This window comes from Pseudophryne corroboree (assembly GCF_028390025.1).
Source record: "Pseudophryne corroboree isolate aPseCor3 chromosome 3 unlocalized genomic scaffold, aPseCor3.hap2 SUPER_3_unloc_70, whole genome shotgun sequence".
NCBI lineage: Eukaryota > Metazoa > Chordata > Amphibia > Anura > Myobatrachidae > Pseudophryne > Pseudophryne corroboree.
This window is the reverse complement of record NW_026967564.1, coordinates 500,268-644,446: the sequence shown is the minus strand read 5'-3', so window position 1 is coordinate 644,446 and position 144,179 is coordinate 500,268. Positions and strand designations below refer to the sequence as shown.

The following is a 144,179-nucleotide window of genomic DNA, read 5'->3' as shown; positions in this document are numbered from 1 at the left end:
TGTACTCTGTATAGCCTTATCACTCCGCTTCCTGTACTCTGTATAGTCTTATCACTCGGCTTCCTGTACTCTGTATAGCCTTATCACTCTGCTTCCTGTACTCTGTATAGCCTTATCACTCGGCTTCCTGTACTCTGTATAGCCTTATCACTCCGCTTTGCTGTACTCTGTATAGCCTTATCACTCCGCTTCCTGTACTCTGTATAGCCTTATCACTCCGCTTCCTGTACTCTGTATAGTCTTATCACTCGGCTTCCTGTACTCTGTATAGCCTTATCACTCTGCTTCCTGTACTCTGTATAGCCTTATCACTCGGCTTCCTGTACTCTGTATAGCCTTATCACTCCGCTTTGCTGTACTCTGTATAGCCTTATCACTCCGCTTCCTGTACTCTGTATAGCCTTATCACTCCGCTTCCTGTACTCTGTATAGCCTTTCACTCCGCTTCCTGTACTCTGTATAGCCTTATCACTCCGCTTCCTGTACTCTGTATAGCCTTATCACTCCGCTTCCTGTACTCTGTATAGTCTTATCACTCCGCTTCCTGTACTCTGTATAGCCTTATCACTCCGCATCCTGTACGCTGTATAGCCTTATCACTCGGCTTCCTGTACTCTGTATAGTCTTATCACTCCGCATCCTGTACTCTGTATAGCCTTATCACTCGGCTTCCTGTACTCTGTATAGCCTTTTCACCCCGCTTCCTGTACTCTGTATAGCCTTATCACCCCGCTTCCTGTACGCTGTATAGCCTTATCACCCCGCTTCCTGTACTCTGTATAGCCTTATCACTCCGCTTCCTGTACTCTGTATAGACTTATCACTCCGCTTCCTGTACTCTGTATAGCCTTATCACTCCGCTTCCTGTACTCTGTATAGACTTATCCCTCCGCTTCCTGTACTCTGTATAGACTTATCACTCCGCTTCCTGTACTCTGTATAGCCTTATCACTCCGCTTCCTGTACTCTGTATAGCCTTATCACTCCGCTTCCTGTACTCTGTATAGCCTTATCACCCCGCTTCCTGTACTCTGTATAGCCTTATCACCCCGCTTCCTGTACGCTGTATAGCCTTATCACCCCGCTTCCTGTACTCTGTATAGCCTTATCACTCCGCTTCCTGTACTCTGTATAGACTTATCACTCCGCTTCCTGTACTCTGTATAGCCTTATCACTCCGCTTCCTGTACTCTGTATAGACTTATCACTCCGCTTCCTGTACTCTGTATAGACTTATCACTCCGCTTCCTGTACTCTGTATAGCCTTATCACTCCGCTTCCTGTACTCTGTATAGCCTTATCACTCCGCTTCCTGTACTCTGTATAGCCTTATCACCCCGCTTCCTGTACTCTGTATAGCCTTATCACCCCGCTTCCTGTACGCTGTATAGCCTTATCACCCCGCTTCCTGTACTCTGTATAGCCTTATCACTCCGCTTCCTGTACTCTGTATAGACTTATCACTCCGCTTCCTGTACTCTGTATAGCCTTATCACTCCGCTTCCTGTACTCTGTATAGCCTTATCACTCCGCATCCTGTACGCTGTATAGCCTTATCACTCCGCATCCTGTACGCTGTATAGCCTTATCACTCCGCATCCTGTACTCTGTATAGCCTTATCACTCCGCATCCTGTACTCTGTATAGACTTATCACCCCGCTTCCTGTACTCTGTATAGTCTTATCCCCCCGCTTCCTGTACTCTGTATAGCCTTATCACTCCGCTTCCTGTACTCTGTATAGACTTATCACTCCGCTTCCTGTACTCTGTATAGCCTTATCACTCCGCTTCCTGTACTCTGTATAGCCTTATCACTCCGCATCCTGTACGCTGTATAGCCTTATCACTCCGCATCCTGTACGCTGTATAGCCTTATCACTCCGCTTCCTGTACTCTGTATAGACTTATCACTCCGCTTCCTGTACTCTGTATAGCCTTATCACTCCGCTTCCTGTACTCTGTATAGACTTATCCCTCCGCTTCCTGTACTCTGTATAGACTTATCACTCCGCTTCCTGTACTCTGTATAGCCTTATCACTCCGCTTCCTGTACTCTGTATAGCCTTATCACTCCGCTTCCTGTACTCTGTATAGCCTTATCACCCCGCTTCCTGTACTCTGTATAGCCTTATCACCCCGCTTCCTGTACGCTGTATAGCCTTATCACCCCGCTTCCTGTACTCTGTATAGCCTTATCACTCCGCTTCCTGTACTCTGTATAGACTTATCACTCCGCTTCCTGTACTCTGTATAGCCTTATCACTCCGCTTCCTGTACTCTGTATAGACTTATCACTCCGCTTCCTGTACTCTGTATAGACTTATCACTCCGCTTCCTGTACTCTGTATAGCCTTATCACTCCGCTTCCTGTACTCTGTATAGCCTTATCACTCCGCTTCCTGTACTCTGTATAGCCTTATCACCCCGCTTCCTGTACTCTGTATAGCCTTATCACCCCGCTTCCTGTACGCTGTATAGCCTTATCACCCCGCTTCCTGTACTCTGTATAGCCTTATCACTCCGCTTCCTGTACTCTGTATAGACTTATCACTCCGCTTCCTGTACTCTGTATAGCCTTATCACTCCGCTTCCTGTACTCTGTATAGCCTTATCACTCCGCATCCTGTACGCTGTATAGCCTTATCACTCCGCATCCTGTACGCTGTATAGCCTTATCACTCCGCATCCTGTACTCTGTATAGCCTTATCACTCCGCATCCTGTACTCTGTATAGACTTATCACCCCGCTTCCTGTACTCTGTATAGTCTTATCCCCCCGCTTCCTGTACTCTGTATAGCCTTATCACTCCGCTTCCTGTACTCTGTATAGACTTATCACTCCGCTTCCTGTACTCTGTATAGCCTTATCACTCCGCTTCCTGTACTCTGTATAGCCTTATCACTCCGCATCCTGTACGCTGTATAGCCTTATCACTCCGCATCCTGTACGCTGTATAGCCTTATCACTCCGCATCCTGTACTCTGTATAGCCTTATCACTCCGCATCCTGTACTCTGTATAGACTTATCACCCCGCTTCCTGTACTCTGTATAGTCTTATCCCCCCGCTTCCTGTACTCTGTATAGCCTTATCACTCCGCTTCCTGTACTCTGTATAGACTTATCACTCCGCTTCCTGTACTCTGTATAGCCTTATCACTCCGCTTCCTGTACTCTGTATAGCCTTATCACTCCGCTTCCTGTACTCTGTATAGCCTTATCACCCCGCTTCCTGTACTCTGTATAGCCTTATCACTCCGCTTCCTGTACTCTGTATAGCCTTATCACCCCGCTTCCTGTACTCTGTATAGCCTTATCACTCCGCTTCCTGTACTCTGTATAGCCTTATCACTCCGCTTCCTGTACTCTGTATAGCCTTATCACTCCGCATCCTGTACTCTGTATAGACTTATCACCCCGCTTCCTGTACTCTGTATAGCCTTATCACTCCGCTTCCTGTACTCTGTATAGACTTATCACTCCGCTTCCTGTACTCTGTATAGCCTTATCACTCCGCTTCCTGTACTCTGTATAGCCTTATCACTCCGCATCCTGTACGCTGTATAGCCTTATCACTCCGCATCCTGTACGCTGTATAGCCTTATCACTCCGCATCCTGTACTCTGTATAGCCTTATCACTCCGCTTCCTGTACTCTGTATAGACTTATCACTCCGCTTCCTGTACTCTGTATAGCCTTATCACTCCGCTTCCTGTACTCTGTATAGACTTATCACTCCGCTTCCTGTACTCTGTATAGCCTTATCACTCTGCTTCCTGTACTCTGTATAGACTTATCACTCCGCATCCTGTACTCTGTATAGCCTTATCACTCCGCATCCTGTACGCTGTATAGCCTTATCACTCCGCATCCTGTACGCTGTATAGCCTTATCACTCCGCATCCTGTACTCTGTATAGACTTATCACTCCGCTTCCTGTACTCTGTATAGCCTTATCACTCTGCTTCCTGTACTCTGTATAGACTTATCACTCCGCTTCCTGTGCTCTGTATAGCCTTATCACTCCGCATCCTGTACGCTGTATAGCCTTATCACTCCGCATCCTGTACGCTGTATAGCCTTATCACTCCGCATCCTGTACTCTGTATAGCCTTATCACTCCGCATCCTGTACTCTGTATAGACTTATCACCCCGCTTCCTGTACTCTGTATAGCCTTATCACTCCGCATCCTGTACTCTGTATAGACTTATCACTCCGCTTCCTGTACTCTGTATAGCCTTATCACTCCGCTTCCTGTACTCTGTATAGCCTTATCACTCCGCTTCCTGTACTCTGTATAGACTTATCACTCCGCTTCCTGTACTCTGTATAGTCTTATCACTCGGCTTCCTGTACTCTGTATAGCCTTATCACTCTGCTTCCTGTACTCTGTATAGACTTATCACTCCGCATCCTGTACTCTGTATAGCCTTATCACTCCGCTTCCTGTACTCTGTATAGCCTTATCACTCTGCATCCTGTACGCTGTATAGCCTTATCACTCCGCATCCTGTACTCTGTATAGCCTTATCACTCGGCTTCCTGTACTCTGTATAGCCTTATCACTCTGCTTCCTGTACTCTGTATAGACTTATCACTCCGCTTCCTGTGCTCTGTATAGCCTTATCACTCCGCATCCTGTACGCTGTATAGCCTTATCACTCCGCATCCTGTACGCTGTATAGCCTTATCACTCCGCATCCTGTACTCTGTATAGCCTTATCACTCCGCATCCTGTACTCTGTATAGACTTATCACCCCGCTTCCTGTACTCTGTATAGCCTTATCACTCCGCATCCTGTACTCTGTATAGACTTATCACTCCGCTTCCTGTACTCTGTATAGCCTTATCACTCCGCTTCCTGTACTCTGTATAGCCTTATCACTCCGCTTCCTGTACTCTGTATAGACTTATCACTCCGCTTCCTGTACTCTGTATAGCCTTATCACTCCGCTTCCTGTACTCTGTATAGCCTTATCACTCCGCATCCTGTACTCTGTATAGACTTATCACCCCGCTTCCTGTACTCTGTATAGCCTTATCACTCCGCATCCTGTACTCTGTATAGACTTATCACTCCGCTTCCTGTACTCTGTATAGCCTTATCACTCCGCTTCCTGTACTCTGTATAGCCTTATCACTCCGCATCCTGTACGCTGTATAGCCTTATCACTCCGCTTCCTGTACTCTGTATAGCCTTATCACTCCGCATCCTGTACTCTGTATAGACTTATCACCCCGCTTCCTGTACTCTGTATAGCCTTATCACTCCGCATCCTGTACTCTGTATAGACTTATCACTCCGCTTCCTGTACTCTGTATAGCCTTATCACTCCGCTTCCTGTACTCTGTATAGCCTTATCACCCCGCTTCCTGTACTCTGTATAGCCTTATCACTCCGCTTCCTGTACTCTGTATAGCCTTATCACTCCGCATCCTGTACGCTGTATAGCCTTATCACTCCGCTTCCTGTACTCTGTATAGCCTTATCACTCCGCATCCTGTACTCTGTATAGACTTATCACCCCGCTTCCTGTACTCTGTATAGCCTTATCACTCCGCATCCTGTACTCTGTATAGACTTATCACTCCGCTTCCTGTACTCTGTATAGCCTTATCACTCCGCTTCCTGTACTCTGTATAGCCTTATCACCCCGCTTCCTGTACTCTGTATAGCCTTATCACTCCGCTTCCTGTACTCTGTATAGCCTTATCACTCCGCATCCTGTACTCTGTATAGCCTTATCACTCCGCTTCCTCACTGACGCAGTTGGTTCCGGATGATTACAGATTAGTTTGCCAGGTTTGGGACTGGGCACTGGACCAGAAAGTGAAGTAGTTGATGAATGGATAATATTTTCCTAATGTATATGAGAATGTAGTTAGCATGAAATAAATCATGCTTAGCTACACTTTAAAGTAATATGTATGGCATTGTAATATGTGCTGTGGTGAATGAGGCAGAAGGATGCTGACTAAGGAGTCCATACCTGTTTCTTATAATGAATGTAACTACATAAGAATATGACTATAAAGATGAATGCTTTGTGCAGCCCATAGCAGGAATCTTCCCCGTTGGGACGTGCATAGTTCGCTCATGTGAAAATGTGGCACCTGCAGATGGGAGGAGCTGGGAGGAAAGGGGAGGTGCTTGTTACGTGCAGGAAAGGTGCTTGAATGCTAGAAAACAAGAGGCCTATATAACATTGAGGGGCATATGATAATTGTAATATCTTATCATCACTATTAGTGGCAATAAGAAATTAACATTCATCGGGACGTATGGAATACACATATACAGGGACAGTAGTTTACTTCTGTTTTGTGTCTGACATCGCTACTGCACATGTGCAGCCATTGCTGGGGCCAAACTCCAGAGTTTAGTAAATCTGACAGCTTCACAGCCCCCACAGAAACCTGTTACAAACGGATATTTGCTGCCATCCTTCCCTCATACATTCGGGTTATACTTAATATATTTGCAGCAGGGACGTGCAGTCAGTGGAGGTAGGAGGCAGTGCCTCCCCTGTCATTAATGATTACAATAATACAAAGATACTTATTATGACACATTCTGTGTCATAAGTAAATGCTTTATATTATTGTATTCATTTTTACATTGTAAAAACAGGTTTAAATTAGTTTAGGAGGCACCGTGAGCAGTGCCTCCCGTGGCCAATAATAAAGGATCAGAAGTGATGTGCGGGGCCAAGAAATGGGCCGTAAAAAGTCCATTTAAAAAAGCACTGTAAGCAGCACTAGTATGAGTGCCTCAGTGACAGGGGCGGGCTCTCAGTCCATATGAAAGCCCGCCCCTGTCACTGAAGTTATGATTGGGCACCAGATTCAGAGCTCTCCCTGGTGTCTAGCCCCCCCTCCACCCCGAGAGGCCCCTGCACCAGTGCTCCTGTTCCCATGGACTGCTCACCTGAGTAACCTCTCATTGATTGCCGGGTGCCGCTCTCTCTGCCACCGGGATTTACCATTGCTCCAGGTAAGGGCCAGCGTCAGGGGTGCTGCAGCCTGATATACTCCACCATCCTCCGTCCCTCCACATGTCAAGTGTCCATGCCACTGTAGTTGAAAGCCGCTGTAGAGAGCCGGTGTGCACATCCTGCCATCTCCCGTGTCCGTGCTGAGCGCTGCTGTGTACTGACCATAGGCTGCCCTGCGCTCTGTGTTTCAGACAGCAGGGCAGCACATGGTCAGTACACAGGAGCGCTCAGCACGGAGATATGCGCACTGTCCCAGGGTATAAGGGGGGGGCAATTACTCCATATATGCCAGGGAAGGGGGGGTGAGTACTGGATAAGTGCTGGGGCATAAGGGGAGGGGAGGTGATTACTGCACATGTGCTGGGGTGTAAGGGGAGGGGGGAGATTACTGTGTGTGCGTGTGTGTGTGTGTGTGTGTCGGGGTATAAGAGGAGGAAGGGGTGGGACTTCCTGTTTGGTGCTGCATGGAATAGCAGCTCCCTGAGCCAGCTCCGGTGCCAGCCACCTATCTACCCTGCTACATGCCATTTCCAGGCGTCTAAACACCCCCTTACAGCACCCCATACCTGCCTCAGGTTGCCCCCCATGTGTATGGATCGCTTCCTGGCTGGGATGCCGGGGAAATCAGCCCGTTCGTAGCATGATCCTGATCGTGGGTCCACATCCAGAATGGCACCTGCCATTCAGCCTGATGCCGGGGACCCTGCCTCTGGACCACAGGCTGATGGACCTGCTTCAAAAAGGTCAGGTAAACATCCTCCCAATGCTGAGCAGCCCCTGACCTCCCTCTGTCCTACCAAGATATAGTTAAAGCAGTGAGAGAGACAGTGCAGACCCTGCTCCAGGAATAAGCACAAACACATGCTGCAGCTTTGCAGCAAGCAGTTACTGATATAAAGAGTCAAAACGAGGCAAAACCTTAAAGCAATTGCGAAACGTGCATGTCGGCGTTTCCAAGCTGTGCCGACCAGCCAGCTCACACTGATTACTGTGCAATAACATGTTTGAATAATAGAACAAAATATGGTCTATAAGGAATACGTGGATTATAGTAATGTTATGTAGGCAAAAGCGTTAATGGTGTTAGAAAAGTGGTGTATTTGAACAGCCGTTGTAAGTAGCTAAGCTCAGGAATCATAGAACCTCAGACGGCAGAAGATTAGAGACGCGCCGGACAGGAATCTACCTGACACAGCACTAATATATATTAATTGATCCCTGGTGCAGCATCATGTGGCATAGTTACATTTAAATAAACAGGGCAATAGGAAATGTATTTAAATAGTTGCTGTATTATTTGAGTACGGGGATTTTTGATTCCTTGGTGGCAGCACGCTCATGGTGGGATCTCAGTCACACCAGTCTAGAATTATATTATCTGCTATATTAAAAGTGCAGGAATTAATTAATATGAGAACAGACACACATAGTGTCTAACCAGCACTATATCAAGCAGGCGCATTTCGTATTTAAACTGTTGATACAAATCTCCATTCAAATACCAGAGATCAATTCACCTATTACAGCATTGACACACATGTGTACAATTACAAGTACATGCAGTAAGGAATTAAAGCTGAACATAACAGCCGTCATTAATATATAAACGGCATGTTTAAGAAAGCGATGGTCGCTAAATGCTATATCTGAATAGCTGCTGCAGATACGGAGATCACTGCAGTATTGTATTTTTTGGCAGCAGTACTCTTCAGGGCTGTGAATTCCACTATTAAATAATAATTCTTATTAAATTACCAGTGTGTATTATTATTTAAATACCCATGCAATATGCTAGGAATATATTAACCTAGCACAGCACTAACACATAATAGAGGAACTTGGATATAACCATATGTGGCAAAAATACTGGTGAATAAGACAGCAATAATTAGTATATATTTGGTGTAGTGGTACAATTGTCCCCTTAATAATTAGTGGACTCACACACTGTATTTCTACAAACTATTATAGGCTCAGTGGAGCAATTGCTGTTTAGTTAAAATTATTATAAATGTATTATGTTGGGGAGATATCCCTCAAATATCTGATATAAATAAATAAATTGATGGGACACAACAGGATAATATCATAAGTACTTCAGGGGGATATGAATGTGGAGAGTAAGTGTGGAGACTTATAACAATAAAAATCTTCACTTGACACATAATTCAAAGGACCGATCTGCAGAATTGACTTGACTCAATTTATGCAGATCAGAACAATCCGTTATTCAGAGATCACTACCAACAGAGCAAATTAAGCTCAGATGTGTAAGATCGATATGATCTCACTTATTTATGAATAACTAACAAGTTCATATATTGAGATCATTTGTCAGCAGGAATTGGTCTAGAGAACTATATGAATGTTTGTCAACCTGACTTTATAGGAAATTAATTAATTTCCCCTGAATGTGGCTGTATAATTGTCCCAGTTTTATGGTTTTTCATGATTTATGATACATTCAATAGGAACTGATTATGTTCCAGGTTTACCGATTTATGCCTATATTATAGTATAGGCATTTCTCTGACGTCCTAGTGGATGCTGGGTACTCCGTAAGGACCATGGGGAATAGACGGGCTCCGCAGGAGACTGGGCACTCTTAAAAGAAAGATTAGGTACTATATCTGGTGTGCACTGGCTCCTCCCTCTATGCCCCTCCTCCAGACCTTAGTTAGAATCTGTGCCCGGCCAGAGCTGGATGCACTCTAGGGGCTCTCCTGAGCTTCCTAGAAAAGAAAGTATTTGTTAGGTTTTTTATTTTCAGTGAGATCTGCTGGCAACATACTCACTGCTACGTGGGACTGAGGGGAGAGAAGTGAACCTACCTGCTTGCAGCTAGCTTGGGCTTCTAAGGCTACTGGACACCATTAGCTCCAGAGGGATCGAACACAGGCCCCGACCTCGGTCGTCCGTTCCCGGAGCTGCGCCACCGTCCCCCTTGCAGAGCCAGAAGACTAAAGAGAAAGTTGAAAACCGGCGGCTGAAGACTTCTGTGTTCATTAAGGTAGCGCACAGCACTGCAGCTGTGCGCCATTGCTCCCTTAGCACACCACACACTCCTGTCACTGATGGGTGCAGGGCGCCTAATAAACTGTATATGTGCAATAACCCCTGCCAAATATGTATTTAAAAATGCGGGAGAAGCCCGCCGCTAAAGGGGCGGGGCTATCTTCCTCAGCACACCAGCGCCATTTTCTCTTCACAGCTCCGCTGGAAGGAAGCTCCCCAGGCTCTCCCCTGCAGTATCCAAATACACAAAGGGTGAAAAGAGGGGGGGGCACATAAATTTAGGCGCAAAATTAAATATACAGCAGCTACTGGGTAAACACTGAGTTGTAGTGTAATCCCTGGGTTATATAGCGCTGGGGTGTGTGCTGGCATACTCTCTCTCTGTCTCTCCAAAGGACCTTGTGGGGGAACTGTCCTCAAATAGAGCATCCCCTGTGTGTGTGGTGTGTCGGTACACGTGTGTCGACATGTCTGAGGTAAAAGGCTCCTCTAAGGAGGTGATAGAGCAGATATGTGTGTGAGAGGGTGTCTCCGTCGACAACGCCGGCACCTGTTTGGATATGTGTAAGTGCTAAGGTGAATTCATTGCACAAAAGGTTAGGGAACAGACAGGGAATCTACCCATGTCTGTCCCTATGTCACAGAGACCTTCAGAGTCTCACATTGCTCACTATCCAAAATAACAAACACTGGTATCGACACAGAGTTTAACTCCACTGTCGACTACGATAATGCAAAGTTACAGCCAAGATGGCTAAAAGGTTTTCAATATATGATTATTGTAATAAAACATGATTTGCATATCACTGATGACTCATCTGTCCCTGACACGAGAGTACACATGTTTAAGGGGAAGAATGCTGAGGTAAATTTCCCTCCTCTCATGAGGAAAAAGAGCGGGAATCTCCAGACAAGAGACGGAAGCTTCCCACAAGAGAATTCTCAGGCTGTATCCTTTCCCCACTAGGGCCAGGATGTGTTGAGAATCTTCCCCTAGGGTATCCTGTTTGCACAGACGGTAGCACTTGCTATTCTCAGGGATCCTGCAGATAGCGTGCACATTCTAGTATACTACCCAGACCGGCGATTGTGTCGGCATGGGTTTATAGCGCTGTGGCAGCGTGGACAGGTACCTATTCAGCAGATATTGAGACCCTAATATAAATATATTAAAGATGCTGTCTTAAGTGATTGATATATAATTATAATGCATGCCCAAAGAGACATGAGTATACTGGGTCCTAGAGTCAAAGCTATGTCGATCTCTGCTTAACGTGTCCTGTAGAATATGCATTGGACAGATGATGCCGACTTAAGAGGCATATGGAAGGCTGAGGATTGTGTGGAGAAGGGTTCTCGGGCCCGGTCTCCACAGCTATAGCTGGTAATTCTGCTAGTTTGCCTTATATTACTGCACAGCCTAAGAAAGCACGACATTATTAAATGCAGCCTTTCGAAAAAAGAAACAAGAAAGTCCGAGGTGCGTACTTTCTTGTCAGAGGCGGGGGCAGAGGAAAGAAGCTGCACAACACAGCTAGTTCCCAGGAACAGAAGTCCTCCCCGGCCTCTACAAAAATCCACCAATGTCGCTGGGGCTCCACAGGCGGAGCTAGGCCCGGTGGGGACACGCCTTCGTAAGTTCAGCCACAAGTGGGTTCACTCCCTGTTAGATCCCTGGGCAATAGATATTGTGTCTCAGGGATACAAGCTGGACTGTGAGAAGATGCCCCCTCACAAACGGCCCTGCGGGCTTCCCCCCAAGAGAGGGATCCAGTGTTAACTGCAATTCACAAATTGTATCTTTAACAGGTGGTGGTCAAGAGTCCCCTCCTTCAACAAGAGGGTGTTATTATTCGACCATGTTGTAATCCCGAAACCAGACGGTCCGGCCAGATCCATATTGACTTAAAAATCCCTGAACATATACCTGAGAAGGTTCAAGTTCAAGATGGAATCGCTAAGAGCGGTCAGTGCAAGCCTAAAAAGGATCGGGACATAAGGGATGCATACCATCATGTCCCCATTTATCCTCCTCATTAGGCGTACCTCAGAATTGCGGTACGGGATTGTCGTTACCAATTTCTGATGTTGCCGTTTGGTCTCTCCACGGCCCCGAAAATATTCACCAAGGTAATGGCGGATATGATTGTGCTCCTGCGGAAGCAGGGTGTCACTATTATCACGTACTTGGACGATCTCCTCATAAAAGTGAGATCAAGAGAGCAGTTGCTGAACAGCGTATCATTTTCTCTGGAAGTGTAACGGCAACACGGCTGGATTCTATATATTCCAAAGTCGCAGTTGGTTCCTACAGCTCATCTGCCTCTCCTAGGCACGATCCTAGACACAGACCAGAAAAGGGTTTATCTCCCGATAGAGAGAGCTCAGGAGCTCATGACACTGGTCAGGAATCTATTAGAACCAAAACAGGTATCAGTGCAACACTGCACTCGAGTCCTGGGACGGATGGTGGCATCATACGAAGCCATCCACTTAGGAAGGTTCCATGCGAGGACTTTCCAATGGGACTTACTGGACAAGTGGTCCGCATCACCTCTTCAGAGGCATCGGTTAATTACCCTATCCCCCAGGGCCAGGGTGTCTCTCCTGTGGTGGCTGCAGAGTGCTCGCCTTCTCGAGGGCCGCAGATTCGGCATTCAGGACTGGGTCCTGGTGACCACGGATGCAAGGCTCCGAGGGTGGGGGGCAGTTACACAGGGAAGAAATTTCCAAGGTCTGTGGTCAAGTCAACAGACTTGCCTTCACATCAATATCCTGGAACTAAGGGCCATATACAACGCTTAGTCAAGCGGAGATCCTGCTTCGCGACCAATCGGTTCTGATCCAGTCAGACCGCAGCGGTTCATGTAAACCGCCAAGGCGGAACAAGGAGCTGGGTGGCGAGGGTAGAAGCCACCAGAATTCTTCGCTGGGCGGAGAATCACGTAAGAGCACTGTCAGCAGTGTTCATTCCGGGAGTGGACAACTGGGAAGCAGACTTCCTCAGCAGGCATGACCTCCACCCGGGAGAGTGGGGACTTCATCCAGAAGTCTTCACACGGATTGTAAATGAGGGCGTCCCGCCTCAACAAAAAGCTAAAAAGATATTGCGCCAGGTCAAGGGACCTTCAGGCGATAGCTGTGGACGCACTAGTGACACCGTGGGTGTACCAGTCGGTTTATGTGTTCCCTCCTCTTCCTCTCATACCAAAAGATACTGAGGATAATAAGAAAGAGAGGAGTAAGAACTTCCGGATTGGCCAAGAAGAACTTGGTACCCAGAATTACAAAAAAATGATCTCAGAGGACCCATGGCCTCTGCCTCTCAGACAGACCTGTTACAGCAGGGGCCCTGTCTGCTCCAAGACTTACCGCGGCTGCGTTTGACGGCATGGCGGTTGAACGCCGGATCCTAACGGAAAAGGGCATTCCAGATGAAGTGATTCCTACGCTGATAAAAGCTAGGAAGGATGTGACAGCAAAACATTATCACCGCATATGGCGGAAATATGTTGCTTGGTGTGAGGCCAGGAAGGCCCCAACAGAGGAATTCCAGCTGGGTCGATTTCTGCACTTCCTCCAGTCAGGAGTGACTATGGGCCTAAAATTGGGAACCATAAAAGTCCAGATTTCGGCCCTGTCTATTTTCTTTCAAAAACAACTGGCTTCACTGCCTGAAGTTCAGACGTTTGTTAAGGGAGTGCTGCATATTCAGCCCCCTTTTGTGCCTCCAGTGGCACCTTGGGATCTCAACATTGTGTTGGGTTTCCTGAAATCCCATTGGTTTGAGCCACTAAAAACCGTGGAGTTAAAGTATCTCAAGTGGAAGGTGGTCATGCTTTTGGCCTTGGCTTCAGCTAGGCGTGTGTCAGAATTGGCGGCTTTGTCAGGTAAAAGCCCATATCTGATTTTCCATATGGACAGGGCAGAATTGAGGACTCGTCCCCAATTTCTCCCAAAGGTGGTATCAGCGTTTCATTTGAACCAACCTATTGTGGTGCCTGTGGCTACGAGGGACTTGGAGGATTCCAAGTTGCTGGACGTAGTCCGGGCCCTGAAAATCTATGTTTCCAGGATGGCTAGAGTCAGAAAAACTGACTCGCTATTTATCCTGCATGCACCCAACAAGCTGGGTGCTCCTGCTTCAAAGCAGACTATTGCTCGCTGGATCTGTAGCACGATTCAGCTTGCACATTCTGCAGCTGGACTGCCGCATCCTAAATCAGTAAAAGCCCATTCCACAAGGAAGGTGGGCTCTTCTTGGGCGGCTGCCCGAGGGGTCTCGGCTTTACAACTTTGCCGAGCTGCTACTTGGTCGGGTTCAAACACTTTTGCAAAATTCTACAAGTTTGATACCCTGGCTGAGGAGGACCTTGAGTTTGCTCATTCGGTGCTGCAGAGTCATCCGCACTCTCCCGCCCATTTGGGAGCTTTGGTATAATCCCCATGGTCCTTACGGAGTACCCAGCATCCACTAGGACGTCAGAGAAAATAAGAATTTACTCACCGGTAATTCTATTTCTCGTAGTCCGTAGTGGATGCTGGGAGCCCGTCCCAAGTGCGGACTCTCTGCAATACATGTATATAGTTATTGCTTAACTAAAGGGTTATTGTTATGAGCCATCTGTTAAATGAGGCTCAGTTGTTGTTCATACTGTTAACTGGGTATAGTTATCAGAAGTTGTACAGTGTGATTGGTGTGGCTGGTATGAGTCTTACCCTGGATTCCAAATCCTTTCCTAGTAATGTCAGCTCTTCTGGGCACAGTTTCCCTAGCTGAGGTCTGGAGGAGGGGCATAGAGGGAGGAGCCAGTGCACACCAGATACAGTACCTAATCTTTCTTTTAAGAGTGCCCAGTCTCCTGCGGAGCCCGTCTATTTCCCATGGTCCTTACGGAGTACCCAGCATCCACTACGGACTATGAGAAATAGAATTACTGGTGAGTAAATTCTTATTTTAAACCCAGTACTGCCGCTTATGTGTGGAATATATGCTGCCTAGCGTACAGGGGCGGATCCAGAAAAAAATTACAGGGGGGGCACCATAAGTGGTTGTGTGTCAAGGACGGGTGGAGTTAGAAGTGGAGTGGGCATGGCCACATTTCAGTGGGTGTGACCAATTGTGTGAGGGTGTGTGGTCAAGTGCTCAATGTGAGTATAGAGTGTGTGTATGGTCGAAATGCACTGCTGGAGGGGGTACAGGTCCACAGTTCATTCTTATACCTTATGGGGGTCATTCCGACCCGTTCAAACGCTGCTGGTTTTTGTAGCTTTGCGAACGGGTCAGAACTGCGCATACGCAGCGGACGCAATGCGCAGGCGACGACAAGAACACCGAAGAAAGCGATCGTAGCAGCGATCGCATGAAGATTGACAGCAGGAAGGCGTTCTGGGGTGGCAATTCACCGTTTTCGGTGAGTGGTGAGTCCAACGCAGGCGTGTCCAGGCGTTTGCAGGGGCGGGTGTCTGACAGTGCCGTAACTAGGCATTTTAGCGCTGTGTTCAAGAAACGGCGTTGGTGTCACGATGCGAGACAGAGGCAGTGCGCGCCATAGGAGCGCAAAAAATATATAGGGGCATGGCTTCATGGGGAAGGGGCGTGGCCACAAAATAATAGCAATTCATATTACGGTGCACAGTAGTCTCCATTATTCAAATTACGCTGCACAGTAGCACCACTACACCAGGTAGAGATCCTTTTACACATTATGGCAGAAAGTCCCCCTTTTTACACATTATGGCAGACAGCATCCCCTTTTTACACATTATGGCAGACAGCATCCCCTTTTTACTAGAGATGAGCGGGTTCGGTTCCTCGGAATCCGAACCCGCCCGAACTTCAGCTTTTTTTACACGGATCCGAGCGACTCGGATCTTCCCGCCTTGCTCGGTTAACCCGAGCACGCCCGAACGTCATCATGACGCTGTCGGATTCTCGCGAGGCTCGGATTCTATCGCCAGACTCGGATTCTATATAAGGAGCCGCGCGTCGCCGCCATTTTACACGTGCATTGAGATTGATAGTGAGAGGACGTGGCTGGCGTCCTCTCCGTTTAGAGAAGAATAAATAGATAGGAGAGTGAGAGTGAGACAGTGACACTTCATTTACTGGAGCTTAGGAGGAGTACTCAGACAGAGAGTGCAGAATTTTGCTGATAGTATTAGTTAGTTATACTAGTGACTGACCAGTGACCACCAGTGCAGTTTTTTTTATTATTTAATATAATCCGTTCTCTGCCTGAAAAAACGATACACAGTGACTCAGTCACATACCATATCTGTGCTCAGCCCAGTGTGCTGCTGCATCATCTATGTATAATATCTGACTGTGCTCACACAGCTTAATTGTGGGGGAGACTGGGGAGCAGTTAGGTTATAGCAGGAGCCAGGAGTACATATTAAAATTAAACAGTGCACACTTTTTTTCTGCAGGAGTGCCACTGCCAGTGTGACTGACCAGTGACCTGACCACCAGTATATATATACTATATTGTATTGTGAATGTCTGCCTGTAAAAGTTAAACACACGTCGTGTGACTTGTGTGGTGTTTTTTTATTCTATAAAATAAAAAACTCATTCTGCTGACAGACAGTGTCCAGCAGGTCCGTCATTATATAATATATACCTGTCCGGCTGCAGTAGTGATATATATATATTTTTTATATCATTATTTATCATCCAGTCGCAGCAGACACAGTACGGTAGTTCACGGCTGTAGCTACCTCTGTGTCGGCACTCGGCAGTCCATCCATAATTGTATACCACCTACCCGTGGTTTTTTTTTTCTTTCTTCTTTATACATACTACATCTCATTATCATCCAGTCTATATTAGCAGCAGACACAGTACAGTACGGTAGTTCACGGCTGTAGCTACCTCTGTGTCGGCACTCGGCAGTCCATCCATAATTGTATACCACCTACCCGTTGTTTTTTTTTCTTTCTTCTTTATACATACTACATCTCATTATCATCCAGTCTATATTAGCAGCAGACACAGTACAGTACGGTAGTCCACGGCTGTAGCTACCTCTGTGTCGGCACTCGGCAGTCCATCCATAATTGTATACCACCTACCCGTGTTTTTTTTTTCTTTCTTCTTTATACATACATACTACATCTCATTATCATCCAGTCTATATTAGCAGCAGACACAGTACAGTACGGTAGTCCACGGCTGTAGCTACCTCTGTGTCGGCACTCGGCAGTCCATCCATAATTGTATACCACCTACCTGTGGTTTTTTTTTTCTTTCTTCTTTATACATACTACATCTCATTATCATCCAGTCTATATTAGCAGCAGACACAGTACAGTACGGTAGTTCACGGCTGTAGCTACCTCTGTGTCGGCACTCGGCAGTCCATCCATAATTGTATACCACCTACCCGTGGTTTTTTTTTTCTTTCTTCTTTATACATACTACATCTCATTATCATCCAGTCTATATTAGCAGCAGACACAGTACAGTACGGTAGTCCACGGCTGTAGCTACCTCTGTGTCGGCACTCGGCAGTCCATCCATAATTGTATACCACCTACCCATGGTTTTTTTTTCTTTCTTCTTTATACATACATACTACATCTCATTATCATCCAGTCTATATTAGCAGCAGACACAGTACAGTACGGTAGTCCACGGCTGTAGCTACCTCTGTGTCGGCACTCGGCAGTCCATCCATAATTGTATACCACCTACCCGTGGTTTTTTTTTTTCTTTCTTCTTTATACATACTACATCTCATTATCATCCAGTTCTATATTAGCAGCAGACACAGTACAGTACGGTAGTTCACGGCTGTAGCTACCTCTGTGTCGGCACTCGGCAGTCCATCCATAATTGTATACCACCTACCCGTGGTTTTTTTTTCTTTCTTCTTTATACATACATACTACATCTCATTATCATCCAGTCTATATTAGCAGCAGACACAGTACAGTACGGTAGTCCACGGCTGTAGCTACCTCTGTGTCGGCACTCGGCAGTCCATCCATAATTGTATACCACCTACCCGTGGTTTTTTTTTTCTTTCTTCTTTATACATACTACATCTCATTATCATCCAGTCTATATTAGCAGCAGACACAGTACAGTACGGTAGTTCACGGCTGTAGCTACCTCTGTGTCGGCACTCGGCAGTCCATCCATAATTGTATACCACCTACCCGTGGTTTTTTTTTCTTTCTTCTTTATACATACATACTACATCTCATTATCATCCAGTCTATATTAGCAGCAGACACAGTACAGTACGGTAGTCCACGGCTGTAGCTACCTCTGTGTCGGCACTCGGCAGTCCATCCATAATTGTATACCACCTACCCGTGGTTTTTTTTTCTTTCTTCTTTATACATACATACTACATCTCATTATCATCCAGTCTATATTAGCAGCAGACACAGTACAGTACAATAGTCCACGGCTGTAGCTACCTCTGTGTCGGCACTCGGCAGTCCATCCATAATTGTATACTAGTATCCATCCATCTCCATTGTTTACCTGAGGTGCCTTTTAGTTGTGCCTATTAAAATATGGAGAACAAAAATGTTGAGGTTCCAAAATTAGGGAAAGATCAAGATCCACTTCCACCTCGTGCTGAAGCTGCTGCCACTAGTCATGGCCGAGACGATGAAATGCCAGCAACGTCGTCTGCCAAGGCCGATGCCCAATGTCATAGTACAGAGCATGTCAAATCCAAAACACCAAATATCAGTAAAAAAAGGACTAAAAAATCTAAAATAAAATCGTCGGAGGAGAAGCGTAAACTTGACAATATGCCATTTACCACACGGAGTGGCAAGGAACGGCTGAGGCCCTGGCCTATGTTCATGGCTAGTGGTTCAGCTTCACATGAGGATGGAAGCACTCAGCCTCTCGCTAGAAAACTGAAAAGACTCAAGCTGGCAAAAGCACCGCAAAGAACTGTGCGTTCTTCGAAATCCCAAATCCACAAGGAGAGTCCAATTGTGTCGGTTGCGATGCCTGACCTTCCCAACACTGGACGTGAAGAGCATGCGCCTTCCACCATTTGCACGCCCCCTGCAAGTGCTGGAAGGAGCACCCGCAGTCCAGTTCCTGATAGTCAGATTGAAGATGTCAGTGTTGAAGTACACCAGGATGAGGAGGATATGGGTGTTGCTGGCGCTGGGGAGGAAATTGACAAGGAGGATTCTGATGGTGAGGTGGTTTGTTTAAGTCAGGCACCCGGGGAGACACCTGTTGTCCGTGGGAGGAATATGGCCGTTGACATGCCTGGTGAAAATACCAAAAAAATCAGCTCTTCGGTGTGGAAGTATTTCACCAGAAATGCGGACAACATTTGTCAAGCCGTGTGTTCCCTTTGTCAAGCTGTAATAAGTAGGGGTAAGGACGTTAACCACCTCGGAACATCCTCCCTTATACGTCACCTGCAGCGCATTCATAATAAGTCAGTGACAAGTTCAAAAACTTTGGGCGACAGCGGAAGCAGTCCACTGACCAGTAAATCCCTTCCTCTTGTAACCAAGCTCACGCAAACCACCCCACCAACTCCCTCAGTGTCAATTTCCTCCTTCCCCAGGAATGCCAATAGTCCTGCAGGCCATGTCACTGGCAATTCTGACGAGTCCTCTCCTGCCTGGGATTCCTCCGATGCATCCTTGCGTGTAACGCCTACTGCTGCTGGCGCTGCTGTTGTTGCTGCTGGGAGTCGATGGTCATCCCAGAGGGGAAGTCGTAAGCCCACTTGTACTACTTCCAGTAAGCAATTGACTGTCCAACAGTCCTTTGCGAGGAAGATGAAATATCACAGCAGTCATCCTGCTGCAAAGCGGATAACTGAGGCCTTGACAACTATGTTGGTGTTAGACGTGCGTCCGGTATCCGCCGTTAGTTCACAGGGAACTAGACAATTTATTGAGGCAGTGTGCCCCCGTTACCAAATACCATCTAGGTTCCACTTCTGTAGGCAGGCGATACCGAGAATGTACACGGACGTCAGAAAAAGACTCACCAGTGTCCTAAAAAATGCAGTTGTACCCAATGTCCACTTAACCACGGACATGTGGACAAGTGGAGCAGGGCAGGGTCAGGACTATATGACTGTGACAGCCCACTGGGTAGATGTATGGACTCCCGCCGCAAGAACAGCAGCGGCGGCACCAGTAGCAGCATCTCGCAAACGCCAACTCTTTCCTAGGCAGGCTACGCTTTGTATCACCGCTTTCCAGAATACGCACACAGCTAAAAACCTCTTACGGCAACTGAGGAAGATCATCGCAGAATGGCTTACCCCAATTGGACTCTCCTGTGGATTTGTGGCATCGGACAACGCCAGCAATATTGTGTGTGCATTAAATATGGGCAAATTCCAGCACGTCCCATGTTTTGCACATACCTTGAATTTGGTGGTGCAGAATTTTTTAAAAAACGACAGGGGCGTGCAAGAGATGCTGTCGGTGGCCAGAAGAATTGCGGGACACTTTCGGCGTACAGGCACCACGTACAGAAGACTGGAGCACCACCAAAAACTACTGAACCTGCCCTGCCATCATCTGAAGCAAGAAGTGGTAACGAGGTGGAATTCAACCCTCTATATGCTTCAGAGGTTGGAGGAGCAGCAAAAGGCCATTCAAGCCTATACAATTGAGCACGATATAGGAGGTGGAATGCACCTGTCTCAAGTGCAGTGGAGAATGATTTCAACGTTGTGCAAGGTTCTGATGCCCTTTGAACTTGCCACACGTGAAGTCAGTTCAGACACTGCCAGCCTGAGTCAGGTCATTCCCCTCATCAGGCTTTTGCAGAAGAAGCTGGAGGCATTGAAGAAGGAGCTAAAAGGGAGCGATTCCGCTAGGCATGTGGGACTTGTGGATGCAGCCCTTAATTCGCTTAACAAGGATTCACGGGTGGTCAATCTGTTGAAATCAGAGCACTACATTTTGGCCACCGTGCTCGATCCTAGATTTAAAACCTACCTTGGATCTCTCTTTCCGGCAGACACAAGTCTGCTGGGGTGCAAAGACCTGCTGGTGACAAAATTGTCAAGTCAAGCGGAACGCGACCTGTCAACATCTCCTCCTTCACATTCTCCCGCAACTGGGGGTGCGAGGAAAAGGCTCAGAATTCCGAGCCCACCCGCTGGCGGTGATGCAGGGCAGTCTGGAGCGACTGCTGATGCTGACATCTGGTCCGGACTGAAGGACCTGACAACGATTACGGACATGTCGTCTACTGTCACTGCATATGATTCTCTCAACATTGAAAGAATGGTGGAGGATTATATGAGTGACCGCATCCAAGTAGGCACGTCACACAGTCCGTACTTATACTGGCAGGAAAAAGAGGCAATTTGGAGGCCCTTGCACAAACTGGCTTTATTCTACCTAAGTTGCCCTCCCACAAGTGTGTACTCCGAAAGAGTGTTTAGTGCCGCCGCTCACCTTGTCAGCAATCGGCGTACGAGGTTACATCCAGAAAATGTGGAGAAGATGATGTTCATTAAAATGAATTATAATCAATTCCTCCGCGGAGACATTGACCAGCAGCAATTGCCTCCACAAAGTACACAGGGAGCTGAGATGGTGGATTCCAGTGGGGACGAATTGATAATCTGTGAGGAGGGGGATGTACACGGTGATATATCGGAGGATGATGATGAGGTGGACATCTTGCCTCTGTAGAGCCAGTTTGTGCAAGGAGAGATTAATTGCTTCTTTTTTGGGGGGGGTCCAAACCAACCCGTCATATCAGTCACAGTCGTGTGGCAGACCCTGTCACTGAAATGATGGGTTGGTTAAAGTGTGCATGTCCTGTTTATACAACATAAGGGTGGGTGGGAGGGCCCAAGGACAATTCCATCTTGCACCTCTTTTTTCTTTTATTTTTCTTTGCGTCATGTGCTGTTTGGGGAGGGTTTTTTGGAAGGGACATCCTGCGTGACACTGCAGTGCCACTCCTAGATGGGCCCGGTGTTTGTGTCGGCCACTAGGGTCGCTTATCTTACTCACACAGTCAGCTACCTCATTGCGCCTCTTTTTTTCTTTGCGTCATGTGCTGTTTGGGGAGGGTTTTTTGGAAGGGCCATCCTGCGTGACACTGCAGTGCCACTCCTAGATGGGCCCGGTGTTTGTGTCGGCCACTAGGGTCGCTTATCTTACTCACACAGTCAGCTACCTCATTGCGCCTCTTTTTTTCTTTGCGTCATGTGCTGTTTGGGGAGGGTTTTTTGGAAGGGCCATCCTGCGTGACACTGCAGTGCCACTCCTAGATGGGCCCGGTGTTTGTGTCGGCCACTAGGGTCGCTTATCTTACTCACACAGCGACCTCGGTGCAAATTTTAGGACTAAAAATAATATTGTGAGGTGTGAGGTATTCAGAATAGACTGAAAATGAGTGTAAATTATGGTTTTTGAGGTTAATAATACTTTGGGATCAAAATGACCCCCAAATTCTATGATTTAAGCTGTTTTTTAGGGTTTTTTGAAAAAAACACCCGAATCCAAAACACACCCGAATCCGACAAAAAAAATTCGGTGAGGTTTTGCCAAAACGCGGTCGAACCCAAAACACGGCCGCGGAACCGAACCCAAAACCAAAACACAAAACCCGAAAAATTTCCGGCGCTCATCTCTACTTTTTACACATTACGGCAGACAGTGTCCCCCTTTTTTACACATTACGGTAGACAGTGTCCCCCTTTTTACACATTACGGCAGACAGTGTCCCCCTTTTTACGTGTGTTTGTGTGTGTGTGTGTGTGTTACTCGCCTGGGGAGGACAGCACGATCCACCATCCTGACGGCTCAGTCACTCTCCTCCGCAGCATGATCCACCATCCGGACACTCCCCCCCCCCCCAACAAAAGACCGCTCACCGGCAGAAAGCAGGGCGGCTGCTGTCCCGGACGGACCCTTGCGCTGCTGTGTACGGGTGGGCAGTGGGCTGCTGGTCACACAGGTGCACACCGCCGTGCACTGTTCCTGGATGCTGACACTCAGCAGCGGCGGTGGCGGTGCGCTCTCCATCAGCGGAGGCGGGCTAGATCTGTGAAGTTCCTCCTCCTGCTCGGCTCCTCTGAACTGACTACATGTCACATTTCTCCAGGGAGCCAATCAGGAGGAGGAACACATGAGCAGAGCAGCAGCAGCAGCAGGTTACAGTGAATGAGGGGGACATGTCGGGTGCCGGGTGCGCGCAGCGGCGCGAAAATCAATACAAAAAATCTATTAAAAATGACAGGGGGGGCACGTGCCTTGATGCCCCCCCCCCCCCCCTAAATCCGCCACTGCTAGCAATCCAGAGATGGAGATATTTAATAAATTGAGTCAAATTAAAGCTTGAGCATGATGAATCAGTTTTTATTGTCTTTATTATTATTCTTTATCACCGAATTTATTCACTTACACGGCACAATTAATTTATGATTATTCACATATGTTTCTCAATTGCTAGGTCAATATATATTTTTTAGTCATTAATAAAAGTTATATTTTAATAATTTAATAAGTACATAAATTCTTCATTCTCTTCTAAGTGCGCCAACGAAGAGACAATCTTTTTCTGTCCCTTGTTGATTTATTGGGGATACCTGACATTTGTTCCGATTTAGTTGTGGAAAGGGCCCACAGGACGGGTCCTGTGCGTATGTCTTCCTCTGCCTCTGCTAGACCCAGACCGGTGCTATTTTGATGCCGCAACTTCTTACACAAAGAAGCCCTGTGGTCTGCATCACGCAAGAAGAAGGATCTCATTTGGGAAGAATCTCGGCTCTTAGTGTTCCAAGACTATTCCCCTGAGCTTACCAGGCTGCGTAAAGCTTTTTCCCCTACCTGTTCTAAATTGGCCCAAGCGGGGCGTAAGTTCGCCTTGCTATACCCGGCGAGATTGCGGGTATTTAAAGGTGCCTCATTTAAAGATTTCACAGTTCCTGAGGATGCAGAGGCATATATCTCCGAAGCAAATCGTTCCGAGAATGAGGCTGACTATGTTGACCCAAGAATTTCATGGATAATGTGTAATTTGCCAATTTACACCTGATAGCTGATCATTTCTGAAGTGCCCTTGTCATTTTATTTTTCCCTAATGTTTTGGATGAGGTCTTGCAGTCATGTACACCTTATCTGACTCTGGACATGTCTTCTGACAGGGGCAGTCTCCATACTGTTCTCTCCTTTCCTGTGGTCATATATTTATGTTTGGGTAACCAGTACTCCTTTTTTTGATTATGATAGGCGGAGGTGGCTACGAGTGAGTACCTCCATGCTGCATAGTGCAAGGCTATCCTTGCCTGCAGTGAAGTCTCTTGAAGAGAGAATTCAAAGTTTTCCAAGCAAGAAATTCTCTGAAACTGTGTTTTTTGTTTTACTGTTAATATGTTTATGTGTTGCTTTGGTGTGGCTGGGTATGTCTGGTTGTCTTGTGTCCCCCGCCCCCCTCCCCCTTCCTCAGGTTCCCCCCAGTATTTCCTTACTTTTCTGTTCACAAATTTATATTATTATCATCACACTGTTTTATATATTGTCTGTCTGTCTTTCTCAATATAAGATGGATTTATGGCTTCTCTTAAAGTAGCGACCTGGAACGTCGGTGGTATACACTCACCGATCAAAAGAAAAAAATGTCTTATGTACCTGAATAAATTGAAGCTAGATTTTGTACTCTTGCAGGAAACACATCTCCTCTCCCACGAAGCCCAAAAATTGGGTACTTTAGGCTGGCGTGTTCTTGCTGATGCCCCCTATTCCACAAAAGCTAGAGGTGTAATGATTCTAGCCAGAACCTGACTCCCGATCCAGATAATAACATCTGTCCCAGACCCAGAAGTCCGGTTTATAGTACTGGAAATTGATGTTTATAATATGAGATATGTTTTCTGTGCCGTTTATGCCCCCAATAAGTACTCTAAACAATTTATCCGCCTACTCATTTCAAAACTTCTCCCGTATTCATCTATGCCATTAATTATAGGTGGGGATTTCAATATGATATCCTCAAATACTGGATACTAATTCTTCCACACACTCGAGATCCCCCCCCAAGCTTGGTATTCCATATATAATGCAACAGTTGAAGACTACTGATGTGTGGAGATTCTTTCACCCTACAGAGAAGAAATTTACATGTCTCTCTGCCGCTCATCATACATTGTCACGTATAGACTTCCTCTTATTGTCTGATTCTTTAATCCCCAGTTCGGTGCAGACTAGTATAGAACCTATGGCCATCTCTGATCATTCTTTGGTTTGGGTGGAATTTTCTACTTCTCTGGATGTGGGTGTTTTTAGGAGGTGGCGATTTCCTACTGATTTTGCCTCCTCTGTTTCCTTTAGGGAACAATTGATAGTGTTTTGGGAGGACTTTCAAAAGGAAAATGCTGACATAGCTCTAACTGACCCTCAACTTTTTTGGCAGGCCGCAAAAGCTGTTCTTCGAGGTCGTATAATAAAATTTGTATCTCGCTGCAAAAAGCAGTTTGCTGCCACTTTTAAATTAGCCCAACAGACATTGACTGAGACATTCTACTTTTAAGACGAAACCCACATTATCCTCCAGACGTCTCTACCGTGCAGCTAAAACCCACTTTGAGGCCACTTTAAAAACCTTAGGAGATAGACATGCCTTCCATAAAAATCATAGGTTTCACCGTTTTGGAAATAAAACAGGACGACTGTTATCAAATTTATTAAAGGGAGTTTCTCCAGACTCGCTTATACAGACGCTTAAACGCCCTGATGCTTCCCTTGCTACAGAATATAGAGATATAGCGGCTGTGCTTTCCGGTTTTTACTCGGATATATATGCAACTCCCAGATTGATTTGGATTCTAAATCTTCTTTTTGGCAGTCTCTGCAGTTACCGGTTCTTGATTCTTCTCTGGCTAATGGCATCTGTGCTCCAATTACTCTTCCAGAAGTTGAGACAGCAATAAGGTCTCTGAAGCCAGTTAAGACTCCAGGTTCCGATGGTTTTTCAGGGGAATTTTATAAAATCCTACACTCTCGCACAGTGACAACCCTGACGGACGTGTTCAACGTTATTTTGTGTTCCCATAAAATCCCACGATACTTTAATGACACCATGATTCGTCTTCTCGCTAAACCGGGGAAAGACATTAATCTCCTGGGCAGCTATAGGCCCATCTCACTACTTAATGTAGATTACAAATTATTTACAAAAATTTTAGCAGACAGATTAAAACCCCTTTTACCCTCTTTAATTCATATAGACCAGACTGGATTTATCACTGGGCGGCACTCCTCTAACAATATTCTAAAAGTCCTGGCTGCGGCGCACTGGGTGGGGCTCAGTGGGGACCAGAACCCACACTTTATATTGTCTATAGATGCTGAGAAAGCTTTTGATTTAGTCAGTTGGGATCATCTGTTTACTATGTTATCACACTTTGGGTTTCCGCTGGGCCTCTCCAGTGTGCTGCAGACCCTGTATGCCTCCTCGAGCTCACGTATACTCTGCAATGGCTATCTCTCTGAACCAGTGCAATTGCATAGAGGTCCCCGACAGGGCTGCCCCCTATCCCCCTTACTGTTCGCCCTAGCTATAGAGTCTCTGACTAGCTTTGAGAGAACTCCCGCAGTTTTCTGTAATTTCTATCGGTCATCAAGAATTGAAATTAAGCCTTTTTGCTGAGGACATGTTATTGTTTATTACAGACCCCCACAAATCAATACCAGCCATAATGTCCTTGCTATTCAAGTTCAGCTCCTTTGCTGGATATAGAATCAACATATCTAAATCCGAACTTTTACCACTTAACCCCTCCGCATTACACATGGCCTCCTCTCCTGTCCTGTCGCAATTTACATTTAACACTTCCACACTTAAATACTTGGGCATCCTTATCCCTATAGAGCTTTCAGATCTTTACTCAGTAAATTTTTCTCCTATCCTGACTAAGGTGTCGCAATCTTTATTTTCTTGGTCTACGCTCCCTATCTCCTTACAAGGTAGAGTAGCCGTACTAAAAAGCATCATATTCCCTAAGATTTCTTATGCTCTTCAATTATTACCTCTTCAACTTAACAAGGCCGATCTTCTTGCTTATGACAGACTATTCACAAAATTTTTATGGAGTATAAAACGATCCCGCATAGCCCTATCCAAACTGAAGCATAAGAAACCCAATGGTGGTCTAGCGGTACCGGATTTAGCAGCGTTCTCCAGGGCAGTTTCTTTTAGATACCTTTCAGATTGGCTATTAGAATCTTCCACCTATGCTAACTATGATATTGAACAAGCCCTTGTGGCACCGTATGATCTGCGTGCACTGATACATACCCCAAAAAATCTGTTACCCTTAAGTGTCAAGAACAATATACTATTTTGGGATACTTACCAAGCTTGGGGGACCATAAATTTTGCCTTAGATAGACATCCTGGGCAATCTAGATTTATTCAATTTTTGGGCAACCCTTGCTTTACACCGGCTTTGGAAAACATCAGGTTTCAAAATTGGAAACAGAAAGGTATAGCGGTGGTGAGAGATGTTTTTGATCCAGGAGGTGTTCTGTACTCCTTTCAGGACCTAGTGGAGAAGTTTGAACTTCATTGCTCAGACTTTTTTATGTATCTCCAACTTCACCACTATGTCCAGTCCTTACCGCCTGTGTGGAGGTCCGAGGATGGACCTGATCCCCTGGTAGCTTTGCTCACTAGGACCTACTACCTACGGGTAATAAGTTAAATAAGATGTGATTACTCTGGTCACAGAGGTGGAGTGTTGATTTTTCCCGGGATGTAGCTTGGGCAGATACCTTTAAAGTTGTACCAAATGTATTTAGAGTGTTACACTCTTCCCAACTGCGGGAAACTCATTACAAGTTTTTACACAGAGCCTATATATCGCCGGAAAGGCGGAAACATATTGTTCCTGCGGAATCAGGCAGGTGCCCCAAGTGTAAGGCACCAGATGCCGCCTTTATGCATAATTTCTGGCATTGTCCCAAGATAATGAAGTTTTGGCACAAGGTACAATGGTACATAAGCCACACTTTTGGTATTAACATCCCCCTGACTCCGGATTCCTTTCTGGGCATGTTTGTTTCGACCTGGAACTTACCCCGCTCTCACTCAAATGTTATTCCCCTATTATGGGTGATTCTTGCAGTTGGGAAGAAACTGATTTTAACTCAATGGATCTGTGCGTATCCCAACCCCCCGAAGGTTGGAAGTTTTGAAATCCTCTTTGATAACACTATTATACTTTGAGAGGCAATCCACCTTGCCAGATTTAGGTACCAAAGTAACCCACTTTTATAAGAAATGGGGCCCCCTGGTGGAATCCTTAGCTCCTTTGCAGAGCACTCATATATTACAACTGTTTGATGGCCTTTCGTTGACATCTTACAAAACTGTGTCTGATGACTGATCATTTTGTCTATTTGTTCTGTTATTGCCCCAATATATGTTTTTAAAAAACAAAAAATTATTTATTCTCTTTTTGACTACTGGTAGAGGAGTCCTGATCTCCTCTCCCCTTCCCTTTTTTCCCCGTCTGTGTGTCTTGTGGTATGAATGTGTGGTTGAATGTTCTTTCGAATCTGTTTATTGTATTGGTTATGTGTATTGCCGTTCTTTATATCTCTGGGGAGTTTTTTGAAGAATACGTTTTTGAGATGACGGTTTATGATCCCCTCCATCTTATCACATTCTGATTTGTACAATTCTAATGCTACATGGCTTTTTGATACTGATTGTCTGTTTTTATTCATTATTGAAAAATTCGCAATAAAAACATTTTCAAAAAAAAGAGGAGGAGGAAGGGGTGATTACTGTGCATGTGCCAGGGTATATGGGGAGGGGGCGATTACTACAGCTGTCTTGATCAACCGGCCTGCAGCTGTAATACTGCTTCCATGCTTCCAGGCAGACCCACCACTGCTCTCCTTAACCCCGGGCACCTCTGCTGCCCAGGCCCTGGCTGCTGCTGCTCCCCAGACTTCGTGGGCATCGGACTGGGAATTAGATGTCGGGGTGGTAGATGGCAGTGACTTTAGCAGGCATTGGCAGCTGGCATGGGTGGCAGTACAGTAGCGGGCACTGGCGGTGGCCACAGTGATGGTGGTAGCGGGCATGCCTCAACAGCCACTGACCTCACCGCACGCCACTGCGCTCATCCCCTCTGTTACTTACTAAAACACACTTCTCCTTATACCTTATATGGTCATTCAAAAACTTTAATTTCTCTTTCATCCACTAGGGGACACTGGAACAGCTTATACAGTAGGGGGTGAAGTTAGCAACCAGAGGTGTGGTACAATCTAAAATTTTAAATGTTATGCACAGCTGGCTCCTCCCCCTTCACCCCCCCCCCCCCCCCCCCTTATCCCTCAGTTTGAAAGATTGTGCTGGAGGCACAGCACTGAAAAGGAATTCCTGCTCCATTACACAGTACTGAGGCTGCGTCAACCTAATTAAAAGGGGGACAAAAGCCTTAAGATTAGAGAGACAACAATCCCAATTCAAAAGCTACTGCACACAAGGATAATTCTTCCAGTCCCGGATTCTCAGAGAGGAACAGGATTTTATTCATATCTTTTTGTGGTGCCAAAACCGGACGGGTCGGTCAGACCGATACGCAATTTAAAAGTTTTAAACCAATTTCTAACGGTTTATAGATTCAAGATGGAGTCAATCCAGTCAGTTATTGCAGGTTTGGAACAAGAACAGTTCATGGTGTCCATGGACATAAAGGATGCATACCTTCATGTACCAATTTGGACTCCTCACCAAGTTACTTACGATTTGCATCGGTGAAGAATCACTACCAGTTCATAGCCTTGCCATTCGGCCTATCATCAGCCCCGATAATTTTTACATAGATCATGGCGATAATGGTCATGAAATTGAGAGCGTTAGGAGTCACGATCATACCTTACCTGGATGATCTACTGATCAAGGCCCATTCTCAGGAACAGCTGATCAGGGATGCTCAGACGACTCATCAATTTCTCATTCCATACGGCTGAATTATGAACTTCACGAAATCCAACCTGATACCAACGCAGAGGATTCAATTCCTAGGTCTAATACTGGACACAATACAATTGAGGGTGTTTCTGCCAGAGAACTAGATTCAGTGCATAAGGAGACTGGTGGATCAGGTATTAAAGAACAGTTTCCTTACACCTAAGTGTACAGCTTCTTGGGAAGATAATGGCATCTTTTGAAGCTATACAGTATGGCAGACGTCACTCCAGACCTTTCCAGATGAACCTGATTGTTTAGGGAGCAGGCTCACATTGGCTTCTACATCGAAGGATCCGGCTGTCCACACAGGTCAGAACCTCGTTAATTTGGTGGTCATTACACAGAAATCTCACAAAAGGCAAGAGATTCGGAATTTGGAATTGGAGGACCCTAACAACAGATGCCAGTTTCAGAGGTTGAGGTGCCGTTCTGGAGGACCATCAGTTTCAGGGCAGATGGATGCCACTAGAGAGCACTCTACTCATAAATATTCTGGAACTGAGAGCAATTTACAATGCGCTTCTCCTAGCCGAGGATCTTGCGAAGAGTCAACACATAAGAATACAGTCGAACAATGTCACAGCAACGGCCTGCATAAATCGTCAGGGAGGAACAAGAAGCAAGATGGCCTTAAAAGAGGCCACAAAGATTCTGTTATGGACAGAAAGATGCAACATCATCCTCTCAGCGGTGTTCATTCCAGGAGTGGAAAACAGGGAGGCAGACTATCTCAGTCGCCAAGACATGCATCCAGAGGAGTGGTGTCTACACCTGCAAGTCTTCGAGATGGGGCCTACCTCAGGTAGACCTAATGGCATCTCAAACCAATCATCAGTTACCCAGGTTGTGTTTGACAGCGTGGCTATTGAGACCCGGATTTTGAGAAACAAAGGAATACCGAAAGCGGCCATCCCTACAATCCTAGCCGCTCGGAAATCAGTCACAGCTATGCACTACTACAGAATATGGAAAAGATACATGGAGTGGTGTCAGGAAAGAGGGTGGAATTTAAAAGAATTCTGCCTGTATAGACTTCTACGTTTCCTACAAGCCGGCTTGGAAGGAGGCCTAAGACTAGGTTCTTTGAAAGTTCAAATTTCGTCTCTCTCCATTCTGTTTCAGCAATGTCTGGCTTCCCTACAGGAAGTTCAGACATTCTTGCAGGGGGTTCTGAGGATACAACCTCCTTTCCGTCCTCCCACAGCACTGTGGTACTTAAACTTAGTACTAGAATATTTGAAATCAGCAGTTTTTCAACCTTCGGAAAAAGCAGACTTGAAATATATCTCCTGGAAGGTCACTCTTTTACTAGCCTTAGCTTCAGCAAGAAGGGTCTCTGAGTTGGGAGATCTATCGTGCAAGAGTCCTTTTCTAATTTACCATGAAGATAAGGCAGAACTTCGTATGAGGGTGGAGTTTCTCCCTAAGGTAGTTTCGGGGGTTTCACGTAAATCAGCCCATCGTGGTCCCCTCCTTTCAAGGTTTTGCAGAAGGGGACGTGTCCTTGGACATGGTAAGAGCTCTATGAATTTATGTACAGGTTACATCATCCATCATTTGTTTGTCCTTTATGATGGTCCGAAGAAGGGTTGGCCAGCATCTAAGCAAACTCTGGCCAGATGGATACAGCTTACTATTAGGCAAGCTTATATATCCTGTGGAAAATGGGTTCCGTTTCAGGTAGGTGCCCATACTACCAGATCGGTGGGTGCCTCATGGGCAACAGCCAGAGGTGCCTCTACTACTCAGCTTTGCAGAGCAGCAACGTGGTCATCAGCACACACATTCATGAGATTCTACAAGTTTGATACGTTTGTGTCCAGAGATTCAAGGTTTGGACGATTAGTTTTGCAGGCCACGGACAGCACTCCCGCCCTTGGGAGTAGCTTTGGGATGTCCCCAACTGTCTAAGCTGTTCCAGTGCCCCATAGTGGATGAAAGAGAAAAGAGGATTTTGGTACTTACCAATAAATCCATTTCTCTGAATCCACTCGGGGACACTGGACGCCCGCATCGGTGCTGTCAGCCTGCTGTGTTCTTGTTAATAAAACAGTTCATGCAAAGTGTTAGATTCTTTTACGAAAGTTCTTGGTTGCTGTTTGATTTGTTGTTACGGTAGGCTCCTCACCATAGTTTTGTAGTTTCCTGTCCTCTTCTCTCCGTCAAATTTTCCAAACTGAGGGACGGGGGGCACAAAGGGGGAGGAGCCGGCTGTGCATAAAATTTTTACATTTAGATTGTGCCACACCTCCGGTTGCTAACTTCACATCCCAACTGTCTAAGCTGTTCCAGTGTCCCCAAGTGGATTCAGAGACATGGATTTATCAGTAAGTACCAAAATCCTCTTATTTATTGATCACTGTAAAAGGGACAAAAGCAAAGTTTTTAAAAAAAATGAACAAAAGTTTTGGTTATTTTTTATAGAGAGAATCAGAAAATAGTCATTAAAATAAAGACTGAAATTTATTTTTTTTGGTGACCGGTTTAATCGTCAGCTGTCTGAGGAAACCGCTGAAGAGGCGAAGAAACGCGTAACGAGAGGTCCCGAGAGATTAACGGAGTGCCGCCGTGCACACCAACACACACAGTACTGACGTCAGTGAAGAGAACTGGACCACGGAGAACACACAAATATTTCCCTCCCTCCTATGTTGTAAGACGCTGGCAGGACCAGCAGGAGTCACTAAAGAGGAATAGCATTAGTGGCGTGGGACTCAGGTAACTCTCTACAGAAAGACTGTGTGACTAAGGGATATCTTTCTTTCCCAACATATAACAAAGGTCATCATATTATTCAGCTGTTCTGACATGATCCAATGTGGCATGTATGGATGAACTGAACTAATAAGTGCAATTAATATACATGTGTTTTTTTCATGCGCAAAAATATTTTTTCTTGGCCATTACACACTGATTAGCCAGATTACACTATGAAGCTTTAATACTAAATAGGGGAATTGTGCTTTATTATCAGAGCCCAAAGAAAGAAAAATGCTTTTATTTCGGGAAACCAGATAAAATGTTCCCTTATTGATATTTTACCACAGTATTTTTTATTATTTAATTTATTATTATTGTTTTGTCTTTCTATTATGCTGCAAATTAAAAAATAGGATTTTAATACCTACCGGTAAATCCTTTTCTCTTAGTCCGTAGAGGATGCTGGGGACACTTCAAGAACCATGGGGTATAGACGGGATCCGCTTGAGACATGGGCACTTTAAGACTTTCAAATGGTGGGACCTGGCTCCTCCCTCTATGCCCCTCCTCCAGACTCCAGTTTAAGGAACTTTGCCCAGGGAGACGGACATTTCGAGGAAAGAATTTATTGTTAAACCACGGTGAGCATCTTACCAGCTCACACCTCAAGCATGCCACAGAACGTGACATTCAACAGAACACAAGCCAATGGCATGAAGAATTTGCAGCAATGTGCTGACAAAAATCGTAACACAACCTGTGTGTAACCACAACCAATAACTGCAGATACAGTATGCACTGGGATGGGTGCCCAGCATCCTCTACGGACTAAGAGTAAAGGATTTACCGGTAGGTATTAAAATCCTATTTTCTCATACGTTCTAGAGGACGCTGGGGACACTTCAAGAACCATGGGGTTTATACCAAAGCTCTAGAATGGGCGGGAGAGTGCGGATGACTCTGCAGAACCCATTGACCAAACATGAGGTCCTCAGCAGCCAGGGTATCAAACTTGCAAAACATTTCAAAAGTGCTTGAACCCAACCAAACCGCTGCTCAGCCAAGTTGTAATGCCGAGAACCCCTGGGCAGCAGCCCAGGACAAGCCCACCTTTCTAGTAGAATGCGCCTTCACCGATTTCGGTAATGGCAATCCAGCCGTGGAATGATCATGCTGAATGACACTACAGATCCAGCGCGCAATGGTCTGTTTGGAAGCAGGACACCCAATGTTGTTGGGACATACAGGACAAACAGAGCCTCTGTTTCCCTAATCCGAGCCGTCCAGGCGACATAACTTTTAAAGCTCTAACCACATCCAGAGACTTTGACTCAGCGAAGACGTCAGTAGCCACAGGCACCTCAATAGGTCGGTTCCTGTAGAAAGAGGACAACCCCTTCAGCAGAAAACGCTGACGTCCTCAATTCAGTTCTTTCTTCATGGATGATCAAATAAGGGCTCTTGTGAGATAAGGCCCCCAACTCAGACACCCGCCTAGCAGATGCCAAGGCTAACAGGATGACCACTTTTCAAGTGAGAAACAGCAACTTCACCTTCTGTAAAGGTTCAAACCCACGTGATTGAAGGAACTGCAACACCACATTAAGAACCCAAGGTGCCATTGGAGGCACAAATGGAAGGTAGATGCGCAACACATCTTTCACGAAAGACTGAACTTCCGGAAGGGAAGCCAATAGTTTTTCGAAATAAAATTGCCAATGCAGAAAACTGGACCTTAATGGAGTCCAATTACATGCTGCATTCAGTCCAGCCCGTAGGAAATGGAGAAACACCCTAACTTAAAACTCTGCCGTCGAAGCTTTCTTGAATTTACGCCAAGACACATATTTTCACCAAAGACGGTGGTAACGTCTAGACGTTACTCCTTTCCTGGCCTGAATAAGAGTGGGGATGACTCCTTTGGGAATACCCTTTCGGGCTAGAATCCGGCGCTCAACAGTCATGCCGTCAAACGTAGCCGCGGTAAAACCAGGTACACGCACGGCACCTACTGTAGTAGGTCCTCGCGAAGAGGAAGAGGTCCAGGATCCTGTTTTTTTTTTTTTAATAATCAGGGCACCAAGACCTCCTTGGCCAGTCTGGGCCATTAAATTTTGCCCGAAACCTCGTTCTTCCTATGATCCTGAGAACTTTTGGGAATAGTGGAAGTGGAGGGAATACATACACTGACCGGAATAGCCACTGGGTCACCAGTGCATCTAACGCTATTGTCCGAGGGTCTTTTGACCAGGAACAATATTTCTGAAGCTTCTCATTGAGACGAGATGACAACATGTCTATTTGAGAAACTCCACAAAGACTTGTCACCTCTGCGAAGCCTTCTTGGTGGAAGTTCCACTCACTCGGCTGGAGATCGAATCCTGGAATGAAAATTAAAGACAGAGCCCTCACGTTTTCCTGCCCCGAGGAGAACCTTTGTTACCTCTGCTATTTCCGCTCTGCTTTCCATTCTGCCCTGCTGTTACATTATCCAACTGGATCTGCACGGGATGATCTTGAAGAAGATGTACCGTTTGTTGAAGACCTTTGTAAATGGCTCTCAATACCAGCATGTTCTTCTGAAGGTAGGCTTCCTGACTTTAGCATTTTCTATGGAAGTTTCCTTGAGTGACAGCGCCTCAGCCTCGGAGACTTGTATCCGTGGTTAACAGGACCCAGTCCTGAACTCCAAACTTGCGTCCCTCTAATAGGTGCGAGCTGTGTAGCCACCACAGGAGTGAACTCATGGCTTTCAACAACAGGACTTTCTTCTGGTGCATGTGTACCCTGGAAAACCCAGGAATGAAACCTGCCAACCTGTATGGCCTCGTAGGCCGTCACCATATTTGCACTGATGGATCGACACTGTTGATGGTTTCAAAACTAGTATTACCATTTTCTGGATTTCCAGAGCCTTTTCCACCAGAAGAAAAACTCTCTGAACTACCCTGTCCATAATCGTCCCGAAAAACAAAATAATCTTTCCTGGAAAATTTATAATCCAACCGTGTTGTTGGAGTATGGACAGGGAGAGCGCAATTTTTTGTACCACACGCTCACTGGATCTCGCCTTTATCAGGAGATCTTCTAGATACGGAATTATATTGACCCCTTCTTAAGGCGGGAGAACCATCATCTCCACCAACACCTTGGTGAAAACCCTCGGCGCCGTGGAGAAACCGAAAGGTAACGTCTGGAATGGTAATGGCAATCCTGAACTGCGAAACTCAGCTAAGCCTGGTAAGGAGAATAAATGGGAACATGCAGGTAAGCATCCTTTACGTCAAATGACCCCCTGTAATCCCCCTCCTCTAGACTGGAAAACACTGCCCCCAGTGATTCCATCTTGAACTTGAAACGTTTCAGATTTTAGGTTCAGGATCGGTCAGACCGAGCCGTCCGGTTTCGGAACTACAAAGAGGCTTGAATAAACCCCTCCCTTTGTTGTGACCCAGTCACCAGGACTATGTCCTGGTCCTGACATAAAATGTAAATTACCATTATAAGTGCTTCTCTCTCTCTGAAAGAGACCTTGGCAAGGTCAATTTTAAAAATCGGCATGGGGAAACGTCTTGAAACCTCCGTTTGTATTCCTGGGACACTATTTGTAACACCCAGGGATCCAGGTCAGATTGACTCCAATCCTGACTGAGCAGTTTTTAGATGTGCCCCCACCCAAGCTACCTCCCTCGAGGGATCCCCAGCGTCATGCTGTAGACTTGGCAGAAGCAGGGGTAGACTTCTGTTCTTGGAATCTGAAGCCGTTGTAGACATCTTTTCGTTTCTTCCCCGTCCTGCGACTAAGGGGAAACGTCTCTCTGTACTTACTGGGCCAAAAAAGGACTGCATGTGAGGGTAATCTTTTTTGCCGGTGCAGGTGCAGAGGGCAAAAATGTCGACTTACCTTCGGTAGCCGCCGAGACTAATGCATCCAGTCCATCGCCAAATAAGGCATCCCCTTATATGGGAGAGCCTCCATATTTCTCTTTGGAATCTGCATCCGCTTTCCACTGGTGAATCCCCAACGCCCGCCGAGCCGATACTGCCATGGTAGCGGCTTGTGAACTCAAGGGTCCAATATCTTTCATTGCTTCTAGCATATAGGCGGCAGCGTCTTTGATATTCCCTAACTTAAGCAGTATCTCATCTTTATCAATCGTGTAAATTTCTGAGGACACACATTCTGACCATTTTTCAATAGCGCGACTCACCCACGTGCAGGCAATAGTGGGCCTGAGCAGTGTACCATTAGCAACATAAATGGATTTTAATGTAGTTTCCATCTTACGGTCTGCCGGCTCTTTTAGTGAAGCCGTGCCAGGTGCAGGGAGAATTACCTTCTTTGTCAACCTGGACAGTGCACTGTCTAACAAAGGGGGTGACTGCCGGGAAAGAATATATTACGCACGTGGGAGGGAGTTGATCTATTTCCCTGGAGTCCCCATCGTCGACACAGGACTCAGAGTCCATGTCGATAGCAGTAGCCATAACATTTCAATGGACTTCATGTGAACCAGAGAGGGTCGCCTGCAGATGGTAGAATGGAATGCTGACAAACATATCTTCTACATATTCAGCATACAGCATTAGATACAGCCTTATCTAATCTCTTATTGATATGATGCATACCACCACGTATTTCATCGACCCATGCAGGCTCTTGGTGTGCCGGTAGCGTCACCACCTTACAACTCTGCGTCCCCAGTTTCCTTCATGAAGGAACTCCCTGCCTCAGATATGTCACCCACGTGTATCACACACACCTACAGACACACTGGGACTGATAGGGGACAGACCTCTGTCAGAGGGACACAAAAAGGATTAGCCAGCTCACACCCCAACAGACCTGCAGCGCTTTATAATATAACATATTGCCCCCCCTTTTATATGCACCCTGATACATGTCAGTAGTGAAGGGAGGACCAGCGTTTCTCTTGAGGAGAAAATGGCACTGAGAAGTGTGCTGGCTTAGTGAGGAAGAAGCCCTGCCCCCATAATGGCGTGCTTCTCCGCTCTTAATTCAATAATTAATTTCACTGGCGGGGGTAGGACAGAGTGTGTTTATGCCCCTTTTGCCAAAAACAAGTGTATTAACTGCCCAGGGCGCCCTGCCTATGTCTAGCAGTGTACTGTGTGGCTGTGAGGAGGAAGCTCCAGCCCCTCAATGGCACGCTTCATCCCGCTATTTTCCAACGAACGTTTACACTGGCGGGGGTTAGGACAGGGCCTTGGCACTTATGTCCCCTCTTGCAAGTGCCTTTTTGAGGATTTATATGCTGCCCAGGGTGCCCCCCCCAGCGCCCTGCACACTATAGTGCCGCTGTGTGTGGAAGCATGGCGCGCAGCGCGATCGCTGTGCGGTACCTCAGAAGCCATCACTGAAGTCTTCTTTTCTTCTTCTACTCACCTGTCTTCTGAATTCTGGCTCTGCAAGGGGGGTGACGGCCGGCTCTGGGAAAGAACCCCTAGGTGTACCTAGTGTTCCATACCCTCAGGAGCTAATGGTGTCCTGTAGCCAAGAAGCAGATCCTTTAAACTCACTGGAAGTAGGTCTGACTTCTCTCCTCTAAGTCCCACGAAGCAGGGAAACTGTTGCCAGCAGCCCCCCTGAAAATAAAAAACCTAACATAAAGTATTTTCAGAGAAACTCAGTAGAGCTCCTCAGAGTGTATCCAGTCTGCCTGGGCACAGATCTAAACTGGAGTCTGGAGGAGGGGCCAGGTCACACCATTTGAAAGTCTTAAAGTGCCCATGTCTGCGGATCCCATCTATACCCCATGGTTCTTGAAGTGTCCCCAGCATCCTCTAGGACGTATGAGAAATAAAAGTTATGTTTTAATTTATTCATGAAACATAAAGAAAAAAGAGTGCGCCACACATTAAGGCTTCTTTAGATATAAGCCCACTAGCTGTTTCTTCTAACCCCCCTAACCAGTCATTGCAATTTGCTTAATGGCGCACCTCCAACCAGATTAGCTAATCTTTGGTATTAACACTTTCGGATTATTCCCTCTATCGGTTGGTTCATACATAGAAGTATCATAAAACAATTATCATTTGGGCCTGTGCATAGTCCCTCAGACTTAACGTCTTCCCTGGAAATACTTGTGGATGGAGCCCTTCACTCGCTTTGCCAGGATTCAAGGGTGGTCAGTCTGTTGAAATCAGAGCACTATATTTTGGCCACCGTGCTTGATCCTAGGTTTAAAGCCTATGTTGTATCTCTCTTTCCGGACACAAGTCTGCAGAGGTGGAAAGACCTGCTGGTGAGAAAATTGTCTACTCAAGCGGAACGTGACCCGCCAACAGCTCCTCCTTCATTTTCTCCAGCAACTGGGGCTGCGAGGAAAAGGATAACATTTCCGAGCCCACCCGCTGGACACAAAAGTAACACTACAAGTGACACATTAACAGGAAATTGTTTCTGTCACCATAGCGACAATTATCTGGAAATAAGATAATACACAGACACATAAAAAGACCCAATGGAAATCTTTTGTTTTTAAACAAATTTAATTCATATCTTTAATACACAGATTTTTCCCTATATTTTAAACTTAAAAAATACTTTACTCTGCACAACATGGATAAAATATCCTTAAAGCACAGAAACAATTCAAGTTACATTATAGCATTGCAGGTAAGTAAAACAGATACATATCAGGAGAGCCAAAACCCTATGGGGGTCATTCAGACCCAGCCGCAATAGCGGGCCACAGCAGTTTGCTAGTGGTGACAAAATGAACATGCGCAGCGAACGCGCAGACACACACATTGCGGCCGCATCCCTGAGGGGTAAACACGGGCGGGCCGGGACCATTTTCCAGGGGCTGCGTGATGTCACATCTGCGTTCATCTCTGATTAACCCCCTATAAGCTTCCAGAGTGCACCTCATATCTCATCTTTTCCAAGTTACTACAAATGATATGAGATCGGTAGCAGCACTACTTTCAGGATTATTACACAGAACACACATAAAGGCTGACACAGCAAATAACAGTGACACATACAAGGGATTAATTAGAAATAAGGAAGCAGAATCATCATTAAGTCTAATTATCAACTGGTTCTGTGCGAGACCCATACACCTCTTTACTGCCTCCAGCAGCCCCTGGTACTGTACTGTGACCATGCGCCCTATCTCCCCCCACTACTGCCACCTGCCCTGTCTTCCCCCCTACTGCCACCCACCCTGTCTCCCCCACTACTGCCACCAGCATGTCTCCTTCCACTACTGCCACCCACCCTGTCTCCCCCCCCACTACTGCCACCGCCATCTCCACCACTACTGCCACCGCCTTATCTCCCCCAACTACTGCCACTGCCCTGTCGACCCCCACAACTGCCACCCCCCCCCTGCCCCCACTACTGCTACCCGCCCTGTCTCCCCCCACTACTGCCACCGTTTTGTCTCCCCCAATACTGCCACGTCTCCCCCAACTACTGTCACCGCGCTGTCTTCCCCATTACTGCCACCCGCCTTGTCTCCCCCCACTACTGTCACCACCCCATCTCCCCCCCACTACTGTCACCGCCCCATCTCCCCCCCCCACAACTGTCACCCACCCCACCACCCCCACTACTGCCACCACCTTGTCTCCCCTCTGCCACCTCAGCGCTGCTTGGGAACAACATTACCCATAGACAGTGCCTCTGGCAGAGCCCACTACAGCACTAATACCACCCAACCTGTCTCCCCTGACATCTCAGCAGTGCTTGGGGATTCTTGGTATTGCTGGTAACAGTCCTTCATCTGCAGGTGGAAGTAAGAAAGCAGGGCAGTAAGGAGGCAGAAGCTGCTTCTGGTGCCATGGACCCTGGTCATGGTGGGCTGAGTAAGTAAGATTATGTAATAGTCACCATCTTACAGGCAGCCGGTGAAGGGAGCAGAGAATGGGTGTTATGTGGCAGGAATGGGCTGGTTAGGTAACAGCCTGGCTGCTGCATTCTGTACAAGCTACAAGTGGTGCAATTCTTTTGCTGGGAGACCCAGGTAGAGGACATTGCAGTAGTCTATGTGTGATGATACAAGTGCATGTATGACTGTAGGTAGATCTTCTGAGGGAAATAAGTGCTGGAGTCTGGCTATGTTCCTCAGATGAGGATCTGATTGTGGCTGATACCTGATGTCTAAGTGTCACTCCACCATCCAGGACACCAAGATTCCACACATGATCAGTATTCTGTAACTCTGAACCCCCAAGCCCGGTTGGTTTGCAAAGCTGAGCTGTAGCCCTGCCCTTTGTTGGTGAGCTTCTACCATAAAGACCTGTTTCACCAGGACTGAGTCACAGCCAACTGGCATCACCCACACCTGGAGCTCAGCTAGACAACAATTTAGGATTGGGACTGGGTACTCAGTACCTGGAGCAAAAGACAGGTCATCTGCATAGCAGTGGTAGATGATGGCATGACATCTGATTATTTCACCCAGTGGTAGTATGTATATTGCAAAAAACATAGGAGAGGATAAGAAACTTGAAGAACAATGCATGGCAATGAGTATACTTAAGAAGATTAAAATGGTTCCTCACCTGAGTGATGTCTACTGTGTGCAACAAGAGCGGATTTATTTCTCAGAGTATGAAAATGACGTCTCACCTGTGTGACTTCGCTGATGTCTAACAAGATTTGATTTTTGTGTATAACATTTCCCGCACACAGAGCAAGAAAATGGCTTCTCACCTGTGTGACTTTGCTGATGTGTAACAAGTTGTGATTTCTGTGTAAAACATTTCCCACACTCAGAACATGGAAATGGCCTCTCACCTGTGTGACTTCGCTGATGTATAACAAGTTGTGATTTCTGTGTAAAACATTTCCTGCACTCAGAGCAAGAAAATGGCTTCTCACCTGTATGACTTCTGTTATGTCTAACAAGAGCTGATTTGTGTGCAAAACATTTCCCACACTCAGAACATGGAAATGGCCTCTCACCTGTGTGACTTCGCTGATGTAAAACAAGTTATGATTTTTGTGTATAACATTTCCCGCACACAGAGCAAGAAAATGGCTTCTCACCTGTGTGACTTCGCTGATGTGGAACAAGTTCTGATTTCCATGTAAAACATTTCCCACACTCAGAGCAAGAAAATGGCTTCTCATCTATGTGACTTTTCTGATGTCTAACAAGTTGTAATTTCCGTGTAAAACATTTCCCACACTCAGAACATGGAAATGGCCTTTCACTTGTGTGACTTTGCTGATGGGTAACAAGTTGTGATTTGCAGGTAAAACATTTCCCACACTCAAAGCAAGAAAACCACTTCTCACCTGTGTGACTTCTCTGGTGTATAACAAGAGCTGATTTGTGTGCAAAACATTTCCCACACTCAGAACATGGAAATGGCTTCTCACCTGAGTGACTTTGCTGATGTGAAACAAGATGTGATTTGCAGGTAAAACATTTCCCACACTCAGAGCAAGTAAATGGTTTCTCACCTGTGTGACTTCTGTTATGTATAACAAGATGTGATTTCAGTGTAAAACATTTCCCACACTCAGAGCAAGAAAATGGTTTCTCACCTGTGTGACTTCTGTTATGTATAACAAGATATGATTTCAGTGTAAAACATTTCCCACACTCAGAACATGGAAATGGCTTCTCACCTGTGTGACTTCGCTGATGTGTAACAAGATCTGATTTGTATGTAAAACATTTCCCACACTCAGAGCATAGAAATGGCTTCTCACCTGTGTGACTTCTATGATGTGTAACAAGATGTGATTTCAGTGTAAAATATTTCCCACACTCAGAACATGGAAATGGCTTCTCACCTGTGTGACTTCTATGATGTGTAACAAGATGTGATTTCAGTGTAAAATATTTCCCACACTCAGAACATGGAAATGGCTTCTCACCTGTGTGACTTCTCTGATGTTTAACAAGATCTGATTTGTATGTAAAACATTTCCCACACTCAGAACATATCAGTGGCCTTTCACCTACCTTACCTGTGTGTGGGTTAATAGGCTTTGTGTTCTGTGTAAAACATTTGGCATCTATGGAACAGGGAAACACTGTATCTACTCTCAGAGCTGGAACAGATGCACCAATATCAGAGTGATCAGGAGAACATTTCCCAGGATCAGAGGGCTCAGCTGATAGAGCTGGATGTATAATTGGGGTAAAGGGGTTATCTCCTGGAGAATCCTGTCTACTGTCATTATCTTTTATGTCACAATCCGGGGATGACATTAGATGTCCTTCTGTGATATTCCTGCTTGTGTGTCCATCTGCTGGAAATAAAATACATATGGAAATGTGACATTTTCTGTAACAATATTAATCTTGTAAACAATAGGAGACGACTCTCTGGGACACTTAATTGTAAATGTGTGTGTGTATGTTAAATCATAACTTTTAATGAAGGCTTTATAATATTGTGTCTCAGACTATCATTGTGTCCACCCTCCTGAGAACACTCACAATAACAAATGTAATATTATAATAAGACTCAGATATATCTCTCTCTTGTACTGGTAACTAACCATGAAGTATAAATGGAGTCACTCGCCAAGTCCTATGTCAGCACCAATGTAAAACAATGGATGAGGAACATATAGTATGAATTGGAGATTCTAGATGAACAATAACATCAGTCATATGAGCTGATGGATCAGAGAAATGTCTCCTAACATTACTCCTGGAAGCATTGGTAAGGTAGCATTCCTTTATGTGTGTGCTCATACGCTGGTAAGCCTGTACATGTGTTACTCACCCTTATATAAGGTACATTGCTACAGCAGAGTAGGTGTGGAACAAGGTACTTTACATGCAATACACCATATAAGACCGTGTAATTATCATCGTCATCTGCTAGGTTATAATCTAAATTCTCTTACGTCCTAGAGGATGCTGGGATCCATTTAGTACCATGGGGTATAGACTGGTCCTTTGGGAGCCACTGGCACTTTAAGAGTTTAATAGTGTGGGCTGGACTCTCCCTCTATGCCCCTCCTACCAGATTCAGTTTAGAAAATGTGCCCGGAGGAGCCGGTCACAGCTAGCGGAACTCCTAAGAGTTCTTAGTTTTTTATTTTCTAAAGTTAGTTAGGTTACAGGAAGGCTGCTGGCAACAGCCTCCCTGCTTCATGGGACTTAGGGGGGGAAGTAAGAACCAACTTCCTGAAGAGTTAATGGTTCTCTACTCCGCTGACAGGACACTGAGCTCCTGAGGGTGCTGATCGCAAGCCCATGAAGCGACTTCTCACTCCTGCAGTACGGCCGCCACCCCCTTACAAAGCCAGAAGAAAGTAAAGTGGTGAGCACAGCACCGGTGGCCCGGTTAGCGGGTCACCGGCGGGTATGGCGGCATAAGGGTGGGAGCAATCCCCTTTCCCTGAAGAGGATAGGAAGAAGTGGGAAAACCCATCTACAGTAGACGCATCTGTATCTAGACTGTCTAAAAAGGTGGTTTTACCTGTACCTGGTTCAACTGCCTTAAAGGAGCCGGATGACCGCAAGATTGGGACTACGCTCAAATCACTATACACTACTACAGGCGTGGCTTTAAAGCCCACTATTGCTTGTGCGTGTATTTCTGAAGCCATAGTAAAGTCCTTACTAGAGGACTTAGATACTATGGATAGGAGTGACATTGACTTGTTTTTCCGTCACATACAGGATTCTGCAGGTTTCATGGTGGAGGCCATGAAGGACATTGGCCTGCTACTTCCATGGCTGTCTCAGCATGCAGAGGACTCTGGCTACACCAATGGATTGCGGATGCAGTATCCAAGAAAAGTGTGGAGAACCTGCCATTCACAGGTCAGGCACTATTTGGGGACGCATTGGATGCGTGGATTTCCATGGCGACTGCTGGTAAGTCAAAATTTCTTCCCTCCGCAGCCTCAGACATGTCGACACACACGTACCGACACCCACAACTACACTGGGGCTATAGGAGACAGACCCACAATAAAGCCTGTAAGAGAGACACAGAGAGAGTTCTGCCAGCTCACACCCAGCGCCTATCCCGGTACTGAGGCCAGTGAAATGACTGCCCAGACCTGTTAGCGCTATTATATATATATATATATATATGTATATATATAAACACACACACACACACACACACACACACACATACATTGTGGAGAATTTATTTCAGCCCAGGGAGTGCCGCCAGACAGTGGAGTGTATGTGGCTAAATGCATTAGCCGGGACGGGCACCGGGCGCAGCACAGCGGAGGTAACTGCGGAGTGCCGGCTGGAGGAGAATTGTATATATATATATATATATATATACACACACACACACACACTGTACTTGTGCCCGGCACTCAATACCTCCTATCACAATGCCCCGGTGACTTCCAACACAATATGTGAAATATATCCCGACCCACGGCAGCACTCACTGGGGAACTTGAAGTAATGATAAGAAAGGGAGACAGACTCCTGTAGCTGACTAACGTTTCAGTTGTATTTCACAACTTTCATCAGAACCAAAAGACAGTGGCCCTCATTCCGAGTTGTTCGCTCGCTAGCTGCTTTTAGCAGCTTTGCACACGCTAAGCCGCCGCTTACTGGGAGTGAATCTTAGCTTATCAAAATTGCGACCGACGGATTCGCAATATTGCAATTAGACCTCTCTTAGCAGTCTCTGAGTAGCTCCAGACTTACTCGGCATCTGCGATCAGTTCAGTGCTTGTCGTTCCTGGTTTGACGTCACAAACACACCCAGCGTTCGCCCAGACACTCCTCCGTTTCTCCGGCCACTCCCGCGTTTTTCCCAGAAACGGTAGCGTTTTTTCGCACACACCCATAAAACGGCCAGTTTCCGCCCAGAAACACCTACTTCCTGTCAATCACATTACGATCACCAGAACGAAGAAAAAACCTTGTAATGCCGTGAGTAAAATACCTAACTGCATAGCAAATTTACTTGGCGCAGTCGCACTGCGGACATAGCGCATGCGCAGTAAGCGGAAAATCGCAAAATAACGAAAATCGGCAACGAGCGAACAACTCGGAATGACCACCAGTGTTAACAGAACAAACATTTATACTTACAAACCACTACGTGCCTGATTCCCGACAGGTGCGGCGGGTCCGGATGACGTCACCACTTCGCGCTGCGTGCCGTCTAGTCTGTCTCCCGCTCTGCCGTCTACGCGCCCTCCTCCCGCTTCCGCATACCTCCTTGGCGGCCGCCGTGGACATCATCCGGACCTGCCACATCGCCGCACCTGTCGGGAATCAGGCACGTAGTGGTTTGTAAGTATAAATGTTTGTTCTGATAACACGGTCTTTTGGTTCTGACGAAAGTTGTGAAATACAACTGAAACGTTAGTCAGCTACAGGAGTCTGTCTCCCTTTCTTACCATTACTTCAAGTTCCCCAGTGAGTGCCGCCGTTAGTCGTGATAATAAATATATATATATACATACACACACACACACACACACACACACACACACACACACACACACACAATTTAGCACCAAATCACTTGTGCCCCCCCCCCCACTGTTTTGCACCCTGTTACTTGTACAGCAGTGTGGAGGTCAGGGCCAGCGTCTCTGCAGCTTCTGAGGAGAGAAAATGGCGCTGGTCAGAGCTGTGTGGGCTAAGCCCCACCCACCACATGGCGCGCTTCAGTCCCGCTTAAATTTAATATTTATACTGGCGGGGGTCCCTTAACTAGTGCCCAGGCACTGTTTTTACTTTTGCCAGTGCCATTTGAGGGTCCCCCCTGCGTCCTGCAGTGCCGTGTTATGTGTAGAAGCATGGCACGCAGCAGGTACCTCAAACGCCGTCTTCTGCCATCACTGAAGTCTTCTGATCTTCCTATACTCACCCGGCTTCTATCTTCTGGCTCTGTGAGGGGGGTGACGGCGTGGCTCCGGGAACAAGCAGCTAGGCGCACCAAGTGATCGAACCCTCTGGAGCTAATGATGTCCAGTAGCCTAAGAAGCAGAGCCCTTAACTCACAGAAGTAGGTCTGACTTCTCTCCCCTCACTCCCACGATGGAGGGAGCCTGTAGCCAGCAGGTCTCCCTGAAAATAACAAACCTAAGTCTTTTTTCTGAGAAACTCTGGAGAGCTCCTCAGTGTGCACCCAGTCTCACTGGGCACAGAATCTAACTGGAGTCTGGAGGAGGGGCATAGAGGGAGGGGCCAGTTCACACCCATTCAGTCTTATAGTATGCCCATGTCTCCTGCGGATCCCTTCTATACCCCATGGTTCTTGAAGCATCCCCAGCATCCTCTAGGACGTATGAGAAAATAGGATTTTAATTACCTACCGGTAAATCCTTTTCTCGTAGTCCGTAGAGGATGTTGGGCGCCCGCCCTGTGCTTCGTATTACTGCATTGTTACTTAGTTCAGTATTGTTGGTTTAGCCGTTGCTGAATTGTTCCAAGTTGGTTAGTTTGGCTTTCCTTTTTGTTATGTGTGAGCTGGTGTGAATCTCACCACCATCTGCAAATTTTCTTCTCTCGAAGTATGTCCGTCTCCTCGGGCACAGTTTCTAGACTGAGTCTGGTAGGAGGGACATAGAGGGAAACCAGCTCACACTATTAAACTCTTAAAGTGCCAGTGGCTCCCAAAGGACCCGTCTATACCCCATGGTACTAAATGGACCCCAGCATCCTCTAGGACGTAAGAGAAGGTAGATTATAACCTAGCAGATGATGATGATTACAGGGTATCATATGCTGTACTGCATGTAAAGTACCTTGTTTTACACCTACTCTGCTGTAGCAATATACCTTAAATAAGGGTGAGTAACACATGTACAGGCTTACCGGTAGGTAATTAAAATCCTATTTTTACATCCCCATCATCAGTGTCTTACCTCTATTCTCTCAATAGTAATAAGGATGATGTGTGTACGGTAAGTATGATTCAGAGAATTACATATCAGAATCTATACAGCTGCCGCCATACTTCTGCTTCTCATACGTGTGCTACTGGCAGCAGTGAACATCTGAGTGAGAGTGCAGGGAAGACAGCAGAGTCTGATGAGAGATTGGATCTGCCTTTGCAGGGATGTACCACACCTGTCACCTCTGTTAGTATATAAAATAATAAATAAGAGGAGCGTGGTCCATCCAGATGTGCTTTCTGGAGCTCTCCTCACTAAGTGGCTTCTTATCTACCCTACCTGATAGCTCTCAGCCGCCGCTGGGACCAAGACCCAATCTATTAAGTCCCCCATTCCTACTGCCCTAAAGCTTCTCGCTCCACTCACTCCAAGCACCGTTCACTGCCGCAGCCTAGTGACGCCTATGAAGCCATGGGCTGTATTCTGGGGCTATGTGCGCCCAGTCTTTCCTGTACGCTCCGGATACCTGACTTGAAGGCGTTTTTGGCTCAGGCGGGAGTACTTGCTCTCCATATAACACGGGTGCGCAGCTCCCAATACTGCTGGGGACAGAACGGGATGCCCACAGTCACCAGAGCCCAGCGGTGATATTGGGAAGTGAGATGACTGCCATTTTGGATCCTGGTGTCGGCCATCGCATGCTTTGCCTTCTGCCTTCAATAAGGTTTAATATAAAAAAGATGTAACCTCCTGACAGCGTACTACTGATCCTTTTATTTATAGATCATTTGTATTTTCCTATCTCTGAGAGGTCAGTCTCTTTGTAGCCGGCTTACCATGCCTCCAAAAAAAGTTTAAAAGGTACCAAATTGGCCCCACCTGTCCATCTCTTTGGTATCTCGGATTCAGGTAGTTCTTCTGAGACCACTACATCATCTGCTTCTTCTTGTCAGATGCACAGCCCAGCTGTAATGGCTGAAGACGTTTTAAGACACGCTAGATGGTCCTGTTACTCTACGCTCTATACATTCTATGTTATCTGCTTTTAAGGACTGAAATAATCTCAGAATTTAACGCTAATATTTGAAGCTTTGAGGTCCGGTATCAGTGAGATTGGCACTCGTACAGACTGAGATGAAAGAGATTGTTGTATCTAACAAAGATCTGATTTCAGCACATGACACCCTTCAGGAAGATCCGGTCTCTTTTCGTGATAAAGGTGGTCATTCCGAGTTGTTCGCTCGCTAGCTGCTTTTAGCAGCAATGCACACGCTAGGCCGCCGCCCTCTGGGAGTGTATCTTAGCTTAGCAGAATTGCGAACGAAAGATTAGCAGAGTTGCTATTAAATATTTTCCTGCAGTTTCTGAGTAGCTCCAGACCTACTCCTAGATTGCGATCACCTCAGTCTGTTTAGTTCCTGGTTTGACGTCACAAACACGCCCTGCGTTCGGCCAGCCATTCCCCCGTTTCTCCAGCCACTCCTGCGTTTTAGCCTGACACGCCTGCGTTTTTTAGCACACTCCCGAAAAACGCTCAGTTACCTCCCTGAAACGCCCCTTTCTTGACAATCACTCACCGATCAGCAGAGCGACTGAAAATCGCCGCTCAAGCAACAGCAAATATTCTAAGTTTTGTGTTAAATAACTAAGCGCATACGTGCTGCGTACCATGTGCATGCGCATTTTCCACCTAATCGCTGCGTTGCGAAAAACTCCAAACCGGGTGGGAAAGTGCTGAGACCCCATCAAAACCGATTGACCAAACTGAAGGTCCCCAATAGCCAAGGAGTTGACTTTAAAACTTAACACCATGTTCAAACCCAACCAAGTAGCTGCCCAGCATAACTGCAAAGCCGAGACACCCCGGGCAGCCACCTAGGAAGAACCCACTGACCGTATGGAGTGGGCCTGAACAGACCTTGGCAGCGGCAAAGCCGCCGAAGAGTGAGCCTGTTGGATCATAAGCCTGATCCAATACGCAATAGACTGCTTCGAAGCAGGACAACCAATCTTTGAAGCATCATAGAGAACAAAAAGCGAGTCAGATTTTCTGAGACCAACTGGCCTCTTGACATAAATCTCCAAAGCCCGAACCACGTCCAAGGACATTGTTGTAACAGACGTGCCAGTGACAACCAGAACCACCATCGGCCAATTGATATGAAATGCTGAAACCACCTTAGTCAAGAATGTCTAGCGAGTTTTAAGCACCGCTCTATCCTCATGAAACACCAGAGAAGGACTCTTACAGGATAAGGCCCCTAATTCCAAAACACGCCTGAGGCCAAGGCCAACAACATGATAGCCTGCCATGTCAAATACTCCATGTCCACCTTGTGGAAAGGTTCAATCAAACCAATTGGAGAAAGGCCAGAACCAAATTGAGAACTCATAGCACTGTGAGAGGCACAAAGAGTGGTCGAATATGAAGGACACCTGTCAAGAATATCTGGACCACTGGGAGAACAGCCAATTGTTCCCTGGAAGAAAAAGACAAGGCTGAGATTTTAACTTTTATGGTGCCTAAATGTAGGCCCACATCAACAACAGCCTGCAGGAAGTGCAAGAAATGTCCCAGATGAAAATCCACAGCAGAATACTGTTGACCCTCACATCAAGAGACACATTTCTTCCTTATGCGATGGGTCACTGCACCCCAACCATGGAGGCTTGCATCCGTTGTCAACAGAATCCAATACTGCATTCTGAAGTGTCGACCCTCCAGGAGGGACATCAGCAACCACCATAAGATGGAAATCCTGGCATTTGGTGAATAGCATGTCATCTGACGCATGTGCAGATGTGACCCAGACCATTTGTCCAGCAGATCCAGCTGGAATGGTCATGCATGGAATCTTCCGTAGCGAATTGCGTCATAGGAGTCCATCATCTTTCCCAGTAAGCTTATGCAAAGATGTACCGAGATATTGTCCAGCTTCAAAATGGAACATACCATCGTCTGAATTATCTTTGCCTTGTCCATAGGAAGGAACACCTTCTGAGATACCATATCCAATATCATTACCAGGAACTAAAGCCTCTGCGTAGGTTCTAGGTGGGATTTCTGCAGATTTAGAATCCACCCATGATCCGTGAGTTGTCGTGTTTGAAGGCTGATCTTTTCCATCAACTGTGCTCTGAAAATAGCCATTATGAGGAGATCGTCCAAGTATTGAACAATGTTCACTTCCTGCTTGCGGAGTTGTAGCAACATCTCTGCCATCACCCCTGATAACACCCTCGGTGCCGTTGATAGACTGAAAGGCAAGGCCTGGACCTGGTAGTGACTGTCCTGCAGTGCAAACCTGAGGTAAGCCTGAAGAGGCGGCCATATTGGGATGTGAAGATACGCATCCTTAATAGCCAGAGAAACCAGGAATTCCCCTTCTTCCATGTCACGCTTGGCTTGAGTTGGGGATCTGATGACTGATAATTGACTGAGGGAGCAGCTATCGGCAAAGGAAGGAAATGAGGTGGCTGAATGTAGTTCTTACTCATGGATTGAAGACTTAGGCCCGAAGATGTAGAGGGGTAGGCAATGAGGACAATGACCGAGAACGATACACTGAAGAAAGAGGAAGTCAGTTTTAATGAGACCACAATCATACACAACGACTAGGAGAGAAGTCTGAGTGAATTCTGAAAGACGAAAGGTTAGTGACTTGTAAACGATGCTGAAGAATACTGAATGAAGAAGTGACTTGTGATTTGTAAACAATGCTGAAGAATACTGAATGAAGAGATGACTTGTGATTTGTAAGCAATGCTGAAGAATACTGAATGAAGAGATGACTTGTGATTTTTAAACAATGCTGAAGAGAGGATCGCTGTGAGCACCATCAGTAAATGGAGACCCTCTACCAGATAGAGGGCCCTGTGGTTAAACCACAAAAGCAGGTGGACTAGGAGCAAAGGACTGCAATAACAGAACTGACCACTAGGCGGACACAACAGAACCAGGATACCAGGGGTTAACCTGGGAGCGCAGAGCACCTTACAGCAGCAAGTAACTTGAAGTACTGGCAACATAGCTAAGCATCAACCCCTTTTTATAAGGGAAGCCTGTACCGGATTGGCTGGACGCGAACTGGGATACCTATTGACTTGGATTGGTCTCCAACATAACTCCCTGCACAGAGGACACATGTGGTACCAGCACACAGCTACTACCTCTGGCCTCAGCCTCCCAGACGCTGCACTCCAGCAACAGGACACTTGGAAACGGACACCTCCGGCTGCCATGCTCCGCTCCCCAGGACCCGGACCCCAGACACCCGGCAGCCGCATCGGAAGACCTTGCTGCTGTAGCTACTATCCATCGCAGCGACACCAGCCAGCTAAGAGGAAGGCCGCAGGGACCAGAACCGGTGGTAAGACTCCAGATGCTGACATCACACTTGGAACAGGCTGCTACAAATTCAAAGACATCCGTTTTAAGATGAGGCCACCAGTACAATTGCTAAATGAACTTGAGAGTCTTAAGACTACCGGCAAGACCCATGAAAGATGAAGAATGAGCCCACGTAAGCAATTTCCTGCAAAATTTTGGTGCTACAAAAGTTCTCCCCAGAGGAGGTAGAGGAACAGTAGAAGTTGAACCAAATGAAGCCAGATTCAGAATAAATTGTTTCTCAGAGGAGTTGAGTGAATCATCCATTTGAAAAGAATGAGAAAGTGCATCTGCTCTTCAATTTAAGGTTCCTGGGCGGTTAAAGAGTTTGAAGGAGAACCGAGAGAAGAAGAGAGCCCACCTGGCTTGCCATGAGTTTAAACAACGAGTTTAAACAATGGGTTTAAGCCATCATGGAAGGACTTGGAGGAGAAGATGGAATGGGAGAAGATTCTGAATGATCAGGACTGGGGCTCAATGTTAGTTGATTAGGAAAAAGAAAAGGCCTCAAGTCAGTTTGAGAGGTTTCCTGTTGAGGACGAGGTTTAGCTTTCTTATGAGATGATTTTCTAGTTCTGCCCATTCTTCAGCATAACATTACGGAGATTAGAGAACAAGGCCAGGAGGCCAGTAGTGTCATAGCAGAAGTATTGAAGTGTGGAAATAGGGAGGCATCAGTGAGCACAGACCTCCAGTGGCCATCGGTTACAGAAACATTGTGAGGTCAGTTGTTTATGGGTAATAGCAAGAAGATGCCATCCTTGAGCAGTAAAGTAATTTATAGGAGCCAGCAACTGGAGCCTGCTACTGTCCTGGACACATGGACTGTTACGCCGTAGCTATACTGATGCCCCAAGAGCTCTAATTGGATCTTGCGGGGATTGAGGGGAGCAGGAGGGAAAAAAACTCCAGCAGCAGTCAAACAGTACAGAGGATGTAGTCAGCACAGTCTGCCACCAGAGGGAGTCGACGAAGCAGGAGTGGAGGCCAGGCAATAATAATAATAATAAAAGCAGTTCAGGCGACCACTTACTGCCCAGGTAGGGCCGCAGCGGCAGAAGTCCCTGCCAGAAATCACTGAGGCTGTAGTGAAGGGCACTGATCATGGGCTGTCAGTGTCTGTAGCTCTCAGAGAAGCGGCTGGTTTCAGGAGGGCATGTGGTTATATTGCAAGTTTTCAAGATAACTACTTCTGGCAGTGAAGCCCAAATCAGAAGAAACTGGCCGGCTATGGCGGGTGAACCAGGTCAGTAATAAGGCAGGAGAGGAGAGGGTACTAGGATGCAGGGGCACAGGGTAGCGTATCTGGCTGCACAGTAACCACACGTTTATGTCCTCTATAATTGACAGCTCCACCAGATTTCCCCGTAGCACCATGGGTTAGGAGGAGAGGGGGAGATGCCGGGACACTGCTGGAGTGATGACAGGCAAGTGCTCCATGTATTCCCCGCTGCCTCGACTCAGGGCTTCAACGGCCGGACAGTAGGAGAAGGCAGGCTGTGACCGGTTGAGCTGACTAACCTGACACATCCCTGCTGAGGTCACCAATCCCCGTAGTATGCACCGCATCAGATGCCAAGAGAGCAGCTCCTTGTCTCCCGCCGCGGTCACCGCTGATCCCCAGTCAGCCTCTCCACACGACTCCAACAGCACGGCTAGGAACAAGAGTGGACAGGGCCCACAGCACCCGGTCAGTAGCAGCGCTACCTCGCTGAGGTCCGGTCCGCGGAGGGATCACTGCACAACTTCAGTCCACGGCTTCAGATCCGGGAGTACGCCGCGACCTGCAAAATCCAAATGAATGGCTCCCCTGACTCCGCAACCTACAAAACACACAGAGGAGCAAGAAAGGTGTCACAACTAAGGGCCTGAGCTGACGGGAGGCAGCCTCAGTTGTAGGGGCTGAGGTGTAGAGAAACCTGGGAGGTTGTATCAGACCCCTGGACATGTAAGTTACATGTAAGAAGATTGCCCGAAGGCGTGACCACGACAACCAAGATAAAAGTTAATGTTGTTCATTTGACAAACTCCATGCAACACAGCAGCAATAAAAGAAAAACATAAAATCAGCAGTTAAATGACACAGTTCCTGGGTACTACAGGATGGCAATGGCCACAGGGCTCTGGTAGTTTGAGACAGTTCTTATTATCTTCTAGATGGAAAGTCCTTACCAGGCCCGACTGTAGTAATGGAGATAGCCCAGGATCATACCAGCTGATGTTCCATGGGAGCTGGGCTGCTGTAGATAAAGTGGCTGCTGTGGGTACTGGTTGGAACCAGATAGATGTAGACACGGAGTGGATTACTGGATGGAACCAGCCAAATAATAAATGAAGCTTGAGAGCGATGAAATATGAATGATATATGGAGCTTGAGAGCGGTGAAATAATAGTACCGGTGGTGAGTGGTAAACTGCAGAAATGGTACCGGCACTTTAAGAAGAGCTGATCTCTGCTGGAAGCTAAGTGCTGGAAGCAGGTGAATCTGTAGCTGGAAACGGGTGAGTCCCAGAGGACTGGAAAGTCAGGCTGCACCGCAGGTGGTAGACTGGAGCGGGTCTCTTTAGTGGAAGCTTGGAGACAGGAACTGGAACCTGGAAAACAACCACAGGAGAGAGACAGACTGGTACTAGGTTTGACAACCATAGCACTGACGCCTTCCTTGCTCAGGCACAGAATACTTATACCTGCAGCAAGGAAGGGATTGGCTAGGCAATTATGCAGATTTCAATGGAGCAACGGATTGGTGGGAATTGAACAGGTGACAGAATCCAACATGGCTGCGCCCATGCAGTCACCTGGAGGGAAAGTTGGTTTGGTATTCCATGTGAGAACTTAGCAGCAATGGCGGCGCCGGCCACAGAGGACAGGAGACGCCAGACTGATGACTGCACACTAGAACCACGCGGACAACAGCGGAGGCCGCGGCTGGCATGAGGCGCCACTCTGTTATCCTGTATACTAAAACACAGGAACGGCGGCGGAGGCCGCGGAGGACGGGAGACGCCATTCAGGAAGTAAACATGGCGCCGCTGTGACAGCGTCTCAGGATGACAGGTTTGGGAAGCAGAATGTGGACATCAGTATTACAGATGAAATCCGGCCCTGGAATGCTGAGCCAGCCTCAGGAGACATCTGAAAGGCAAGTAATGGCGTCCAGATACCCGGATCGTGACAAAAGGGCCCGAAAGAGCCCGTAGGACAGCTGTGAAAGGCAGAAAGAACCTATATAAGCAGGATCTCCTTTATCCTGCTGCCTTTCCAGTCACGCCACACCCTTATTGACATCATTTATTGATGTTGAAAACAAAGTAATGTAGATTTTCGCACCAATCTAAGACCTGCAAATCTACTTTGGAAGCCATCTCCCTTTTTTTTAAACAGTCCCCAGCTGGACGAGGATAATTGGAATTCCATTTCTTGGAATTCTAACTTCCTACTGGGTGTAACCCAAAATTTCCATCAGCTGTTTTGGGATGTTTAAACACAGTTGCCTTAGTTTTTAACACAGGCTCTGCTGCCTCTTCTAAGGAAAGAATGACTTACATAGCACTAATTAGCTCAGATGATATGTCCACTGAGCTGAGACCTTCCGAAGTGCAATGAGTCCTCATCCTCCAACGAATCCTCATCTAAAACATGTGTAGACTGTGACGATGTTGTATCATGTCTATGTGATTTACTTACCACCAGCCTTTCAGCCTGCTTTTTTGAGAGGCTGACAATTCCCTAGGTGTATAAACCTCAGAATGAATGTTGCATGTAAGGGTTAATAAGGAAACCTATCACTGGTATAGGAGCTGGTATAAACTGCTCAGCTACATTGGATAATGTCTGTGCAAAGTAGCCCATGAAGGTTCACCAGAACCTCTGCCTGGCTCACTGTACACGTGGGTAAGCGTTGTCGCGACCCGGCGGGGAGTTGTTGGAGCGACTCTGAGGTGCGTATAAGATGCTTTTTACAAATATCACTCCAAAAAAAATAGTAATACTATAAAAATAAAAAAATAGGATTTTAATACCTACCGGTAAATCCTTTTCTCCTAGTCCGTAGAGGATGCTGGGGTCACTTCAGAGCCATGGGGTATAGACTGATCCGCAGGAGACATGGGCACTTTAAGACTTTTCCAGAGTGTAAACTGGCTCCTCCCTCTATGCCCCTCCTCCAGACTTCAGTATAGGAACTGTGCCCAGGGAGACGGACATTTCGAGGAAAGGATTTATTGTAAAGTTAACGGTGAGAGTCATACCAGCTCACACTTCAACCATGCCGTACAACAGGGCATTCAATGTTACACATGTCAACGGCATGAACAAATGCACAGCAACATGCTGAAAACAAATGTAACACAACTCTTGTGTAACAACAACTAACAACTGCAGGTAAAGTACGCACTGGACCGGGCGCCCAGCATCCTCTACGGACTAGGAGAAAAGGATTTACCGGTAGGTATTAAAATCCTATTTTCTCATACGTCCTAGAGAATGCTGGGGTCACTTCAGAACCATGGGGTTATAACAAAGCTCCAGAACGGGCGGGAAAGTGCGGATGACCCTGCAACACTGATTGACCAAACTTGAGGTCATCATCGGCCAAGGTATCAAACCTGTAAAACTTGGCAAACGTGTTTGCCCCCGACCAAGTAGCCGCTCGGCAAAGTTGCAACGCCGAGACACCCCGGGCAGCTGCCCGGGAAGAGCCCACCTTTCTAGTAGAATGGGCATTCACTGAACTCAGTAACGGCAATCCTGCCGTGGAATGAGCGTGCTGAATCGTACCTCTGATCCAGCGCGCAATGGTCTGCTTAGAAGCAGGATACCCAATCTTGTTGGGAGCATACAGGACAAACAGAGCCTCTGTTTTCCGAATTTGAGCTGTCCTTGCGACATAAATTTTCAAAGCCCTGACCACATCTAGGGACTTTGATGCAGAGAAGGTGTCAGTAGCCACTGGCACCACAATAGGCTGGTTTATATGGAAAGAGGAAACCACCTTCGGAAGAAATTGCTGCAGAGTTCTTAACTCCGCCCTATCTTCATGGAAGATCAAGTAAGGGCTCTTGTGAGACAAGGCCGCTAACTCAGACACCCGCCTTGCGGGTGCTAAGGCCAACAGTATGACCACTTTCCAAGTGAGAAATTTTAACTCTATCTCCTGTAGAGGTTCAAACCAATGTAATTGAAGGAACTGCAACACCATGTTAAGATCCCACGGTGCCACAAATGGAAGTTGGATGTGCAAAACCCCTTTCATGAACGTCTTAACTTCTGGAAGGGAGGCCAATTGTTTCTGAAAGAAAATTGATAAGGCCGAAATCTGGACCTTAATGGAGCCCAATTTCAGACCCGCATTCACACCCGCCTGTAGAAAATCGAGAAAAACGTCCCAAGTGGAACTCTTCCATTGGAGCCTTCTTGGATTCACACCAAGATACATATTTTCTCCAAATACGGTGGTAATGTTTAGACGTTACTCCTTTCCTGGCCCGAATGAGAGTGGGAATTACTTCTTCTGGAATAACCTTTCGGGCTAGGATCTGGCGTTCAACAGCCATGCCGTCAAACGTAGCCGCGGTAAGTCTTGATACACGCACAGCCCCTGCTGCAGCAGGTCCTCGCGAAGAGGTTGAGGATCTTCTATGAGTAACACTTGAAGATGTTATGCACACCAGTGCCTGCAGGAAAGTACTGGTGTCAGAACTGTTATGCACTCCAGTGCCTGCAGGAATGTACTGGTGTTTGAACTGTTATGCAAAACAAATGGACTCACAGACAGACTGGGGAATATGACATAACGTACACAGAAGGTGATAGGGTAACAAAATACACACAAAGTGAACAGAGAAGCCCAGAGGCTAAGGAACTGGGTATCTCCCTTGTATTAGAACTGCTCAGATGGGAAAAGCAAGATGTTGTGTTTTAATACGTAGAGAACCCGAAATGCTGTTGCTAAGGGCAACAGCAAAACCCTAAAGGGTTACCAACGGGTGTGGCAGTAAACTCCTTGGTCAGAGATGGAATGATAGACACAAGGAGAGTCTCCACAATCCTAATTCTCACTTGCAGTGCACAGGTTCAGCTTACTGCCACTAAACTGACCCCTGACACCTAGCACAGTGAGACAGGATTAGACAGGCAAGTCTTAGAATACAGCCACAAACTTGCTAAGTTCACAGAGTAGTAACAGAACCCCAGCAAGCTAAACGACTGACTCCAGTCTTACTGCTAGGTCTGGATTGGCAGAGTGTAATACCAAATCCCCAGGCCTATTTGCAGTAAGCAACAAACAAATACAAAGCTACACAGTACTGGCTAACTGTCATGAACTGACTAACCAACAAAGATTCAGCAGCATCTGCTTACCCTGAGAAGAGGCCTTATAAAGCAGGTGCTGTCCACGCCCCACTCAGACCTCACAGACTGTGAGCACAAAAACCAGCACCGGATCCCCTGCCGTGCACAGAGCCTATAACCACTGCACAGCAAAAGACCCGAACCGGAGTATCAGCTGCGCTCAGGTTACTCCGCTAGCACTTGTCTCCCGGTTGCCATGACGACGTGGCAGCACAGGGCAGGAGACCCTAAAAGTACCCCCCCTCTGACGAGGGGTCAAAGAACCCCTACCACCGGGTTTATCGGGGAACTGCGAGAAGAAAGAGCGTATCAGTCTGGGGGCATGAAGATCACAACTGCGCACCCACGACCGCTCCTCCGGGCCATACCCCTTCCAGTGCACCAAAAATGACAGCCGACCCCGAACCACCTTGGAGTCAAGAATCCTTTCAACAACAAACTCCCTCTGGCCACGTATCAGAAGAGGGGAAGGTCTTCCACTGGAAGAAGGATTACTAATCGCCCGTTTTAAAAGGGAACAATGAAATGTTTTATTGATACCCAAAGAACGGGGCAGATCTAACTGAAATGCCACCGGATTGATAACCCTGGTGATCTTATAAGGGCCGATGAACCGGGGGCCTAACTTATGAGATGGCTGTCTCAACTTCAAATTCTTGGTAGACAACCAGACGAAGTCTCCTAATTTGAAGCTGCAGGGTCTTTTCCGCTTATCAAAAACCCTTTTGGTCACTAATGACACAGACACAAGGGCTTTCTTCACTTTCCGCCAAATACCTCTAAGGACCGAAACCACAGAGGAACCACCAGGCGTGGAGTCCAGGGGGTCAAAAGAATTGGCCTTAGGATGATGCCCATACACACAAAGGAAGGGAGAGATCCCTGTAGCAGAGTGAGCCGCGTTGTTATAGGCAAACTCCGCCATGGACAGATGAGCAACCCAGTCAGTCTGACACTTGGAGACATAACACCTGAGGAACTGCTCCAAGGACTGGTTCACCCTTTCAGTCTGCCCATTAGACTGCGGATGGTAGCCTGACGACAAGCTGACAGAAATCTGGAGATCGGAACAAAATGCCCTCCAGAATTTGGCCACAAACTGGGATCCGCGGTCAGAGACCACATCAAGTGGCAACCCGTGGAGACGCACAACATGCAGCATAAATAATTCAGACAGGCGTCTGGCCGATGGCAGCCCAACCAGTGGAACGAAGTGCGCCATCTTCGAAAACCTGTCAACGACAACCCAGATGGCTGTCATCCCCGAGGATTTGGGCAAGTCCACCACAAAATCCATTGAAATGTGGGTCCATGGCTTAGATGGGATAGAGAGTGGATGTAATGGGCCAACAGGAACCCCTCTAGGAGTCTTATTTCGGGCACAGATGTCACATGCCCGAACCCACTGATCCACATCCTTAGCCACCGAGGGCCACCACACCGCCCTAGATAGCAACTCCCGAGTTCTGGCAATACCCGGGTGACCTGCCGACTTCTTGGCATGGAATTCCAGGAACACTCGCTGTCTTAACCTAGGAGGCACAAACAAAAGACCTACCGGAAGGTCTGGAGGAGCCTGCTCCTGTGCTCTAAGGACTAATGATAAGAGGTCCTGGGTAATGCCCACTTTAATACATGATGGGGAAACAATGGGCAACGGCTCCTCGGTGGTCTCCTGGACTGGAGCAAAACTCCGCGAGAGCGCATCAGCCTTGATGTTTTTTGACCCAGGGCGATATGTTATCAAAAAATTAAAGCGAGCAAAAAACAAAGCCCATCGTGCCTGCCTGGCATTGAGACGCTTCGCTGACTCTAAATATGCCAGATTCTTATGGTCAGTGAGAATTGAGACCACAAACTTAGCCCCCTCAAGCCAGTGTCTCCACTCCTCGAGTGCATCCTTAATAGCCAACAATTCCCGGTTACCCACGTCATAATTCATCTCGGCAGGTGAAAATTTACGGGAAAAGTAAGCACAGGGATGAAGGCGATTATCAGACACTCCCATCTGAGAAAGCACTGCCCCAATACCCATCTCAGAGGCATCCACCTCCACCACAAAAGGACGCTCTGGATCTGGGTGTCGCAGCACCTTGGCCGAAACAAATGCCCTTTTGAGACGGGCAAAAGCCGCTTTAGCCTCACAAGACCAGTGAGCAACATCCGCCCCTTTCTTAGTGAGTGCCACCAAGGGCGCCACTATAGACGAAAATCCAGCGATAAATCGTCTATAAAGATTCGCAAAGCCCAGGAAACGCTGAAGCGCCTTCAAACTAGTGGGCTGCACCCAATCCAGGACTGCCTGTACCTTGGAACCCTCCATTTGGAAACCTTCTGGGGAGATAATATATCCTAGAAATGCGATTTGCTGAACTTCAAATTCGCACTTCTCCAGCTTCGCCCCAAGCCGGTGGTCTCTGAGTTTCTGGAGGACTAAGCGTACATGCTTCCGATGTTCCTCCAGGGAATGGGAGAAGATTAGGATGTCATCTAAGTATACAACTAAGAATCTATCCAAATATTCCCTGAGCACATCATTCATGAAATCCTGGAAGACTGCCGGGGCATTACAGAGCCCAAAAGGCATCACCAAATATTCATAATGCCCTGAGTGGGTATTAAAGGCAGTCTTCCATTCATCCCCCTCTCTTATTCGGATTAGATTGTACGCACCGCGTAGGTCAATCTTAGAAAAAATGGTGGCAGTACGAAGCTGGTCAAACAAGACCGAAATGAGAGGCAGTGGGTATGAGTTTTTAATCGTGATACAGTTCAATTCCCTGAAGTCGATGCAGGGTCGCAACGAACCGTCCTTTTTACCCACGAAGAAGAACCCCGACCCAACTGGAGACTGTGAAGGTCTGATAAATCCCTTAGCCAAGTTCTCCTGAATGTACTCTGCCATAGCCTGAGTCTCAGGACGTGACAGGGAGTACAACCTGCTCTTGGGAAGCTTAGCATTTGGCAACAAATCAATGGCACAGTCATAGGGGCGATGGGGAGGTAGTACCTCTGCAACTTTTTTGGAGAACACGTCCGCAAAATCTGCATAACACCCTGGCAATCCTGGCAAACTTAGCTGCGAGAGCCTGACTGGAAGGCTCAAGCAACTCCTGAAACAATCAGTACCCCAACTAAGAATCTCCCCAGAGACCCAGTCAAATTGAGGATTGTGGGCCCTTAACCAGGGTAACCCCAACACCAATGGGGCAAAAGTACAGACAGTCACATAAAAGGACAATTTTTCAGAGTGTGTGGCTCCAATAAACAAAGAAATCTGGCTAGTGCAAGAGGTAATTTTACCTTGGGATAATGGTTCCCCGTTTAACCCACAAATCTCAATTTCCGATGCCAAGGGTACTAAGGGAACAGAGTGTTTCAGGGCGAATTGGCGGTCCATAAAAACCCCGTCGGCCCCACTGTCCACAAAGGCCTCAGTCTTGACAGTTTGACCGAGGATCTTCAAGGTCACCGGAATGATAAAAGTCTTCTTGGGAAATTCTGACTTCTGGCCTGACAGGATATTTCCCATCACCCTCAGGCCCTGAAGTTTTCCGGCTTTTCTGGGCATGATACTACCACATGACCTTTATTCCCACAGTACAAACACAACCCCTGCTGTCTCCTCCGCGTCTTCTCACGCGAGGAGAGGCGGGTAGCCCCAATCTGCATAGGCTCCTCAGAAAATTCCTCAGAGTCTGAGGTTCCTTTGGGAAGGAAGGAAATCTCAGTCTCCCTTTCAAGCCTACGCTCTCTCAGCCGTCTATCCACCCGGATGGATAACTGCATGAGCTGATCCAAGCTATCAGGCAAGGGATATTGTACCAGTTGGTCCTTTATCTGGTTAGAAAGACCTCTTCGGTACTGGTGTCTCAGGGCTGGGTCATTCCACTGGGTATCATGGCCCAACCTCCGAAACTCCGTACAGTAAACCTCAACTAGCCTTCGCCCTTGCTTAAGGATCGAAATCTGAGCCTCGGCTGAGGCCGTCTTGTCAGGGTCATCATACAACATGCCCAGTGCCGTAAAAAAAGCATCAACACTTTTAAGCGACGGACAGTCAGGCTGCAACCCATATGCCCAGACCTGTGGGTCTCCTTGTAGCAAGGAAATCACTATGCCCACCCGCTGAATCTCCGACCCAGAAGACTGAGGCCTAAGCCGGAAGTATAGCTTGCAGCTCTCCTTGAAACAAAAGAACTGCGAGCGATCTCCAGAAAAACGATCCGGGAGATTTACTTTCGGCTCCTTAACCCCTGCAGGTGCTGCTGCTGCGGGAGCTCCGCCAGCAGCCTGGGAGGTGTGCATTTTAATGGACAAATCATTAAATTGTCGAGTCAGGACCTGCACCTGATCGACCACCTGTTGCAACGTATTTTGAGGGGTATGCTCCATATTCCCACAAAATTTCAACAGGAGTATTAGGCTGCTGAATATGTTATGCACACCAGTGCCTGCAGGAAAGTACTGGTGTCAGAACTGTTATGCACTCCAGTGCCTGCAGGAATGTACTGGTGTTTGAACTGTTATGCAAAACAAATGGACTCACAGACAGACTGGGGAATATGACATAACGTACACAGAAGGTGATAGGGTAACAAAATACACACAAAGTGAACAGAGAAGCCCAGAGGCTAAGGAACTGTGTATCTCCCTTGCATTAGAACTGCTCAGATGGGAAAAGCAAGATGTTGTGTTTTAATACGTAGAGAACCCGAAATGCTGTTGCTAAGGGCAACAGCAAAACCCTAAAGGGTTACCAACGGGTGTGGCAGTAAACTCCTTGGTCAGAGATGGAATGATAGACACAAGGAGAGTCTCCACAATCCTAATTCTCACTTGCAGTGCACAGGTTCAGCTTACTGCCACTAAACTGACCCCTGACACCTAGCACAGTGAGACAGGATTAGACAGGCAAGTCTTAGAATACAGCCACAAACTTGCTAAGTTCACAGAGTAGTAACAGAACCCCAGCAAGCTAAACGACTGACTCCAGTCTTACTGCTAGGTCTGGATTGGCAGAGTGTAATACCAAATCCCCAGGCCTATTTGCAGTAAGCAACAAACAAATACAAAGCTACACAGTACTGGCTAACTTTCATGAACTGACTAACCAACAAAGATTCAGCAGCATCTGTTTACCCTGAGAAGAGGCCTTATAAAGCAGGTGCTGTCCACGCCCCACTCAGACCTCACAGACTGTGAGCACAAAAACCAGCACCGGATCCCCTGCCGTGCACAGAGCCTATAACCACTGCACAGCAAAAGACCCGAACCGGAGTATCAGCTGCGCTCAGGTTACTCCGCTAGCACTTGTCTCCCGGTTGCCATGACGACGTGGCAGCACAGGGCAGGAGACCCTAACAGAAGATCTGGATACCAAGCCCTCCTTGGCCAGTCTGGGACAATGAGGATCGCCCGAACCCTTGTTCTTCTTACAATCTTGAGAACTTTTGGAATCAGTGGAAGTGGAGGGAAGACATACACCGACTGAAACACCCATTGTGTCACCAGTGCATCCACTTCTACTGCTTGAGGGTCTCTCAACCTGGAATAATATCTCTGAAGCTTCTTGTTGAGACGAGATGCCATCATGTCTACTTGAGGAACTCCCCAAAGATCTGCCACCTCTGCGAAGACGTGTGTGTGGAGGCCCCATTCTTCTGGATGGAGATTGTGTCTGCTTAGGAAGTCTGCTTCCCAGTTGTCCACTCCCAGAATGAAAATTGCCGACAGTGCGCTTGCATGTTTTTCCGCCAAGAGGAGGATTCTTGACGCCTCTGCCATCGCCGTTCTGCTTTTCGTTCTGCCCTGACTGTTTATGTACGCCACTGCTGTTACATTGTCGGAATGGATCTGTACGGGTAGATCTTGAAAAAGATGCTCCGCTTGTAGAAGGCCGTTGTAAATGGCTCTCAACTCCAGAACGTTTATGTAAAGATAAGTTTCCTGACTTGACCATCTTCTTTGGTAGCTTACTCCGTGTGACTGCCCCCAGCATCGGAGACTTGCATCCGTGGCTACCAGGACCCAGTCCTGAATCCCAAACCTGCGACCCTGCAGTAGGTGAGCACTGTGTAGCCACCACAGGAGCGAAAGTCTGGCTTTTGATGACAGGATTATCCTCGGGTGCATGTGTAGATGGGATCCGGACCACTTGTCCAACAGATCCCACTGGAATACCCTGGTATGGAATTGGCCAAACTGCAAGGCCTCGAAGGCCGCTACCATCCTTCCCAACAACCAAATGCATTGATGAATTGACACTCTTGTCGGTTTCAGAATTTGTTTGACCATTTTCTGGATTTCCAGAGCCTTTTCCACTCGAAGAAATACCCTCTGTACTTCTGTGTCCAGAATCATGCCCAGAAAGGATAACTTTGTTGTAGGTTCCAATTGTGATTTTGGAATGTTTATGATCCAACCGTGTTGTTGAAGCACTGTCGGGGAGAGTGCAATGTTCTGCACCAACCGTTCCCTGGTCCTCGCTTTTATTAGGAGATCGTCCAGGTAAGGAATTAGAATGACTCCTTTCTGACGAAGGAGGGCCATCATCTCTGCCATCACCTTGGTGAAGACCCTCAGTGCCGTGGAGAGTCCAAACGGCAACGTCTGAAATTGGTAATGACAATCCTGTACCGCGAATCTCAGATAAGCTTGATGCGGAGGATAAATGGGAACATGTAAGTAGGCATCTTTTATGTCCACGGATACCATGAAATCCCCTTCCTCCAGACTGGAGATCACTGCTCTCAGAGATTCTATCTTGAATTTGAACCTTTTCAGGTATAGATTCAGAGATTTTAGGTTCAGGATCGGTCTGACCGAGCCGTCCGGCTTCGGAACTATGAAGAGGCTTGAATAAAAACCTTCTCCCTGTTGTGAGAGGGGAACCAGGACAATGACTTGATCCTGGCACAATTTTTGTATTGCTGCAGTTACCACCTCCCTGTCGGGGAGAGAAACTGGTAAGGCCGATTTGAAAAAGAGGTGCGGGGGAACGTCTTGAAACTCCAATTTGTACCCGTGGGACACAATTTGTAAGACCCACGGGTCTAGGCCAGAATGAACCCAGAACTGACTAAAAAGCTGCAGACGTGCCCCCACCCGGGCTGACTCCCGCAAGGGAGCCCCAGCGTCATGTTGTAGACTTGGCAGAAGCAGGTGATTTCTGCTCCTGTGATCCTGGGGACACTGAGGACCTTTTTCCTCGTCCCCTTCCTCTACCTGCCAAGAAAGGGGAACATTTACCCTTTTTGTATCTATTGGGCCGAAAGGACTGCATCTGAAAGTGATGAGGTTTCATTGCTGGCGTAGGAGCATAAGGCAAAAAAGTTGATTTACCTGCGGTAGCCGCAGAAACTAAAGCATCTAGCCCATCACCAAACAAGGCCTCACCATTATATGGGAGAGACTCCATATTTCTTTTGGAATCTGCGTCAGCATTCCACTGGCGAATCCACAACGTCCTCCGTGCCGAGACTGCCATGGTAGATGCTCTTGATCCCGAGAGCCCAATATCTCTCATAGCTTCACACATGTATGCTGCAGCGTCTTTTATATGACCCAACGTAAGGAGGACATCATCTCTATCTATTGTGTCAATTTCAGAAGACAAGTTATCTGACCACTTTTCAATAGCACTACTCACCCACACACAGGCAATGGTAGGCCCGAGTAGCGTCCCATTGGCCACATAAATAGACTTTAATGTAGTCTCCAACTTGCGTTCTGCCGGCTCCTTGAGAGCAGCCGTCCCAGGTGCAGGGAGAATCACCTTTTTTGTTAACTGTGACAGGGCCCTGTCTAAAACAGGGGGGTGACTCCCACTTTGTCCTGTCCTCTACCGGGAAAGGATAAGTAGCCTGAATTCTTTTGGGGATCTGACATTTCTTTTCAGGGTTTGCCCAGACACCCTCAAATAGAGTGTTCAGTTCATGAGGAGGAAACGTTACATTAGTTTTCTTTTCTTTATAAAGGTAAACCTTCTGCTGAGGTAAAGAAGGGATCTCCGTAACCTCTAACACCTTCTTTATAGCCACAATCATGTACTGAATGTTTTTAGCTAATTTTGGATCTATTGCCCTGGAATCACCAGTGTCGACACAGGAATCAGCGTCTGTGTCGGTCTGTATAACCTGAGCAAATGACCTCTTATGGGACCCAGAGGGATCCCCTGTGGATGAAAACACAGAGTTTTGACAAATCACATCTTCCACAGACTCCAAGTTTCTGCATGAGACTCAGACTTATCCAATCTCTTACTGATATGATTCACACTATCACGTAATTCTTTCACCCATTCAGGCTCATGGTGTGCCGGTAGCGCCACCACATTACATCTCTGTGTCCCCATAATGGCTTCCTCAGGGGAAGAACACCCTGCCTCAGACATGTCACACACGTGTACACCACACCACAGACACCCCGGGACTTATAGGGGACAGACCCACAGTAAAATCTGTCAGAAGGATACAGAAGGAATTGCCAGCTCACAACTCAGCGCCAGTAATAAATTGTCTGTGAAACACAAAATGCCTACAGAGCTGCAGCGCTTTTATAATTACACAATGTACATAGCACCAAATTTCACTGCGCCCCCCCCCTGTTTTACACCCTGATACTTGTTTCAGCAGTGGAGGAGGACCAGCGGTCTTCTCTGCAGCCTGGAGGGAGAGAAAATGGCACTGAGCAGTGTGCTGGCTGTCTGAGGAAGAAGTCCCGCCCCCGTAATGGCGCGCTTTCACTCAGACTTAGAGAGACTCATGTTTATACTGGCGGGGGTAGGACTGTGCCGCAGCAACTTATGCACCTAATCTGCCAGTCCTATAAGGGTTCATGGTGCCCAGGGCGCCCCCCCCCGCCCCCTGCACCCTGCAGTGCCTGTGTGTGTGGGAGCATGGTGCGCAGCGTTCCCGCCTGCTGCTTGGTACCTTTCTAGCCGTCCCGATGTTGAACAGTCTTTTCCTCTTACACTCTGTCTTCTGACTTTTGGCGCTGTAAGGGGGGTGACGGCAGGCTGTGGGAGTGAGCACATAGCCGCAGAAAGCGTTCAGTACCCCTCAGGAGCTAATAGTGTCCTGTCAGCTTAGAAGCAGAGCCATGAAACTCACAGAAGTTGGTTCCTACTTCCTCCCCTAGGTCCCACGAAGCAGGGAGGCTGTTGCCAGCAGTGCTCCCTGAAAATAAAAAACCTAACATAAGTATTTTCCCGAGAAACTGAGTAGAGCTCCCCTGGAGTGCATCCAGTCTGCCTGGGCACATTTTCTAAACTGAGGTCTGGAGGAGGGGCATAGAGGGAGGAGCCAGTTCACACTCTGGAAAAGTCTTAAAGTGCCCATGTCTCCTACGGATCCGTCTGTACCCCATGGTTCTGAAGTGACCCCAGCATCCTCTAGGACGTATGAGAAATAAGAAAACTTATGGCTGCTAAAAAACAGCAGCCCTCTGACCATGGTCTGGCTCCTGCCGCACCAAACAAAAAACTGACGTGCACATGCGTGTAGATGGTGACACTAAAGTTACTGGATGATCATTGTGAATGTCTGAGGTATTGATATAATGCAAATTTGTTGAGATATTGTTTCTTTTTCAGATGGAACCATGGGTCGTGCACGTGATGCGACTGGCAAAAGGGAGCCATTGGTTTTGGCCGAGACCGGCATTTGTTAGTGATCCCTTGTAGACAGTGAGTAGTATCCATCTACAGTGGAAGAAGCATGGACACCAAGAATCTCAGCGGCGGAACAGTGGGTGAAAGTAGATCATGACAAATCGGGACAACAGGCATTTAGGGCGCCTAGCAACCACCAATCGTTCCAAACGCATCAGGAACTGCACCAACAGTACAATGCCGGACCCAGCCAAGCAGTCCCACAGTCCCAGATTTGGTGAATTGGAGGGCCACGTGAGATGTGGTGGCACGTCAGACTGGTGCTCTGAAAACCAATCCGAGCCTTTCAGCCACTGTTCCGCCGCTGAGAGCAAACCTAAAGGTTAACACTAATGCTATAGCTGTTTTATGGTAATTATTTTGAGCCATAGAGTAGGACCTGCAGTATAGTGGGGTCCCTTGTCGGGGGCTGCAGCTTAAATGTACTGAGCAATACATGAGCTAAAACTCCACTGTTTATTATTGTTAGTTAATATAGTGAGTGCAAGACACATTTATGTATGTAGTAAGGCTACTGGGAGACCTTAGATTGAGCAATATTGGATCTGACCATTACATTCCCTAAAGTCATAACCTCAGAACTGCACAGAGCGGGAACTATTATTCACAAGTAATTAGGAATGTGTTCATCATGAACAAGTCCACAATTACCGTCTGAAGGTTACACAATTATTTCAAGTCTACACAATTGATATTTAAGGATAAAGCCTTTAACAGAAAACCCCCCTGAAGAAGTCACTATTGACGCAGCACGTTGGGTGACACGCAATTTGGATTTAGAGTGAATTGGAGTGGATAAGAACAAGCCCGCCCATGCAAGGGTGACAACAAGTGCAAAACGCTTGTCTCATGATTATACAGATATGTACTTGTGATAAGCTTTTAATCTGTTTTACTTGAAGTTCTAGATTCAAATTTAATTTTATTTCTGAATCTTATACGAATTGTATTTGGTGAGCTCAGGTCTACTGTATAGCAGGAAATATTTCATACCTGCATCATCTAACAAAATGCATATAAATTAGGCACTCCACAAAAAAACAATACTAATTATATTATATACATACACATTTATATATAATCACTAATAATAAACTTCTGCTTGTTACTTTTAATAACATTATACTGTTGTGTGTAATAACTCTCTACATGTGATATTTGTCATGGATAGCTTTATGTTAGAAACACCCAACTGAGAACAGGGCTGATGGCGGAGGAGGGTATAGGATAAGAGATTGCTGTAGTGACTGAGCAATGAGAATATGTGACTTCTGTAATAAGTGTTTATTACTCACCTGTGCGGATATCTGTAGGGATTTCCTCCTCCTTACACTGCTGATCACCCCTCACATACGTCTCTTCTTCTCCCTCTATATCTTCTGCCTTTATATCAGTCACATACGTCTCTTCTTCTCCCTCTATATCTTCTGTCTTTATGTCAGTCACATACATCTCTTCTTCTCTCTCTATATCTTCTGCCTTTATATCAGTCACATACGTCTCTTCTTCTCCCTCTGTATCTTCTGCCTTTATATCAGTCACATACATCTCTTCTTCTCCCTCTGTATCTTCTGCCTTCATATCAGTCACATACGTCTCTTCTTCTCCCTCTGAATCTTCTGCCTTTATATCAGTCACATACGTCTCTTCTTCTCCCTCTGTATCTTCTGCCTTTATATCAGTCACATACGTATCTTCTTCTCCTTCTATATCTTCTGCCTTTATATCAGTCACATACGTCTCTTCTTCTCCTTCTATATCTTCTGACTTTATATCAAACAGACGTTCCTCCTAAAAAACCCAAAAAATAATACAATGGCATTTGCATAGTGTTAGATTAAACTGAGGTAAAACAGTATAATATCAGTGTATAAGACACACAGTTCGTCTACAGATCATATAGTGACAGTCACTTTGGTATATTCGGGAGACCCTAAATCCCACCTACCTGATCCTCCTGTGGGGTCCTGTGATTCTCCTCTGTACAGTCCTGGAAATACAGAGGACGGGGACATCTCTCTGGGGTATCTCTGTTACTGGGCCCATCTGTAGGAGACAAACAGTGACTGAGTACAGTGTCTATATGTGATTATCAGATGATGTGTGTATATAGGGGCCCCCATACCTGCTCTCCCCTGTACAATACATGACAGTCTCCTCTTACCCAATGATGTGAGGGGGCCGGTGATTCTCCATCATCACGTCCTTGTACAGACCCCTGTGTTCCTCTATATACTCCCCCTCCTGCATGGAGACATAGACAGTGACAACCTGACACACACAGTGATACAGTCATCACCCAGACACATCCCCTGGTGTTACTGTATAATGTCCCATTCCCAGCAGTCACCTCTCCAGTCATCACCCAGACACATCCACTGGTGTTACTGTATAATGCCCCATTCCCAGCAGTCACCTCTCCAGTCATCACCCAGACACGTCCCCTGGTGTTACTGTATAATGCCCCATTCCCAGCAGTCACCTCTCCAGTCATCACCCAGACACGTCCCCTGATGTTACTGTATAATGTCCCATTCCCAGCAGTCACCTCTCCAGTCATTACCCAGACACATCCCCTGGTGTTACTGTATAATGCCCCATTCCCAGCAGTCACCTCTCCAGTCATCACCCAGACACATCCCCTGGTATTATTGTATAATGCCCCATTCCCAACAGTCACCTCTCCAGTCATCACCCAGACACATCCCCTGGTGTTACTGTATAATGCCCCATTCCCAGCAGTCAGTTCTCCAGTCATCACCCAGACACATCCCCCGGTGTTACTCTATAATGCCGCATTCCCAGCAGTCACCTCTCCAGTCATCACCCAGACACATCCCCTGGTGTTACTGTATAATGTCCCATTCCCAGCAGTCACATCTCCAGTCATCACCCAGACACATCCCCTGGTGTTACTGTATAATGCCCTATTCCCAGCAGTCACCTCTCCAGTCATCACCCAGACACATCCCCTGGTGTTACTGTACAATGTCCCATTCCCGGCAGTCACCTCTCCAGTCATCACCCAGACACATCCCCTGGTGTTACTGTATAATGCCCCATTCCCAGCAGTCAGTTCTCCAGTCATCACCCAGACACATCCCCCAGTGTTACTCTATAATGCCCCATTCCCAGCAGTCACCTCTCCAGTCATCACCCAGACACGTCCCCTGGTGTTACTCTATAATGCCCCATTCCCAGCAGTCACCTCTCCAGTCATCACCCAGACACATCCCCTGGTGTTACTGTATAATGCCCCATTCCCAGCAGTCACCTCTCCAGTCATTACCCAGACACGTCCCCCGGTGTTACTGTATAATGTCCCATTCCCAGCAGTCACCTCTCCAGTCATCACCCAGCAAGTCCCCCGGTGTCACTGTGTAATGTCAAGGGGTCAGCTTGCTGGGGGTAGCTTGCGTAGAATTTAATAAGTGTGTTATCTGAACAGTTAAAAAAATAGCTGAACAAACATTGAGCACCATCAAGGAAAGGTAACTTACTTAAACAACTAATTCCTACACCACTTAACCCAAAATTATCTCACAAACGACCACAGCATGTTTATCAAACTACTGTTTCTTATTTCAATTCATGGAATTCTCACCAAATGTAACACATTCTACACTCACCCTAAAACTCACCCCTCTGTGCACATTACAGCTTCTATTCTCCACTCCCCTCTTCTAACCACTCATGAGCTTTATGCTTACTTCTCTGCAAGTACTTTGACAACCACAATTGGCCACCAGAATAAACACTCGTGAACATCCACCAATATTTATCTCACTCTTCTGCTTTTATTAGCTGGTGCCATATCACCAAATCCAGGTCCCAACCACCTGTCCCTCTCACACTCAGCTGTCTCAAAACAACATAGAAATCCATCTAACCTCATAAATATCACGTGTCTCCCATCCCCCTCCAAGTCACTAAAATGTGGCTTATGGAATGCACGCTCTGTTTGTAACAAATTACCATCCATCCATGGCCTCTTTATCTCTCACAACTTTAATCTGCTGGCTATAACAGAAACATGGCTCACACAATCAGACTCGGCCTCCCCTGCAGCACTGTCACACGGTGGTTTCCACTTCACACACACCCCCAGGCCTGGTAATTGTAAAGGTGGTGGGGTTGGAATCTTACTGTTCCAATTTTTCACATACACTGTTCTACCTCAGGTTCCATCACTCGCATTCACATCATTTGAAGTTCAATCTATCAGGATTTTCACCTCTTCTCTCTGCATTTTGCAGCTATCTATCGCCTTCCTGGGCAACTCGAACAACAATTTCTAGAAGATTTTTCTGCCTGGCTTCTACGCATCTTATCCTCTGACATCTCCACCATCATTATGGGCGATTTCAATATAGCTCTTGACAGTCCACAATCTGTTCATGCCTCCAAACTCCTCTCTCTAACCTCCTCTCTTGGCCTGACCAAATGGTCTGACTCCTCTACTCATCAGAAGGGCCACTGCTTTGATCTTGTGTTCACCAGGCTCTGCTCAGTTTCTGAATTCATTAACACTCCTTTCCCTTTCTCTGATCACAACCTGATCACCTTCACAATCTCTTCTATTACTCTAAATTCTATGACACTAAAACCAAGCAAGCCTCCTCTAACCCGCAGAAATACAAACAATATACATTTTCAACAACTTTCCACTTTTCTGCAACAACTGCTCTCACCAATCTCTACATTTACCACACCTGACACTGTTGTATCCCACCTGCACAAGACCCTAGAGAGGCTCCAGCTACCCATCACACTCTTGATGAAGTGGCTCCAGCTACCCATCACACTCTACATAGGCTTAGATGCCAACCATGGAACTCTAAATCAACAAGACACCTACAAAAACTGTCACGTAAAGTAGAATGTCAGTGGCGTAAATCTCAGAATCCTCAGATATAAGACTACCTACCACTCCTATCATCAGGCTCTGGACACTGCCAAACAAACATACTTCCAATCTCTCATCTCTTCTCATGCCACCAACCCCAAGCGACTTATTAATACATTTAAATCACTTCTTTACCCTCCCTCACCTCCCCCACTAGCTACTATCAGTGCCTACAACAGCACAAACCAGTCCAGGTGGTTACTCCATATACCGGCCCTGTTTGAACATTACCGATCAATCCATCTCAAGCCCTGCACGGGAGTCAGGAAGCTAATCCCCCTCCAGCTTATATCATCCACCACGGGACTCTCACCATACGACCTTATACAGCGGCCTTATCGATCTCGCCGTAACAGCGGTTCACATGCCGACAATACCAACAGCGCCCATATCCCAGGGCCAATCAGCCCAACGGTAAAGCTGTAGCGGCAGCACAAACAAGGTACGAGTCACCTCAAGTCCCGTATAAGAGACGGGAATCCAAACTGCCCCCAGTCTGAAAAATTGACTATGGTTTATATATCCACCACGGGATCGTCACTATTTAGCGGCAATACCATCCCCGCTGTGAACACGGTCCACACGCCGCTTCTATCAACAGTGTTAACATCTTGGGACCGTTACCCATACAATACAGCTATAGTGGAAGAGGTGATGTAATCCTGGGGGAGAATATACATCAAGCGCATAACGGATTTTCCACCAATGGACTTGACGGTTCTCTTCTCATCAGTTCCGCGCCGGCACCCACCTGGGCTTGGCATATAAACGTTTTTTTATCTTCCAGCAGTTGTTTTTAAGCCACAACCAATATTTTCTTTCCGAGGACGCCCGGTTGGATATATTGGTCATATTACCACTGAACAATTACATTAATATATGTATTTGGTTTCTAGCTGCTTTTTATATGAATGTGTAAGTACTGTTAATTAATTATACAAGTGTTATGAAATTGCTACACAATTGTACAAGAATAGTTAATATTTAATAGCAATATATACAGATACAAAAGTATTTGTTATTTATAATAAAGTCATTTTAATAACTATTGGGACTCCATGGCTGTTATCTTGTTGGGTACAGTGTTTTGATATATGAGCGCCCCTATTATATTTCTTTCGTCTAGTTATTCCTAATAGGAGCAATACACAACTCTTATATATTGGTGAACGTATACCAAGCATTGTCCCCACCAATGAATTTTTTATATTTTTTCTCATTTTATTTAATTGATGCAGGCGCTGCAAATAATAGTGTTTTGTGTATCAGTGCACAAGAACTTGCCTCCTACTTCAAGGATAAGATTGATAAGATCCGAGATGAAATGGTATGTTCTTCCTCAGCCAGTGACCTGCTCAATTCCCTACCTGAACCGTCTGGCACTTTCTCTTCATTTGATCCCACAAGTGAAGATGAAGTATCAACATTCTCCTCTTGATCCTATACCCTCACTGGTCAGTAAAACTTTGTCTCCTGTGCTTATCCCAACCTTAACTAAAATCTGTAATCTCTCTCTCTCTACTGGTATCTTTCCTTCTCTGTTTAAGCATGCAGTGATTACTCCCATTACTAAACAAACACAACTCTGACCCAAACACACTCTCTAACTACTGTCCCATTTCTCAGCTACCAGGTCCCTCCAAGCTACTTGAAAGACTTGCCTACACTCGCCTCACACACTTTCTTAACTCCCACAATTTATTGGACGCACTTCAGTCAGGCTTTCATGCCCAACACTCCACAGACACTGCACTGACCAAAGTAGTGAATGATCTGGTCACTGCTAGATCTAAAGCCCATTACACACTACTCATTCTTCTAGATCTCTCTGCTGCTTATGACACTGTTGACCACTCTCTTCTCATACAAACACTACAATCTCTAGGTCTTCAGGACACGGTCCTCTCCTGGTTCTCATCCTACCTATCTAATCGCTCTTTCAGTGGTCACTTCTCTGATTCTACCTCTTCTTCTCTACCTCTATCAGTTGGAGTACCGCAAGGCTCAGACTGGGGTCCTCTGCTGTTCTCAGTCTGTACCTCATCTCATCGCTGGGTGATCATATCATACAACCCATTAAGAAACTGGCAAGCTGGTGGACCATTATGCAACAGGTAGCATCTATCCTTGTGTATCAATGCCTATTCCCCCATAGATTGTAAGCATGCAAGCAGGGCCTTCCTACCTCTATGTCTGTCTGTTTTTACCCAGTTTTGTTCTATTACTGTTGTTCTAATTGTAAAGCGCAACAGAATATGCTGCGCTATATAAGAAACTGCTAATAAATAATAAATACAACACAGGCCGCTCCCCCTGCATACTATGACAGCACAGAAAGCTACCCCTGTATATTATGACAACACATGCTGCTCCCCCTGTATACTATGACAGCACAGGAAGCTACCCCTGTATATTATGACAACACAGGCCACTGCCCCTGTATATTATGACAACACATGCTGCTCCCCCTGTATACTATGACAGCACAGGAAGCTACCCCTGTATATTATGACAACACAGGCCACGCCTTCTGTATAGAAAGAAAATACATTCCGCTCACCCTATATAATACTAGTAACAAGACACCACAGGTCCCTCCACTTGTATATTATGACAACACAGGCCGCTCCCCCTGTATACTATGACAGTACAGGATGCTACCCCTGTAATATGACAACACAGGCCACTCCTTCTGTATAGAAAGACAATACATGTCGCTCACCCTATATAATAAAAGTAACAAGACACCACAGGCCACTTACCCTGTATAAAAGGGCAACACAGGCTGCTCCCCCTGTATAGTAGGATGTCATAATCCGCTACCCCTGTATAGGAGGATGTCCCAGGTCGCTCCCCCTGTACAGTAGGACAACACATGCCACTCCCCTGTATTTTAATACAGCTCCCCTGAATATTAATACAACATATGCCGCTCCACCTGTATAGTACAATGCCACAGGACACAACACCTGTAATGTCCCGTTTATAGAATTACAGTAACGGCGGGGTCTGCGCCACCTGTATCACGGTAACGACGGGGTGTGCGCCCTCTGTATTACGGTAAGGGTGGGGACTGCGCCACCTGTATTACGGTAACGGCGGGGTCTGAGCCCTGTATTACAGTAACGGCGGGGTCTTGCGCCACCTGTATTACGGTAAGGGTGGGGACTGCGCCACCTGTATCACAGTAACGGCAGGGTCTGCGCCTCCTGTATCACGGTAACGGCGGGACGTGCGCCCTCTGTATTACGGTAACAGCGGGGTCTGCGCCACCTGTATTACGATAACGGCTGGGTCTTGCGCCACCTGTATTACGGTAACGACGGGGTCTGCGCCACCTGTATTACGGTAACGGCGGGGTCTGAGCCACCTGTATTACGGTAACAGCGGGGTCTTGCGCCACCTGTATTACGGTAATGGTGGGGTCTGCGCTACCTCTATTATGGTAACGGTGGGGTCTGCGCCACCTGTATTACGGTAACAGCGGGGTCTGCGCCTCCTGTATTATGGTAACGGCGGGGTCTGCGCCACCTGTATTACGGTAACGGCGGGGTCTGCACCACCTGTATTACGGTAATGACAGGGTCTGCACCACCTGTATTACGGTAACGGCGGGGACTGCGCCACCTGTATCACAGTAACGGCAGGGTCTGCGCCTCCTGTATCACGGTAACGGCGGGATGTGCGCCCTCTGTATTACGGTAACAGCGGGGTCTGCGCCACCTGTATTACGATAACGGCTGGGTCTTGCGCCACCTGTATTACGGTAACAACGGGGTCTGCGCCACCTGTATTACGGTAACGGCGGGGTCTGAGCCACCTGTATTACGGTAACAGCGGGGTCTTGCGCCACCTGTATTACGGTAACGACGGGGTCTTCACCACCTGTATAACGGTAACGGCGGGGTCTGAGCCACCTGTATTACGGTAACGGCGGGGTCTGAGCCACCTGTCTTACGGTAACGGCGGGGTCTTGCGCCACCTGTATTACGGTAATGGTGGGGTCTGCGCTACCTCTATTATGGTAACGGTGGGGTCTGCGCCACCTGTATTACGGTAACGGCGGGGTCTGCGCCTCCTGTATTATGGTAACGGCGGGGTCTGCGCCACCTGTATTACGGTAACGGCGGGGTCTGCACCACCTGTATTACGGTAACGGCAGGGTCTGCACCACCTGTATTACGGTAACGGCGGGGTCTGCGCCACCTTTATTACGGTAACGGCGGGGTCTGCACCACCTGTATTACGGTAACGGCAGGGTCTGCACCACCTGCATTACGGTAACGGCGGGGTCTGCGCCACCTTTATTACGGTAACGGTGGGGTCTGCACCACCTGTATTACGGTAATGGCGGGGTCTGCGCCACCTGTATTACGGTATCGGCGGGGTCTGCGCCACCTGTATTACGGTAACGGCAGGGGCTGCGACACCTGTATTATGGTAATGGCGGGGTCTGCGCCACCTGTATTACTGTAACGGCGGGGTATGAGCCACCTGTATTACGGTAACGACGGGGTCTGCGCCACCTGTATTACGGTAACGGCTGGGTCTGCGCCACCTGTATTACGGTAACGACGGGGTCTGCGCCACCTGTATTACGGTAATGGTGGGGTCTGCGCCACCTGTATTACGGTAACGGCGGGGTCTGAGCCACCTGTCTTACGGTAACGGCGGGGTCTTGCGCCACCTGTATAACGGTAATGGTGGGGTCTGCGCTACCTCTATTATGGTAACGGTGGGGTCTGCGCCACCTGTATTACGGTAACGGCGGGGTCTGCGCCTCCTGTATTATGGTAACGGCGGGGTCTGCGCCACCTGTATTACGGTAACGGCGGGGTCTGCACCACCTGTATTACGGTAACGGCAGGGTCTGCACCACCTGTATTACGGTAACGGCGGGGTCTGCGCCACCTTTATTACGGTAACGGTGGGGTCTGCACCACCTGTATTACGGTAACGGCAGGGTCTGCACCACCTGCATTACGGTAACGGCGGGGTCTGCGCCACCTTTATTACGGTAACGGTGGGGTCTGCACCACCTGTATTACGGTAATGGCGGGGTCTGCGCCACCTGTATTACGGTATCGGCGGGGTCTGCGCCACCTGTATTACGGTAACGGCAGGGGCTGCGACACCTGTATTATGGTAATGGCGGGGTCTGCGCCACCTGTATTACTGTAACGGCGGGGTATGAGCCACCTGTATTACGGTAACGGCGGGGTCTGCGCCACCTGTATTACAGTAACGACGGGGTCTGCGTCCCCTGTATTACAGTAATCGGACACTAGAGTGTCAGCCACCTGTACAGGGATAATGCAGCACCAGAGGCTGCTCCAGCTGCACTATAACAAGGCACCAGAGGCTGCTCCCCCTGTAGTACAGAACCTGACACCAGAGCTGCTCAGCCTATAGAATAATAATAATAATAATAATATCATTACCTGCTGCCAGACACAGCAATGGCTGCTCTCTGCTCCTGCTGCCTTGTGGGAATGATAGAAGGAAGGCGGAGCTCAGACCAGGGGAAAATGGCCGCCGCTTCTGACGTCACTACACGGCCAGGGAACCTATTGCTGCAGCCGGACTGGTCTACAAGAAAATGGCCGCTGCCTCCTGCACTGAGGACAATTATGGTAATATTCATCACAGAGGGCGGGGTGTGGGAGGGGAGGAACCAGTCATTAGGAATCAGCTTGTGCCAATCACGCTTTACTTCCGGCCTGTGCGTTCCACCTTACTTCCGGACAGTGCGTTCCACATACAGGAAGTGAGTTTTCATCGACTGCTGCAGCCTCCCAGTGTCCGTGCCGAGATCAGGTAATGGCGTCTTACTATACAGGGGGAGCAGCCTGTGGTGTCCTGTTATTATTATTATTATACAGGGGGAGCAGCCTGTGGTGTCCTCTTATTGTTATTATACAGTGGGAGCAGCCTGTGGTGTCCTGTTATTATTATTATACAGGGGGAGCAGCCTGTGGTGTCCTATTATTATTATTATTATTATTATTATACAGGGGGAGCAGCTTGTGGTGTCCAGTTATTATTATTATTATACGGGGGAGCAGCCTGTGGTGTCCTGTTATTATTATTATTATTATTTCAGCTGCAGAGCATTACTACACCACTGGCAGTGTGACTGCTGCAGAGCATTACTACACCACTGGCAGTGTGACAGCTGCAGAGCATTACTACACCACTGGCAGTGTGACAGCTGCAGAGCATTACTACACCACTGGCAGTGTGACAGCTGCAGAGCATTACTACACCACTGACAGTGTGACAGCTGCAGAGCATTACTACACCACTGGCAGTGTGACAGCTGCAGGCTGAGCCCCTCATTGCCGCCCCCCCCAGCAGTCACGTCACTATAATGGTGTAAAATGTGAAATGCCCGCTAGGAGGGCGCCACACGTATAACGACGGCCATCTGCTGTAGAGACACCGGGTTGTATTATATAATGCCAGTATCAGAAGAGACTGACGTCACGTATGTAACAAGAGTTTCTGCAGCAGCTGTGCCTGGCGTTTACTATTATTCTATAGGCAACCTGTTATTTTGTATACGTGCCAGCAGCCGGCCTGTTACTGAGCCCCATGCTGTGTGCAAATGTGGGGAGTACCAGGTAGGCGCTCTATCCAAATGATGCAGCCAAAACATAAAAACAATGGCCCTCATTCCGAGTTGTTCGCTCGGTAAAAATCTTCGCATCGCAGCGATTTTCCGCTTAATGCGCAATGTCCGCACTGCGACTGCGCCAAGTAAATTTGCTATGCACTTAGTAATTTTACTCACGGCTTTTTCATCGGTCTGGCGATCGTAATGTGATTGACAGGAAATGGGTGTTACTGGGCGGAAACAGGCCGTTTTATGGGCGTGTGGGAAAAAACGCTACCGTTTCCGGAAAAAACGCAGGAGTGGCCGGAGAAACGGAGGAGTGTCTGGGCGAACGCTGGGTGTGTTTGTGACGTCAAACCAGGAACGACAAGCACTGAACTGATCGCAGATGCCGAGTAAGTCTGAAGCTACTCAGAAACTGCTACGAGGTGTGTAATCGCAATATTGCGATTACTTCGTTCGCAATTTTAAGATGCTAAGATTCACTCCCAGTAGGCGGCGGCTTAGCGTGAGCAACTCTGCTAAAATCGCCTTGCGAGCGAACAACTCGGAATGACCTCCAATATAAACAGCAATATAGAGCAAAACATATACTAATGGGTGTTACCCTGAGGTATATGATATCTCTGGTATAAATTATATACACAATGAGTATACACAAAGGTATCACTGATAAAATCAATGTAAAAGGAAAACGCTGATCCTTCTACATAGGAGACTCTCAGAGGTTTTGTCAGTCTCTTATAGTAAATTAGCAGCGCACAGTGTGAGTGAGAAGAAATCCTCCAGCTGATATGGTTCATACAGGAATGTGCCCTGAACCAGAATGACCTTTATATGGTAATTGTCCATCCGCTTAGTTCCGGTGTAACAACAAAGTGAGTTACATGTGTATAGATGTGATGGTAGTCAGTACTCACTGCACCAGTGTTGGTAGTCCTTGCCACACAAAGTTGATACTGCAGACCCGCTCTTGTGTGTAATAAACAGTGTTTTTCATTATTTTTTGTTGCATCATTTGGATAGAGCGCCTACCTGGTATTCCCCACATTTGTCACTTTGTATGAGGAGGCCGGCTACCCCTCTCCAGGTGGCTACTAATCCTAAGGTGTATTCCCTCACAGACCTGCCCAGCGCCAACAAACCTTGTTTTTTCATGCTGTGTGCGCTGCCAACATCTGCACCCATGCAGCAAGTAGGGGACGGCAGCATCTAGAAGCAGGCCCAGAGAGCGGCACTTGCTCCTCCAGGAGGCTTCCTCGCTCACCCGCCTCAGGGGGCTCCCAGCAGCTCATCCTTCCTAGGCTGCAGAGGGTGTGGGTAGGAGGCAGGGGGCTGCGGGTCTAGCATGGCAGGAGCCTCTGGTATGGGAGGGCCGGGTTATAGGCTGCAGGCAGCTGGCACTGTACCCCGCTCGTGGCTGCTGCTGCTGACACCGTACGAGCCCCATCTCATGTTACTCCCTGCCGCCTTCCCCCTGCCTGTCTCCAGCCGCCTTCCCCCTGCCTGTCTCCAGCCGCCTTCCCCCTGCCTGTCTCCAGCCGCCTTCCCCCTGCCTGTCTCCTGCCGCCTTTCCCTGTCTGTCTCCTGCTGCCTTTCCCCTGCCTGTTTCCTGACTCCTTTCCCCTGTCTGTCTCCTGCCGCCTTTCCCCTGCCTGTTTCCTGACACCTTCCCCCTGCCTGTCTCCAGCTGCCTTCCCCCTGCCTGTCCCCTGCCACCCCTTGCCTGTCTCCGGCCGCCTTTCCAGGAGACCCTGTCCGTTCACAATGTACTGAACATCAGTTCATTGTTACTCCACCCACAATAGCGCTACAGTCTAGATCAGGCCCACTATGCAGTACAGCCTTATGGGGCTGGGTCACAGGAACCACGGAGACACTGACCAGGACTCTATGGTTGTGGGGAAATAGGAGATTAAATGAGCACTCTATTCCATATTTACTATGTTACATGTGCAGTATGTTTTATGTGTTATATTTATTCCAGGAACTCCAGCTGTAGGGAACGGAGTCTTTATTACACATCACACGTTCTGTATTATCTCTGATTCACCGAGGATGGACAAGGACAGTAGTCACAGGACTGAGAGGATAATAAAAATCACCCTGGAGATCATCTACCTGCTTACTGGGGAGGTGAGTGGATCTGGGAGATTCACAGTGACCTCATATCTATAGTAATAATACAGGGACATGACTGGGGAGGTGAGAGGATGTGGGAGTGTCACAGTGACAGCACTTATATCTATAGTAATAATACAGGGACATGAATGGGGAGATGATAGGATATGGGAACATCACTGTGACCTTATATCTATAGTAATAACTCAGGGACATGACTGGGGAGGTGAGGGATTCTGGGAGCACTACAGTGACATCACTTATATCTCTAGTAATAATACAGGGACATGACTGGGTAGGAGAGAGGATCTGGGAGCATCATTGTGACCTTATATCTATAGTAATAATACAGGGACATGACTGGGGAGGTGAGGGGATCTGGGAGCATCACTGTGACATCACTTTTATCTATAGTAATAAAACAGGGACATGACTGTAGACGTGAGGGGTACTGGGAGTGTCACAGTGACATCACTTAAATCTATAGTAATAATACAGGGACATGACTGGGGATGTTAGGGGATCTGGAAGTGTCACAGTGAGATCACATATATCTCCTGTAATAATACAGGGACATGCCTGGGGAGTTGAGGGGATCTGTAAGTGTCACAGTGGCATCATATATCTCTAGTAATAATACAGGGACATGACTGGATCTGGAAGTGTCACAGTGACATCACATATATCTCTAGTAATAATCCAGGGACATGGCTGTGGACGTGAGGGGTACTGGGAGTGTCACAGTGACATCACTTAAATCTATAGTAATAAAACAGAGACATGACTGGGGAGGTAAGGGGATCTGGGAGCGTCACAGTGATGTCACTGTTATCTATAGTAATAATACAGGTATATGACGGGAGGTGAGGGGATCTGGGAATGTCACAGTGACATCACTTATATCTATAGTAATAATAAAGGGACATGACTGTGGAGGTGAGTGAATCTGGGAGCGCCACTGTGACCTTATATCTATATTAATAATACGTATGTCACTTGAGAGGTGAGGGGATCTGGGAGTGTCACAGTGACATCACTAATATCTATAGCAATAGAGGGACATGACTGGGGAGGTGAGGGGATCTAGGAGAGACACAGTGACGTCACTTATATATAGTAATAATACAGGGACATGACTGGGGAGGTGAGGGGATCTGGGAGCATCACAGAGACATCATTTATATCTATAGTAATAATACAGGGACATGACTGGGGAGGTGAGGTGATCTGGGAGCGTCACAGTGACATCACATATCTATCGTACTAATACAGGGACATGACTGCGGGAGGGGAGGGGATCTGGGACTGTCACATTAACATCACTTATATCTATAGTAATAATACAGGGACATGCCTGGGGAGTTGAGGGGATCTGTAAGTGTCACAGTGACATCATATATCTCTAGTAATAATACAGGGACATGACTTGATCTCGAAGTGTCACAGTGACATCACATATATCTATAGTAATAATACAGGGACATGACTGGGGAGGTGAGGGGATCTGGGAGCGTCACAGTGACATCACTAATATCTATAGTCATAATAGAGGGAAATGACTGGGGAGGTGAGAGGATCTGGGAGCATCATTGTGATCTGATATCTATAGTAATAATACAGGGACATGACTGGGAGGTGATGGAATCTCGGAGCGTCACAGTAACCTAACTTATATCTATAGTAATAATACGAGAACATGACTGGGGAGGTGAGGGGATCTGGGAGCGTCACTGTGAAGTCACATATCTATAGTAATAATACAAGGACATGACTGGGGAGGTGAGGTGACCTGGGAGTGGTACAGTGATGTCACTTATATCTATAGTAATAATAATAATAATACAGGGACAGGACTGGGGAGGTGATGGGGGTCTGGGAGTGTATATATTGATATTTGATGTCTCCTCCATTACACAGGATTACACAGTAGTGAAGAAGACATCCAGTGAGTGTGAGATACTCAACAGCCATCCCCGTGTATCAGGAGGACTGAGTAGAACCCAGAGCCCAATCACGGTGCCTCCTCCTGACTCACTAATACATGAGAGACACAATGACCAAAAGATCCTGGAACTCACCAACAAGATCATTCAGCTGCTGACTGGAGAGGTGACTGCTGGGAATGGGACATTATACAGTAACACCAGGGGATGTGTCTGGGTGATGACTGGAGAGGTGACTGCCGGGAATGGGACATTATACAGTAACACCAGGGGAGTGTCTGGGTGATGACTGGAGAGGTGACTGCTGGGAATGGGGCATTATACAGTAACACCAGGGGATGTGTCTGGGTGATGACTGGACAGGTGACTGCCGGGAATGGGACATTATACAGTAACACCAGGGGGAGTGTCTGGGTGATGACTGGAGAGGTGACTGCTGGGAATGGGACATTATACAATAACACCAGGGGACGTGTCTGGGTGATGACTGGAGAGGTGACTGCTGGGAATGGGACATTATACAGTAACACCAGGATGTGTGTCTCGGTGATGACTCGAGAGGTGACTGCTGCGAATAGGACATTATACAGTAACACCAGGGAATGTATCTGGGTGATGACTGGAGAGGTGACTGCTGGGAATGGGACATTATACAGTAACACCAGGGGATGACTGGAGAGGTGACTGTTGGGAATGGGGCATTATACAGTAACACCAGAGGAAGTTTCTGGGTGATGACTGGAGAGGTGACCGCTGGGAATGGGACATTATACAGTAACACCAGGGGATGTGTCTGGGCGATGACTGGAGAGGTGACTGCTGGGAATGGGACATTATACAGTAACACCAGGGAATGTGTCTGGGTGATGACTGGAGAGGTGACTGCCGGGAATGGGACATTATACAGTAACACCAGGGGGCGTGTCTGGGTGATGACTGGAGAGGTGACTGCTGGGAATGGGACATTATACAGTAACACCAGGGGGCGTGTCTCGGTGATGACTGGAGAGGTGACTGCTGGGAATGGGACATTATACAGTAACACCAGGGGATGTGTCTGGGTGATGACTGGACAGGTGACTGCCGGGAATGGGACATTATACAGTAACACCAGGGGGAGTGTCTGGGTGATGACTGGAGAGGTGACTGCTGGGAATGGGGCATTATACAGTAACACCAGGGGATGTGTCTGGGTGATGACTGGACAGGTGACTGCCGGGAATGGGACATTATACAGTAACACCAGGGGGAGTGTCTGGGTGATGACTGGAGAGGTGACTGCTGGGAATGGGACATTATACAATAACACCAGGGGACGTGTCTGGGTGATGACTGGAGAGGTGACTGCTGGGAATGGGACATTATACAGTAACACCAGGATGTGTGTCTCGGTGATGACTCGAGAGGTGACTGCTGCGAATAGGACATTATACAGTAACACCAGGGAATGTATCTGGGTGATGACTGGAGAGGTGACTGCTGGGAATGGGACATTATACAGTAACACCAGGGGATGTGTCTGGGCGATGACCGGAGAGGTGACTGCTGGGAATGGGACATTATACAGTAACACCAGGGGATGTGTCTGGGTGATGACTGGAGAGGTGACTGCCGGGAATGGGACATTATACAGTAACACCAGGGGATGTGTCTGGGTGATGACTGGAGAGGTGACTGCTGGGAATGGGACATTATACAGTAAAACCAGGGGGCGTGTCTGGGTGATGACTGGAGAGGTGACTGCTGGGAATGGGGCATTATACAGTAACACCAGGGGATGTGTCTGGGTGATGACTCGAGAGGTGACTGCTGCAAATAGGACATTATACAGTAACACCAGGGAATGTATCTGGGTGATGACTGGAGAGGTGACTGTTGGGAATGGGGCATTATACAGTAACACCAGGGGACGTGTCTGGGTGATGACTGGAGAGATGACTGCCGAGAATAGGACATTATACAGTAACACCAGGGGACGTGTCTGGGTGATGACTGGAGAGGTGACTGCTGGGAATGGGACATTATACAGTAACATCAGGGGACGTGTCTGGGTGATGACTGGAGAGGTGACGGCTGGGAATGGGGCATTAAACAGTAACACCAGGGGATGTGTCTGGGTGATGACTGTATCACTCTGTGTCAGGTTCCTATAAGGTGTCATGATGTCACTGTCTATGTCTCCATGCAGGAGGTGGAGTGTATAGAGGAACACAGGGGTCTGTACAAGGACGTGATGATGGAGAATCACCGGCCCCACACATCACTGGGTAAGAGTAGACTGTCATGTATTGTACAGGGGAGAGCAGGTATGGGGGCCCCCTATATACACACATCATCTGATAATCACATATATACACTGTACTCAGTCACTGTGTGTCTCCTACAGAAGGACCCAGTAACAGAGATACCCCAGAGAGATGTCCCCGTCCTCTGTATTCCCAGGACTGTACAGAGGAGAATCACAGGATCCCACAGGAGGATCAGGTAGGTGGGCTATAGGGTCTCCCCAATAAACCAAAGTGACTGTCACTATATTTGTGTAGAGGAGCTGTGTGTCATTATATTTGTCTTGTTTACATAGGGTGAAGCCCAATTAAATAATATTAAAATCAAAGATATAGAGGGAGAAGAAGAGACGTATGTGACTGATAGAGAGACAGAAGATATAGAGGGAGAAGAAGAGATGTATGTGACTGATATAAAGACAGAAGATATAGAGAGAGAAGAAGAGGCGTATGTGACTGATATGAAGGCAGAAGATACAGAGGGAGAAGAAGAGACGTATGTGACTGATATAAAGGCAGAAGATACAGAGGGAGAAGAAGAGACGTATGTGACTGATATAAAGGCAGACGATATAGAGGGAGAAGAAGAGACGTATGTGACTGATATAAAGGCAGAAGATATAGAGGGAGAAGAAGAGACGTATGTGACTGATATAAAAGCAGAAGATATAGATGGAGAAGAGGAGACGTATGTGACTGATATAAAGGCAGAAGATGAGACGTATGTGAGGGGTGATCAGCAGTGTAAGGAGGAGGAGATCCCTACAGATATCAGCACAGGTGAGTAATAAACACTTATTACAGGAAAGTGTCACATATTCTCCTTGCTCAGTCACTACAGCAATCTCTTATACTACACCCTCCTCTGTCAGTACAAACTAATGAGGAATATGTATTTTCCCAGTGTGGAGTCAGGAGCCATCACCTCTATTATACTCCTGCTCTCACCCTCACATCATGTCACTGTGTGTTACCATCCCAGAGATCTGACCAGTCTCTTCCCCACACTCTCTGGTGTATCTCATACATCAGGAGCCATCAGCCCCTATTATACTCCTGCTCTCCCCCTCACATCATGTCACTGTGTGTTACCAGCCCAGAGATCTGACCAGTCTCCTCCCCACACTCTCTGGTGTATCTCATACATCAGGAGCCATCAGCCCCTATTATACTCCAGCTCTCCGCCTCACATCATGTCTGTGTGTTACCAGCCCAGAGATCTGACCAGTCTCCTCCCCACACTCTCTGGTGTATCATACATCAGGAGCCATCAGCCCCTATTATACTCCTGCTCTCCCCTTCACATCATGTCACTGTGTTACCAGCCCAGAGATCTGAACAGTCTCCTCCCCACACTCTTTGGTGTATCTCATACATTAGGAGCCTTCAACCCCTATTATACTCCTACTCTCCCCTTCACATAATGTCACTGTGTTACCAGCCCAGAGATCTGACCAGTCTCCTCCCCACACTCTCTGGCATATCTCATACATCAGGAGCCATCAGCCCCTATTATACTCCTGCTCTCTCCCTCACATCATGTCACTGTGTTACCAGCCCAGAGATCTGACCAGTCTCCTCCCCACACTCTCTGGTGTATCTCATACATCAGGAGCCATCAGCCCCTATTATACTCCTGCTCTCCCCCTTCACATCATGTCACTGTGTGTTACCAGCCCAGATATCTGATCAGTCTCCTCCCCACACTCTATGGTATATCTCATACATCAGGAGCCATCAGCCCATATTAATCCCATGGTCTTCTTATCATGTCACTGAGGTCAGGTAGGATTTGTTTTCTGTAACTAACATGGTGTTGAGTCTCGGCAATAAGAAGGCAAGCTGAGAACTGAGCTCTCTGCCCTAGAACGCCAGTCTCCTTTTTCGAGTAGGCCGTGACATTGGTCTTCAGCACACGGATGACTAATGCATTATTGGAGGTCACTGGATTCAGTGGACCATGCTTTAATTAAGAATTGGAACCTCTTAATAGTTCTTATTTTCTAAAGCAGAGTAATGGGAAGTGTATGTGACAGGATGGTCTTCATTCCTTAATATAGGTACTCCATTCCTAGTATATCTGCAAGTAGAGACCTCATAGATAGAAAAGTTCATACTTCATGAGCAAACAGATTGATTATGGGGAGTGATATTCTGTACAGATGTCCTGGAGAAGGTATCTAGACAATCCCTGTTATACAGAGTGGAGATCATGTAAAGAGGGATAGACACCTTGATAGAAGAATGGTCTGGTTACGCCCCTTGGCTAGAGGATCGGTCCAGTTACGTCCCTTGGCTAGAGGATCGGTCCGGTTTTGCCTTTGGCTAGAGGATCGGTCCGGTTTTGCCCCTGGGCTAGAGGATCGTTCCGGTTTTGCCCCTGGACTAGAGCATCGGTCCGGTTTTGCCCCTGGCTAGAGGAACTGTCCGGTTTTGCCCCTGGCTAGAGAATCGTTATGGTTTTGCCTCTGGGCTAGAGCATGGGGTCCGGTTTTGCCCCTGGCAGGAGGAACGGTCCGGTTTTGCCCCTGGCTAGAGGAACGATCCGGTCAGGCCCCTGGGCAGCAGGTGATCACTAAAAAAGCCTAGTTAATCTCCCATTTATAGTGGATCTTTTGTCTGGAGGAAAATTAAATGATACTGAAAATGTCTGTGTATCTTCATTCTCTATAACGTCTGCAATTTAAAGACCTAAGAAACTGTAGGTTAGTATGACAGTACAACAGGAGATTACGTAGAAAGCCCTTTTGAAACAAGTGTGTCGATCCATCAGTGCATTCGGTTGTTGGGGAAAATGGTGGCGGCCTACGAGGCCATACAGTTTGGCAGGTTCCATGCCAGAGTTTTCCAGTAGGACCTGTTGGACAAGTGGTCGGGTTCCCACCTACACATGCACCGAAAGATAATCCTGTCGTCAAAAGCTAGGATTTCACTCCTGTGGTGGTTACACAGCTCTCACCTACTGGAGGTACGCAGATTCAGGATTCAGGACTGGCTCCTGGTGACCACGGATGCAAGTCTCCGAGGCTGGGGAGCTGTCACTCAGGGAGAAAGCTTCCAAGGGAAATGGTCTAGTCAGGAAGCCTGCCTTCACATAAACGTGCTGGAATTGAGAGCCATTTACAACGGCTTTCAACAAGCGGTACATCTTCAAGATCATCCCATGCAGATCCAGTCGGACAATGTAACAGCAGTCGCCTACATAAACAGGCAGGGTGTAACGAAAAGCAGAGCGGCAATGGCAGAGGTGACGAAGATCCTCCTCTGGGCAGAAAGACATCTAAAGACTCTGTCAGCAATTTTCATTCCGGGAGTAGACAACTGGGAAGCAGACTTCCTCAGCAGACATGATCTCCATCCAGGAGAGTGGGGACTCCACCAAGAAGTCTTCGCAGAGGTGACAAGTCTTTGGGGAGTTCCTCAAGTAGACATGATGGCATCTCGTCTCAACAAGAAGCTTCAGAGATATTGTTCCAGGTCGAGAGAACCTCAAGCATTAGCGGTGGATGCGCTAGTGGCCCAGTGGGTTTTCCGGTCAGTGTATGTCTTCCCTCCACTTCCGCTGATCCCAAAAGGGCTCAGGATCATTAGAAGAACATGAGTTCGAGCAATCTTCATTGCCCCAGACTGGCCAAGGAGGACTTGATGCCCAGATCTTCAGGAGTAGCTCATAGAAGATCCTCTTCCTCTTCGCGAGGACCTGTTACAGCAGGGGCCGTGCGTGTATCAAGACTTACCGCGGCTACATTTGACGGCATGGCTGTTGAGCGGCGAATCCTAGCCCGAAAGGGTATTCCCAAGGAAGTCATCCCCACTCTTATTCAGGCCAGGAAAGGAGTAACGTTGAAACATTACCACCTACGGAAGAGTTTCAGTTGGGACGTTTTCTCCATTTTCTGCAGGCTGGTGTGGAGGCGGGCCTCCGAATGCGATCAATCAAGGTCCAGATTTCGGCCTTGTCAGTGTTCTTCCAGAAACAATTGGCCTCTCTTCCAGAGGTTCAGACCTCCGTGAAAGGGGTTCTGCACATCCAGCCTCCATGTGTGCCTCCAGTGGCACCATGGGACCTTAATGTGGTGTTGCATTTCCTTCAATCGGATTGGTTTGAGCCTCTACAAGAGATAGAGTAGAAGTTTCTCATTTGGAAAGTGGTGATGCTTTTGGCATTGGCATCCGCACGGCGGGTGTCTGAATTGGGGGCCTTATCTCACAAGAGCCCTTACCTGATCTTCCATGAAGATAGGGCAGAGTTGAGAACTCGTCAACATTTTCTTCCAAAGGTGGTTTCATCTTTCCACATAAACCAACCTATTGTGGTGCCAGTAATTTCTGACACATTCACTGAGTCAAAGTATCTAGATGTGGTTAGGGCTTTGAAGATTTATGTCGCTAGAACAGCTAGAATACGGAAAACAGAGTCTTTGTCCTGTATGCTCCCAACAAAATTGGGTGTCCTGCTTCCAAGCAGACTATTGCACGCTGGATCAGAGGTACGATTCAGCAAGCTCATTCTACGGCTGGATTGCCGTTACCGAAGTCAGTGAAGGCCCATTCTACTAGGAAGGTGGGCTCTTCCTGGGCAGCTGCCCGGGGGGTCTCGGCATTGCAACTTTGTCGAGCAGCTACTTGGTCAGGGTCAAACACATTTGCTAAATTCTACAAGTTTGACACCTTGGCCGATGAAGACCTCAAGTTCGGTCAATCGGTGCTGCAGGGTCATCCGCACTCTCCCGCCCATACTGGAGCTTTGGTATAAACCCCATGGTCATGAAGTGGACCCCAGCATCCTCTAGGATGTATGAGAAAACAGGATTTCAGCTGCGGGGTACACTGGGCTCCACAAGGATTGGACAATGGGGTGTAGAGTAGGCTCTTGATCCGAGGCACCAACAGGCTCAAAGCTTTGACTGTTCCAAGTATGCACAGCGCCGCCTCCTATATCACCGCACCTCCCTGCACAGGAGCTCAGTTTTGTAGTTGGTGCTACAGTAAGCAGGCACTTAACAGAGGGGCTGCTCCAAGCAGCCCTGAGGAAAGCTTTTTATGAAGTAAAAAGTGAAGACTTCAAGGGCAGCAGCGGTGGTAAATGTCTTGTAACATTCACTGCTTCAGCTCCAGCTCTCCCCAGTGGCGCTGTACACTCCTGAGCCCTGGTTGCCGGGTGCCTACAGCGGAGGCTCCGGTTTTCTTCATGTTAGACACACACGGCTGGGGCTCTCCAGGATCGCATGGCTGCGCTTTGGGAGGTGGTAAGTGGATCCCGCTTGCGGGACCCTGTCTTTATCGCGATCCGTCGTGGTCAGTGGGAGGCGGGCCGCGCACGCTGGCGGTGGACACTTTGGCAGTACAGGCGATCCCACTAGATCACCAGGGCATGGGCGCAGATCAGGTTTTCTCTCTAAACCGGTTTTTACATCGCCCACAGTACCCGATGGTTTTGCCAGCAGAGGGGATAAGGCTTAGACCTGAAGGCCCTCCCCCATCCACAGGGCGCCATTTCCAGCAAGTGTTCCCGCCCTGGAGCTGCATATCTGTCTTTTCCTCACTCCCTGGCAGTGTCTGCGGCGCCATTATCCCTCAGCTCACTATTCCTGGGACTGCTTGGGCAAATCCTCCTATGTAAAGCCGCCTGGTTGTCAGCGCTGTGACTTTACATGACACTTAAGTATTGTACCTGCCTATTTAGACCATGATAGTTAAGAAAGAGTGCATTTAGTCAGGGTTTTATAGTAAAATTACCCTGTGATATACATCCAGTTCTTACTGTGTACTGTTATATCTATTAACTATTTAGCAATATAAGCTAGTCCAGTGCAGTATTATTGTCAATAATAACCTCTGCATTGTACAAACTGTGACTTTCTCAGGCTGGGTCCACAGGATAACATTGGGATATGGTTGAGGGACAGCGGAAATGGCACCAACACGGTCACAATCTTTCTGGCCTCCCAGGATGCATCGGGGCCTTCACCATATAGTCCCGCCCACTGACTCAGTCAGATCAGTTTTTTGCTTGGTGCGGCAGGAAGCCGCATGGTCACAGAGCTGCTGTGAGAATAGCCTCAAGCTTTTATATTTCATTTTTATAGTCTTACTATGTTTTTTTGAGCGACTTTTGTTAATAGCGTCTTAAACGCATGCTAGAAAGAGTCGCTCCAACAACTCCCCACCGGGTCGTAACAACGCTTACCTTCGCGGTACAGTGCTGTCTCGACGGGCGTCTGTGTCTGATGTTCTAGCAGGACCAGCAGACGTAACCAGGCTGTGGCCGGAGCATGGGGAGACGGTGAGTCTATGGACTTCCTCTTACTAGAGGGGTCAGGACACAGCTACACTGATTTGGTGGAGACTACAAACAGTGTGTTGATGCGCCGAACACTCTCTGGTGCGACAGCGCTATGCTCTAGGGATCATAGGCGCCAGGACTAGGTAGAGGCCGCGATCCTTAGAGTTTAAGTCAACGGGGAGATTCAGACGCTCTCCTGGCCGCCCCTCCTCCGAGTTCATGGCCAGTTTCCGTGTGCCTCTCGTTTCATGAACTGAATGACCTCACTTCCGGCTCAGACGCTACCACGAGGGTACTCTGTCGCAGCTTAGACGCTGCGGTTGTGTACACTAGAGATCCCGCTTAGACCTAGTCGCAGGCCTTAGCGTCTGCATACACGTGGAAGTCGCTGAGTGTCCGTGTCCGCAGGAGCGACTGTGTCCGTTATCAGTTATATAAGAGCGGTAGTGTACACCAGTAGCGTCTGAATCCACTCAGCGTCTTACGAGCGTCTTTGCTTGGATATGGAAGTGTGGTGAGTCTCCCTGTATCCCGCTCTCTGGAGGCAGGGTATACAGTACTAAAAATTCTCTCTACTTCTTAGTATGCATTGTTAAGTTTTAGTACCTATTGCATATGAGACCTGTATATTACTGTGTTTTCTGCATGCTATGTTGAAAAAGAACCAGTTAAACAGAAGTACAATTTTCCTACTTATGTATAAGTTATTATGGAGGTTGTATTCTCATATGGCAATGTCTAATGCTTTAACATGTGACTGACTGCTAGTATGTGTGCTGACTTTTCTGTGTAATGTCAGTCCTGTTCTGACCCTCAAATCAGGTGCACTGTGGTCAGATTGATTTCACTTCTATATACTCATATACAGGTGATTTTCAGTCACAAATTGTGTAGTCATTAACAGATTATTACCATGTCTGTGAGCGGCAAAAGTGATAAGGAGAATTTATCAAGCACTCCTACATCCCTAACATGCTTATCTTATAAGACAGGGTTAATTGATGTGGATCAATTGGTGACTTATGAGGGTTTGTGTGCAAACTGTTTCGCTTTTCAGCGAAGTAAAAAACAGGAGTTAGTTCAACCACCAACAGAGCCACCATGGAATATGGTCGCAAAGACACTATCTTCAATAGCGGACAGGTTAGCTCCGGTAGCACCACCTCAAGGGTTAGGTTACACTATGAACCCATACATGCAGCTCCCTTCCTACGGCTTGGTTCCAGTAGCCTCTACAAGCAAACAAGGGACAGGTAAGACAGATGTGTCTATGTGGCAGACTACATAAGATGATACAACAGATGATGATACAGTATATTCAAATACTCCGTATGATGATCAGTCGCAGAGTTTTAGTTCAGAGGATGTAGCTGAACTTATTAATGCTATGAAGGCTGTTCTCTCTTTGGAAGAGCCAGCTAAAACAGTGTTAAAATCTAAAGCACCTGTGTTTAAACGAACAAAATCAGTGAAAACTGAATTCCCAGCGTCAAACGAACTGACAGAAATGATGGATGAGTCTTGGGCGATGCCCAGTAAGAAATATAAGATTCCGAAAAGATGGAATTCTTATTATCCATTTCCAGCTGCGGATTGTTCGTAAAGAGAAGTTCCTCCAAAAGTAGATGCACATGTTCTGCGATTGTGCATAAATCTGCTTTACCACTGTCATCTACCTCGCTAAATGATGTCACTGACAGAAGGGTAGATAGTTTTTTGAAAAATTTATTTTCTCTAGTAGGAGCAGTGGTAAGAGCTGCGATGGCTTCAGCCTGGGTAGCAAAGGCAATGGGCGAATGGATAGAGGAACTAGAAATGACATCTCTTCTCCTACTTCGGAGCAAGAGTACCTTTTAAGCCGTTTGAGACAATCTGCCCAATACTTAGAACAAGCAGCAATTGATATGGGTACAGTTGCTTCTAAAGCTTCAGCCTTGACAGTAGCTGCTCCCAGAGCAGTTTGGCTACGTACCTGGAAAGCAGATGCGGAATCCAAGAAAGAATTGGAAGCATTGCCTTTCGTTGGTAATATATTGTTTGGGAAACCATTTTCTGATATCCTAGAATCAGAGGCTGAATCAAAGAAGGTCAGATTTCCGGCTATTTATAACCCTAAGTCCAAGGGTTTAAAGTTTTGCTCATTTCGTTGGCAAAGTAAAGCGAAAGCTAAAGAGGAGTCTAAGCAACCCCAGTTCAAAACCAGGGGTAGGAAGCAGTGGGCTAGCAAAAAGCCAGCTTCCAAGCCTGAACAGAAACCATCAGCCTGAAGAGACAGGCCTCCGCCTGGAGGATGCCAGGGTTGGGGGCCGACTCCTTCATTTTTGCACACATATGGCAACAGTCAACAACAGTTGCTAGGGTGCAGAAGGTGGTATCTCAGGGGTATGGGTTCCCATTCAGGAGGCAGCCTCCTCAAAGATTTTTTTGCACCAGCCCGTCTCGTATAGAGTCGAAGGCCAATGCCTTGCAAGCAGCAGTCCAAAAATTACTGCAGTCTGGTGTGATTGTCCCAGTACCTCCATCACAAAGGGGACAGGGGTTTTACTCCAATCTATTTCTTATCTTGAAGCCAAATGGGTCATATCGACCAATTCTCAATCTAAAAATGTTAAACAAATACATTTGGATCCCGAAGTTCCACATGGAGACGTTGCGCTCCATAATGTTGGCCATGGAACCGGGAGATTACATGGTATCTCTGGGTGTACGGGATGCTTACCTACATGTGCCTATAGCACTGTCTCATCAGTGTTACCTCAGGTTTGCCATCCTCCAGGAACATTTTCAGTTCCAAGCTCTGCCCTTCAGGCTAGCAACAGCACCCAGGGTGTTTACCAAGATCATGGTGGTTATGGCAGCTTGTCTGCACAAACAGGGGATAAGAATATTCCCATACCTCGACGACCTGTTAATCTTAGCACATTCGCAAGATTTCTTTTGAGCCATCTTCAACAGACAATAGTTTGTCTACAGAGACACGGGTGGCTCATACATTGGGAAAAGTCGTCTCTGAATCCATTACAGCGGATGGTTCATTTGGGGGCCATATTGGATTCAGACCTACAGAGAGTTTTCTTACCAGAAAAAAAGATGGTCAAGGTGCAGGTCATGACTCAGGAAGCGTTGCACACCCAGACAATGTCAGTCCATGCATCAATGCGACTGTTGGGTCTGATGGTATCAACCTTCGACATGGTGGAATATGCGCAATTCCACTCCAGACCATTGCAGCACCTTATTCTGACCAAATGGAATGGAAATCATCAGACGATAAGAAAGCAGATGATAACGTTTCCAGTAAATGTAAAAAGGTCTCTAGCGTGGTGGCTACAGTCAGACCATTTAAACAAGGGGAGACCCTTTTGGATAAAAGAGTGGCAAGTCCTGACAACAGATGCCAGTCTGCAAGGCTGGGATGTGGTACTCGGAAGCCTTTGGTTCCAGGGAAAATGGACCATAAGGGAAAGTCGCCTGGCAATAAATCTGTTGGAAATAAGGGCCATTTATATGGCTCTAGTTCAGGCAAAGGACAGTCTGCAAGGAAGACCGGTCCAGATTCGCTCAGACAATGCGACAGCAGTAGCGTACCTCAATCATCAAGGAGGAACTCACAGCAAAAGATTGATGGAGGAAGTAACTCCCATTCTAAGATGAGCAGAACTCAATCTCCCAGCATTGTCAGCACTGTTTGTCCCAGGTGTACTGAACTGGGAAGCGGATTTTCTCAGTCGACACACCATTCAGGAAACCGAATGGGCATTACACCCAGAAGTGTTTCAGACAATAGCGAACAGATGGGGTCTACCAGAGATAGACCTCATGGCGTCTCGTCTAAACAACAAAGTTCTGAAGTACGGATCAAGAACCAAGGATCCCGGAGCGGTCCTTGTAGACGCACTGTCAGTAGAATGGAAATTTAATCTGGCATATCTGTTCCCTCCAATATCTCAGTTACCCAGAGTAGTGAGGAAAATAAAGCAAGCACAAGGAGTAATAATTCTGATAGCTCCAGCTTGGCTAAGAAGTAATTGGTACACAGATCTACTGAGAATGTCCGTGGAAGCACCAATACTGCTCCCTCAACGTCCAGATCTGCTAATGCAGGGTCCTTGTTGTCACAGTCATCTGGATCGTCTGTCTTTGACGGCGTGGCTGTTGAAACCTCTATCCTAAAAGCTATAGGATTTTCAAAACAAGTAATCCAAACTATGCTCCGAGCAAGAAAGCCTTCTTCAGCTCGTGTGTATCATAGAAATTGGCAAGCCTATATTCATTGGTGTACTGAAAAAAAGTTTGAATACGAGATCTTTTAAAGTATCCAGGATTTTGGATTTCCTTCAAGCAGGATTGGATAAAGGTTTGAAAGTAGCTTCCTTGAGAGTTCAAGTATCAGCGTTAACTGTATGGTTTCAGCAAAAGATTGCTGATTTACAGGATGTACATACTTTCTTTCAGGGAGTGGTACATATTCAACCTCCATTTGTTCCTCCTGCAGCTCCCTGGGATTTGAATCTAGTTCTTAAATTCCTTCAGGGACTTCCGTTTGAACCACTTAAGAGAGCGGATCTTAAATGGTTAACGGCTAAAGTACTTTTTCTACTGGCAATGGCGTCAGCCAGAAGAGAGTCAGATTTAGGAGCATTATCATGTAAGTCTCCTTTCCTAAAAAAATTTCCAGACAGAGCAGTTCTCAGAACTAGATCTGGTTATCTTCCAAAGGTGGTGTCAAAGTTTCACCTTAATGAAGAGATTGTAGTCCCAGCTTTTCAGGTATCGGGACTTTCTGCGGGAGAAGCGTCGCTGGATGTAGTCCGAGCTTTAAGAATCTACATAGATCGTACTAGTGCCATCAGAAAAACAGATTCTCTCTTCATCCTCTACGGATTTCATAGAAGAGGATGGCCTGCTAGTAAACAGACGCTCGCAAGATGGCTCCGAATGGTAATATCAGAAGCTTATTCTCATGCAGATCTCCCTACTCCGGCTAATGTCTCTGCTCACTCTACACGTAAGGTAGGTCCTTCATGGGCAGCACAACAGGGTGCTTCAGCAGAACAGATTTGTAAGGCAGCCACATGGTCTTCCATAAACACATTCATCAAACATTATGCCTTGGATACTTTTGCCTCTCATGACGCAGACTTCGGGCGAAAGGTCCTCCTGTGTAATCAGGAGCGTCCCCACCACTAAAACTGGCTTTGGGAATCCCAATGTTATCCTGTGGATAACCTGTGGACCCAGCCAGAGAAATAGACATTATGGTAAGAACTTACCGTTGATAACGTAATTTCTCTTATATCCACAGGTATCCACAGGGATCCCACCCTGACGCACCTGATTTGAGGATCTTGACAATCATTAAACCTCTTCCCTCTTGTATGGAAGGGTGTGCATGTGTGTTCTTATCGCCTAAATAGGTTTCTACCTGATGCTCCTGCCTAATCGCTGTGGAAAGAACTGATTTGACTGAGTGAGTGGGCGGGATTATATGGTGAAGCCCCGATGCATCCTGGGAGGCCAGAAAGCTTGTGACTGTTTGGTGCCATTTCCGCTGTCGCTCCAGCATATCCCAATGTTATCCTGTGGATACCTGTGGACATAAGAGAAATTACGTTATCAACGGTAAGTTCTTAACATAACGTCTATTTCTCATACGTCCTAGAGGATGCTGGGGTCATCATAGAAACATGGGGTTATACCAAAGCTCTAGAACGGGCGGGAGAGTGCGGATGACTCTGCAGCACCGATTGAACAACTGAATGTCTTCATCGGCCAAGGTGTCAAACTTGTAGAACTTTGCAAATGTGTTTGACTCAGACCAAGTAGCTGCTCGGCAAAGTTGCAATGCCGAGACCCCCCGGGCAGCCGCCCAGGACGAGCCCATCTTTCTAGTAGAATGGGCTTTCACCGATTCTGGTAACGGCAATCCAGCCGTGGAATGAGCCTGCTGAATCGTATTATAGATCCAGCATGCAATAGTCTGCTTGGAAGCAGGACACCCAATCTTGTTGGGAGCATACAGGACAAACAGAGCCTCTGTTTTCCTAATCTGAGCAGTTCTGGCGACATAAATTTTCAAAGCTCTGACCACATCCAGAGACTTTGATTCAACCAAAGAGTCAGTAGCCACTGGCACCACAATCGGTTGGTTCATGTGGAAAGATGAAACCACTTTCGGCAGAAAATGTTGACAAGTTTTCAACTCTGCTCTATCTTCATGAAAGATCAAATAAGGGCTCTTGTGAGACAAGGCCGCTAACTCAGTCACCCGCCTTGTGGATGCCAAGGTTAACAGGATGACCACTTTCCAAGTGAGGAATTTCAACTCCACCTTCCGTAATGGTTCAAATCAATGTGATTGAAGGAACTGCAACACCACATTAAGATTCCATGGTGCCACTGGAGGCACAAATGGAGGTTGGATGTGCAACATTCCTTTTACGAAAGTCTGAACTTCTGGAAGGGAGGCCAATTGTTTCTGAAATAAAACCGATAAGGCCGAAATCTGTAGCTTAATTGAGCCCAATTTTAGGCCCGCATCCACACCTGCTTGTAGAAAATTGGGAAAACGTCCTAGTCGAAACTCTTCCGTAGGAGCCCCCTTGGATTCACACCAAGAAACATATTTTCTCCAAATACGGTGGTAATGTTTAGACGTTACCTTTTCTGGCCTGAATAAGTGTGGGAATGACTTCACTGGGAATACCCTTACGGGCTAGGATTTTGTGCTCAACCGCCATGCCGTCAAACGAAGCCACGGTAAGTCCTGATACACGCACGGCCCCTGTTGTAACAGGCCCTTAACTCCAGAACATTTATGTGGAAACAAGTTTCCTGACTTGACCATCTTCCTTGGAAGTTTTCTCCCATTGTGACTGCCCCCCAGCCTCGTTGGCTTGCATCCGTGGTCACTAGGATCCAGTCCTGTATCCCAAACCTGCGCCCCTCTAGGAGGTGAGAGCTGTGCAGCAACCACAGGAGTGATATCCTGGTCTTGGAAGACAGGATTATCCTCCGGTGTAGGTGGGACCTGGACACCACTTGTCCAACAGGTCCCACTGGAACACTCTGCATGAAACCTGCCAAACTGAATGGCCTCGTAGGCCGCAACCATCTTCCCCAGCAACCGAATGCATTAATGGATTGACATTCTTGCTGGTTTCAGAATTTGTTTGACCAGACTCTGAAGTTCCAGAGCCTTGTCCACTGGAAGAAAGACTCTCTGTAGTTCTGTGTCCAATATTCCCAAAAACGACAACCGCGTCATCGGAATCAACTGTGATTTTGGCAAATTTAGGAGCCAACTATGCTGCTGAAGAACTGTCAGGGAGAGTGCAACGTTTTGCACCAACTGGTCCCTGGATCTCGCCTTTATCAGGAGATCGTCTAAGTATGGGGTAATCGTGACTCCTTGCTTGCGAAGGAGAACCATCATCTCCGCCATCACTTTGGTGAAAATCCTCGGAGCCGTGGACAGACCAAACGGCAATGTTTGAAATTGGTAATGACAATCCTGTATTGCAAACCTCAGGTAAGCCTGATGCGGAGGATAAATGGGAACATGTAAGTAGGCATGTTTTATGTCCACCGACACCATAAAATCCCCTTCCTCCAGACTGGAGATCACTGCTCGGAGAGACGCCATCTTCAATTTGAATTTCTTTTAGGTAGAAATTTAGGGATTTCAGGTTTAGGATTGGTCTGACCAAACCGTCCGGCTTCGGGACCACAAACAGGCTGGAATAAAAGCCTTCTCCCTGTTGTGACTGGGGAACCCTGACGATAACTTGATTTTGACACAACTTTTGTATTGCGTCGCAAACTACCTCCCTGTCCGGAAGAGAAGCTGGTAAGGCCGATTTGAAAAAACGGCGAGGGGGAACGTCTTGAAACTCCAGCTTCTACCCTTGGGATACTATTTGTAAAACCCATGGGTCTAGGTCTGAACGAACCCAAAACTGACTGAAGAGTTTTAGACGTGCCCCCACCGGTGCGGACTCCCGTATATGAGCCTTAACGTCATGCGGTTGAATTGGCAGAAGCCTGGGAGGACTTCTGCTTGTGGGAGCCTGACAAGGCTGGTGATCATTTACCTCTTCCCCTTCCTCTAGTAGCAAGGAAGGAAGAACCTCGGCCCTTCCTGTATTTATTGGGCCGAAAGGACTGCATCTGATAGTGATGCTTTTTCTTTTGTTGTGGAGGAACATAAGGTAAAAAGGATGACTTACCCGCGGTAAATCATCAAGGCCGTCACCAAATAAAGCCTTACCTTTATATGGTAGAGATTCCATACTTTTCTTGGAATCGGCATCAGCATTCCATTGGTGTATCCACAACGCTCGTCTAGCTGAGACTGCCGTGGCATTGGCCTTAGATCCCAAAAGACCAATATCTCTCGCAGCTTCCTTAAGGTATGCTGCAGAGTCCTTGATATAACCCAGCGTCAAGAGGATGCTATCCCTATCTAGGGTATCTATTTCAGAAGACAAGTTGTCTGCCCACTTTTCGATAGCACTACTTACCCACGCAGACGCAATGACAGGTCTGAGTAGCGTTCCTGTGGTCGCATAAATGGACTTTAACGTAGTTTCTTGTTTACGAACCGCAGGATCCTTAAGGGCCGCCGTGGCAGGTGACGGAAGAGCCACCTTTTTAGACAAATGTGACAGGGCCTTGTCCATGGTGGGGGGTGACTCCCACTTTTCCCTATCCGCCGAGGGAAACGGATAAGCTACCGTAATTCTTTTTGGAATCTCAAACTTTTTGTCAGGAGCTTCACAGAGGTTTTCAAATAGCGTGTTCAGTTCATGAGAGGAAGGAAACGTTACATCAGGTTTCCTTTCCTTATACATACAGACCCTTTTATCAGGGACAGTCGGGTCTTCGGTGATATGTAATACCCCTTTAACAGCCACAATCATGTACTGAATGCTTTATGCCAAATTTGGATCTAATCTGGAATCGCTATAGTCGACACTGGAATCAGTGTCCGTGTCGATATCAGTGTCTGCGCACCCTGCACCCTGTAGTGCTGCATGTATGTGGGAGCTTGGCGCGCAGCGTCCGCACGCTGCAGTACCTCAGATAAATGCCGTCACTGAAGTCTTCTTTTCTTCATCTACTCACCTGTCTTCTGACTTCTGGCTCTGTAAGGGGGTGACGGCGGGCTGCGGGTGTGAGCATCTAGGCATACCCAGCGATCAGCACCCACAGGAGCTAATGGTGTCCTGTAGCCAGAAGCAGAGCCCTTGAGCTCACTGGAAGTGGGTGATACTCCTCTCCCCTAAGTCCCACGAAGCAGGGAGTCTGTTGCCAGCAGCCTCCCTGAACATAAAAAACCTAACATAAGTCTTGTCAGAGAAACTCTGTAGAGCTCCCTGCAGTGCGTCCAGTCTCACTGGGCACAATTATAAAACGAGTCTGGAGGAGGGGCATAGAGGGAGGAGCCAGTTCACACCCTTTCAAAGTCTTAAAGTTCCCATGTCTCCTGCGGATCCCGTCTATACCCCATGGTTCTATGATGACCCCAGCATCCTCTAGGACGTATGAGAAAATACATTTTCCATACCTCGTTGATCTTTTAATCCTGACACAGATGCAGGAGTTGCTCTTATGTAATCTGCGACAGACAATAACATGTCTGCAGAACCATGAGTGGCTCATAAATTGGGAAAAATAGTTTCTGGTTCCGTCACAACAGATGACTCACTTGGAGCTGGTACTGGATTCAGGTCTTCAGAGAGTAAGTTTAAATCTGAACAAGATATCCAAGGTTCACTCAAGGATTCAGGACTTGTTACACAGTGAAATGGTATCCATTCACGCAGCAATGCGGGTGATGGGTTTGATGGTATCAACGTTCGACATGGTGGAGTATTCACAATTCCACTCAAGGCCTCTGCAGCTTCTGATTCTTGCCAAATGGCATGGGTTGCATCAGACGATAAAAACACAGACCCTGTCTCTTACAATAGAAGTAAGAAGGTCATTAGCCCGGTGGCTACAGACATCCCATCTGGACAAGGGTAGACCCCTTTGGATATCAGATTGGGAAATTCTGATGATAGATTCCAGTCTTCAGGGCTGGGGAGCAGTGTCAGAAATGTGTTTTCAGGGGCAATGGACCAGGGAAGAAAGTTGCCTGCCAATAAACATATTGGAACTTTGGGCCATATATATGGCACTGATTCAGGCAAAGGACATTTTTCGGAGAAAACCAGTCCAGATCCGCTCAGGCAATGCAACGGCAGTAGCGTACCTCAACCATCAGGGAGGAACTCGAAGCCGGAAAGCGATGGAGGAGGTAAGTCACATACTAAAGTGGGCAGAACTTCATCATCCAGCCTTGTCCACAGTGTTCGTTCTGGGAGTCCTAAACTGGGAAGCGGACTTTCTCAGTCGACACGCCATTCAGGAAAATGAATGGTCTCTACACCCGGAGGTCTTCCAGACGCTAGTAGACAAGTGGGGGTTTCCAGAGATAGATCTCATTGCATCCCATCTGAACAACAAAGTTTTTGCTTATGGGGCAAGAACAAAGGATCCCAGAGCGATCTTTGTGGATGCCCTGTCGGTCCCATGGGACTTTCATCTGGTTTATGTGTTTTCTTCAATCACCTTATTACCCATGGTGGTGAGAAAGATAAAGCAAGGGAAAAGTGCCGTGATACTAATAGCTCCGGCTTGGCCCAGAAGACATTGATACACAGATCTGCTGAGTATGTCGATGGGTGTTCAACTTCTGTTCCCTCAACATCCAGATCTACTGATGCAGGGTCCTTGTTATCACAGACATCTGGATCGACTGTCTTTGATGGCGTGGCTCTTGAAACATCTATCCTGAAGTCAAGAGGATTCTCACAACAGGTAATTCAGACTATGCTCAGAGCAAGGAAACCTTCCTCAGCTTGCATTTATCACCGAATATGGAAAACCTATATTCATTGGTGCAGTGAATTGAAAATGGACCCTAAGGCTTTCAGAGTTTCCAGGGTCTTAGCATTCCTTCAGGCTGTAATGGATACAGGTTTGAAGGTGGCTTCCTTGAGAGTGCAAGTGTTGGCATTGACTGTATGGTTCCAAAAGAAAATTGCCAATTTACAGGATGTGCGTACTTTTTTCCAGGGAATGCTGCACATTCAATCTTTTTTTGTTCCTCCTACAGTGCTTTGGGACTTAAGTCTAGTCCTGAAAGCCCTTCAAGTTGCCTCATTTGAACCACTTAATAAACTGGATCTTAAATGGTTGACAGCTAAAGTTCTCTTTCTACTTGCTATTGCCTCAGCTAGAAGAGATTCAGATTTAGGGGCATTGTTATGTCGCTCTCCTTTTCTGATATTTCATCCAGATAGAACGGTTCTCAGAGCTAAATCTGGATATCTTGCTAAGGTGGTGACTAAATTCCGCCTTAAGGAAGAAATTGTTGTACCAACTTTTCAAGGGCCAGGTCTTTCTGTGGGAGATGCATCTTTGGACGTAGTCAGGGCTTTAAGGATCAACGTGGATCGTACCAGTGCCATCAGAAAGACAGATTCTCTCTTTGTTTTCTACGGATTTCACAAGAGAGGATGGCCTGCTGACAAGCAAACACTAGCGAGGTGGCTTAGAATGACGATTTCAGAAGCATATTCTCAAGCTGATCTCCCTAATCCAGCTAGTGTCTCTGCTCACTCTACTCGTAAGGTAGGTCCGTCGTGGGCAGCACAACGTGGTGTTTCAGCGGAACACATATGTAAGGCAGCCACACGGTCTTCCATTAACACATTCATTAGACATTATGCCTTTGATACCTTTGCCTCAGGATGCTGCATTCGGGCGAAGGATTCTCCTTTCCAGTCTGGAGCGTCCCCTTCACTAAATTGCTTTGGGAAATCCCATTGTTATCCTGTGGATAACTGTGGACCCTGCCAGAGAAATATACGTTATGGTAAGTCCACAGGATCCATAGGGATCCCACCCTGACTCACCTGATTTGAGGATCCTTTTACTCACTGGCCTCTTCCTTCTTGTACGGAAGGGTGTGCATGTGTGTTCTTATCGCCTGATTAAGGCTCTCTATGATGCTCCTGCCTTGAGCTTTGGAATACAACTGATTTGCCTGAGCAAGGAGGCGGGGATATATGGACGGGACCCGTTGCAAGCTGGGAGGCTGTCGCTTCATCATATCCCATTGTTATTTTGTGGATCCTGTGGACTTAGGAAGAATACCGATATCAACGGTAAGTTCTTACCATAACGTAAATTCCCTTGGGTGGAATAGACGCCTTTTGGCCAGCGTCACAGGAGAAATATCCGGAAATAGCTGCATATTATCCAGGCACTCAGCTGTGGATGAGGAAGACAAAGCAGCCTGTAGGATACGTTCTTTAATATGAAGAAAGTGGACCCTGAGCAGAGTGTCCCTCGGAGCTTGGATAGGGGCCTGTTTGGACTTTGGGAGCCTATGGATCTTATCAATAAGAAGGTCCGCAGCAGAAGCCTTCGGCGAAAGTTTCTGACAAGAGGACCGTGGCATAATCATAAAGCTCCGCATTTGTAACAGAATCTGGAACGCCCATTATTCTGATATTATTTCTCCGAGAGCAGTCTTCTAAATCAATGACTTTATCACGAATAGAGACCATGTCTTCCTGAAGGGTGTCATGTGCTGAGATCAGATCTTTGTGAGAAGCAACAATCTCTTTCATCTTAGTCTGTACGAGTGCCAATCTCACTGATACTGGACCTCAAAGCTTAAACATGATGTAATGCAACACAAATAACACAGTAATGACCGATAAATTCCACTAGAGGTCAGCGTGATCACAGACGTGAAGTACTCAGCACAGAGAGACACAAATGGCAAAATATATTCAGTGGATAAATCCACAAAATAATATACTGTGAGGTTGTAATCAGAGTGTAATGAGCTGTACTCAGATGATACTTGATACTGGGCTCTGCATGTAGACTGAGAGGAAGTAGATGATAGTGGTACCATATAAATAGAAGGTAGTGTCACCTCCAGGCAAATGCTTCAATTTAGTGTAGTGACCCCGGTCCAGCCGCCAGGACACTTATTTAGCAGTTTATATCAATTTTACACATTATTGAAGGCAGAAGGCAAAGCATGCGATGGCCGGGTACCAGGATCCAAAATGGCAGTCACCTCACAATATCACCGCAGGGCTCCGGTGACTGTGGGCAGACCCTTCTGTCCTCAGTAGTAACGGGAGCTGCGCACCTGTGTTAGCAGGAGAGTAAGTGCTCCCGCCTGAGCCAAAAGCGCCTCCAAGTCAGGTGGCCGGAGCGTGCAGGAAAGACTAGGCACACTTAGCCCCAGAATTCAGCCAATGGCTTCAGCGGCGTTGCTAGGCTGTGGCAGTGAACAGTGACTGGAGTATGCAGAGCGAGCAGCTTTAGGGCAGCAGGAGTGGTGGAATTAATAGATTGGGTCTTGGTCCCAGCGGCGGCTGAGAGCTATCAGGTAGGGTAGATAAGAAGCCACTTAGTGAGGAGAGCTCCAGAAAGCACGTCTGGATGGACTCAGGCCACGCCCCTCTTATTTATTATTTTATATACTAACAGGGGTGACAGGTGTGGTACAGCCCTGCAAAGGCAGATCCAATCTCTTTCTCATCAGACTCTGCTGTCTTCCCTGCACTCTCACTCAGATGTTCACTGCTGCCAGTAGCACACGTATGAGAAGCAGAAGTATGGCGGCAGCTGTATAGATTCTGATATGTAATTCTCTGTATCATACTTACTGTGCACACCATCATCCTTATTACTATTGAGAGAATAGAGGTAAGACACTGATGATAGGGGTGTAACAGGGTATTATAACCTGGCAGATGATGATGATGATGATTGCAGTGTATTATATGGTGTATTGCATGTAAAATTCCTTGTTCCACACCTACTCTGCTATAGCAATATACCTTATATAAGGGTGAGTAACACATGTACAGGCTTACCAGTATATGAGCACACACATAAAGGAATGCTACCTTACCAATGCTTCCAGGAGTAACGTTAGGAGACATTTCTCTGATCCATCAGCTCATATGACTGATGTTATTGTTCATCTAGAATCTCCAATTCATACGATATGTTCCCCATCCATTGTTTTACATTGGTGCTGACATAGGACTTGCCGAGTGACTACGTCTCCATTTATACTTCATGGTTAGTTACCAGTACAAGAGAGAGATATATCTAAGTCTTATAATATTACATTTGTTATTGTGAGTGTTCTCAGGAGGGTGGACACAATGATAGTCTGAGACACAATATTATAAAGCCTTCATTAAAAGTTATGTTTTATTATACACACACATTTACAATTAAGTGTCCCAGAAAGTCGTCTTCTCCTATTGTTTACAAGATTAATATTGTTACAGAAAATTTCACATTTCCATAATGTATTTTATTTCCAGCAGATGGACACACAAGCAAGAATATCTCAGAAGGACATCTAATGTTATCCCCGGATTGTGACATAAAAGATAATGACAGTAGACAGGATTCTCCAGGAGCTAACCCCATTACCCCAATTATACATCCAGCTCTATCAGCTGATCCCTATGATCCTGGGGAATGTTCTCCTGATCACTCTGATATTGGTGCATCTGTTACAGCTCTGACAGTAGATACAGTGTTTCCGTGTTCTATAGATGCCAAATGTTTTACACAGAACACAAATCCTATTAACCCACAGACAGGTAAGGCAGGTGAGAGGCCATTTCTATGTTCTGAGTGTGGGAAATGTTTTACATACAAATCACAGCTTGTTATACATCAGAAAAGTCACACAGGCGAGAGGCCATTTTTTTGCTCTGAGTGTGGGAAATGTTTTGTACGGAAATCACATCTTATTAATCATAAGAGAAGTCACACAGGTGAGAGGCCATTTTCTTGCTCTGAGTGTGGGAAATGTTTTGCATGGAAATCACATCTTGTTATACATCAGAAAAGTCACACAGGCGAGAGGCCATTTTCTTGCTCTGAGTGTGGGAAATGTTTTGCACGGAAATCACATCTTGTTATACATCAGAAAAGTCACACAGGCGAGAGGCCATTTTCTTGCTCTGAGTGTGGGAAATGTTTTGTACGGAAATCACATCTTATTAATCATGAGAGAAGTCACACAGGTGAGAAGCCATTTTCTTGCTCTGAGTGTGGGAAATGTTTTGCACTCAAATTAGATCTAGTTAGACATCAGAGAAGTCACACAGGTGAGAAGCCATTTTTTTGCTCTGAGTGTGGGAAATGTTTTACACGGAAATCAGTTCTTTTTAGACATCAGCAAACTCACACAGGTGAGAATCTATTTCCATGTTCTGAGTGTGGGAAATGTTTTGCACTCATATCCAATCTTGTTAGACATCAAAGAAGTCACACAGGTGAGAAGCCATTTTCTTGCTCGGAGTGTGGGAAATGTTTTGCACAGAAATCACATCTTATTAATCATGAGAGAAGTCACACAGGTGAGAGGCCATTTTCTTGCTCTGAGTGTGGGAAATGTTTTGCACTCAAATCAGATCTTGTTAGACATCAGAGAAGTCACACAGGTGAGAAGCCATTTTCTTGCTCTGAGTGTGGGAAATGTTTTACACGGAAATCAGTTCTTTTTAGACATCAGCAAACTCACACAGGTGAGAATCTATTTCCATGTTCTGAGTGTGGGAAATGTTTTGCACTCATATCCAATCTTGTTAGACATCAAAGAAGTCACACAGGTGAGAAGCCATTTTCTTGCTCGGAGTGTGGGAAATGTTTTGCACAGAAATCACATCTTATTAATCATGAGAGAAGTCACACAGGTGAGAGGCCATTTTCTTGCTCTGAGTGTGGGAAATGTTTTACACGGAAATCAGTTCTTTTTAGACATCAGCAAACTCACACAGGTGAGAATCTATTTCCATGTTCTGAGTGTGGGAAATGTTTTGCACTCATATCCAATCTTGTTAGACATCAAAGAAGTCACACAGGTGAGAAGCCATTTTCTTGCTCGGAGTGTGGGAAATGTTTTGCACAGAAATCACATCTTATTAATCATGAGAGAAGTCACACAGGTGAGAGGCCATTTTCTTGCTCTGAGTGTGGGAAATGTTTTGCACTCAAATCAAGTCTTGTTATACATCTCAGAAGTCACACAGGTAAGAATCCATTTTCTTGCTCTGAGTGTGGGAAATGTTGTCTAACAAGATGTGATTTACTTACACATCACAGAAGTCACACAGGTGAGAAGCCATTTCCATACTCTGAGAAATAAATCATCTCTTGTTGCACACAATAGACATCACTCAGGTGAGGAACCATTTTAATCTTCTGGAGTATACTTATCATTGCCATGCGTTGTTCTTCAAGGTTCTTATCATATCTCCTATGCTTTTTGCAATATACATGCTACCGGTGGGTGAAATAATCTTCACACCACGTACAGCAATATATGCTTTATGGCAGGCATGTCCAAACTGCGGCCCTCCAGCTGTTGAGAAACTACACATCCCAGCATGCCCTGACACAGCTTTAGCATTCTCTGACAGCAAAACTGTGTCTGGGCATGCTGGGATATGTAGTTTCACAACAGCTGGAGGGCCGCAGTTTGGATATGCCTGCTTTATGGGGTGCTAGGCTGTGTGCACATAGCATATGAGCAGCAACCACAATTTGGGACAGCACATTTAAGCGTATTTTCTTCTAAAACTTCTTACGGGACATATTATGAAAGATCTATTTCTGGAAATAGTTATCATGGTAACACATGCCAGGTGATTTTTAATGGTTGTTGAAAATAGGAAAAATGTTAGCTGACATGTGTACGGGAATTTTACATAGTGAAAGTAGTTTGTTGTAAAAAAAAAAAATATTTTGTCTTGAATAAAACCAGATGGTTATTTATTATACAGGCGTCTTCATTCATATATGCACCATTTAGTATTATAGCGCAAATAGTCATCTTTTGTTTCTGAAATAACCAGATGTCATGCCCTCATCTACCACTGCTATGCAGATGACCTGTTCTTTGCTCCGGGTACTGAGTACCCAGTACCAATCCTAAATGGTTGTCTAGCTGAGCTCCAGGTGTGGGTGATGCCAGTTGGCTGTGACTCAGTCCTGGTGAAACAGGTCCTTATGGTAGAAGCTCACCAACAAAGAGCAGGGCTACAGCTCAGCTTTACCTACCAACCAGACTTACCACATAACACCCATTCTCTGTTCCTTTCACCGGCTGCCTATAAGATGGTGACTATTACATAATCTTACTGACTCTCCCAACCCTACATGACCAGGGTCCATGTACCAGAAGCAGCTTCTGCCTCCTTACTGACTTACTGTAGGCACCTATTACATAATCTGACTCTCCCAGCCCTACATGACCAGGGTCCATGTACCAGAAGCAGCTTCTGCCTCCTTACTGACTTACTGTAGGCCCCTATTACACAATCTTACTGACTCTCCCAGCCCTACATGACCAGGATCCATGTACCAGAAGCAGCTTCTGCCTCCTTACTGACTTACTGTAGGCCCCTATTACACAATCTTACTGACTCTCCCAGCCCTACATGACCAGGGTCCATGTACCAGAAGCAGCTTCTGCCTCCTTACTGACATACTGTATTCCCCTATTACATAATCTTACTGACCCTCCCAGCCCTACATGACCAGGGTCCATGTACCAGAAGCAGCTTCTGCCTCCTTACTGTATTACTGTAGGCATCCTATTACAGAATCTTACTGACTCTCCCAGCCCTACATGACCAGGGTCCACGTACCAGAAGCCCAGAAGCAGCTTCTGCCTCCTTACTGACTTACTGTAGGCCCCTATTACACAATCTTACTGACTCTACCAGCCCTACATGACCAGGGTCCATGTACCAGAAGCAGCTTCTGCCTCCTTACTGACTTACTGTAGGCCCCTATTACACAATCTTACTGACTCTCCCAGCCCTACATGACCAGGGTCCATGTACCAGAAGCAGCTTCTGCCTCCTTACTGACTTACTGTAGGCACCTATTACATAATCTTACTGACACTCCCGGCCCTACATGACAAGGGTCCATGTACCAGAAGCAGCTTCTGCCTCCTTACTGACTTACTGTAGGCCCCTATTACAGAATCTTACTGACTCCCAGCCCTACATGACCAGGGTCCATGTACCAGAAGCAGCTTCTGCCTCCTTACTGACTTACTGTAGGCCCCTATTACATAATCTTACTGACTCTCCCAGCCCTACATGACCAGGGTCCATGTACCAGAAGCAGCTTCTGCCTCCTTACTGACTTACTGTAGGCCCCTATTACATAATCTTACTGACTGCCAGCCCTACATGACCAGGGTCCATGTACCAGAAGCAGCTTCTGCCTCCTTACTGACTTACTGTAGGCCCCTATTACATAATCTTACTGACTCTCACAGTCCTACATGACCAGGGTCCATGTACCAGAAGCAGCTTCTGCCTCCTTACTGACTTACTGTAGGCCCCTATTACATAATCTTACTGACTCTCCCAGCCCTACATGACCAGGGTCCATGTACCAGAAGCAGCTTCTGCCTCCTTACTGACTTACTGTAGGCCCCTATTACACAATCTTACTGACTCTCCCAGCCCTACATGACCAGGGTCCATGTACCAGAAGCAGCTTCTGCCTCCTTACTGACTTACTGTAGGCATCCTATTACAGAATCTTACTGACTCTCCCAGCCCTACATGACCAGGGTCCATGTACCAGAAGCAGCTTCTGCCTCCTTACTGACTTACTGTAGGCCCCTATTACATAATCTTACTGACTCTCCCAGCCCTACATGACCAGGGTCCATGTACCAGAAGCAGCTTCTACCTCCTTACTGACTTACTGTAGGCACCTATTACATAATCTTACTGACACTCCCAGCCCTACATGACCAGGGTCCATGTACCAGAAGCAGCTTCTGCCTCCTTACTGACTTACTGTAGGCCGCTATTACATAATCTTACTGACTCTCCCAGCCCTACATGACCCGGGTCCATGTACCAGAAGCAGCTTCTACCTCCTTACTGACTTACTGTAGGCCCCTATTACATAATCTTACTGACTCTCCCAGCCCTACATGACCCGGGTCCATGTACCAGAAGCAGCTTCTGCCTCCTTACTGACTTACTGTAGGCCCCTATTACATAATCTTAATGACTCTCCCAGCCCTACATGACCAAGGTCCATGTACACGAAGCAGCTTCTGCCTCCTTACTGATTTACTGTAGGCCGCTATTACATAATCTTACTGATTCTCCCAGCCCTACATGACCAGGGTCTATGTACCAGAAGCAGCTTCTGCCTTCTTACTGTAGTCCCCTATTACACAATCTTACTGACTCTCCCAGCCCTACATGACCAGGGTCCATGTACCAGAAGCAGCTTCTGCCTCCTTACTGACTTACTGTAGGCCCCTATTACAGAATCTTACTGACTCTCCCAGCCCGACATGACCAGGGTCCATGTACCAGAAGCAGCTTCTGCCTCCTTACTGACTTACTGTAGGCCCCTATTACATAATCTTACTGACTCTCCCAGCCCTACATGACCAGGGTCCATGTACCAGAAGCAGCTTCTGTCTCCTTACTGCCCTGGTTACTTTCATCTGCAGATGATAGACTGTTACCAGCAATACCAAAAATCCCCAAGCAGTGCTGAGATGTCAGCGGGGAGACTTGGTGGGTGGCACGATTGCTGTATCGGAGGCACTGTAGCTAATATCCCCAAGCAGCGCTGAGGTGGCAGATGGGGTACACAGGGGGCTGACAGTAGTGGGGACTGCAGGAGGCAGGGTCTGTGTGAGAATCTTGTCCTCAAGCAGAGCAAAGGTGTCAGAGGGGGAGACAAGGTGGTGGCAGTAGTGGAAGGAGACAGGGCGGATAGCAGTAGTGGATGGAGACAGGGAGGGTGGCAGTAGTCAGGGCCGTCTTAACAGCAGTGTAGGCCCCTGAGCACAGCAATGCACTGGGGCCCCTACCCATCCACCAGCAGTAGGGATGGGGGTGCTATCAGTGGCAGGGACGTGCAGACAGGGGAGGTAGGAGGTAATGCCTCCCCTGTCATTAATGATTACAATAAAACATAGAAGATACCTATGACACATATTCAGTGTCATAAGTATTCTCTTTATATTATTCTAAACTTTGCAATCCATTAAACTAGTTTGGGAGGCACTGATAGCAGTGCCTCCCGTTGACAATGGGAACGGGGATACAGCAGGGGGGCGGGCCCAAGCACTGAGCTGTAACCTATAGAAGTTTATAGACCTATAGAAGTGCCTTGCTGACAGGGATGGGCTTTCAGCCAACATCAAAGTACATCCCTTGATCCAGTGCTGGATCCAGTGCTGGATCCGCTGGTCCAATCACCCATAAGCGGTGGCAGGACATGGGATTCAGAGCTGCCAATAATCAGCTCTCCACTCCTCACCCCTCATCATCTACTGGTGGTGGCAGGAGCCATACGAAAAGACGGCCCTGGCAGTAGTGGGGGGAGACAGGGCGAGTGGCAGTAGTGGGGGGAGACAGAGCAGTGGCAGTAGTGGGGGGAGAGGTTGGGTAGCAATAGTGGGGGAAGGCAGGGCAAATGGCAGCAGTGGAGGGAGGCAGGGCGGGTGGCAGTAGTGGGTGTAGACAGGACGGTGGCAGTAGTGGGGGGAGAGGGTGGGTAGCAGTAGTGGGGGGAAGGCAGGGCGGGTGGCAGTAGTGGGTGTAGACAGGACGGTGGCAGTAGTGGAGGGAGAGGGTGGGTAGCAGTAGTGGGGGGAAGGCAGGGCGAATGGCAGCAGTGGAGGGAGGCAAGGCGGGTGGCAGTAGTGGGTGTAGACAGGGCGGTGGCAGTAGTGTGGGGGAAGACATGGCGGTAGCAGTAGTGGGGGGGAGACGGAGGATAGCAGTAGTGGGGGAGGCAGGGTGGGTAGCAGTAGTGGGGAAGATGGGGCAGTAGTGTAGGGAGACAGGGTGGGAAGCAGTAGTGGGGGAGACAGGGCGAGTGGCAGTAGTGGTGGGGAGAAAGGGTGGTGGCAGTAGTGGGGGGAGACAGGGTTGGTGGCAGTAGTGGGGGGAGACGGTGGGTGGCAGTAGTGGGGGGGAGATGGCGGTGGTAGTAGTGGGGGGAAACAGGGCAGGTATCAGTAGTAGAGGGAGACAGGGCAGAGGGCAGTAGTGGGGGGAGACAGGGTGGTGGCAGTAGTTGGGGGAGACAGGACGGTGGCAGTAGTGGGGGGAGCCAGGGTGGATGGCCACAGTACAGTACCAGGGGCTGCTGGAGGCAGTAAAGAGGTGTATGGGTCCCGCACAGAACCAGTTGATAATTAGACTTAATGATTATTATCCCTTGTATGTGTTACTGTTATTTGCTGTGTCAGCCTTTATGTGTGTTCTGTGTAATAATCCTGAAAGTAGTGCTGCTACCGATCTCATATCATTTGTAGTAACTTGGAAAAGATAAGATATGAGGTGCACTCTGGAAGCTTATAGGGGGTTAATCAGAAATGAACGCAGATGTGACATCACGCAGCCCCTGGAAAATGGTCCCGGCCTGCCCGCGTTCGCCCCTCATGGATGCGACTGCAATGTGTGTGTCTGTGCGCCCGCTGCGCATGTGCATTTTGCCACCACTAGCAAACTGCTGCGGGCTGCTATTGCAGCTGGGTCTGAATGACCCCCATAGGCTGTTGTGCAGAGTAAAATATTTTTCTCTGACGTCCTAGTGGATGCTGGGAACTCCGTAAGGACCATGGGGAATAGCGGGTTCCGCAGGAGACTGGGCACTCTAAGAAAGAATTAGGACTACTGGAGTGCACTGGCTCCTCCCACTATGCCCCTCCTCCAGACCTCAGTTAGAATCTGTGCCCGGCTCGAGCTGGTTGCACACTAGGGGCTCTCCTGAGCTTCTAGTAAAGAAAGTATTTATTAGGTTTTTTATTTTCAGTGAGATCTGCTGGCAACAGACTCACTGCTACGAGGGACTTAGGGGAGAGAAGCGAACCTACCTGCTTGCAGCTAGCTTGGGCTTCTAGGCTACTGGACACCATTAGCTCCAGAGGGATCGAACACAGGCCCAGCCTTGGTCGTCCGGTCCTGGAGCCGCGCCGCCGTCCCCCTTGCAGAGCCAGAAGCAATAAGAACGTCCTGGAAATCGGCGGCTGAAGACTCCGGTCTTCATTAAGGTAGCGCACAGCACTGCAGCTGTGCGCCATTGCTCCCTCTGCACACCACATACTCCGGTCACTGATGGGTGCTGGGGGGGGGGGGGGCGCCCTGGGCTGCAATTAGAGTACCTTAAATGGCAAAATCACACATAATATAGCCTAATAAGCTATATATGTGTAAAAAATCCCCTGCCATATTATTAATAAAGAGCGGGAAAAGTCAGCCGAAAAAAGGGGCGGGGCTATCTCCCTCAGCACACTGGCGCCATTTCCTCTCACAGCTCCGCTGGAAGGACGATCCCAAGGCTCTCCCCTGCAGTTTCCAGGCTCAATAGGGTTAAAAAGAGAGGGGGGGCACTAAATTTAGGCGCAAAACTGTGTATTATAGCTGCTATAGGGAAAATCACTTTGTGTAGTGTAAATCCCTGCATTATATAGCGCTGTGGTGTGTGCTGGCATACTCTCTCTCTGTGTCCCCAAAGGACTTTGTGGGGTCCTGTCCTCAGTCAGAGCATTCCCTGTGTGTGTGCGGTGTGTCGCTTATGGCTTATGTGGAGGCGGAGCAGGTGCCGATAAATGTGATGTCACCCCCTGCGGGGTCGACACCTGAGTGGATGGATATGTGGAAGGAATTATGCGACAGTGTCAACTCCTTACATAAAAGGTTTGATGACATAGCAGATGTGGGACAGCCGGCTTCTCAGCCCGTGCCTGCCCAGGTGTCTCAAAGGCCATCAGGGGCTCAAAAAAACCCGCTACCTCAGATGGCAGACACAGATGTCGACACGGATACTGACTCCAGTGTCGACGACGAAGAGACTAGTGTACATTCCAATAGGGCCATCCGTTGCATGATTATGGCAATAAAAACTGTGTTGCACATTTCTGACATTAACCCAGGTACCACAAAAAAGGGTATTATGTTTGGGGAGAAAAAGCAACCAGTGGTTTTTCCCCCATCTGATGAATTGAATGACGTCTGTGAAGAAGCGTGGGGTTCCCCCGATAAGAAACTGGTAATTTCTAAAAAGTTACTTTCCCGCCAGAGGACAGGGTACGTTGGGAGACATCCCCTAGGGTGGATAAAGCGCTCACACGCTTGTCAAAAAAGGTGGCACTACCGTCTCAGGATACGGCCGCCTTAAAGGAGCCTGCAGATAGAAAGCAGGAGGCTATCCTGAAGTCTGTATATACACACTCAGGTACTATACTGAGACCGGCTATTGCGTCAGCATGGATGTGCAGTGCTGCAGCTGCGTGGTCAGATTCCCTGTCTGATAACATTGATACCCTTGACAGGGACACTATATTGCTAACCATAGAGCATATTAAAGACGTAGTCTTATACATGAGAGATGCACAGAGGGATATTTGCCGGCTGGCATCTAAAATAAATGCAATGTCCATTTCTGCCAGGAGAGTATTATGAACTCGGCAGTGGACAGGTGATGCGGATTTTAAAAGGCACATGGAGGTTTTGCCTTACAAGGGTGAGGAGTTGTTCGGGGATGGTCTCTCGGACCTGGTATCCACAGCAACAGCTGGGAAGTCAACATTTTTACCCCATGTTCCCTCACAGCCAAAGAAAGCACCATATTATCAGGTACAGTCCTTTCGGCCCCAGAAAGGCAAGCGGGTTAAAGGTGCGTCCTTTCTGCCCAGAGGTAGAGGGAAAAAGCTGCATCATACAGCCAGTTCCCAGGAACAAAAGTCCTCTCCCGCTTCCTCTAAGTCCACCGCATGACGCTGGGGCTCCACAGGCGGAGCCAGGTGCGGTGGGGGCCCGTCTCCGGAACTTCAGCGACCAGTGGGTTCGCTCACGGGTGGATCCCTGGGTTCTACAAGTGGTATCTCAGGGGTACAAGCTGGAATTCGAGACGTCTCCCCCTCGCCGTTTCCTCAAGTCAGCCTTGCCAGCTACTCCCCCAGACAGGGAGGTAGTGCTGGCGGCGATTCACAAGCTGTACTTCCAGCAGGTGATAATCAAGGTACCCCTCCTTCAACAAGGTCGGGGTTACTATTCGACAATGTTTGTGGTACCAAAACCGGACGGTTCGGTGAGACCCATTTTAAATTTGAAATCCTTGAACACTTATATAAGAAGGTTCAAGTTCAAAATGGAATCGCTCAGGGCGGTTATTGCGAGCCTGGACGAAGGGGATTACATGGTATCACTGGACATCAAGGATGCTTACCTGCATGTCCCCATTTACCCTCCTCACCAGGAGTACCTCAGATTTGTGGTACAGGACTGTCATTACCAATTCCAGACGTTGCCATTTGGTCTATCCACGGCACCGAGGGTATTTACCAAGGTAATGGCCGAAATTATCATACTCCTTCGAAAAAAGGGAGTTATAATTATCCCGTACTTGGACGATCTCCTTATAAAGGCGAGGTCCAGGGAGCAGTTGTTGGTCGGAGTAGCACTATCTCGGGAAGTGCTACAACAGCACGGCTGGATTCTGAATATTCCAAAGTCGCAGCTGGTTCCTACGACGCGTCTACTGTTCCTGGGTATGGTTCTGGACACAGAACAGAAGAAGGTGTTTCTCCCAGAGGAGAAGGCCAAGGAGTTGTCATCTCTAGTCAGAGACCTCCTAAAACCAAAACAGGTGTCGGTGCATCACTGCACGCGAGTCCTGGGAAAGATGGCAGCTTCTTACGAAGAAATTCCATTCGGCAGGTTCCATGCAAGGATCTTTCAGTGGGATCTGTTGGACAAGTGGTCCTGATCGCATCTTCAGATGCATCGGCTGATAACCCTGTCTCCAAGGGCCAGGGTGTCTCTGCTGTGGTGGCTGCAGAGTGCTCATCTTCTAGAGGGCCGCAGATTCGGCATACAGGACTGGGTCCTGGTGACCATGGATGCAAGCCTTCGAGGCTGGGGGGCAGTCACATAGGGAAGAAACTTCCAAGGACTATGGTCGAGTCAGGAGACTTCCCTACACATAAATATTCTGGAACTAAGGGCCATTTACAATGCCCTAAGTCAGGCAAGACCCCTGCTTCAACACCAGCTGGTGCTGATTCAGTCAGACAACATCACGGCGGTCGCCCATGTAAACCGACAGGGCGGCACAAGAAGCAGGACGGCGATGGCAGAAGCCACAAGGATTCTCCGATGGGCGGAAAATCACGTGTTAGCACTGTCAGCAGTGTTCATTCCGGGAGTGGACAACTGGGAAGCAGACTTCTTCAGCAGACACGACCTCCACCCGGGAGAGTGGGGACTTCATCCAGACGTCTTCCAAATGATTGTAAACCATTGGGAAAGGCCGCAGGTGGACATGATGGCGTCCCGCCTCAACATAAAGCTAAAAAGATATTGCGCCAGGTCAAGGGACCCTCAGGCGATAGCTGTGGACACTCTAGTGACACCGTGGGTGTACCAGTCGGTTTATGTGTTCCCTCCTCTGCCTCTCATACCCAAGGTACTGAGAATAATAAGAAGGAGAGGAGTAAGAACTATACTCGTGGTTCTGGATTGGCCAAGAAGAGCTTGGTACCCAGAACTTCAAGAAATGATCTCAGAGGACCCATGGCCTGCTGCAGCAGGGGCCCTGTCTGTTCCAAGACTTACCAGTGCTGCGTTTGACGGCATGGCGGATGAACACTGGATCCTAAAGGAAAAGGTCATTCCTGAGGAAGTCATTCCTACGCTGATTAAAGCTAGGAAAGATGTGACCGCAAAACATTATCACCGCATATGGCGGAAATAAGTTGCTTGGTATGAGGCCAGGAAGGCCCCAATGGAGGAATTTCAGCTGGGTCGAGTTCTGCACTTCCTACAGTCAGGGGTGACTTTGGGCCTAAAGTTGGGTTCCATTAAGGTCCAGATTTCGGCTCTGTCGATTTTCTTCCAAAAAGAACTGGTTTCACTGCCTGAAGTTCAGACTTTTGTTAAAGGAGTGCTGCATATTCAGCCCCCTTTTGTGCCTCCAGTGACACCTTGGGATCTCAATGTGGTGTTGGATTTCCTAAAGTCGCATTGGTTTGAGCCACTTAAAACCGTGGAGCTAAAATATCTCACGTGGAAAGTGGTCATGCTGTTGGCCTTGGCTTCGGCCAGGCGTGTATCAGAATTGGCGGCTTTGTCATGTAAAAGCCCTTATCTGATTTTCCATATGGATAGGGCGGAATTGAGGACTCGTTCCCAATTTCTTCCTAAGGTGGTATCAGCGTTTCATTTGAACCAACCTATTGTGGTGCCTGCGGCTACTCGGGACTTGGAGGATTCCAAGTTGCTGGATGTAGTCAGGGCCCTGAAAATCTATGTTTCCAGGACGGCTAGAGTCAGGAAAACTGACTCGCTATTTATCCTGTATGCACCCAACAAGCTGGGTGCTCCTGCTTCGAAGCAGACTATTGCTCGTTGGATCTGTAGCACGATTCAACTTGCACATTATGCGGTTGGACTGCCGCATCCTAAATCAGTGAAAGCCCATTCCACGAGGAAGGTGGGCTCTTCTTGGGCGGCTGCCCGAGGGGTCTCGGCTTTACAACTTTGCCGAGCTGCTACTTGGTCAGGTTCAAACACATTTGCTAAATTCTACAAGTTTGATACCCTGGCTGAGGAGGACCTTGAGTTTGCTCATTCTGTGCTGCAGAGTCATCCGCACTCTCCCGCCCGTTTGGGAGCTTTGGTATAATCCCCATGTTCCTTACGGAGTTCCCAGCATCCACTAGGACGTCAGAGAAAATAAGAATTTACTCACCGGTAATTCTATTTCTCGTAGTCCGTAGTGGATGCTGGGCACCCATCCCAAGTGCGGATTGTCTGCAATACTTGTATATAGTTATTGCCTAACTAAAGGGTTATTGTTATGAGCCATCTGTTCGTGAGGCTCAGTTGTTATTCATACTGTTAACTGGGTATAGTATCACGAGTTGTACGGTGTGATTGGTGTGGCTGGTATGAGTCTTACCCGGGATTCCAAATCCTTTCCTTATTGTGTCAGCTCTTCCGGGCTCAGTTTCCCTAACTGAGGTCTGGAGGAGGGGCATAGAGGGAGGAGCCAGTGCACACCAGTAGTCCTAATTCTTTCTTAGAGTGCCCAGTCTCCTGCGGAGCCTGCTATTCCCCATGGTCCTTACGGAGTTCCCAGCATCCACTACGGACTACGAGAAATAGAATTACCGGTGAGTAAATTCTTATTTTTAAGTTTAAAATATAGAGAAAAATATGTGTATTAAAGATCTTATTTTCAGATAATTGTCGCTATGGTGACAGAAACAATTTCCTGTTAATGTGTCCACATAATATCAGTGTTGCTGTGTATAAATATCTTGTCTGGTGTGTAAAGGTGGGTACACATGCTGCCATTGTGACTGCAATTTCCCTTGAACTGGCCAAAGCCCAGAACCACCAATAGCGACTGTATGTACTTGTGATTTTGGCAATGTCCGATTTTGACAGCTCATGTGAATAGTGGGATGACATTACAGGGGGGGGGGGGGGTGTTTCTATCTGTGTAAATAGTGGCAGACATTTTATATCAGTGCATTATGTGGAGTGGGGGCAGTGGCCTGGCAGGAAGCTGCAATTACATCATGTGACTTCCTCTCATTTCCAAATTCCCTTGGGGGGGGGGGGTATATTATTATTATTTTTATTATTATTATTATTGTAAATTATGTCTGTACACAGGTTGAGTTTTTTTGTTTTTTTTTACTTGTAGGTGAATTAGGGTTGTTGTATAAAAAAATAAACTTACCTGACCCTTTCCTGGAAATGTCCATGTATGAAGGTATGGGAGATACCTGCTACAGTCCCTTCTACTTACATTTAGGAGGTCCAGTTGTTTGGGGGGAATTACGAAATAATACATTGGCTCCATAACGTCTCGCTGACCCTCTGTTTGTTACAAAAATACACTCCTATAAGCGCTCTTATTAAATAAGATGATATACATTCCTTATCTATTGAGCAGTAATGTCCTTCATCTCCGGACTCTTCCTTGTATTCACACAAAGTTTCAGAGATGGACTCCCAGTTTCATTATGTATGGAAAAAATGAAACAAACAATGGGGTATATTTACTAAGATTTGTATTAGTACCAATTTGGGGGTATATTTACTAACATTCGTAATATTCCGTTTGAGGTCAAAGTTCAATCACGAATGACATCGAAAGTGTAAAATTGCAACTTTTTGAATTTATTACGACTAATTTACTAAGCTGTCGTATTCTGCATTTTCGTTTGTTCCGATGTCGATGTCAATCGTATTTTTTCCCTGTGTTTTACGGCAGTGATTAGCAAAACACTGCCGACTTTAACACAATGAATCCCGGCCGGATCTGTGAGATCCGTCCTGGGGTTCATTGTGCATTTTTTTTTATTAATTAAATTGTGTTAAATCTTAAAAAAATTGCGTGGGGTCCCCCCTCCTAAGCATAACCAGCCTCGGGCTCTTTGAGCCGATCCTGGTTGCAGAAATATGGGGGAAAAAATGACATGGGTTCCCCCATATTTAAGCAACCAGCATCGGGCTCTGCGCCTGGTCCTGGTTCCAAAAATACGGGGGACAAAAAGCGTTGGGGTTCCCCGTATTTTTGAAACCAGCACCGGGTTCCACTAGCTGGACAGATAATGCAGAGCCTGGTCCTGGTTCCAAAAATACGGGGGACAAAAAGCGTTGGGGTTCCCCGTATTTTTGAAACCAGCACCGGGTTCCACTAGCTGGACAGATAATGCCACAGCCGGGGGTCACTTTTATACAGTGCCCTGCGGCCGTGGCATTAAATACCCAACTAGTCACCCCTGGCCGGGGTACCCTGGGGGAGTGGGGACCCCTTCAATCAAGGGGTCCCCCCCAGCCACCCAAGGGCCAGGGGTGAAGCCCGAGGCTGTCCCCCCCCATCCAATGGGCTGCGGATGGGGGGCTGATAGCCTTTGTTGAAAAGTGACAGATATTGTTTTTAGTAGCAGTACTACAAGGCCCAGCAAGCCTCCCCCGCAAGCTGGTACTTGGAGAACCACAAGTACCAGCATGCGGCGGAAAAACTGGCCCGCTGGTACCTGTAGTACTACTACTAAAAAAATACCCAAAAAAAGACATTACACACACACCTTGAAAGTAAAGTTTTAATCCATCCATCCACACAAACATATACACATACTTACCTTATGTTCACACGCAGGTCGGTCCTCTTCTTCTGTAGAATCCATGGTGTACCTGTTGAATAAATTATACTCACCAAATCCTGTGTAGATGGCTCCTCGGTAAATCCATTGGTAATCCACGTACTTAAAAAAATTAAAAACGGATACCCGACCTCGCACTGAAAGGGGACCCATGTTTTCACATGGGTCCCCTTTCCCCGACTGCCAGAAACCCCCTCTGACTTATGTCTAAGTGGGTTTCTTCAGCCAATCAGGGAGCGCCACGTTGTGGCACCCTCCTGATCGGCTGTGTGCTCCTGTACTGACTGACACACGGCAATGTTACTATGTAGCGCCTATGCGCTCCATTGTAACCAATGGTGGGAACTTTCTGCTCAGCGGTGAGGTTACTCTCGGTCAACCAGGATCGGCTCAAAGAGCCCGAGGCTGGTTATGCTTAGGAGGGGGGACCCCACGCAATTTTTTTAAAAAAACTAACACTTTCCCATCCCTTCCCACTGATATACATGCACGGATCTCATGGATCCGTGCATGCCTATCCAATCACGGCTCAAAAAAGCAGGTCTGGTTTTTTTTTAGCACTTTTTTACGAGTTGTAATTTTTCACGGCAGTGTTTGGCTCTTTTGAGATTTGCACTTTTTAGTAAATGACCGAGTTCCACTATTTTGCTGGCGTATTTGACCGATGGTGTATTCATTCGTATTTTTTTTCCAAAAAAATACGAATGCCCTCATCACTGCCGTGATTTGAGTTTAGTAAATTACCGAGATGACACTTTGAAGAAAAAACGGCATCTCGGTCAAAATCGGGACCTTAGTAAATATACCCCTTGGAGTGAGAATCGTCACGAATGACATCAAAAGTATATTTGTGCAACTTTTTGAATTTGTTACGCCTCGTTTTCTAAGCTGTCGTATTTGTATTTTTCGTGTTTTACGATGTCGATGTAATTCGTGGTTTTGTAAGGTATAATGCGGCCGATTTAGAGGTTTGTCGGCCATGTTCTGAGGATTTTGTTACGACTGCGTCACATTTCGGTTACGGCAGTGTTTGTCCATTCACTGCTGCGTTTTTTTCCTAAGTTTCGTTTTTGTCACTCGTCCGTGATTGGTTTGATTCGTGATGGAGGAGTGTCTGTGCACATTATTATAAAAACGCCCCAAACCGGCCGCACCTCGTGGGTTTAGCTAGTGGAGAGGAGAGAGGAAGGTGTGTTAGGAGTTGGTGAGTTTTGTGGAGTTTGTGGAGGATTTGAGGCAGAGTTTTGAGATTTTTGAGTGCTGTACTGTGTGTGTAAGTAGTCTTGTCATTCTAGTTGTGTAGTTATTTAAAAGTCTGTCTAGTTTTTTGTCTGTTTTTTTTTTTTAATACGTCTATTGTCATTGTTTGTGAGTGAGTGAGTGAGTGAGTGAGTGAGTGAGTGAGTGAGTTAGTGTGTGTGTGTGGTGTGTAGTGGTAGTGGAGGAGTGTGTTATTTGTTTTATTTTCTCAGTGTTATTTGTTGTTTGTCCTGATTATGTCCCAGTCAGAGGTGAGTGTGGTGGAGGAGGTGAGTGAGGTGGAGGAGGTGAGTGAGGTGGAGGAGGTGAGTGAGGTGGAGGAGGTTAGTGAGGTGGAGGAGGTGAGTGAGAGGGAGGAGGTGAGTGAGAGGGATGAGGTTAGTGAGGAGGAGGGGGAGGTTGCTGCAGCGGCTTCCACTAATAGTTATAGTGATGGTGTTGTGGCTCCGCAGCCACGCACCACTACAAAGACGGGCCGCAATGTTAAGTTCAGATATGCTGAAAATATGGCTCTGGTGCGGGAGCTGATGAGGCATCATCGCCAGTTGTTTGGGTCTGATGCAGCAAAGGTGTCGACACGCAGGAAGACTGTTCTGTGGGGGAAGGTTGTTGCGGCTGTGAACAGTGAGGGTGTGGTGAGGCGGACCAAGGACACCTGTCGTAAGCGCTTCTATGACATCAAGCGCCATGTGAAGGCGAAGATGGCGAAGGAGGCAAAATCTGTCCGCCAAACTGGGGGTGGACACCCCTTCCGAGCGTCTTATAGAGATTGGGAGGAGCCTGTTTTTTAGCTGATTCCGCCTGAAGTGGTTGGTGCAACTCATGTCCGGGATTCGGATCGCCCAAGGCAGGATGGTGAGTTTTATCATTTTTTGGCATTATTTGAAACATCTGTGCTTTGTCCTTAGTTGTGTGAAATGTCTTTGCGTTAATTGTGTTTGTTATTTGGTTATTTCTTCTAATGTGTTGGTGATGTAGTGCAGGCCTGGCCAACCTGTGGCTCTCCAGCTGTTGGAAAACGACAAGTCCCATCATGCCTTGCCACAGTTTTGAACTTAGTGAATGACAAATGTGTTGGCGGGCATGCTGGGATGTGTAGTTTCACTACATCTGGAGAGACACAGGTTGGCCAGGGCTGATGTAGTGTTACTCTTAATTCTGGGTTTTTTGCCATTATGTATTGTCAATGTTTCTGGTTGTGTTGGCCTTTTTCTGCTGTCTGCTTTTCCAAGTAAATGTTAGTCGTTGTTTTTAATGAAGTGTGATGACTGTGTTTTATGCTTATGTTTTCATATAATTTCATTTTCAATGGATGTATGCTTATTTTGTGTTGTTCTGGGTTCTCATTTGTGTTGATTATGTGTATTTGCATGCATTTGTAGATTTGTTGATTTCATTTTAGTGCAGATATTTGTGGCTACTATATTCTTGTTAGCGTTAAAAATTGGTAACTGAGCATGCAATATTGTGGCTGTGTAAAGCTACGACGTATGTGTTTTAAGTAGTATAATATTGCGCATTATTTGCCTTTGTGTATGTATTGTATTATGGTTAATTTGTTTTGCATTTAAAGTATACACACCCAATGTAGTCATGCATTCAAGGCTAAGCATCGCTTAGTTTAAGTCACAGCAGCTACTACCACATATGTTTTCATCCCAAAAAGTATTTGGCATAAACATAACAACCAAAGAGTATGTTCATATCGACATTCTTCATCTTTCTACAGGACGACAGAGAAGCAGCACAGCCAGGCCACATCCAACACTGCCTAGAGCTGCAGATGGTGGGAATGCAGGTAAGATTTAACTGTAACCACATATTCTGCAAACACATAGAAACACAAAATGATAATGAAGATCTTATCACACAGGTTCTTCGTCTAATCCGCCTCCACTAAGGCGCCCATCGCAGGGCTTGGTTACTGTGGCTCCGAGGCCACCCAAGAGGCCCCATGTTGAGGATCCAGCTCCAGCACTAGCATCACCACCCCAAAGGCGCATATCCGCAGTATCTGCCGTGCCACCACTCGCTCTTTTGGCCAGCCCCCAAAGTGAGGATCCACAATCCCCACAGTTGTCTGGTGAGTAAACCGAACATTTGTGTGTAAATAAGTTAAAAAACAGTGGAGTAGATTTAATAACCAGGAGAAGGCATAAGGAAGTGAAAAAACACTGTTATGTGCAAGATGATAAAGGCAGCAGTACAAAAAACAACAACTGTGAAGGTACATTTTGGAGCAGCTTGCCTTGTGCCTTTATCACCTTGCACATATCACTGGTTTCTCACTTACTTATGCCTTCTCCAGGTTTATACATCTGCACCACGGTTAGTACTGTAAAAACAAAACACAAAATGACCACTCATACTTGCAATAATAAACAACTACAAGTAGATGGTGTTAACGTATTTTTAGGATGTTAATTGTCAAATTTAATGTTGCCCATATAAACACATTTTCGCAATTGCTTTTTTGCAACCTAAATAAAAAAAAATTGTTTGACATGGCCAAAAATACCACTTCAAAACATAGGGCACCTTAAAAATTACAATAACATTGATAATGTGTACATTTTAATCCACTATATTAGTTAACGTTTTGGCCAGACCACTGACTGCCTTGACCAATGTTTGAGTGTATTGTTCCACACATTTTTTTATTTGTGTGTGTTGTTCCAAAGGAATCTTCATAATCCAAATGACAATGTAGTACTTTGATTTTGTTAGAGTTCATGGAGTTTAAACAGTAATTATGACTCTGAATCCTACTATTTTCACAACCTTTAAACAACTGAGTAGTAAACGTTTGGAGCCACATAATTTAAAAAAAAGGTGACCAACATAGTTAAGTTTAGTCCACAATCTATTTAGCTATTACATTAATATTAAGAAGTAATGAATGTTGACGTAAAACTGTCGTAAGACCAATGCGACATATGTACTAAATAATGTCTGTGTTCAACCACATACAGACCCAACTATCATGACCGAGGATGTCCAGCAGGACCGTGACCAGGAGACCTTCACACTCCACCTGCAGCCCATCGATCCAACACAGCCAAACATGCCTCAGGACATACCCCAACCACCACAAACATCCCAAAGCCCCCAAATGAGCACAACACAAGGCCCAACACAAATGGGCCCAGAGTTTTGGTCCAGTTGGTCCTCACAACAGGCACAACACTACGCGTGCCTCACCACCCAAACCCAATAACCATAATTTGCCAAGACTGAGTCGCAACTCAGGCAGACTCATAGTGCAGGTGGGCCGAATTGCGAACTCTATGGAGCAGATGAGGGCAGATAACACCCAAATGCAGGCTAACCTACAACGTATCTTGGATGATCAGCAGCGGCAGCAACAAACACTTATCCAGATGATCCAGCATAATCAATTGATCAATGACAATCTGTCTAGTATGATCGGAAACAACACTGCCGCTAATACGCAGCTAACGGCAAGTTTGAACATTCTTAGCCAAAGTCTAAGTGTGTTGGCCTCACACCATGTGACCTCGAGCTCAGGGACTCAGACCCACAACACTAAGCCACACCCCAGTTCAATGCTCAAGTCGAAGCCGCGCCCACGAGCCAGCACAATCCTCCGCACCCAGCACCCAAAAAAGAAAAAAATAATAATGACTGGCCAGAATATGTTGGCCATTTAATTTGTTTAATTTTCTGTTATGCCAAAATTGGTGTGTTCTTAAAAATAAATTGTTAACACCAAATATGTGTATTGCTTAATTAGCAACAAAAAAAAGCACAACATTAGTGTCTAGGGCCAGATGAGTATTGGTATAAATATATTGCCTGCCCCTAGGTGTCCTCAGCTCACCGTATGTCTAATCTATGACACCCAGCACAATGGCCATGGCCGCAAGATCACATAAAGCTACCCTGACTGCAGGCCACTGCGACTCCTGGGTAGGGAAGCAGAGAGAAGCATCTATGTACCCAGCCAAGACATCCAAAACCTGAGTGGACATTCCAAAATAAAGGTGAGTGTCATGACCTGTAAGCAAGTCAAAATTGTGTTCTATTACATTACAGAAGCACCACTTAGATGTAGACGTGTATGTATGTTTTCAATAACCTGAATTACATATTTCTAGAAGGTGGCCTGTGAGATACTAATTACATCGCCACAGGCTGGAAGCTGCCAGTAGCCATAAAGTGCAACACAGGAAGGAGTTTGTGCAGGCCTGAGACAGGGCGAGAGCGTGCTGTCTCAGGGTCTAGGGTCAGTTTGACCAGATCATACAGAGTGAAAATATTTAGAACATTTAGTCTGAGCATCTGTATAACATGGTCATCAGCAATTTTGTTTTCGTTTAAACTACCACTAAAAAATAAAGGCATGCCCAGCCTACGCGGAACATGCACAACCTGCTGACCCTGTTGATTTTCCTGGCCTGGGTTTATTGTAGCCTCATGGAGCAGTGTCAGGTATCCCCCAGCAAACAAGACAGCAGTACTACACACAGTAGCAGCCATTTCAGATTGAGAGTGTTGAGAAATGTGCTTGGGTCCCTTTTAAAGGGCAAAAACATCAGGTGTGCGTAATATAGAATTGACAACACATGTAAACACGCTTCTCAAAAGCAGGTCTACTTTTTTTTAGGCTTTTTGTACGATTAGTAATTTTTTACGACCGCAAAACCATTTTCACGGTAGAAAATACAAATACGAATGCTTAGTAAATGACCGAGTTCTATATCTAATCAGCCGCGTTTGACCGATGGTGTATTCATTCGTACTTTTACTACACAGCCGTAATAAAAATATGAATGCACTCTTCACTGTCATAATTTGAGTTTAGTAAATTCCCGAGATGACACTTTGAAGAAAAAACACCATCTCGGTCCAAATCGGGAGCTTAGTAAATATACCCCATTGTGTAGAATTGTCTACAAATAGATGATCTTGGCTCAGTCCACCGAATCCCCAGAAAGAGAAGGATGGTGTGTGCAATAAACAGCGTACCCCGATTCACAGACAAGTCACACCAACTGTGTGCATAAAGGTATCTTTGTCTTCATTAAACACCATGTGACCTTCACCAAAAGGAATTCAGAGGGATGCGTACCTGTACTCACTGAAAGGGGGTAATTCCATGTTGATCGCAGCAGGAATTTTGTTAGCAAATGGGCAAAACCATGTGCACTGCAGGGGAGGCAGATGTAACATGTACAGAGAGAGTTAGATTTGGGTGTGGTGTGTTCAATCTGCAATCTAATTTGCAGTGTAAAAATAAAGCAGCCAGTATTTACCCTGCACAGAAACAAAATAACCCACCCAAATCTAACTCTCTCTGCACATGTTATATCTGCCTCCCCCTGCAGTGCACATGGTTTTGCCCAACTGCTAAAAAATTACCTGCTGCGATCAACTTGGAATTACCCCCAAAATGCGTACCACACTCACGGGTCAAACAATGGTAGGATTTATTTGTTCACTGTCCAAGGTGGTTTCTCTCGTATACTTCCAATTAACAAAACCACAAATGTCCAGTTGCTCAGACAATCATCCAAAAATGTATAAAAATGGTATGCGCCAATTCATATAGTATTTGATAAAAACAGTTTATTGCCCGTTGCTGATCATAAAATCCAAAATCACAGTACCCAGTTCTATCAGCGCGTTTCAGCTCTCGGGAGCCTTTGTCAAGACATATGGGCACTGTGAAAAACCCTGCTATTTAATTGAGATATGGCCAATCAGGAAGTACAGGAAATGACGTCATGATTGCTAATCATTATATAATATTCCAAAATTGTGAATACTTAACAAAATGATAAACAAAAGATACAGACGTTCTATCATTAATTGCACAAATTACAATCATGGAAATGAAAATTTAGAAACCAAACCTGCAAAGAAAAAGGATACGAAACGATTAGAGGGTAAAAACCTAGTTTTTGAAGGAAAAGACCTGAGCCATTTCGTTACTAATAAAACAAAGACGTTCTTTGAATTGTTTGGGATCCATGACGTGACAGAATACTGCAGTGATTCTCTATTAAGCCATGTGAATGCTCTTAAGGTGGTCAATGATACCGCAGAAAGAGGAATTGCTCTGATAAAAAAGTTTAACAAATCGGTTAGCAACGAACAACAAAAACAATTCTTGTTGAGAGTAGTCGAGCATCACAGAAAAATCATCATCAAATGAACAAAAGGGATTGCATTGTTCAAAGTTGATTAATATAACACATTTTTTGCCTATCATACTACCTATTAATCTTAGTGTCTAGTTTTAGTATTATTTTAAGTTTGTGATTTGTAGTTTCCCTAATAAAAGTAATTAACTGATAAATCTGATTTTTTTTGCCTACTTTTACAAAACTGATCAAAGTGTGCAACCTCTAAATATTATCCAATCTTCTTGAAATTTGGCATATATATCTTTTACATCACTAAGACTCAGGGCATAAGCAAAGTCTGCAAACATTTTACATTTTATTTTTTGCCTTACAAAATGAAACACCCTAGGGGGCAGCCTATAGCGGCGCACCACCTCATTATCTGGCATTCCAAAAAGGGTGACACGGGTACGGAAGATACTAGGCCTTGCACGCCTCCGTTGCCTTTCAGGATGAGGGGCAGGTTGAAGTTGGCCGGATAAGGCATTCCGGTATGCTGCCGCCACCATCTGAAAGACACATTTATCAGAGTGTAGAAGCAACACCCAAATATATTACCAAAATATTCCTCACAATCTATTAAACAACACAATATCCACTTACAGCTGTGGGGAAATCCATAGATACTACACCAGGAGGAAAGGAACATTGTTACCTTTATGAAGAATTTAAAAAAACATTATTAGTCATAAAAACACAACACAACAGAACAGAACACAATGAGCATGCATATACTTACAATGAGCATGAGCATGTATATACGTACAATGAGCATGCATATACTTACAATGAGCATGCACATACTTACAATGAGCATGTATATACTTACAATGAGCATGTATATACTTACAATGAGCATGTATATACTTACAATGAGCATGCATATACTTACAATGAGCATGCATATACTTACAATGAGCATGTATATACTTACAATGAGCATGCATATACTTACAATGAGCATGTATATCAGGGGTGGGAAACCTTTTTTCTACCGAGGGCCATTTGGATATTTATAAAATCCTTCGGGGGCCATACAAGTCTGCCCCTGCGCGCGCCCAAAAAAATGGGCGTGGACAGTTAAAACGGGATGTGATACACATATGCCCCCAATAGTCCAGTGCCAGATCCACAATTGCCCCCACAGTGCCATGTATACAGATGCCCCCACAGTGCCAGGTATACAAATGCCCCTCACAGTGCCAGGTATACAGATGCCCCCCCCACAGTGCCAGGTATACAGATGCCCCCCCATCCCGCTTACCGCTCCTTGCGGCTAGGACACGGAGGAGAGCACGGCTATGTTAGGCGGCGGCGTGTAAGACTTGAAACCAGCCACCGGTTCGAGAGCCAATCGGAGCTCGCGGACCGGCAGCCGCGGCTCGTGATTGGCTGCCGGTCTGCAAGCTCTGATTGGCTCACGAACCGGCGGCTGGTTTCAAGTCCTACACGCCGCCGCCCGACAAAATCCGCGCTCTCCTCCGTGTGGTGACCGCTGAGACACGCTGCCGCCGGACTGTGTGGAGGCGTGTCTCACTGAGAGGAGCGGGTGGGCCGGACCAAACGGCTTCGTGGGCCTTATACGGCCCACGGGACGGAGGTTCCCCACCCCTGATGTATATACTAACAATGAGCATGCATATACTTACAATGAGCATGCATATACTTACAATGAGCATTTATATACTTACAATGAGCATGTATATACTTACAATGAGCATTTATATACTTACAATGAGCATGCATATACTTACAATGAGCATGTATATACTTACAATGAGCATGCATATACTTGCAATGAGCATGTATATACTTGCAATGAGCATGCATATACTTACAATGAGCATGTATATACTTGCAATGAGCATGCATATACTTACAATGAGCATGTATATACTTACAATGAGCATGTATATACTTACAATGAGCATGCATATACTTACAATGAGCATGTATATACTTACAATGAGCATGCATATACTTACAATGAGCATGAGCATGTATATACTTACAATGAGCATGCATATAATTACAATGAGCATGAATATACTTACAATGAGCATGTATATACTTACAATGAGCATGCATATACTTACAATGAGCATGCATATACTTACAATGAGCATGAATATACTTACAATGGGCATGTATATACTTACAATGGGCATGTATATACTTACAATGAGCATGCATATACTTACAATGAGCATGCATATACTTACAATGAGCATGTATATGTCACAACTGAGGGTTTAGGCTGACGGGAGGAAGCCTCAGTTGTAGGGGCTGAGATGAAATTAAACCTGGGAGGTTTAATCAGACCCCTGGACATGTAAGTGCAGAATGATTACCCGAAGGTGTGACCATGACAACCAGTTTAAAATTCAAAATAAAAGCTTATTAACAGACTCCGTGTGATAACAAGCAGTATTCAAGGTTTAGCAAAGACAGTGGCAAATAACACAGTTCCTGGGTCACATAACCATAGAAGGTTTCTCAGAGCACTGGTAGGTTTAGTACAGATGTAAAAGTCCTTTGATGGAATCGCCTTACCAGGCCTGGTTGCAGTAGTAGAAATAGCCGAGGAACATGCCAGTAGTTGTAGCAGGTGAATCTGTAACTTGAGTATGCTGCTGTATCAGCTGGATGGAACCAGCCAGGTGGTAAGACACGGAGTGGATGCTGAGTGGAATCAGCCAGGTACTAAAGTCACGGAGTGGATGCTGGATGGAACCAGCCAGGTGATGAACACAGAGTGAATGCTGTGAGATGCTAGTGAGCGTAGAAACAGAATAGCTGATAGATGATTACCGGTGGTAGTGGATACTGCTGGTAGAAGCTGGAATCAGTTGAAAGCTGGCTGCTTGGAAGCAGAAAGTAGATAGCTGGAAACTGGACAGCCACGGAGGACCGTAGAGTCAGGCTGCACTGCAAGATGGAAAGCAGGTGCGGGTCTCTTTGTGGATGCTGGAGACAGGAACTGGAACCTGGAGAAACAAGCCACAGGAGAGAGACTGGAACAAGGTATGACATTCAAAGCACTGACATCTATCTGGCCTAGACACAGGATACTTATACCTGCTGCTATGCAGGCATTGGCTAGGCAATTATGCAGATTCCAGAGATGGAGGATTGGAGGAATTGGAGCATGTGATCAAATCCAACATGGCTGCGCCCATGCTGGAACCTGGAGGGAAAACTGGTTTGGAATGAAATGTGCAAACATAGTGACAATGGCGGCGCCGGCCGCAGAGGACAGGAGACGCCAGATGACAGTTATATGCTGAGACACTTGGAGGGCAGCAGGGGCCGCGGCAGGCATGATACGCGACTCTGAGAACCTACAGCAATAACACAGTACCAGCGGCGGAGGCCGCAGAGGACGGTAGACGCCATGTTGGATTCAAACATGGCGCCGCTGCGGTTGTGTCTCAGAATGACAAGAGGGATGTGCAGAGTGTTGATACAGATGAGATCCGGACTTGGAACGCTGGGCCAGTCTCAGAAGACACCTAAACGGCAGGTAATGGCGTCCAGATACCCGGATCGTGACAGCACCCCCCCCCCCTTTAGGAGTGGCCCCAGGACACTTCTTAGGCTTTAAAGGAAACTTTGAGTGGAAATTTTGGACCAAGGCAGGAGCATGGACGTCTGAGGCATTGGTCCAAGAGCGTTCTTCAGGACCATAGCCCTTCCAGTCAATGAGAAACTGTAACTGACCGTAACGGAAACGGGAGTCCAAAATCTTGTCCACCTCGTACTCGACTCCCCGTTGAGTCTGAACTTTGGGAGCTGGAGGAAGTGCGGAATGAAACCGATTCAGGATCAGCGGTTTCAACAAGGAAACATGAAATGTCCTGGGTATTTTCAAGAAGGGTGGTAACTGTAATCTGTAGGCAACAGGATTGATGACTTGTTCAATCTTGAAGGGACCGATGTAGCGAGGTGCAAATTTCTGCTGGGAACTCTCAATCTCAAATTCTTCGTGGACAACCACACACGATCACCCACCTTGAGAGCAGGAACCGCTCTACGCTTCCTATCGGCAAACTTCTTATACCTGGATGAGGCTTTAAGCAGGGCTGCGTGGACGTTTTTCCAGTTATTTGAAAACTGACGCAAGGTGACATCCACTGCTGGAACAGAAGTTGCGGGAAGCGGTTGAAATTCTGGGACTTTAGGGTGGAATCCAAAATTAATGAAGAATGGTGTCGAAGAAGATGAGGAATGGTATTGATTGTTGTGGCTGAACTCGACCAAAGGAAGGAGTTGAACCCAGTCATCTTGAGAGGAAGACACATATATACGGAGGAAGGCCTCCAAGTCCTGATTCACCCTCTCGGTTTGACCATTGGTCTGAGGATGGTAAGCTGTGGAAAACTTTTACTTGACTTGGAGGGCTTGACACAAACTTCGCCAAAATTTGGCTACAAATTGTACTCCACGATCCGAGATGATCTCTTAAGGAAGACCGTGAAGTCGGAAGATCTCTTGTATAAACACTTGAGCCAACTTGGAAGCTGACGGAAGACCGGTGAGAGGGATGAAATGTGCCATCTTGGTGAACCGGTCAACTACCACCCAGATGGTATTAAACTTGTTGCAGAGAGGTAGATCAGTAACAAAGTCCATCGACAAATGGGTCCATGGTCGACGGGGAACAGATAATGGAACCAGTTGCCCTGCAGGCGACTGGCGGGAGACTTTGTGTTGGGCACACTTTGGGCAGGAGGCAATAAATTCCATAACGTCCTTCTTCAGAGTTGGCCACCAGTAGGACCTAGAGATAAACTCCAGGGTTTTCTGAATGCCTGTATGTCCAGCAAAGCGGGAAGCGTGGGCCCAATGCATGAGCTTCTTCCTTACAACTGGCTTAACAAAACTTTTCCCTGGCGGGGGCGTAGAGTCCATCCCTACCGTGGAGAATGCCAACGGATTAATAATAGGATGCTTGTCTGCAGACTCGGACTCATTTTCTTGCTCCCATGAGCGGGAAAGGGCATCGGCCTTACGATTCTGAGAACCCGGACAGAACTGGAGTTTAAAGTTAAACCTAGAGAAGAAAAGTGCCCATCTGGCCTGACGAGGGTTCAGACATTGTGCGCCTTTGAGATAAAAGATTTTTGTGGTCGGTAAGTATGGTGATTGAATGAGAAGCTCCCTCCAATAGGTATCTCCACTCCTCCAGAGCGAGCTTGATGGCTATCAACTTCTGATCGCCAATGGCATAGTTGCGCTCAGCTGGGGAGAACTTCCGGGAGAAGAAACTGCAAGGATGTAGATGTCCATCTTTGGCCCTCTGGGATAACACCGCTCCTACTCCAATGGAGGAGGCATCTACCTCTAAGATAAAAGGAGAGTCGGTGTTGGGCTGTTTCAGAACTGGTGCAGAGATGAACCTTTGCTTCAGAAGGTGTAAGGCCTGCGTAGCTTCTTCGGACCACTTGGACGGATTATCACCTTTCTTGGTTAATGCAGTGATAGGCGCCACAATGGTGGAAAAGTCTCGTATAAACTTTCTATAATAATTGGCGAACCCTAAGAACCTCTGGACCCCTTTGAGGGTTAAGGGTATAGGCCAATTCTGGATTGCTTGGAGTTTCTCAGGATCCATCTCTAGTCCGGAACCAAACACAATGTAATCTAGAAACGGAATGGTTTTAACTTCAAACACACACTTCTCCAATTTACAATAGAGGTGGTTGACACGGAGACGGGAAAGAACCTCCTTTACCCAGAAACGATGATCTTCTAGATTATTAGCAAAGATGAGGATGTCATCTAGATAAACCACGACATGGCGGTATAAGATGTCCCTGAAGATCTCATTCACGAAGTGCTGGAAGACTGCTGGAGCGTTGCTCAATCCGAAGGGCATGACGAGGTACTCATAATGTCCGTCACGGGTGTTAAATGCGGTCTTCCCCTCGTCACCCTCACGGATCCGGATGAGATTGTAGGCACCCCTCAAGTCCAGCTTTGTGAAAATGGTTGCACCACTAACTCTATCGAAGAGTTCTGTAATCAGGGGTAAAGGGTATCGGTTCTTGACGGTAATGTCGTTCAGACCTCTGTAGTCGATGCACGGACGCAGACCACCGTCTTTCTTCTTAACGAAGAAGAAGCCTGCGCCGGCTGGAGAAGAAGATGGTCGGATGAAACCCTTCGCCAGGTTCTCTTTGATGTACTCTTCCATGGAGTGTGTCTCAGGCAGAGACAATGGATAAGTACGGCCTCGTGGTGGAACCTTCCCTGGAATGAGGTCGATTGGGCAGTCCCATTCTCTATGAGGAGGAAGAATATCAGCAGAGGCTTTACTGAACACGTCCGTGAAGTCTTGATATGGAGGAGGTGGAACATCAGATGACCTGGGGAAGGAAGAACAAACAGGAAGAACTTTGGCTAAACAAGTCTCAGCACAGGAGGGACCCCATGCCAGTATTTGCGTAGTCATCCAGTCAATCGATGGGTTGTGGAGACGGAGCCATGGAAGGCCTAAAACCACTGGATGTGTGGCTCTTGGAATCACTAGAAAAGAAATATACTCAGAATGAAGAACTCCCACTCTCAGACGAACTGGAAGAGTCCTTAAGGAAATGACTGCGTCAAAAATCTTGCTGCCATCCACGGCAGTCAAAGAGATGGACGAGGACAGTCTCTCAGTGGGTAGGGACCACCTTTTAACATAAGCTTCGGTTATGAAATTCCCAGCTGCTCCGGAATCAAGGAGGGCAATGACGTTCCTGTAACGTTGAGCAATTTGGAGCGACACTGGGAGGTTACAATCATGAGGAGATAGAGAGGAGATCATTACTCCTAGCCGGCCATCTCCTTGGCGAGCTAGGATCTAGAGTTTCCCGAACGTTTGGGACAGGCGTTGATAGTGTGCGACGGCGCTGCACAGTAGAGACATAGAGACTCGGAGAGGCGTCTTCGGCACTCAGCGGGAGATAAACGGGAACGACCAATTTGCATAGGCTCATCCTTGGATGGAGATGGTTGACGAGGAGGAGGAGCAGAAGATTTAGGAGTGGATGATCTTCCTCGCTCGGTTGCTCTCTCCCTGAACCGTAGATCAACCTTCGTGCATAGTGAAATTTGCTCATCCAGTTTAGAAGGCAAGTCTCTGGTAGCTAACTCATCTTTAATGCGTTCTGACAAGCCATGCCAGAATGCAGCATACAGGGTCTCGTCGTTCCAGGCCAGTTCAGAAGCCAGGATTTTGAACTGTATAAGATACTGTCCCACAGTACGTGTTCCCTGGCGTAGACGGAGAATCTCAGATGAAGCAGAGCAAACCCGGCCCGGCTCGTCGAAGATGCGCCTGAATGATGCTACAAAGTCAGTATAGGAGGACAGCAAAGGATCAGACTTCTCCCATAACGGTGATGCCCAATCAAGGGCTGAGCCACTGAGGAGAGAAATAATATAAGCAACTTTGGTATGGTCACTGGGGAAGTTGCCAGGTTGAAGCTCAAAATGGATTTCGCATTGGTTGAGAAATCCCCTGCAGAACCTTGGAGATCCGTCAAATTTTGCTGGCGTTGGAAGATGAAGACGTGGTATGGAAATGGGTAAGGTGGGTGGGGTTACAGCTGGAGTCACTGTGGTGGATGCACCAGACGTGCCAGGTCCACGGAGGGTCGTCTGAATCCCATCCAGCCGAGTAGAGAGATCCTGGAGACAGCGGATGATGTGACCTTGTGCAGCCTCCTGATGTTCGAGTCTGGCTGCCAGTTCTTGCATAGGTCTAGCCGCTTGATCCTGGTCTCCGGCTGGATTCATATGGTCACTGCTTACTGTCGCAACTGAGGGTTTAGGCTGACGGGAGGAAGCCTCAGTTGTAGGGGCTGAGATGAAATTAAACCTGGGTGGTTTAATCAGACCCCTGGACATGTAAGTGCAGAATGATTACCCGAAGGTGTGACCATGACAACCAGTTTAAAATTCAAAATAAAAGTTTATTAACAGACTCCGTGTGATAACAAGCAGTATTCAAGGTTTAGCAAAGACAGTGGCAAATAACACAGTTCCTGGGTCACATAACCATAGAAGGTTTCTCAGAGCACTGGTAGGTTTAGAACAGATGTAAAAGTCCTTTGATGGAATCGCCTTACCAGGCCTGGTTGCAGTAGTAGAAATAGCCGAGGAACATGCCAGTAGTTGTAGCAGGTGAATCTGTAACTTGAGTATGCTGCTGTATCAGCTGGATGGAACCAACCAGGTGGTAATACACGGAGTGGATGCTGAGTGGAATCAGCCAGGTGATGAAACACAGGGTGGATGCTGAATGGAATCAGCCAGGTACTAAAGTCATGGAGTGGATGCTGGATGGAACCAGCCAGATGATAAAACACAGAGTGGATGATGTGAGATGCTAGGGAGCGTAGAAACAGAATAGCTGATAGATGATTACCGGTGGTAGTGGATACTGCTGGTAAGATAGGATCCGCTGGATCAGCACCGGTGTTTGGTAGAAGCTGGAATCAGTAGAAAGCTGGCTGCTGGAAGCAGATAGTAGATAGCTGGAAACTGGACAGCCACGGAGGACTGTAGAGTCAGGCTGCACCGCAAGATGGAAAGCAGGTGCGGGTCTCTTTGTGGATGCTGGAGACAGGAGCTGGAACCTGGAGAAACAAGCCACAGGAGAGAGAGACTGGAACAAGGTATGACATTCAAAGCACTGACATCTATCTGGCCCAGACACAGGATACTTATACCTGCTGCTATGCAGGCATTGGCTGGGCAATTATGCAGATTCCAGAGACGGTGGATTGGAGGAATTGGAGCATGTGATCAAATCCAACATGGCTGCGCCCATGCTGGAACCTGGAGGGAAAACTAGTTTGAAATGAAATGTGCAAACATAGTGATAATGGCGGCACCGGCCGCAGAGGAAAGGAGACGCCAGATGACAGTTATATGCTGAGACACGTGGAGGACAGCGGAGGCCGCGGCAGGCATGATACACGATTCTGAGAACCTGCAGCAATAACACAGTAACGGCGGCGGAGGCCGCGGAGGACGGGACACGCCATGTTGGATTCAAACATGGCGCCGATGTGGTAGTGTCTCAGAATGACAGGAGGGATGTGCAGAGTGTTGACACAGATGAGATCCGGACTTGGAACGCTGGGCCAGTCTCAGAAGACACCTAAACGGCAGGTAATGGCGTCCAGATACCCGGATCGTGACAGTATATACTTACAACGAACATGCATATACTTACAATGAGCATGTATATAATTACAATGAGCATGCATATACTTACAATGAGCATGTATATACTTACAATGAGCATGCATATACTTACAATGAGCATGCATATACTTACAATGAGCATGTATATACTTACAATGAGCATGTATATACTTACAATGAGCATGTATATACTTACAATGAGCATGTATATACTTACAATGAGCATGTATATACTTACAATGAGCATGCATATACTTACAATGAGCATGTATATACTTACAATGAGCATGTATATACTTACAATGAGCATGTATATACTTACAATGAGCATGCACATACTTACAATGAGCATGTATATACTTACAATGAGCATGTATATAATTACAATGAGCATGCACATACTTACAATGAGCATGTATATACTTACAATGAGCATGTATATACTTACAATGAGCATGCGTATACTTACAATAAGCATGTATATACTTACAATGAGCATGTATATATACTTACAATGAGCATGTATATACTTACAATGAGCATGCGTATACTTACAATAAGCATGTATATACTTACAATGAGCATGTATATATACTTACAATGAGCATGTATATACTTACAATGAGCATGTATATACTTACAATGAGCATGCATATACTTACAATGAGCATGTATATACTTACAATGAGCATGTATATAATTACAATGAGCATGCACATACTTACAATGAGCATGTATATACTTACAATGAGCATGTATATACTTACAATGAGCATGCGTATACTTACAATGAGCATGCGTATACTTACAATAAGCATGTATATACTTACAATGAGCATGTATATATACTTACAATGAGCATGTATATACTTACAATGAGCATGTATATAATTACAATGAGCATGCATATACTTACAATGAGCATGTGTATACTTACAATGAGCATGTATATACTTACAATGAGCATGTATATATACTTACAATGAGCATGTATATACTTACAATGAGCATGCGTATACTTACAATGAGCATGTATATACTTACGATGAGCATGTATATATACTTACAATGAGCATGTATATACTTACAATGAGCATGTATATAATTACAATGAGCATGTATATACTTACAATGAGCATGTATATACTTACAATGAGCATGTATATAATTACAATGAGCATGTATATACTTACAATGAGCATGTATATATACTTACAATGAGCATGTATATACTTACAATGAGCATGTATATAATTACAATGAGCATGTATATACTTACAATGAGCATGTATATACTTACAATGAGCATACATATACTTACAATGAGCATGCACATACTTACAATGAGCATGTGTATACTTACAATGAGCATGTATATACTTACAATGAGCATGTATATAATTACAATGAGCATGTATATACTTACAATGAGCATGTATATACTTACAATGAGCATGCACATACTTACAATGAGCATGTTTATACTTACAATGAGCATACATATACTTACAATGAGCATGCACATACTTACAATGAGCATGTGTATACTTACAATGAGCATGTATATACTTACAATGAGCATGTATATAATTACAATGAGCATGTATATACTTACAATGAGCATGTATATACTTACAATGAGCATGTATATACTTACAATGAGCATGCACATACTTACAATGAGCATGCGTATACTTACAATGAGCATGTGTATACTTACAATGAGCATGTATATACTTACAATGAGCATGTATATAATTACAATGAGCATGCATATACTTACAATGAGCATGTATATACTTACAATGAGCATGTATATAATTACAATGAGCATGTATATAATTACAATGAGCATGCACATACTTACAATGAGCATGTATATACTTACAATGAGCATGTATATATACTTACAATGAGCATGTATATACTTACAATGAGCATGCGTATACTTACAATGAGCATGTATATACTTACAATGAGCATGTATATATACTTACAATGAGCATGTATATACTTACAATGAGCATGCATATACTTACAATGAGCATGTATATATACTTACAATGAGCATGTATATACTTACAATGAGCATGTATATACTTACAATGAGCATGTATATAGGCCCTCATTCCGAGTTGATCGCTCGGTATTTTTCATCGCATCGCAGTGAAATTCCGCTTAGAGCGCATGCGCAATGTTCGCACTGCGACTGCGCCAAGTAATTTTGCTAAGAAGAAAGGTTTTTTACTCACGGCTTTTCCTTCGCTCCGGCGATCGCAGTGTGATTGACAGGAAATGGGTGTTACTGGGCGGAAACACGGCGTTTTATGGGCGTGTGGCTGAAATCGCTACCGTTTCCGGGAAGAACGCAGGAGTGGCCGGAGAAACGGGGGAGTGTCTGGGCGAACGCTGGGTGTGTTTGTGACGTCAAACCAGGAACGACAAGCACTGAACTGATCGCAGATGCCGAGTAAGGTTGAAGCTACTCTAAAACTGCTACGAGGTTTGTGATCGCAATATTGCGTATACTTCGGACGCAATTTTAAGAAGCTAAGATACACTCCCAGTAGGCGTAGGCTTAGCGTGTGTAACTCTGCTAAATTCGCCTTGCGACCGATCAACTCGGAATGAGGGCCATAATTACAATGAGCATGTATATACTTACAATGAGCATGTATATATACTTACAATGAGCATGCACATACTTACAATGAGCATGTATATACTTACAATGAGCATGCACATACTTACAATGAGCATGTATATACTTACAATGAGCATGCACATACTTACAATGAGCATGTATATACTTACAATGAGCATGTATATATACTTACAATGACCATGTATATAATTACAATGAGCATGTATATACTTACAATGAGCATGTATATACTTACAATGAGCATGCATATACTTACAATGAGCATGCATATACTTACAATGAGCATGTATATATACTTACAATGAGCATGTATATAATTACAATGAGCATGTATATACTTACAATGAACATGCATATACTTACAATGAGCATGTATATACTTACAATGAGCATGCACATACTTACAATGAGCATGTATATACTTACAATGAGCATGCACATACTTACAATGAGCATGTATATACTTACAATGAGCATGTATATATACTTACAATGAGCATGTATATAATTACAATGAGCATGTATATACTTACAATGAGCATGTATATACTTACAATGAGCATGCATATACTTACAATGAGCATGCATATACTTACAATGAGCATGCATATACTTACAATGAGCATGCACATACTTACAATGAGCATGTGTATACTTACAATGAGCATGTATATATACTTACAATGAGCATGCATATACTTACAATGAGCATGTATATACTTACAATGAGCATGTATATATACTTACAATGAGCATGTCTATACTTACAATGAGCATGTATATATACTTACAATGAGCATGTATATACTTACAATGAGCATGTATATATACTTACAATGAGCATGCACATACTTACAATGAGCATGTATATACTTACAATGAGCATGTATATATACTTACAATGAGCATGTATATACTTACAATGAGCATGCACATACTTACAATGAGCATGTATATACTTACAATGAGCATGTATATATACTTACAATGAGCATGTATATACTTACAATGAGCATGCGTATACTTACAATGAGCATGTATATATACTTACAATGAGCATGTATATACTTACAATGAGCATGTATATATACTTACAATGAGCATGTATATACTTACAATGAGCATGTATATAATTACAATGAGCATGTATATACTTACAATGAGCATGCATATACTTACAATGAGCATGTATATATACTTACAATGAGCATGTATATATACTTACAATGAGCATGTATATATACTTACAATGAGCATGTATATATACTTACAATGAGCATGTATATAATTACAATGAGCATGTATATACTTACAATGAGCATGCATATACTTACAATGAGCATGTATATACTTACAATGAGCATGCATATACTTACAATGAGCATGCGTATACTTACAGTGATCATGTATATACTTACAATGAGCATGTATATACTTACAATGAGCATGCATATAATTACAATGAGCATGTATATACTTACAATGAGCATGCATATACTTACAATGAGCATGCATATACTTACAATGAGCATGCATATAATTACAATGAGCATGTGTATACTTACAATGAGCATGTGTATACTTACAATGAGCATGTGTATACTTACAATGAGCATGCGTATACTTACAATGAGCATGCGTGTACTTACAATGAGCATGTGTATACTTACAATGAGCATGCGTATACTTACAATGAGCATGCGTATACTTACAATGAGCATGTATATACTTACAATGAGCATGCATATACTTACAATGAGCATACACATACTTACAATGAGCATGTATATACTTACAATGAGCATGTATATACTTACAATGAGCATGCATATACTTACAATGAGCATGTATATACTTACAATGAGCATGTATATACTTACAATGAGATTGTATATACTTACAATGAGCATGTGTATACTTACAATTAGCATGCGTATACTTACAATGAGCATGTGTATACTTACAATGAGCATGCGTATACTTACAATGAGCATGCGTATACTTACAATGAGCATGCGTATAATTACAATGAGCATGTATATACTTACAATGAGCATGTATATACTTACAATGAGCATGCATATACTTACAATGAGATTGTATATACTTACAATGAGCATGTGTATACTTACAATGAGCATGTGTATACTTACAATGAGCATGTATATACTTACATTGAGCATGCATATACTTACAATGAGCATGCGTATACTTACAATGAGCATGTGTATACTTACAATGAGCATGTGTATACTTACAATGAGCATGTATATACTTACAATTAGCATGCATATACTTACAATGAGCATGCATATAATTACAATGAGCATGTTTATACTTACAATGAGCATGTGTATACTTACAATGAGCATGTGTATACTTACAATGAGCATGTATATACTTACAATGAGCATGCGTATACTTACAATGAGCATGCATATACTTACAATGAGCATGTATATACTTACAATGAGCATGCGTATACTTACAATGAGCATGCGTATACTTACAATGAGCATGCGTATACTTACAATGAGCATGCGTATACTTACAATGAGCATGTGTATACTTACAATGAGCATGCGTATACTTACAATGAGCATGTGTATACTTACAATGAGCATGTATATACTTACAATGAGCATGTATATAATTACAATGAGCATGCATATACTTACAATGAGCATGTATATACTTACAATGAGCATGTATATAATTACAATGAGCATGTATATACTTACAATGAGCATGTATATATACTTACAATGAGCATGTATATACTTACAATGAGCATGCGTATACTTACAATGAGCATGTATATACTTACAATGAGCATGTATATATACTTACAATGAGCATGTATATACTTACAATGAGCATGCATATACTTACAATGAGCATGTATATATACTTACAATGAGCATGTATATACTTACAATGAGCATGTATATACTTACAATGAGCATGTATATAGGCCCTCATTCCGAGTTGATCGCTCGGTATTTTTCATCGCATCGCAGTGAAATTCCGCTTAGAGCGCATGCGCAATGTTCGCACTGCGACTGCGCCAAGTAATTTTGCAAAGAAGAAAGGTTTTTTACTCACGGCTTTTCCTTCGCTCCGGCGATCGCAGTGTGATTGACAGGAAATGGGTGTTACTGGGCGGAAACACGGCGTTTTATGGGCGTGTGGCTGAAAACGCTACCGTTTCCGGGAAAAACGCAGGAGTGGCCGGAGAAACGGGGGAGTGTCTGGGCGAACGCTGGGTGTGTTTGTGACGTCAAACCAGGAACGACAAGCACTGAACTGATCGCAGATGCCGAGTAAGGTTGAAGCTACTCTAAAACTGCTACGAGGTTTGTGATCGCAATATTGCGTATACTTCGGACGCAATTTTAAGAAGCTAAGATACACTCCCAGTAGGCGTAGGCTTAGCGTGTGTAACTCTGCTAAATTCGCCTTGCGACCGATCAACTCGGAATGAGGGCCATAATTACAATGAGCATGTATATACTTACAATGAGCATGTATATATACTTACAATGAGCATGTGTATACTTACAATGAGCATGCATA

General features: G+C 46.3%; 2 protein-coding genes across 3 annotated transcripts; one reads left to right on the top strand and one right to left on the bottom strand.

The window, feature by feature from the left end:
* Window positions 1-40,272: 40,272 nt before the first annotated feature.
* Window positions 40,273-78,263, bottom strand: LOC134984666 (gastrula zinc finger protein XlCGF26.1-like). Its single transcript, XM_063950194.1, has 5 exons — window positions 78,220-78,263; window positions 70,037-70,116; window positions 69,821-69,918; window positions 69,168-69,663; window positions 40,273-42,919 (listed from the first exon to the last, which is right to left on the bottom strand). Exons 4-5 carry the CDS (start codon window positions 69,451-69,453, stop codon window positions 41,646-41,648), a joined length of 1,560 nt encoding a protein of 519 aa, XP_063806264.1. The 5' UTR covers window positions 69,454-69,663; window positions 69,821-69,918; window positions 70,037-70,116; window positions 78,220-78,263; the 3' UTR covers window positions 40,273-41,645.
* Window positions 78,264-78,505: 242 nt separating this feature from the next.
* Window positions 78,506-108,893, top strand: LOC134984664 (zinc finger protein 665-like). 2 transcript variants are annotated; one of them, XM_063950192.1, is made up of 7 exons: window positions 78,506-78,595; window positions 81,382-81,530; window positions 83,433-83,624; window positions 85,647-85,725; window positions 85,845-85,942; window positions 86,040-86,523; window positions 106,450-108,893. In XM_063950192.1, exons 2-7 carry the CDS (start codon window positions 81,453-81,455, stop codon window positions 108,282-108,284), a joined length of 2,766 nt encoding a protein of 921 aa, XP_063806262.1. In that variant the 5' UTR covers window positions 78,506-78,595; window positions 81,382-81,452; the 3' UTR covers window positions 108,285-108,893. The 2 variants fall into 2 exon arrangements, with proteins under 2 accessions (XP_063806262.1, XP_063806261.1); XM_063950191.1 differs by having other exon boundaries at window positions 106,447-108,893.
* The last annotated feature ends 35,286 nt before the right edge of the window (window positions 108,894-144,179 follow it).

What these genes read in the sequence shown, in the direction of transcription:
- LOC134984666 (XM_063950194.1), bottom strand. Translation starts at nt 69,453, where the DNA reads ATGAAGGCAGAAGATACAGAGGGAGAAGAAGAGATGTATGTGACTGAT. An exon ending in CCCTACAGATATCCGCACAG is followed by an intron (nt 42,920 to 69,167) that starts GTGAGTAATAAA and finishes TTTTATTTCCAG; the next exon opens with CAGATGGACACACAAGCAGG.
- LOC134984664 (XM_063950191.1), top strand. Translation starts at nt 81,453, where the DNA reads ATGGACAAGGACAGTAGTCACAGGACTGAGAGGATAATAAAAATCACC. An exon ending in TTCAGCTGCTGACTGGAGAG is followed by an intron (nt 83,625 to 85,646) that starts GTGACTGCTGGG and finishes GTCTCCATGCAG; the next exon opens with GAGGTGGAGTGTATAGAGGA. An exon ending in CCGGCCCCACACATCACTGG is followed by an intron (nt 85,726 to 85,844) that starts GTAAGAGTAGAC and finishes TGTCTCCTACAG; the next exon opens with AAGGACCCAGTAACAGAGAT.